Here is a 126,924-nt window from a genome sequence, read left to right as displayed (position 1 = left end):
CGATGCGAAAGCACGAGGCCGCCGTGGCAATGACTCGTGGCTCTCAGTGCAAGCACGACACTACACCACCACCACCACGTGGAGCTCCCCACTGCCGTCTGTCACGGCGGTAACACCACTAGCACCCCTCCCGTGGGTCATCGATGCCCCAAATAAAATCACTGCGAAACAGCAGCCTTGTCATAAGAGCAGGCGACTGCATACATACATACATAACAAAGACAAAGATTCCCCGTATAGCCTTGACACACTGTTGGGGCAAGTGCTGTTAGCGAGTATCTATTAGGCCGGAACGGTACACGAGGGGGTGGGTAGCCAGCAACCACGCCCGACTGTTTACACATCGCACCAGGTACTAATTTGAGGCTGAGTCGACCTAGGAGAGGCCAAGGAGGGATTCAGATCATCGTCACTGGTGTGGGCCGGGAGTGGCAATCGAACTCGAGTCGCCGGGTTCGTAGCACAATGCGCTAACCGCTACGCTGCCGCTCCCCATAACACACACACACGTGCATGCGCATCATACTCCAACTCACTCAACCACCCGGGCAGTGCCCCCCCCCCCCCCATTTCCTTGCAATCACCCAACCCACCCAGCACAGACTCCTCGATAACGAGGGATTGCAGTGGCCCCTTCAGGACCGTAAATGTACCCAGACGCGCCTTTATCCATCATGTGGCGAACAGCGGGTCAAACGATTGGCAATTTCCCGCTTTATACACACGCGGCTTTATCACTCCGTAAATCGCGGTGACGGGGCGCGGGCGTTTTGCATCAGTGCCGCGGTGCGACTGTGGCGAACGCAATAGCCGAGTTAGCGGCGCACGTGTTCGACTGCGAGTCACGCGCGCGCCCACGTACCGCAAAATAAATCTAAACAGCCAATAATGTGACCGCAGCAGGAGCAAGCAGCAGCAAGCAGCAGCAAGCAGCAGAAGCAGCAGCGCTAAAACACACGGCGATATAGCGTGAGTAGATCATCCGGCGAGGCGCTGGGCTATCGGCCGAAAACTCCACTCGAAATAAAAATCCATCCTCCACTTCTTTCGCTGTTATCACGCGCGGGCCAGAGCAACAAACTACTGCGCGTCAATAGCGATGATGATGATGATTATTATTTTTGTAACCAAAAAAAAGCTCATTCACATCAATAAATATAGGGAGAATCCCGCTGCCGATACAAGACAACTGGCAAAGCTGCGTCGCTGCCGCGGGCGCGTTAATTAATAGCCTGCCGATGTGCAAGGCATTCAAGCAAAATAAGGAACTTACCGGCTTCCCTGCTCAGCGCACACAACCGCTGGCGCGTCTCCTTCACGCGACCCGCGGGGATGTCCCTGCTGGCGGGACGGATGAGTGCTTGACTGGCTGACGGGCTCGCTCACTGACCCGCGGGACGGATCGTGTCTGGCCGGTTGACTGTCTGGACGGTTGACTGTCTGGCCGGCTGGTTACGTGTTTGCTTGACTATCTGCTTGGTTGACTGCCTAACCGGTTGACTGCCTAACTCACTGGACTGCCTGACTGGTCGACTCGCTGGCTGGATCGCTCGCTGGCTGACTTGATGACTGTCTGGCTGGTTGACGGGCTTGCCTAGCTGACTGGCTGCCTGTCCGGACTGATGACCGTCTGACCGGCTGACCGGCTGGCTCGCTGGCTGCCGGCCCGGACTGACGACTGTTATGATTGGATGGGATGTGCGGGAGGGTGAATGGAAGAAGCGTGCGCGCCGGTCGCTCTCGCTGCGCCGCTGTTCGCTCGCGTTTGCCTTCGGCTTGCGGTACGAGAAGGGACGGCGTGCAGAGAGCCGCTGCCACCACGGGCTCTCCCAAACCCCACCCACTCACCCACAGATGATCGGCTCCCTCGCGGGGGGGTTTTTGTTGTTGTTGCCGACGGAGGGGGGTGGTTGGGGGGGGGGCTGGGATTGGGGGTTCGGTCGCGAGTTCTGTCCGCACGAGCCGATCTCCCCTTCAAGTCCTTGTCTCACTCAAAGGCTCAGCTGCGACTCCACGCTGTCTTGCCGGGTCACCGTGCTCCCCAGTTCGCGCTGGACGGCTCGAGTGCATCTCACTCACACACACGCACATGCGCGCACAGACATGCACACACATCCCCCCCGCTGTAGTAGTGTTGTGGCAGCAGACGCTGTGAGTGAGCGCTGATTGAGGCTGGTTCGCTGTGAGGCCGGGTCGCACCCGGCATGCGGTGGTTGCCGACTGAATTATGCCGGAACAGCATGACGATGAAGTTCACACACCGTAGCCGGTCGTAATTTAAGGCTGTGACAACCTAGCGGAGGCGATGGGGAGGCTAGGTGGAGATTCAGATTGCCACCCCCGTGTCGTGCATGCGCCGACATCGTGGTGCAGCTCGCGAACTGCTTCCGACTGCCGTTGTACCGCCGTCACTTCACGAAGCACAGGAGCGCGCACACCCACGCGTGCGCACACTTACACTCTCAGCCCCCAAAATAGGTGCTAGGTGCAGTTATTGACCAAGGGCTGATGGTGGTGAAACACCCTTGTTGCGTCAGAAGAAATCCATCCCCATCCAACTGACCCAATCCGATGCTCAAAAAACACTCGACGCATTGGATGATGGAAACAACTGTCAATCATAAAACATCGATAAGTCTTTCCAGACACCACGGTTTTTACAGAGTGCTGTCCAACTCGTATCCACGATAACTCTCTGGCCTATGTGCTGTAAATAAGGGCCATTTCCCGAAACGTCGCCTCTTCTATATTTGTTTCATGTTCAGGCTTGGCGTGTCTGCTTGATGTCGTGGCTGTGACGTGGGGCACCCATGGGATGCGAGAGTCAGGCAGTGATTAATTTTATCCTGACGTGCCGCTCGCTGCATCCGTTTATATCCTGAGTGTGTCTGTGATTTATTTACACCCTTCAACCCGGAGCTAATCTGCTATCACAATAAAGCGTTGTGTGATAAGAGTATCATTTTGGAGGCTCTAGGAGCCAAAGTGCCGCCTAAAATGATGAATGTGTTGCGTTATCCCATTGCTTAAAGTGATCGCATTGTTTCGCAGGCACGATTTAATGAAAACGTACAACTTAGTGCAGCTTTGGATAAGGTTACTGGAACGGCTTCTGCGGTTTAAACGTTCGCAAAGTACACGGCATCCAGAACGAGCAGGAGATCGTCTCGATCAGCTAAGAGCTGAGGCAGCACAAGTGAGATCCCGGGTTCGATCCTAGTTTCAGCCACCCATGATTACACCGGGTTCTCAATTATCGATTTGATTCTAGAATTGAAGCTTTCGTGACTGCAAGGATTCATATTCTTAGGTTTTTTCGGTAAAGTCACGTAGGTAAAAAATTTAAATTAATAAAAGTAAAATAAAATAAAAATCACGACGTTTCGGAGGCAACACAAGCTTCCGTCTTCAGGTGGAACCGTCACAGCCACGACAGCTGTATCAAGTAAGTGAGAGATTACAAGAGCTACCACTCCGTATATATAATGGTTGAAGAGGGGAAGGGCCAAGTACGGCACACTTTGTATTAATATGGTAAGGTGAGGCTGATTATGTTAACCCAATCAACAATGCCAAAAACGCATGTCATTTTCTCGTTTATTTGACGCATATTTACGTCTTAGATGACGAACATGCCTCGAGATCAGGGCGTGTGGCGAATTGCAGCGGCCCCTAGTGTGGATGACAGGCGACTTCCATGTGTTTCAGACCAAGTGGTACAGTATCTCCTTCCGCCCGACCTTCTCGAACACGGGCGGAGTGGATGCACTGCTGCTGGGCGAGAATTACAAAACGAGCACTTATTCTCGTGACACAACGCCGACAGGACAATTAGAATACAATTTTAAGAAGAAAAAAAACCGCACACAACTAAATCATTGGACACGACCACGTGTTTCATAGAGGCCCTGGCGTAGGCTGCGTTTGAATGCATCGCGCATGCGGCAGGCGAGTCCATGAAGTCGCCAATTAGCCTTGAGCCTCAGGTCGATGTTAACTTTTCAGTGTTGGAAATCCCAAAGATCGTTAACTCAGTCAAATGGGAATATTTGGGGTGGGGGGGGGCAGTCGGAGGAGCAGGGACGGCTGGCGAGGTCTGTAAGGCGGGCGGCTTAGAGTGTCGCTGTGACGAAGCCAGCCACCCGAGTTCGATTCCCGCTCACGGACAACACCAGTGGCGATTATCTGAACGGGTCCGGGACTTCGCCTAGGTCGGCTCAGCCTCAAATAAGCACCTCGGCGCGATGTGTAAAAACATCGCCACTGGTGGGACAAAGACGGCCGGGCGTGGTGTCGGCCACCCACCCCCCCTCGTGTGCCGTGCCGGTCTTCATAGGTGCTCGTTCACAGTGCTTGCCCCAACAGTCTGTCAAGGCTATACGGGGGGGGGTGTCTTTGTTTGGGGGGGGGGGGTAGTCGCAGGAGCAAGGACAACTGGCTGGGTCTTTAATGCAGGCGGTCTGCCATCGTCATGTTCGAGATGAAGGCGGCACTGAATCCCGCGATGTGGCAGTGAAAACACAGAGAGACGGACACCCCGCAAAACACTTCCATTCTGATTATGGGACACACGTGTCAAGGCCGTTATGTTCACGGCTCAATATGTTTTACGTGATAAGGAGGGCATCAATATATAATGAAGAGACGTGGGGGGCGGGTGGGGGTGGAGGTACGATATAAGTGTGGAGGGGGGGGGGGCCCGTCACCTGATTTATATGCGTGCCAGCCAGCGCGATAATTACTCTTAGACTTCTGTGGTGCACAGAAATCAGAGAAGAAAACCCACCGGAGAAGCCGAGTTTAACTTTTTTTTGTTTCTCTTTGCAAGGCTCATTAATAGTCATCCCGGGCAACGGCGCCTTTGCGAGAGCCGCTGTTGGACGCGCGTTAAGCCGCCAGGAGCAAGACGTCGTTTGGGGGCCTTTAATGAAGATGCGAGCGAGCACGCGACGGGCGGTGTTGAGACGCAATTAACCCAGGTACCACCCCCCCCCCCACACACACACAAACCCCGCGCTCTGGGTTTAAACGCCACCGCATTCAATAGCCCGCGGGGTCGATGGCATCGGACGCGCGCGGAGGAGCCCCCACGCGCCTCGCGATGTTGAGATCGCCACTTGCTGGTGACCTGCAAAATAGGCACGAGCTGCGGGTTGGTCAGCGGTGGTTTTAGTATCTGTGTGTGTGTGCGTGCGTGCGACGAGTGCGTGGAGTTCGTGTGTTTTGTTACGCTGGTGAGCGGTAGGTTAATGGCCATTAAACTGCACTGCCAAGCTCGGCGACTATTTGAGTTCGATTCCCGCTCACGGCCAACATCAGTGGCGAATATCTGAGCTGGTACTGGCTGGGCCTCCCCATAGGTCGACTCAGTCATACGTGAGAAATTCCTGTTGCGGTGTGTCAATATCCACACCGGAGATACAAAGGTGTCCGGGCGTGGTGCTGGTCACGCCGAGTTTGCTGTTTGCTGTCGGCCTTCATAGGTGCTCCCAAATAGCATTTGCCTTTGTCTTCTTAACATACACGTAAGAAAATAAAGGTGCGATAACAATAAAACGCATTTGCGTACATCTAAAATTGCGAATTTTTGTATATAAATTCTGTATATGCATTGGTTTAAAGCCGAGTTTTTCCTGTGTATTATATTAAAAATATATATATTGTGTCGTATTGTGGGGCATTAATCATCACCATCAGCCATGGTCAATCCACTGCTGGATGGTCTCCAAAGGCCGTCGCAATCTCTCACGGTCCTGCGATGGAACAGTCCACCCAGCACCGGCAACACCATGAGGGTGTTCCATCCTCTGCGTTGTTGGTCTCGACGGTCGGATATGAAATCATCCCTTCAAACGACGTCTCCTGCTGCAGCCCAATTCACTTTTCTTAACGTTCAATAACAGTCGCGTCTCCAACTTGCAATATGTTCTCCCATCCACGTGTTGCTCTTTTTGGGTATCAGTGCAATGCCGTGCTTCTTTGCGTACTTTTCATATTTCTCCGCAATGTTCTTTGTCAATGTCTATGTTCCCGATCCCCGTGTCAAAACAAGCCAATGTACATCATTTAAACACTTTCGTCGTTGGCCCCATCGGTAATGAGCATTATGGGAATGGCATAGCTAAACAAATACGCCTAAAGTGCGTTGCTTGTTTGGAAATGGCCTTCTGAAAAGTCCATGAATTGGGCTAAACTATTTCATTTTATGGGCACAGATAAAGGCGGTATGATCCAATCTACTCCATTGCAATAGAAACTGGCCATTCAATGTCACAAGGAAAGAGCTTTGTTGGAATTGTAGAAAGTTGGCCCACTTCATTCATTCCCATAGTTGTTTTGAAGCATTATTATTTACTGAGTTGTCTGAAGTCAACCTGCACATACCATTGTCGGATATCCTTGCTGCAGTTATTTTGGCTCCAATGAGACAACATCTGTCAATGTTTGCTCATTTTGTAAGAGGAGCAGCTTGCACACACACACACACACAAAATTTACTCATGTAAAACATGACGGCGAGTTATATAACGATGTGTGTTCGCCTCCTCACATAATTTGTATAACGCGGCTGGGATGCAATTATAAATAAATAATAATGAAATACGGTCTACATACGTTCATGTGAGTGCAACTTCAGCAAAAGATGACGAAATAAACTCTCCTTTGTGCCGTTAACGATGCACTTCGTGTCACGTATCCCCAAAGTACAACCTGTAACCTTAGCTTTATGGAAGGTGTTCATGAGAAACAATCGTTCTTAAGTTACTGTTTTGGAATTGAATTAACTGCAAAAACTATCCTCTAAAGCCTGGCATTAACGTATTCCCCTAGCATGAGAAAACTGCCAAAGCTGATGCTTCCGATTTAGTGATCCACCATCGCTGAACCTGCTGACGACGGTACGAGTGCGAACATTACTCCGAGTGGCGTACACAACTCTTCACGACATTTAGTCATTTCCCAAATGTGGCAACGGGCGATTGTTTCTAAACCAGGTACCCAACGACCACTTTGTCCCAAGTTAAATGCCCGTGAATGTCTCTACGCCCATGTATATTTCCGAATTTCACTCCGATTGGGCAATACAGAGAGAAAATAGCTGCGGTTGTAGTACTTTTTTTTTAAGCCGAGGCTTGTGGCACATTAATAAAAAAATATATCCACTTCCATATCAGCCCCGTTGATCAAGAAGATGATAGGCGATGCTGTAGATACTGTCAGCTTTTGTGTGGCGAGGCGGAGTAACTAATATAGATCATCGGACTGCAGAGTAGTCCACTTCATCTCGAGCCATTTCTCGGTGGAAGTTCCGGTAGCGGGGCCCTCACACACACCGGGACTTCATCTTGCAGACGCTGTCAATCTCGTAGATTACCTCTGTTTTCCGGCTGCCAAACTATCTACATGCCACAGCTGTAGAAAAGTGGGCTAGCTACAGCGGCCTTTGTTAGGGAGACAGCAGGTATTAATATAAAGGCAGCGGGTGACGTGCCTCAACAGACTCATCCAAGCAGAAACTTTCTTGTAGAGTGATTGCTTATGATCCACAAAGCTTTTAATCAGGAAGAAACTCCAGGCATTTCATGGTAGGACTGTGCATTATTGGCCGCTCTCCAAAAATGCGATGTCCTTGGTGAGACAAAATCATCCGAGCGTCATAGGGAGCCAATCATCGGAAATGGAAGCATGCTTGAATTTAGAAGCATTTTTGAGGAACATCCAGGGAAGTTTGGTTGTTTGATTCTATCAAGTTGAAGTTCGGAAAACAGAGGCACTTACACACATGGTTGTCTCATGTCATCATAATATATATACAGCATACGCATTATATAACTGAGCCTCGAGAAAACTGAGGTAATGCATCAACCGGCTCCTGAGAGCAGTGGAGCTGCAGCCAGGATACAAATGAACCAACAAACTTAACTCAATCAGCAAGTTCACATATCTGGGAAGCACAGTGACAAATGACACGTAGTCTGGACCAAGAGATTAAAAATAGACAAAGCAGAGCCTCATCCGCTTTCAGTTGCCTTCGATAGGGTATACGGGACAAACCAGGCATAGCAATAAGGACAACGTGCAGTGTAGAGAGCAGTCGTTGTAAGCACTCTCCTTATGACTCACAAACTTGGACCCCCTTACCATCGCCGCTTACATAACCAACTCAACAATCTCCAGCAAAGACATCCGATAAGTCTGATGGGGATCAAATGGCAAGACAGAGTAACGAACACAGAAGTCCCTGCTCGAGTAAGAACGAATGCAGCCCCAACTTTGGTCGTCATTACCCAGCTTTGCTGGGCAGGACACCACTCAAATCAGAGGTAGAGGTCAGCGCTCGCACGATAAGGATGTATGCACTCAAGTTTGAGATGTACAACTGCTGTAGATTCACGGGAAAGGCTCGCTAAGACAGACAGCAATGGCACGCAGGCGTGGCTCAAGCTACTCGGTTAGTTGGAGAGACAAAGAGTTTCGATTTAAAGCTTTCGTGACTGCAGGGATTCATCTTCTTGGTTCTTTCGGTAAAGTCACGTAGAAGGGAAGTAATAAAATAATAAAAATAAAACATAATAAAATAATTCTCACGACGTTTCGGCCACAACGCAAGCAGCCGTCCTCAGGTGAAACCAGGTCTGTCGAGGCGAATTACTTTATTATGTTTTATTTTTATTATTTTATTACTTCCCTTCTACGTGACTTTACCGAAAAAACCAAGAAGAGACAAAGAGTCTTGCAGACACTGAGAAACAAACCAGGATGCAAGGGTCGGAAGCGGTGGTTTTAGTCGACCAGTGAATTTCGATCTGGAGGTACCCTCAGCCGGATCAAAGTGCGTGTGATCTCTGTGGAAAGGTGTGTGCCGTTCAAAAGCTGGTCTTGCTTGACACAAGACAAATCACAGGAAACAAACATAACGACCGTATACGATGCCGAAGGACTGCCGACTCCAGGTGCAAGATAGGTCATTATCCTTGGGGACGGACTATATGATGACACGCATTATACAACTATATACGTCCGAAATGAATATGCTCCAGATGTACAGAATCTTGAGACGTGGTTACATTGTAACGCTATATAAATCCAAATTGTATTGCGGTCATTGTAGTGTATGGAATACAAATAAATATGGCTGTTTGCCGCCAAGGACATCACCGAGAAAGCAAAAGGTTCAATTAACGAGCATTAATGACTTCTGTTGCAGATACTGTTGGGAGAGTGGAATTATGTCCATGTGCCGTCACAATATGAATCTGCTCACAGGTAGCAGGTGCGTTCGGCTGAGAGCTGTGAAGCAAAGTGTTACGACTGCCCGGCGAGATGCAATGTGAGATGTAATACCTTTTAAGAGATCCACGGCCACCACACAAGCTTCCTTACGAGTGATGCAGGGTCGATGGTTTGTGCAGCAATGCGTGAACAATTGTAGAAAGCGTGTTGCTTGGGAAACCAATTGATGGCAAGACAATAGCCTGTAGTGCTTTAAATTGTCCACAATTTCTTTCACAACAACCTCTGCAATAGTTTTGCCTACTGCAGGGGTAATTGAGATTGATCTGAAAGTGTCTGGGTTTTGTGGATTGCCCACTTCATTTTACAGCTACTTTAACTGCATGCAGTTATACCAATTCTAATGGTATGCTAAACGGCTTTGTCAGTGGTGAATGTGCACCAAAAAAGGTAGGCTTATCTGATAGGTTTGCTGGGGATATCTTGTCCCGAGGTAGTCGACATTTTTGTAAGCGTTGACCATAACCAGAACTTTTTGGACATTTAATGAGCACCATTTAAATGCTTTGAATTGAAGAGGTAAAAAAGTGCTCGTAACAATGTATATCGACAAGTCATTTATAATAAATGTCAATGTTTCCTTAATGTTATGCAAGCACGTGTCCTGCATACTTTGTTTTACGATCATCAAACTGCACGTAAATAACGTTCAAGTCAGCCGTAATTAAACCATTCATAAATTAACACGTAATTCTTAATTTAGTAATAAAAACCATGTCTTCAATTTTAATTGAGGTTTTTTTTGTACAATTAATATATGGAGCTTGATTAATGTGTCCATCAAATCATTTAACGTGTTAATTTTTGAAAAATCACCCAGACTAAATGTGATTTTAAAGAGCTCGGGTGCGTTAAAAAAAATACGTCTTTCGGAGAATCATGAAGGGCAATGTGCTGAAGAGGTCCCAAGATAAAATGATCTACCGCTCCGTGACATTCGTAAAACATTGTGCGATGCAGATATTACGTAATCTTTGCGGCCAACTGAGCAATTTTGCCATACTGAAATGTAAAAATGAGAAATTCAAGTGAAACCTGCAATATCGAAGATTTTACATACATTGCAATGCGGTATTAAAATTTAAACACTGTTCTATTCATTTTGGCTAAGTTGACTTTCATGGATGTACATTTCACCATCACGGGAAAACCGATGATTATTTATTGTGACTAAAAGTAATCCATCAAGTTATATCCCAATATTGATAATCTGATTTTAAACTGCCCGTTGGCATCAGTGTTCTACTGGTTATATTCTGTAAAGGAACTGAATGGCTATGTAGAGAACACAATGGATTCCAGGCCATCCAACATCGAACACTCACCCTTCCAAGCACCTTTCTGGCAATATTGGTTAGTTCATTATCATCACGTGCCACCCCCCTTTCCCAGGTTAGGCCACGCGAATACAAAACACCCTTCGTCAGAGCTGTCTGTAGATGTCAGTTTCGTTGATGTTTTTATGACAATGAACCAGTGATGCAGGGTACATCGCATCGGCACTGCATGCGAGATTAGCCAGTCCATCACCCCATGAGCTTTGGTACAATGGGTGTTGTTCACATTCACATGAAAAAAAATAAAACTGGCGTTGATCAATGATCCCACAGCTCAGAAATTACAAGCCAATTACTCAATTGGAATTACACTAAGCAACATCGCCCCCTACTGAAAACAACTTGCTGAACCCTTATGAAAGTCTTGAGTCCTGGGTAAACGAGCATAATAAAAAATGAAATATCCGGTGTTCCCGATTCGGCGATGAAAATGCTACATTCCCATGTTTCTCTCCAGCACTACCATTCTTATTTTCACTCCAATTGCTTCTTAGCAGGTGGTAGTCATTCCACTGAACCTGAAGGGATGATGGGCTGAGTCAACTCTGACCTGAATTAATGAGGTGAAAAGTAAATTCACAAAGCAAAAGCTGGATGGATATAAGCACACCTTATACAAGCACAGTTCTCAAATGTAGCACAACCTTGCATCACCCTGATGTGGGGGGAGGCAAAGGGTAACTTCTAATAGGGTTAGGGGTGTGCTTATATTCAGCTTCTGTTGTATATGCATATCGATGCAGTATAATTTACATAATGTTAAAGGCAAAAAATCTCTTCACAGTACTCTTAAATTTAGGGCATAAAATGTTGTCGACAAAATGATATATGTATAGAAAATAGCCCTTATTTAAATACCACCTATCTATTTGCCTGTTGAACCAAATCAGAAAGCTTTACCCTAGGTTATATGTACAGTATATGAGAGCAGAAGGAGAAAAGCACATCAATATTTTGTTAAGAGCTGCTTCCCAAAATCATTCGGATCAAATCGAGTCAATACAACTGCATGAAGTTATTAAATAAAAATCAGTGGTGCCTGCAAATGTAACACTCAATACGGCAGCTCTGCTTTGAACTCGACCGCAAGCACAGTACTGGATAAGAAAATAGATTTTCATGAAAACGGATAACACAAAACAGTGCTTACATTTGTTGTAATAATGGTCTATTAAAAAAGACATGTAGGAACGCAAGAACCCAACAGCAGAAACGAAGGTAAAATACAAACATTTATTGCAAGTTTGTTTTTTTGCAATAGGCTATATACGCATCAATGAATTAAGGTATTTGCTGACTGCACAGTTTACAGTACATTTGTACAAGAATTGCCATGTCTGTTCGTGATTTAACACCATTAGCTAGTGGACAATAGCTGCTGTTTGTTGAAGCTTGACATTAATGATAATTACAGCATGGCCACAGAATCTACTTTGTCCCCTATGGCATTTGATTGCAAGACCACAACAATAAATATATTATCTATTCATATTTTAAGCATGTCTTGCCCAAAAGCCAGCTCTTCTACAAAACATGCAAGTTTTACGTATGCTGAAATCATGCACTTGGAATAGCAGTTAAATTTGTAATGACGGATCTCTTAACAGATACATTATGCTCTTCAACGCTGTCTTCGAACAGCTTTCAGTTGACCGCATCACCGTTGGAGTCGAGCAAAGCCAAGCAAAATTACAGCTGTGGCACACACTGCCCTATTAAGAATTAAGAGAGAGAAAACTCACGTAATCAAATGTCTTTCAAGGACATGAAAACTGGAAAACAACATTGGTTTTCAAGAGTCAGAACATCATGCATGAAATAGTCCCCCGCACATTGCAGACTGCTGCTTTCGCAAAAAAGCAAACAATGAAGTGGCACCTCATTAAGAAACAGCATACATCAGTGTGCGTGTGGGACAATGCGAGGAATTCAGTCTTCATAGTCCAAGTCTCCATCCACACTCAGTGCAGAAAACTTGCTGACAGAGCTGAAACTCTGAAATATGAAGATAAAAAAGCAATCAAGCACCCAACAACACATGTGACTTTAAACTGCATAATCTTGATTTCAACTCAATTTATTTTCAATGAAATACAGCATACCTCACACACACTTTTACATCGCCACATCTTTTTTTAAACGGAAAAAAATATTACATACATTGCTTAACCTTCAAATGTCACAGTAGCTATACATATACTACCAGAGTAAAACCGGGAGAGTGTGGGGGTGCGATTACACGCTAGGGTTCAAGTGTTGGTATTGGCTCTTGACGCTCAATTTAGCATGTGCACAGAACTCACCAGTGGCTCAGGCTCATCGTATTTCTTTGTTTCGATCAGTTGAGACTCTCTCTCTTTCCGGCTCTCCTTTCTGTCGATAAAGCAGCTATTTATTAGCTCCACTGCAAATAATCTCTCAATACTTATTTAAATTAAATTTGAATTACAGTTTGTATTCTTTAACAAAGTACGAACTGCTCGTTGAAATGTTTACACATCAAGCTCATTTCCAACAGCACAAAGCAATAATTCCCATGGCCACGTAACATGTGCAACATTAAAACAACACAAATATAACTGCTAAAAATATTGTTCAACCATGTTTTCCAATTTGGGTTTCTAAAGCATCTAAATGTGACTGCATGTCAAGGTAATGAACAACGGCCGGATATGATTATCCAGAGCATTTTCAAGACAATACGAATTTGTCTTTTATCATCTTTTTCAGAGGGGGGCTGCAAGGCATAGAGAGAAAGGGGTGATGGTATGGTAGGTTGGAAATAAAGATACATTTCAGAAACGTTACAGAGGAAGAAGAGGAAGAAGGCATTGAGCCTGGACCTGAACAGGGGAGATGTCTCTGCAGCTCAGACAGTCAAGGAGAGGTAATTCCAGATAAGTGGCAGCTGTGGAGAAGGAACAACCTTCCATAGAACAGAGTTGGACTAAAGGTCTTGGCATGACTTCGTTACAAGAGTGGAGAGAGGATGTGGCAGGTGGAGTAGAGCAAGATAATACGGAAGAGGCGGGAGGAACGAGTCAGTGGAGGAACTTGGAAGATGAGGAGGATGAACGTTCAGCAGATCCGTTGCTGGATTGGTGTAGCCAATTAAGGTATTGGACTATTTGGGTGTGGTCTCATTTACATGTGTGCGAGAAGTTGAGTCATTCTAGATTTGAAGCTTTCGTGACTGCTAGGATTCATATTCTTAGGTTTTTTCGGTAAAGTGACTTTACCGAAAAAACCTAAGAAGTTGAGTCATATATGTTGTCAGTAATGTGTCTAAACAGCCAACCTGTCAGGGTCTTTTTTGACAGCAATGATGCCACGTCCTCGGCCTTTACCACGATTCAGGTTGTTCTTGGCTCGCACTCCGGCCTTCTCTGTGCGGCCAGTAGTGGCGTCTGGCTTCCCTTCAAAATCATCTGTTCAGGACAGCCAAGAACACAACCACTTGGCAAATTAAATTCAAAGACATGTCGATTGAATAATACTTATGCAAATTGAAAATAATTACAATATCTAATTTTGACGAAAGAATAATTGCTTTAAAAAAGCAATGAAAATTTAATAAGCAATGAATTATCTTTAGGGAGCTGAAATAATTTAAGGATATGCACAGTGTAGACACAGCAAACAAAGCATGAATAATTGGGCAAGAGTACATCTTACAATAACTTATAATTAACAGATTATTTACAGATTACAAATGCATATACTGCCGTAGACTCAACTTTTTAAAGATATTCAAAATTAGTGACAGTAAATTCCAATTACAACCCAATCAATTGGAGAAATGCCAAATAAAATAATTCCAGTGGCCGGAGAGTTTTATACAATTAAAAAAATGTAAAACCACCTTTTTGAAGAACAAGATATTAATATAAACATGGTGTACACCTTAACTATGAAATATGGAACAATAAAACCACATTTTCAAGAACGTTTATATTGTTTACACAATATGAATACATGTTTAAGTATACAAACCGTTGAGCTTGGTTGTCCTGCTGCCATCTGGCAATAGTTTTAGGTCCTTGTCTGCAGCAACTCCACGAGAATATGTTGCTGTGGAAGGCATCTTGTTGGAAGGTACACTGGAATAAAATGCATAAACATAAAGGCTCACGAACTATCTCCGCCTCTTAACATGACATCGGTAAAACAATTGCAATATTGAGAATAATTTACAAAATCTTGCGCGCGTGCATTACCGGCACTCTGTGGAGGTGTTCACATGACATTTTTTGTATCGATTAGCTCCAACAGCAACATCACAAATGTGACATAAAATTTAAAAAAATCCAAAGGTCATAAAAAAAAAGGACTTTCAGCGACACTGATGACCACTACCAAAAGTGAAATGATGCAAAGGCAATAATGGGACCATTAATTAATGTGGAAATATAAAGCCAACAGTGCTGACCTGTTAGCCGGTTTGTGTGCTTGTGTTTTCTCCTGGCATAGTGGCAGTTCTGAAAGGTGTTCGGTGGTGGCACCATGGTGCGTGGGTGAAGTAGGACCAACTCTTGCAGATCCACAACGCTTGACCCAAGCATTCTCTTTGGGTGGTGGAGCGGGCACCAACTTAGCGGCCGTCTGTGGTGTCGCTTGTGGAACTAACTGCGGCAGCTCTCTCTGCTGGCTTGATTGCTGCGGTTGCTGTTCTGGCTGGCGAGGGGGTCGGGTGGCCGGTGATAGAGGTCCATCTTCCCGAGTAAATACCTCATTATCTCCAGACACATCACTCTCTTTACGGACCCGTGGGCCTGCCACATCATACAAAATAAATGTAAAACCATTTAATGCAAATGTCTATTTTGAATTCAGCATGACAGAGCCACTCACACTCAGGGAAAGCAAATCAAATTGTTGCTGAATCCGATATGACGTGAAACCCATGTCCTTCTTTTATTACAACACCCACAAAGTAGCTTGTTAAGCAGCTAGATTGACAATGGTCAAAATGTTTGCCATAAAACGTGTTTGTATGAGGTAAAATAGGTGCAGCAGCCTCTGTAATGTTGAGGGTGAGCAGCAATGTGTAGTCTTTGAGCAGTGAAACATGTGCGATAGCTTTAAGTCAACTCAACAATAAAAAAATCATTTTTTTCATTTTTGTATTCCGGTCTCCCACGCGAACGGAATAATACACGTCACTCAATTCGCACATGCTTAAATGGAATGGCAATCCATCACTGTGGTCATGTGAGAGGGCCACACCTACCCCTGGCAGATGCACTGCTTGTGGCACTGGCTCCCCGAGATGAACGGCCGGTCTCCGAGGTGTCACTGGTGGGGCGCCGCTCCAAGCGATCGTCATCGCTGCGCCAGCTGGGATGTCTGCCGGGACAACGCAGCATAGGCGAGACCATACGTTCACAAGAATACCGTTATAGTAAGCAGGGCAGATACCCCGTGACTTATTTGTTTGCACATAAAAAAAAAATTTTAGTAACTATTTTTCAAATTTTCCAAGCGCTTTCGGCTGCAAGAATGTTTGTACGTTGTTTTACTATCCACCCAAAAAAAAACTACAAATGAGATTCAAGGCACCATGTGGATAAAAGTGTCTTTAAATTGCTGCACTGTGTTTATTGACACCATGGAGATGAAAGCATCACTTTTATTTCAAATAAGGTCTATTCAGAGATCTAAAAATAAACGTTTCAACATTTTTGGCCATCAGCTTTTGTGTGTTTTTCACGTGTGCGAAATACTTATCGTCAACGTCATGTATTCAATGTATATGTTAACACGATTCATTTTAGGATAAACATTTTTGTTGCATGTAGACATTTTTGTGAATTAGGGTTCGATTATATTTTCTACTTTTATCAGTTTATAAATTATGCATCATGCTTAGCAGCGAGATTTATTATGATTAACAAGTCAAAAATAAACGCGGGAACGGCAACTTTGTTTACTAAACTTCCAAATAAATCAATGTTTGTATTTCATGATTTAATAGTTGTGCAGACTTGCGGTGTATAATGACAGGCCTCTGGCAAATATCCTGCTTTTCATAGCATTAGTAAAAACCATTAAATTAATCCATGATGTAGACACAGGAGTCCTTCACTATGTTGCATGGCAGAAAATAATCTGCCTTGCATATAAAAGCAACCAATATTACTGGAAATTGCATTTATACTTCATTTTACAGGATATATATCTTACATTATTTCACAGTACAGTATACAACTCATCTACAATAGCAATTTATCTAATACATTAATTAATGATACTATTTCTTTATTCATATCTTAATGAATTTTACAGCATGGTAGAATACTAATCCAAAAAAGGTAATTCATCAAATTAATTAAAACATTTCAGGAAAAAATATTACGTCTTATATCTCTCTGTACTTTATATGGTAGAGCACTACGAATACACAAGCACCATATAAACTTGTGTAACAAGACTAGAATGTTAGCTCCCTATTCTGCGTGCACAGAAGGAATTCCAATGAAACTCAGTAAATGTACGTACAAGCCAACATTGAACCATAAACTTTCCCTCCATGCAATTCTTGCACTGCCTGAATGTTAAGAGCAACACATTGTCAAACAATATTGTATGCTCACGATACATTAAAATTACAACTTTTATCAAATTGTACATATATAATACCTTGATTATGAAAAACTATGAAAAACGAAACCTGGAAACTCAGCAGCAATGGAAGCAGTGTGTGCAGCAAAGTCTTATCGGCATTGGGCACATGACACAAGTGAACATTTTATGCTGATCTTGATCGCCTGGATTACTAGCATTGTACTATAATACATAGAGGTTCAATAACCGATGCTTTGGCAGACACTAAATCCACTGCACAATAACATTGAATAACTGAAAACTACAATATAAATGAGCACCCTCAAGAGAAATTGTTGTGTAATTGGGCAAGAGTAACAATGAATAGTCGGCACGTAAAGGCAACTAGGCTCTGATGTAACAACAGCAGATGGGCAGTCCACCACAAAGTTCTGGGTTAAACCCGGATGAGAGTTGAGAATATTATGAAATAGTATGGAAAAAACTGCAAGAAAAACAAGGGAAAAGCTCTAGGAGCTAAATACAGGCAGACCTCGCTTAGCACTACCCGGTAGAACGCCGATTCCTTTTCGCGCTCTTTGCCCTGGAGAAAATTATTGCAAAAAACTAAAATCCTAAAATATAAAAAGCACTTACGAGTGAGAACACGCAGTGCTTGTCTAGGATACGTATCTGGTGTCATATTTGTTTACATTCACTCAGCCAATGAGAGCGATGTACGCTCCGAACCAAAAACCACCCCAACCCCTAAAATTCGATAATTATCAGGATGTGATCACGATCACAGCCCCAAAAAAAATCATCGATTTTTTTTTTCAATGGTACTACAATATTTGTTTAGCCAGGTGAGAACTCGTGAGACCAGGATGCAGTCTCAGGCTCCATCTAAAAGAAACCTCCCCACCACTGCCTTGTAGGAGGAGAGGAGAATGCACTCGTGAGTATAATACATAATACTGACTGATGTTATAATACATTATTTTTATTTGTTAAATGTTTACCATCTGCTCATACATAACAATGCTGTCATGAACACATCCCCATATATACAATGATGAGCCCTCTTAGGGCTGATTCTATTAGCGCTCACTTCTCCAGCACCGCATCTTGAGCACGAAGCGAGGTCTGCCTGTATCTCTCCGATATGTTTAATTGTTGTACCGGGTGTTGTTCGGCATGATGTCCGATGTTTCGTTTCGGGAACTTCAGGAACCGAAAGGTTAGACCTCATGACGAACAACGTGGTACAACTCAACAAGACATCAGAGAGCTATGCAACACAACCGCGAGGTACGTACTCGTACGAGGCAAATGTCCTCTTCATTTGTAATTCACGGGCATACATACAAAAAGAGAGAGCACTCGCCTCTAGTGTGCTAGGGGGGTGGAGAAGCGCCTGGAAGGAGACGTGCACAACCCAACCCAGCACCCGGAGCTGCATGATGAGAGCAGCATCGCAGATTGTGCCATCCTTCATGGGGGAACAACCAAGCGGTACTCTCCGCTTAAATAAACAATAACCATCTCACAACCATTTGCATAGGTAGGTAACAATGGCCACATGTTATGGCCATATGTTACCGTTATTTTATAACTGAATAATGATCAATTTTCCTATTTCATCTCTTTAGAATCATCCTGCCCATGGGGCATTACTTTATTGTTCCATTTAATGTTAAAAGCTTGAATGGCACAACCTCTTGACAAAAAAGGCAGCAGAACATGGCAATGGTGCATCAACAATGGAAGAAGTCCCTTAATGTGGGGAAAAAAATAGCCCAAAATGTATTTTCCCAAACTACACGAATTTAGGATTTCATGTCATTTACATTAAATTTACATAACTATTTAGTTACGCCTCTCCAACTTTCCCAAAAATGAAAATAAGCAAGACAATAAAATTTATCAAAACTATTGTCAAAAAAGTATCAATATTAATTGAGTCCAATTCCTCCAATGATGCATGCACACTGGGTTAGCAAAAAAAAGTAATCTAGCCTTTTCCACACACATGTACAAATAATGCAAAAACAACACTTCTTTGGCAGCAGGCTACTTCCATGAAAAACAAGAATTGAAGATTTCTGCAAAGAAAAAATACTTTAAAGTTAAAACGACAAAAGAAAATAAAAATAATAGTTTGGTGCACAAAACAACGACACATTTCATGCATGTTGTACCACTTAAAATATAACATACCTGCAAATGTACTTAAATGGCTATGGATATACCAGGCATATTATACATCACCTCTCCCTCTGGATCCACTCGGGTTTTCCGAGGCGCCCCTGTTCACTTAGGCGCCTTTCCATCTCCTCCTGTTCACGCTTAAGTCTCTCCTCCACCTCCCTCTCACGAGCTGCGGTGTCCACCGGCTTGGCACCACCAAAAATGAAGGCCAGTTTCTGAGTGGCAGGTGCAGGAGGTGGCAGCACGCCCTCCTCCTTGGGCGTACTCCGCGGCTTCAGGTTGAGCTTGGGCCGTTGTACAGGACCTGCCGAATAAAGGCGGCTGATAACGCCCTTACATGTTAACAGTGGATTTATTTTGTTGCATTAAAAAGAGCGCGAATTACGTAAAAAAGGTTTCCCGCTTTCAAGTCATCGGGCTGAAGAAAATATTTGTAGTTTTGCAATAAAATATTACAAAATTCACCTCTCTCCTCCCTGATATAATCGTCCCTCCGCCCGTAATCTCCTCTCCTTTCAAAGCGCTCCTCTCTTCTGTCACCATAGCGATCTCCTCGATAGTCATCATGTCGGTCATCATAACTCTCCCTTCGGAAACCAGATCCAAACGGCCGGCGTCCACTTCTGAAGTCTGAGCCTGCCAAATGCATTGGATCACTCTGCAGGTTTACAATGGTGCACTCTTCGCACAAATCGTAATGTGCAAATAATTAACAGGATGTGCTTGAATTACTCTAAATGACATTTTCGAAATTACTAATATATTTTAATGATTGCATCCTTTTAAAAATGTTTCGGCATTTCAAGTACCACATAGTTCAACCTAAATTCAGCAGTGGCCAGTGGTTAGCCATTTATTTTCATTGATTGAAACTTCACACTTGTCCAGGCCCAATTTTAACTCATGATATACTGTAAAACAAAACACTTCTATTAAAATTATGTAAAAGATAATGGGTAGTAATCCATATGAAAGAAATGTTTGCCTTGGCTTTGACTATCCGCCACTGCTGGGGGAAGGGTCTCCCCTCGAGTGCGCCCCGAGAGAGCACCTCCTAAGGGCATTTGGCCTAAACTTTTCCGCTGCCCAGCTTTAAAAACAAATGCAGTATCTTCAAGCAATATGATCTACTACAAGAACCTACAAACTTTGGACCTTTCATGCATAATTCTTATTTCTACGTTCTAAAATTAAGCGACAAATACAAGTGCCATGTCAAGAGAATAACTGACCCCGATCGCTGCTCCTCCTGTCATCATAACCACTGTCACGATCGTCATAACGGTCCTGGCTGTCCCGGTAATGATCCACATCTCGTCGCGGCCCAAATGAGCGCTCCCGATCTCTAAATCGCTCTCGATCTGGCTCATAACGATCTCGGCCCCCTGGGAAAAAACAAGACGTAAACATATTTCTGGAAATTAACACGTTGGTTGGACAAATACATTTGTCAATAATTTCAAACGTAAAGCTTCAGCCCTGCAATTGCTTGTTCACGTCACTTCTGGTGGAATGGTCTCCACTATTAGACCCCCTCTAGAGCAGGGGTCCCCAACCCCGGGCTGCGGACCGGTACCGGTCTGTGGCCTGTTAGGAACCGGGCCGCACAGCAGGAGGTGAGCGGTGAGTCCGCGCGTGGCCCGCCCATTATTTTATTTGCCACTTCCGTCCGCGCCTCTTTCCCGCACTGTGCACTTGTCTTAGTCACGGTTTTGGTAAGCCCACAAGCTAACCCCTAGCCAAAATGAGTCAAAAATAAACGTCGCTGGAGAGTTTCTTTGAAAAGGGGGAAAGACCCAATGATGACCCCCCCCCCCCCTGGTCTAGAGGGCATTCGGCCCAACTTCCAATATGGGCAGACTTGTTGCAAGAGGTGGTAGTACCTTAGTTTTACCCAGTCGACCTGCCAATCGACAAATTGTGGTGTAACCATTTATACTAATGGCTGGGATTTAAGAACCAGTGCCCTCTAAATTTAAATTCCAGCATCCTAACCATTACACTGTGGAAGCATCCAAATTAATGTAAAATTACTGAAAAAACTAAGGATGTAAAAGTTTTTGGGTGCTACTTACAGCTCGACATTCGATCACGATCTCCATATTGGTCCCCGTTTCGGCGTGGGAAGTCATCAACGTTGTTGTTATTGGATCGAGACCGCCAGTCATTATCTGTTCTGTCATCACGGCTCCAGTCCCGGTCACGTGACAAACCTCCACGGTCATCTCGGTCTATTCACACACACGTGAAGAAAAACCACATATAGCAGCAGACACACCGACAGTTCCCAAGGACGTATCTATGAGCATTTCTGGGGTCATCGTGTAATATTGTAAAAATAAAAAAATTAAGTTTACCTTGTGTTTGATCAGCTATATCTACTCTTACTCTTCTGTTCCGCAACATCTATAAATGCAGAAAACATGCAAGGAGTGATATACAGAATATTACTATACCAGTGATAACGCAATATGTTTTTAACTTAAAAAATACTATGTCTGGATGTATCTTAAAAATTTACCACATCCGAAATATATAAATATTTTACTTGCAAAATGTTCACGACTAATATTAAACAAAGGTGCACCATCTTTAAAAGGATATCTGTAGGGTGCTTTTCATAAGAATAAAAGAAAAAGTAATAAATTTCAGCTTTTTCTACATATTTGATGTCAGTTTGAAAAAATATTACTCACTTCATCATTAAGTGCCAGAGCCCTCATGAGAGACTCAATGTCATCAAATTCAGCATACCCAAAGCCCTTGAGCCGGTCAGAGTTGCTGGCTTCACGTGGCAAGCGTACAGCACTGACCTGAAACAGAGTTCTGTTAAAACTTTTCACATTTGGAATTTCCTTTTTAATGCATATAAAATACCCAGAGATTGCAGTGCTATATTCTCAGTGGGGAGGATTGGTACATTCAGAGATATTTTAAACACAACTACATGCATTAGAGGTGACCTAGTGTGAGCTCTTGTGCTGTCGCTTCTTTAATGTATTAAAAATTGCATTGGGGGAGAAAAAACGATAATCTATTTTTTACTTGATAAGCACAAGGCATTTCCCAGTAATTGGAATAAAGATACCCCCGGTTGGTTGTTTTCATATATAAAGGCTATGATTCTAATATATACCTACTATACATATATTCTCTCAGACAATAAATAAATCACTTATTTAAAGGTGCATCTTTATTTCGGTACAATCAAGTTATATTTTCCTAAACAACTCATCAGCAATTGTAATTTCCTCCAAGCTAAACCTCCTGCTGAGGAAACAAATATCATTTTGAACACTCCTTCCTGAACACAAGCAAGCTGCCAGAAAAAAAAAACTTGGAACAAACCTGGAGTCCAGTGAAGAATTTGAAAATTGACTCCTCGGTCACATCATAGGGCAGGTTGCCAAGGAAAGCGGTGTAAGGTGGTTTGGCGGGCAGTCGTGCCATGTCCACACTGGGGGCACGGGCAGCACGTGGGGCAGTGGGCAGCAGTGCACGATCCACTGAAGGCTTGTACACACCATCATCAGCAGGCCACGCCGTTGACACTGTAGTCCACGTATTAAGATTTTACATTACAACTATTCCAGACAGTGAACTAAAAGTAACTATTCAAAAAAAACCTTGACACCGTTTATAAACATCCTATGCCTCTACCTTGCTTCAATGTTTCAGTTTGCCTCAGTGTCAATTTCAGACTTCTTAAATAAAGGTTGTGCACCCCTGCAAGCTCTTGCTCACACCAATGCTGGCAGAAGGCTCTCCACTAGAGGGAGCGCTAGAGGACATTTGGCCTATTCTTCCAAACTGACCAGACCTTTTGGAAGTGTAGAATACCCACACTTTTACCCCCAAAAATTGTCACCTACCCATCGACTGTGGTGATATGGGGGGGGGGGTGAATTTAAGAAACTCGTCTATTGCTTCAACTGCCGTACTGAGAGATCAAACCGGCAACCTCTGGATATGAAGTTAAGTATGCTATCCATTACCCCACAGCAGCATCTTTCCGATGTTTTACTTTTTATGGAGTACAAGTTATATTTTAATATATTATACACCTAGTGTATATATACTAGATGTATTTGCACGACATTCACATGGGTCCGTTTCAGGTCACAATATGACACTGCAAGCAGTATTCCAACATGTGATATACTATCTGAAAAAGCCAAAAGGGCCTGAAAACACTTTACGTATCTGACATCACTAAATTCACCTTCTCCTTCAAAATCTTCAGTTTCATCTGCCCAGTTGACCGGCCGAACTGGTGGCACAAATACACTTCCCGCAGTTGCATCTTCAGCCAGAAAGTCGTTCAGGCTGACGGTTTTACCCTTCTTGGGCTTCTTTTTCCCTGCAAAAGAACATTAGAAAGTAATCGTGTAAAAAATCGCGAAACAAAATTGGTTGCCTCTTGGATGCAATGCACGCAAAATCCTTGAGAGGAAAATTTCATCTGTGATTTGGCATCAAGCACGGGTGCAATTTTACCCCATTATTTAACATTTATCCCACTTTCCTCACACGTGCAAAAGACTCATTAGTAACTCTGAAATCCATACCAATGCCATCCATCCCTTTCCACATAAGCCACTTCGTTGAGCTATCATTTGTGACCAGGTCGCTTCTGAAAAACAGCTGTATAGCTCAGTGGGTCGTACCCGGTAAAATTAAAGGTCTAGTTAAGATAATTTGAGCGCTTTCTTTCCACATGCAAAATAATCAAGGAACTGCCCAACTATCTAGTGCAGGATGCTTCCAAAATATATAATTTTGGATGAGCAGCTTACTAGAAGTACAGTACTTTTAAAATTGTTCTATGATGTTTCCAGACTGTTTGTCGGTATAAATTTCCCCATACTGCAAACATTTGCAGTATGGGGCAACAAATTCGTTCTCAAATTAAATCATTTGAGCACGTATGTGGTTAACACTCAAGCAGTATTAACCAGGGCGGCTGTGGAATGGCACCACGAACCGCTGCAAATGCGCTAACGCTTGGCCATGTCAACGCCCGAACAGCCATCACGTTTAGATAGATGCACGTGAACGGTTAAACTTGAGCTTTTGAGCGCCTAAACATTGCGTCTGTAGGGGAACTTCGGCGCTGTCGTCGACACAGCACGGTGGCCAATTTAATAACAAAAAAGCCCTTACATGTTTACATTCACTTGTGCAATGTGATTTAGATTTACAGCTTAGCTTAATGACAGCAGTTCTCAACACGCTATATATAAAAAAGGGTCAGCCATAAACCAGAGCAGGGAGAGAACGAAGGGACTGTTAAAAACGACAAAGTGTAAATATTTCACAATAATTTGCACAACCCATAACAGTAGCATCGACGGGGAAGACGCGCCCGTTTGCTATGCAGAAGCATCTAGAACACAAACACACACAAAAAAAACCTTGCACATCACATTTCCCCCACCCCACCCTCTGCAGCAAACAACACGACGCGCACACAAGCACGGCTCCTATTTGAGACGGCTGCGTCAGCTACGCGTCTACCAAGCGTCACGGGCCTACACCGAACGGAACCCTCGACGCCTGCGGGAAATCCCTCGCCGTGCACGGCAGGGCGACTAGGCGAGGTCGGTGGGTTCAGCTTTAGAGGATGTGACATCGTTAAGGCGTGCGTGTGTGCGTGCGTGCATGCATCGGCGACAAACGGGGCGTGAATGCAAAAGAGCGGGCGCGACGTCTCGTGTGCACGATACGGATTGGAACGGCTCGGGGTTGGAAGAGAAGGCGCAGAAGGAGGAGGAAGGAGAGAGCAGCTCCCCAGGATCGCCTCACCCAGAGCGGCCATAACAGCGAGGGTGGCTGTGGCGGGGCGGGACGTCACGTGACGGGCGGAGCGCGGGGACCCGGATGAGGGGCGTCACGTGACACGCCACGGACGCGAGGGCGACACCCCAGTGACGTCATTGAGTGAGGTGCCTCAACCGCGTGGGACGCTTCGTGCTTCTGTTTTCGAACAATTGACGTCGAACTATGAAACTACTTACGAGGATGGGTTTTGCCCTTTCTGGCAATAAAATAGGTGTTAAGCATGTGCAAACACTCAAACAGAAACCTTTGGCAAGGAATCGTGTCTGCATTAAGCACGCGTACTTGTGGTGAACATGCTAAACAAAACCACGCTCTGATCATTGTGTCCACACCACAGATAATATGGGAAATGTCCCATATTTTTTAACTACTTTTAATATGTTACCAGGTAAGGCCCACTGAGCTATTTATATATTTTTCAGAAGCGACCAAACCACAGATGATAGTTATTAGGTTTTTTCCGGTAAAGTCATGTAGGTGAAAATAAAAATAAAATAATAATAATAAATGAAAATAAATCCATTAAATCACGACGTTTCGGAGGCAACACAAGCTTCATTCATCGTCGTGATTTAATTGATTTATTTTCATTTTATTTTTATTTTCACCTACGTGACTTTACCGAAAAAAACCTAAGAGTATGAATCCTTGCAATCACGAAAGCTTCAAATCTAGAATCACAGAAGATAGCTCAACCAAGTGGCTTTTGACGTGGACATTTATTTATAGCAGCATGTTGATTCTAAACGTATAGGGGGGAAACCGGAGAAAAATCCACACCATCACGGGGAGAGATTACGCAAACTCCAAATATACAGCAGGCATCAGGGTCGGGATCGAACCCACGACCTCCTGCATACCAGGCCTGCATACCAGGCGAGGTAGTTAACATCTCGCCACCTTGTGAATGCAGAGGCAACAACTACAATGTCACGTTCGGGTGGTCAAGCCAGATAACCTCTTCAGGAGCATCGGAGTGTATCGCTGTGATGTCTCATTCGTATTTGTGGATCGGGCATTGGGTCATGATATGTTGACATGGTCTGTTCTAGATAGCCACAGTCGCACACTGGAGAGTTTTTTTCCATTTGTGCATCAGGTGTCTGCATCTGCCTGTCATGGTTTGTGCAGTGGATGCGGTTTAGGGTGGACCGTGAGCCCCGTTGGGTCTTTCACAAGGTGTTCGTCAGATCTTTTGAACTCCATTCAGCTCTCCAAGCTTCATCGGGGTTGAACGCGCATTGTTGAAGGTTAAGTGCCGGGGTCCAAAAGCGACGACAAGGGACGTTATTGAGGTCCTGATTAATGGGAATGCGACTTTTTATCGATTCGCAGGACTTCCCGGGGGGTTGTAGCGTTGTGGCGGATGGGTGGGGGCGAGATGTGTGACAGCACCGGCAGCCACGGTGTTGGGGTCGAACTTAAGAGTTCCAGTGATACACCGCACTGAAACCACTCGTTCACTAACTCAGCCACCCACCCATCGACCCACACACGCACTCAGTCCACTCATCTACCCACTCAACCATACACTCAGGCACACACCCACTCAACCACCCAACAATCCACTCAGCCACTCAGACACCCATTCATCCATTGAACCACACACTCATCCACCTAGACTACAGCAACAACCGCCGTTCGCCACTAAGTGGCAGTGATGTCATCACGGCGCTTGTGCCAGGCTAGGTGGATTTTGAGGCCACGTGAAGTGTCGAAGACTCGCTGACAGGAGATCACGGGACAGTCTCAGATGTTAGGGGTTAACTGACTGAGATGACAAGCAGATACCTGTGCTCACCGCTGTGCCACCTATCTGCGTTTTAGCCTAGATTTGAAGTTTTCGTGACTGCAAAAAATGGCTAAAACGCATACATTTTGGTAAAGTGACGTAGGTAAAAAATAAAAATAAAATAAATCACTACGTTACGGACGCAACACAAGCGTCCTTCTTCAGGTGGGGACAACTTAGCGAAAGCACACCGCTTAAGTGTGTCCACATTTAGTTTTTAAATTTTTTTTACCTACGTGACTTTACCGAAAAACCAAAGAGTATGCGTTTTAGCCATTCGGCGTTCCGCTCGTTGTTGTGAGCGTTAGTTCCTCTGCCCTCCGCTATTGTTGGAGGGCGACTGCCTCCAACTGCCCAGAAGCAGCGTCCTTCACGAACCTCCACCATGGGGGTCGATCTTGACACTGCTGGAACCGGTCATCGATAAGTCCACTCGGCTCTACATCCTGTGCGGCATTCACTCAAATCTTCTCTAGCCCCCCCCCGCATCCCCCACCCCCCTCATCCCCCACCCCCTCATCCCCCACCCCCTCATCCCTCACCCCCTCATCCCTCACCCCCTCATCCCCCGCACCCCCATCCCCCGCATCCCCCACCCCCCGCATCCCCCACCCCCCGCATCCCCCACCCCCTCATCCCCCACCCCCTCATCCCCCACCCCCTCATCCCTCACCCCCTCATCCCCCGTACCCCCATCCCCCGCATCCCCCACCCCAGCATCCCCCACCCCCTCATCCCCCACCCCCTCATCCCTCACCCGCTCATCCCCCACCCCCTCATCCCCCACCCCCCTCATCCCCCACCCTCTCATCCCTCACCCCCTCATCCCCCACCCCCTCATCCCCCACCCCCCTCATCCCCCACCCCCTCATCCCCCACCCCCTCATCCCCCACCCCCTCATCCCTCACCCCCTTATCCCCCTCACCCCCTCATCCCCCGCACCCCCATCCCCCGCATCCCCCACCCCCCTCATCCCTCACCCCCTCATCCCCCTCACCCCCCATCCCCCGCATCCCCCACCCCCGCATCCCCCATCCCCCGCACCCCCATCCCCCGCATCCCCCACCCCCTCATCCCCCACCCCCTCATCCCCCCACCCCCTCATCCCCCACCCCCTCATCCCCCTCACCTCCCATCCCTCACCCCCTCATCCCTCACCCCCTCATCCCCCACCCCCCTCATCTCCCACCCCCTCATCCCCCACCCCCTCATCCCTCACCCCCTCATCCCTCACCCCCTCATCCCCCGCATCCCCATCCCCCGCATCCCCCACCCCCCACATCCCCCACCCCCTCATCCCCACCCCCTCATCCCTCACCCCCTCATCCCCCTCAACCCCCATCCCCCGCATCCCCCACCCCCGCATCCCCCATCCCCCGCACCCCCATCCCCCGCATCCCCCACCCCCTCATCCCCCACCCCCTCATCCCCCACCCCCTCATCCCCCACCCCCTCATCCCTCACCCCCTCATCCCCCTCACCCCCCATCCCCCGCATCCCCCACCCCCGCATCCCCCACCCCCCGCATCCCCCACCCCCCGCATCCCCCACCCCCTCATCCCGCACCCCCTCATCCCCCACCCCCTCATCCCCCACCCCCTCATCCCTCACCCCCTCATCCCTCACCCCCTCATCCCTCACCCCCTCATCCCTCACCCCCTCACCCCCTCATCCCCCATCCCCCACCCCCCGCATCCCCGACCCCCCGCACCCCCCACCCACTCATCCCTCACCCCCTCATCCCTCACCCCATCATCCCTCACCCCCTCATCCCCCTCACCCCCCATCCCCCGCATCCCCCACCCCCGCATCCCCCACCCCCCGCATCCCCCACCCCCCGCATCCCCCACCCCCTCATCCCGCACCCCCTCATCCCCCACCCCCTCATCCCCCACCCCCTCATCCCTCACCCCCTCATCCCTCACCCCCTCATCCCTCACCCCCTCATCCCTCACCCCCTCATCCCCTCACCCCCTCACCCCCTCATCCCCCATCCCCCACCTCCCGCATCCCCGACCCCCCGCACCCCCCACCCACTCATCCCTCACCCCCTCATCCCTCACCCCATCATCCCTCACCCCATCATCCCTCACCCCCTCATCCCTCACCCCCTCACCCCCTCACCCCCTCATCCCCCGCACCCCCCACCCCCCGCATCCCCCACCCCCCGCATCCCCCACCCCCGCATCCCCCACCCCCGCATCCCCCACCCCCCGCATCCCCCACCCACTCATAAACCCCAGCCCCTTATCCCCCACCCCATCACCCCCCGCACCCCCCACCCCCCGCATCCCCCACCCCCGCATCCCCCACCCCCCTTATCCCCTATCCCCGCATCCCCATCACCCCCACCCCGCGCGGGTCACGTGGTGGGCGTCTTATCCGCTGTAGGGAATGTGCGAGGTAGCGGCGCCCTATCCGTGCTGTGAAATCCGTGGCCCTCCTTCCCCGCCTTGCTCGCGTCTTACGCGTGCGCCAAGTACGACAACTTCCTTCCATCTTGGTGACAAGTTGTCATCTTGCGTCGTCGTCGTCGTTGCTGTTGATGTCTGTGGTAGGTTTCGTACGTGTCGGGGCGAGTGGCGGCGGCGGTGGGTGTTGTGTGCGGGGAGCCGCGGGTGAAGTTCGCGGGCTGCGCTACCAACCCAGCCCTGGACCCAGCCCCGGACCCAGCCCGGGTTCGATTCCGACTCGCGGCCAACCTCGCTGACGAATTATCTGAGCCGGGCATGGGCCTCCCCTAGGTCGACTCGGCCTCTTTACACGAGGCTCTGGTGCGGGGAGACAAAGGCGGCCGGGCGTGGTGACGGCCCTGCCGGAGGTGCTCGCCAACAACTTAACAAGTTCATAGTAGAGGGTTATTTTGGGTGTTAGATCGCGTAAACATATACATGTGTCGTTAAAACCCGCCACCACCCAGCCGACACAGCCAACTAGTGAGGGTTGTCACGTAAACAGAACGTGACAGGACACAACATACGGTGTTGATTTCACGTAAACAGAACGTGACAGGCCACAACATACTGTGTTGATTTCACGTAAACAGAACGTGACAGGCCACAACATACGGTGTTGATTTCACGTAAACAGAATATGACAGGCCACAACATACGGTGTTGATTTCACGTAAACAGAACGTGACAGGCCACAACATACGGTGTTGATTTCACGTAAACAGAACGTGACAGGCCACAACATACGGTGTTGATTTCACGTAAACAGAACGTGACAGGCCACAACATACGGTGTTGATTTCACGTAAACAGAATGACAGGCCACAACATACGGTGTTGATTTCACGTAAACAGAATATGACAGGACACAACATACTGTGTTGATTTCACGTAAACAGAATGACAGGCCACAACATACTGTGTTGATTTCACGTAAACAGAATGACAGGCCACAACATACGCTGTTGATTTCACGTAAACAGAATATGACAGGCCACAACATACTGTGTTGATTTCACGTAAACAATGTGACAGGCCACAACATACGGTGTTGATTTCACGTAAACAGAATATGACAGACCACAACATACGGTGTTGATTTCACGTAAACAAAACGTGTCAGACCACATACTGTGTTGAGGTGGAACATTCAAGGTAGAAGTCAGATAAAGTTCTTAATTTTGGAGCTTTCGTGACTGCAGGAATTATTCTTTGGTTCTTTCGGTTTAGGCCTCGTCACAGAGACGATCCCTCTGTGTGCCGATACGTGTTCTCTCTCTGTGTATCTTTGTGATATCTGTCTGCTTATATGTCTGTCTATAGTTTTCTGGTTAGATTTTTGTTGCTATTTCTTTTATACCTGATGATGATTGCTTGTGTTGCAATCGAAACGTCGGAGTATGCTATTATTTAATTTATTATTTTATCTTTATACGTGACTTTACCGAAAGAACAAAGAATCAGATAAAGTTGTTTTATGCAACCAGGCCCCGGCGCGTTTAAACTTTTGACTGTAGTATTATAATTATCATCGCTCTACAGCGTGAAATGTGTAAAGCCCACTGTTTTGTTGTGGTTGTGGCTGTATAATAGTGCCTCGCAGACAACTCCCCTGTACGTCGTGATTGCTATCACTGTTGGCGAAAGACACGAGTGTTGTCATCTATGTGATGGATGGTTGGACTCGACTCTCGTCAGAGCAATGTGGAATTTCCAACACTGGTTCAGAAAATGTCATTGGAGTGAGTGTCAACGTCGCTGAATTTAAATCGCGGCGAGGAGAATGGGAGGCCAATAAGACGACAACGTTTTGACAACATCAAGTGGTGGTCGCCTAATAGCGTGAGGCGCACATCAGATGCGCCTTTAAGAGTTAAAGCTAAATGGCAAAGTGCACAAACAAGTTGTTGTGGGTGGTACTCGTCTTCACTGGTGGGCCCCCGGCATTCTGCGCTCCTGTGGCTGTCGATAGCCTATGGGCCCATGTGGCGATCACTTGTTGACTTCCCAATGAGTGGTGCTAGTCTTGTCGTCATGTCTCTTGACAAAAAAAGAAGAGACCCGAGTCTCACCGGGCCCGTCACCTGGTTTTTAAATACAGGTTTCCCGTCGGTGTATTTGGTGGTGCCAATTTTCCTTCTTTATCATCATCATCGTGCTATCGGCACGTTGTCGCTCCACTCCCTTCTGTCACCGCTTTGTGTGCTGTTGTTAAATCCCAATGTGCAAATTCTGTCTACCATCTAATCCGATGTCTTCCTCTTGATTTACTTCCGCGTGTCGATTTGAATCGCAGTTTTTGTGGTAACCTCTTCAGAAACGTGCGTTTAGAGTATTTGGCTGCTATAAATGTCCGCATGATAAGCCACATCGTTGAGCTATCATTTGTGGCCAGGTCGCTTCTGAAAACGAGCTATATAGCTAAGTGGGCCTTACCTGGTAAAAAAAAAAATTGTATCCAACCTTGGTAAATATCCGAGCTGCTGTCATCTGTTACCAAGAATTAGACAGACTTCCTCTTGGTCTATCATCTTTCTGACTTCCTCATTGCCTACTTTCATATTCCTACCCCAGAGTGATGATGGCTGTGAGGATGGTAGTTGTACTGCAAATGCTGGTGAATTTGTGAACTCAAGATCCGTTGAGTGGGTACAGTACTTATGTTAGCTGCCCTCTATCACTCAACAGATGCATTCACATTTGTATGGCAGGGTTGTAACAATAATGAATGCAGGTAAAAACTGAAGCATAATGCTGATTAATTTCATAAGACACCAGCCATTATTTTATCACAATCATCAACATGTAAACCATTAAATTACAAACGGCATTGCACTGTAACATTTTCTAATTGTGTGTGCATGATGCTTACATATAAGATCATTAATGATAAGATGTTTAATTTCTGCGTAATTGTACAAAGACAGTAGTGTTTCTTAATCATGGCATTATTTAACTTAATACATGCCCTGAATTGTGTATTATTAATTATCATGACTCGCATGGAACATGATATGCCGTGGTTTTGTTTAACACTAGCGACTTAATGACTCCAAAGAGTTATTTCGATTTCAAGTTCAAGCTAACATGTGCTTATCTCATGATAAACTGCTTCGAGTGACTTGAGCAATGTTTTCATGGTCATTATAGTTTTGACACGCAATTCACCATTTAGTGGCCGTACCTGTTAATGTAAACATTTACTTAAAGTGCACTTAATGGTATATTAATATGCATTTTATCACACAAACGACATGAAAAAGAGCACAGTATTTATATATTGCCAAAGTTATAACGAGTATCACCAGTCCATCCTAATCAAGTACAGTATTCACACAGTCTGAAAGGGGGATTCATAAATGTTGATGTTTATAGTTATTGTATAAAAAATGTATGCATATACAGTGTGTAGCGCATACACAGTGGGGTCTGCTGCCCCCAGATACACCATTAAGCGACAACATAATTTGGGGATTACAGACCCATTTCAACCGAAACTGGGTGGCAGATTGTGAATTCCCACGGCATCATGATAGAGTAGTAGAACAAGACGGTTTAAAGCAAATTGGTTGAAATCATGTTCTTTGGTTTCTTCCTAAATGGCTGTATAGTCTGTTGGGCAGTGTGCTCACCACCATCAACTGTTCAATTCCTGCAACTGGCCAGTTAATTTCTCCTGGGGAATCACTAAAGCATGCCCTCAGCTTTAAAGTGCACATTTTAAAGGTCATGCGCCAATGTTCAAGAGCAGGCTATTGTGTGCCTGTGTCATTGCACTAATCGCAATTGTTTATTTACCCAAAGCTAAATTATAAATAAATCCCTCCCCCCGGCATACATCATAATCTTTTATCGTTTTATACGTGCATTCATCTTCCCAGTCTCTCTGCCAAACTTGTTAATTTTAAAATGACTTAATGGTTAAAGATATATCTTGTAAAACAAAGGGAAAACTTCAATCAGTTTAATTAAATATATTTTGGTGCCTTTGATGTAATCCACTACTAAGTTCTAACATTGTGATCAAAGCCATGTCTCGAAAATGGAGCTGATTAATTAATATGCCCAGGTGTTTTAATAACAGGCTATCAGTGGCATTTATCATGCATCATTTCACACAATTTCATCCGTATTGTGTGTGTGTTCGCAGGAACCATTTGAGGTGGTGATAATATTCGTTTTGTTCTGCAAACATGGAAAACCTGGGAAAATCCAGGAGTGTTGGTGAAAGCCAACTACAGAAGGTGATAAGGGACATGCAAGGTGAGTAGAGCCCACTGCTGCTCCCGAGAGAAGCCTAGTCGGTGATTAACTGTGACAAACTTTTATTACCTCATGGAATATAAATACTTAATGAGAAGAGTGGTTGTGTAATAATGCAATGTGAATTATAGCGCAAAACTCGGGTTAATGGATGACAACATTGAATTGTGCCTGCAGAATCTGTGGAAGGTTTGTGCAAAGAATTTCAAGAACATGGAGAGCCCATAACGGATGACAGTGGCAACCTGCACACATTTTGTGCAAAATTGGAATACCTTTTACAGGTAAAGAAATCCCTACACATTAGAAAAACTGACCACATGTTTCCGTTATCGCCGTGTTTTTTTGTGATTACCGGTGTGTGAGGAACATTGCGCTGTGTGCATTGCCTATGTCCTGTGCCCTGGTAGTTTGACCAGAAGGAAAAGAACACACTGCTGGGCCACAGAAAGGACTACTGGGATTACTTTTCAGACTGCTTGGGGAGGCAAAAAGGCCACAATGATGGAATACGCTTTGTGAAGTCCATCTCTGAGGTAGGATAATTTACCCTTCAGAGTAAACAAATTGATGTCTCCTAAAGAAGAAGGACTACCCACAAACGCTTTACATATCTCCTTGTGATCGGCGATAACACACCGTGTCCCGTCTGTATTTCATGAATGCATAAATCGCTCAAATAACCAAGTTTCCTTTTGGTAGTTGGGCAGAAAATTGGGATAGAACTTTCGTTTTGCTTTTTTGCTTGCATCTCATGAAAAGGAGTATTTTGCCTTACTCTTGGACTGCATGAATTACTAGAGACTAATGAAGCTGCTTTATCCTTTCTAAGCCACAGATAGTGCAGGCATAACTTTAAAATTAATACAAAAACCCCCAAGGTCATTACATACAAAAATCCCTTTGGCTCTTAAATTACCTCTACTTTATGTGAACTAATAGCCATTTTCACTCAATTATTGTACACATTCTCTTTTCATGGATGTATAATGTGTCGATCGAAATTTACAATTGTTGCCCCTTTTTATCTCTTAACACAACCCTGGTAAATTTTAAGCTGCATGAATGCATGCATTAATATCAATTAGTCCAAAATGTATGAACGTGTTTCACCGTTTTTACAAACGTGTCATAAGGTGAACTGGTTACACATTCAGCTATCGCAGAGCACTGACGAATCTTCTTTGAGTGACCTTTGGGTGTTTTTTTTCCCCCTCCACACTGTGTAATAGCTAAAGACATCTCTGGGAAAAGGCAGGGCTCTCATCCGTTACTGTCTGGTGCACCGGCGCCTTGCCGACACCTTCCAACAGTGCCTCATAAACCACAGAACCACCAGGTACTGTGCAGCACTCCTCTCCCTCGACGCCTCGCGTATAATGTGTCGGGTCCCATTATTACGAGTGTCATTTCCTTTGGCTGATGTATTTGTTGTGTCGCATGCTACTATTCTTCTTCGGTGACACATGAGCCATTTGCGGAAGATTTACTGCACAGCCTGGGAAGCCTCTTCGTGGTAAATGATGGGTGCTTCTCTAGCTGACACTCAGCTCTCATGCTGCAGCGTACGCACCGAGTAAAACCTATATCTCATGAAGTCCTTTCTATTTTAAAATCATCTGCGAAAGTCACATCCTCGTATGCAGCAGCATTTCCATTTTCAAAGTAAACGCACTGCCACTAACAATCTGCTTGCCTTTTACAACGTAATATTTACATAGAAATTGAGAGCCCCCACCGTATGTCCTCATTTTCCAGCTTTTAAGTTAGATTTCTCGAGCCATGCTACAGTGTGGTTCTTTCTCCACGTAACCCTACTACTGGCTCTGCCTGTGTTTTTTCTGTGCCGGCTCCTTGCAGTGCTGCATAAGCTTCAGCTCAACATCTGTCACCCTCCAAGCGCAGCATGGATTTTTCTATCCGGCAGGATTACGGTGATACTGCGCTTTCATTCTCCTTCCCAGGGTTTTGACCGGTTGACAAATTTGGTTTTTTCATTTCCATTATTTTCCCCCTCAAAAGAATGAGTGGCGCTTTAATGTGCGTGCTTTACTGCTCACAACTCAAAAAACTTTTTACGTTATGTTACTGCAGTTTTAGATTTTTTCACAGGAACCACCATTTTCGCTCTCAACAGATGACATTATGAATGTATTGATTTCTGGTTGGCTATATACTTCGTATTTTTTTTTATTAAACTCGAATAATATTTGTTCTGTATTTTTATATATATAAATTATAGGTGTGTCCATCACCTACCTGACTTAATTTTTACATCTGTCTGTTTCACTGTAAATCATGTCATTGAATTTACATTATTTTGTTTATTCTTTGTATTTAATTTAACCTTTCTCTTTTTTTACATTAAAATCCCCACTAACTAAAACGAAATAAATTATCCTATTTGTTGAAAATTCTGTCTTTCAGTGACTGGTACTATGTGCGAAGTCCATTTTTTAAAAAGGACCTAAGCTCCTCCATCATTGAATCTCTCTATGAACTAAATGAAATCCACTTTGACCTTGCTCCCAGAGGGCATGACCTCGATGCTGATTGGCCAGTTTTTGCAAGGTAAGACGGACGTTCTAAACATTTTCTAGAAGTATTGGGGAATAACGATGTTGATGATGTCACATACAAAATTTAAAATGTCTGTTATTTGTGCATCAATGCCTCTTTTGAATGTAACATTTAACGTGCATTATTATTTTTTTACTTATTGGTGATGCTTGCTGTTCATGCACCGCCACCTTGCTGTGATGTTGTTCATTGATGTGAAACAGGAGGTCATTGGGCTTCTCGCCAACTCATAACTGGAAACCACCGAGTCGTAGCTCAAGCATGAACAGCCTAGCGAGCAACATTTCCCAGGTGAGTGGCACACAGTTTCCGTTGACAGCTTGACATTTGTGAAAAATGAAGCTAAAACAGAATGAGACAAATGTTTGCTGCCAACCCGGCATGATGAATTTACACTATCATGCAAGATATGAACTTAACAGATGGTCTGTGATGCTTTTGTGTTCATCCACATGTAGGTTATGGACATAGCAGTAGGGCCAGAAATGATGGATTCAGAGTCTGAAGCACAAATGGAGAGCCTGAGGCTGGAGCTGGACCGCTCGGAGATGCTGAAGCGGGAGATGGAGGCACGGATCCAGCGCATGGAGACCGAAAGGCACCAGCAGATAGAAGCACGGGTTGCCATGACTGGAATCCAGAAACATGGGGAAGAGCTGCGGAGCACTGGGGAGGAGTTACGCGGTGCGAGGACAGAACTTAACAAAGAGAGAGCAGAGCTTCAGACAGAGAGGGAGGAGCTCTGCAAAGAGAGAGAAGAGCTGCGGAGAGAAAGAGAAGTGGTCAGGGGGGAGAGGGAACAGCAATGTGCTGACAAAGAGCAACTAAACAAAGAAAAAGAAGCATTACTCATAAGACAAGAGGAACTCAAGAGAGAGAATGAGGTCCTTGCACAGAGAGTGAGTATTTTGGAGTTGGAGATGAATAGCAATCAAACAGAGGGCACTCCAGATTCATCAGCTAAATGTAAGAATTTGTTGCAATGAATGCATACACTTTCCACCTTATGTGCCACTTAAATTTTATGTTTATTTTTTTCAGACTTAATCTATGCTGTGTTAAATTATATTTCAGAATAATAATGAAGCAGCCTGGTTGTTACTAAACGTCATATTATTTCAGTCGATACTACATGCTATAATATTTCTCCAGCAGATGTATCTTCTGCAGCACTCGTAGAAGACTATTTAAAAAAAGAACAAATTCTTCAAGAAAATATTTTTCACCTCGAAAACACCAACAAAAAGCACCTTGAGAGAGTCGCTGAGCTCTCGCAGAGCCTGCAGGAGAGCAACGATGCAGCGATACACACCACGGCTCAGCTGTCAGAGAGTCAGGCCAAGCTGCGTAGTATGGAGGAAGCGAATGATAGCCTGGCAAGCTGGCTTTCCACTGCCCTTGGTGATGACATGGATGGGAAAGCCCTGGATGCATCGCAGCCTGAGAGCCTGCAACAGAAAGTGGAGAGTATCCTGAAGCAACTGCAGAAAATCCGGCAGCGGGAAATGGACCTCAACAAAGTGGCCAAGGAGAATCAGACTTTGGTGAAGCAACTGAGTGAGCAGGTGAGTGAGAGAGAGTCGGTCCTGTTTGAATTGCAGACTCGTGCAGAAAATCATCAGACTGAGATCTCCAGGCTGCAGCAAGAGAAACTGGACATGGAAAGAAAGTGCAAGTATCAAGAAGAAGAGCGAGAGAAGGCCGTTTTACAGCTGGGAGAGCTTGGAACATTTAAAGAAATTGCTGAGAAAAATAATGTTGCTTTTGAAAATGACAAAAGACATTTGCTGGCTAAGGTAGATGAGCTTGAAGCAGATGTACAAGTCGTTAAAGAGAGAGAGAATTCCCTCAGAGATGAAAGAGATAGACTGAGAGATCAAATAGAGCAACAAACATTAAAATTTACTCTGATGGAGCAACGCAATCTTGAGAAGACTGAGACATTAAATAAGGAAAACCAAATTGTCAGAGAAAATGGTCTCAAAGTCAAAGAGAGGCTTGAAGCTGAGCTGCAAGCGCTGAATGTTGTCCTCGCTGATAAGGAGGTCGCTTTAGCGAATGTTGCGAAAGAGAGGGAAGTATTCTGCAGTTCTGCAAGGGAATTGGCTGCCGAAAGAAGTGCTATAGCTGAACGAGTGCAGATTACGGAGCAGCAGGTGGTCACTGCTCAAGAAGAGACCATGGCACTGCAAAAGAAGATGGCAAAAGAAGTCCAGTCACTGCAAGACAGAGCGCGGGAACAAGCAGGGATAATGGCAGAGCGAGGAGACGCCATTAGCATCCTAAAGTCCAATTTGGCAAAGCTTCAGGAGACGGAGAAACTGCTGCAAAGTCAAATTGAAGATGCCAAGCTGTCCTTGGGAGAAAAAGAGCAAAAGCTCAGAGAGGAGAATAAAGATCTTGGTGAAAGACTGAAAGATGTACTGTGGCAGCACGAGGCCTTCATTGAAAATATAACTTCACTGCAACTGGAAAAAGATGTCTTGAGTAAACAGTTGGTGGCCCAGGAGGAATCACTTGCTACTCTACAATTAAATGCGCAAAAAGCTGAGTCACTAAACAGCGAATATGAGAAACAACTCATTAATTTAAGAGAGGAGGAGGCCAAATATAAGCATCTTTTAGAGAATGTGAATGCAGTTTTACTGGAGAAGGAAAATGAACTTGAGACTGTTAACTGGGAATTTACGGTTGAAAAAAAGACACTGAACGTGGAATTAGAGCAACAAAAACAAGCTGTGAGTGCACTGACTGAAGAAAATGAGGTGCTTACGAAGTGTTGTGCAGAACTAAAAACTGTAAGTAGTAAAGAGGCAGAAGAATTGATGTGGAAGCTCGCCTCTTTGGAGGAGCAGCTTGAAGAGAAGCAAAGAGACTTCAGTGGCATTTTGGAGAAGATGACCTCTCTAGAAGGAGTCACTGTCGATAATTCTACCAAACTGGACCTTGAGATAAAGTTGAGCAGTGCTGTAGAAGAACAAAGTCAGGCCATTGATCAAAAACTGGCTCACATGACAAGAAGCAATTTGCAATTGCAGGAACGGGTTAAAAGCCTTGAAAGTGACAATAATATCTTAAGCAAGGAGAAGAAAAAGGTGGAAGAACAATCACTTGCTCTGGAAGAAGCCATAAGCAAGCTTGCACAGCAAGTAGAATTACTTAACCAAGACAGTGCTGCAGTGAAAAGTATGCTGGAGAAGGCGAGAGCAAATGAGAAAGCGCTTGAGACCAAAGTCCAGACTTTGATAGCCAAAAAGGAAGAGCTGGAGGGAAGCCTTTCCGCACGGTCATGTGAAGCAAGCGAGAGGCTGAGGTTGGCAGAGCAAGAGCGTTCCGTCCTGTGTCAAGAACGGCAGGAGCTGCAAGGCAAGTGTGGGACCCTGGAGGCCGAGCTGAAGACGGTCACCAAGAGCCTTCAGCAAGCAAATGAGCATCTTCACTCTGCTCAAGAATCCTCACAACAGCATCAGCAGCAAGTGGACATTGCCAAGGCAGGTCTGGAAAATCAGGAAGCCAGGCTGGAGGTGAGCAGCATGCGCTGAGTGTTTTTTACGGAACCTGCAAGGGAAGAAGCATGTTTTTCTTCTTGTTTTTTCCTGCTGTGTTGTTACGATGGCATGTGTCGTAATAACTAATTTCAGCCATATGTAATAACTCATTTAAGCTTTTTGTTTTATTTGTGATCTTTTTAAATGAATATTAGTGTTAAATAATTGTGGTTGAGGCTTATGTGTTTTTAAAATAATACAGTGGCACCTCGGTATACGACCGCTTTGGAATACGTCGAATTTGGTATACGTCGTGTTTTTTCGAGAGAGAAAAATGTCTTGGGATACGACGTCTTGCCTGGGATACGACGCGCTTGCTATAACTTGTATGGGTCGGGATGAGTCACCGCGGACGGTACCCGCGTATGCCCCGTTCACGACTGAAACAAAGCGAGAGGGGCGGGGTGGGGGACGTGGGGGAGAGGGGCGGGAGGCATGGGGGGCTGCCCCCATGAAGGGTGGAGCCCCGGGTCGAGGCACGCGCGACGTGCGGGGTTGAAGCACGCCACGTGACCAGCGCAGCTGGCAGGAGCGTGGTCACGTGGCTTCTGTATGCATTTTAGTAACTAGTGTCTAAATTTTCTTGGTTCTTTCGGTAAAGTCACGTAGAAGGGAAGTAATCAAATAATAAAAATAAAACATAATAAAATAAAATAATTCTTATTTTATTTTATTATGTTTTATTTTTATTATTTTATAAAATATCATTTATTTATTACTTCCCTTCTACGTGACTTTACCAAAAGAACCAAGAAGATGAATCCCTGCAGTCACGAAAGCTTTAAATCGAAATTTAGTGTCTAAATTATTTTATACAACCCCGTTAATGTATAATATGCCATATAAAATATCATTTATTTTCCTCTGGAACGGATTATTTACTTTCCCTTTATTTCTTATGGGAATAATTTTTTATTTTATTTATAAAATAAAATAATTCTTATTTTATTTTATTATGTTTTATTTTTATTATTTTATTACTTCCCTTCTACGTGACTTTACCGAAAGAACCAAGAAGATGAATCCCTGCAGTCACGAAAGCTTTAAATCGAAATTTAGTGTCTAAATTATTTTATACAACCCCGTTAATGTATAATATGCCATATAAAATATCATTTATTTTCCTCTGGAACGGATTATTTACTTTCCCTTTATTTCTTATGGGAATATTTTTTTATTTTATTTATAAAATAAAATAATTCTTATTTTATTTTATTATGTTTTATTTTTATTATTTTATTACTTCCCTTCTACGTGACTTTACCGAAATAACCAAGAAGATGAATCCCTGCAGTCACGAAAGCTTTAAATCGAAATTTAGTGTCTAAATTATTTTATACAACCCCGTTAATGTATAATATGCCATATAAAATATCATTTATTTTCCTCTGGAACGGATTATTTACTTTCCCTTTATTTCTTATGGGAATAATTCGTTTGGTATACGTCATGTTCGGTATAAGTCCTACCTTCTGGATTAAATTAACGACGTATACCGAGGTTACCACTATTTCAAAAATATTGTGTGATTGGCAAGGCTTGTTTTCGTTGCAGTCTTACTCGAAGGAGGTGGAATCACTAAAGGCTCAACTCTCTGAGAAGCAGACACATATCACGTCCCTGGATAGTAGATTTCAAGACCTTCTGGTATTGACCATAAATCCTCCTCACATTCATCTGTGATATTTCTGACTAACCAAATCTGTCAAATACATAACCACACTATGTCTCATTGTATCCATGAACGTATAAAGGTTTATCTTTCAGAATAATGTTTCTATTTTCAAATTTTATCCCAAATGTGCTCTTGGGTCATGCCATAAGATGGTTATTTTATTTAGAACTCTTACCAGTGCAGTGCATCAACCTGCATATTTGCGAATATCCCACTGCAGCAGATTTCACGTAACTTCCTCTGAGTTAGCTTCAAGTGATTTCTGTTATATGTACACGAGATAGTGCACTTTTACACATGCTGCACCACAGAGAGAATGTTTGTTGCTTGGCAGTTGGATTCATTCTTAATTCTCAGAGCAGGAATTTAGCCAAGCTTTAATAACAGGTGGCGACTCGAATTCAAACCCAGGATGTCAGTCGTGCCATTTCAGTGTTCTGACCCCTAAGCCACCCGGCCACCTCTTATAGTTTCATCATGGCATAGTGCGACATTAATAACAGCCTCCATTCAGACTGAATGTGTTTGTGTCTCTATAATGTGTTCGATGTGTTCTAGTTCTGTCTTGATGTATTAACTATTGAAGTAAATGAAAGCATTCCACCTTCCGTCACACTGCAGTAGTGGTGGCACAGACAATTTACGCGATCTAACACAAGAGCCTCTATTATGGACAGGCAATTCTCTAATGCGAAACCACTGTCTCTACAATTGTTGACAGGCACAGCATGAGGAACTGAGAGTCCTGAACACACATCAAGCAGAGCAAGTAAAGCAGCAACAGACGGCACTGGCAGAGAGAGAGAAGAAGTTGCAGGCGTTATCACAATCTCTCGAGAAGTACTGCAACCCATCACAGTTCATCCTATCCTGTAGCCGACCTGTATTTGTTGCTATTTTATAAATTCATGGTGATGTGTCTGAACATTTTAATCGAGAATTTAAGTAGAATAAAAGGCAACCTTCTAGTCAAGTCTCTTCTTGACAAATAGGTTAATAAAACATTAACTTTTTTTCTAATTCAGTCGTTTTCATCTAGAATAATGATTAAAATGGAATTACATTTCACTGTCTCAGTTACAAATTGAATTATTTGTATGTTTCACTTAATTTTTGGCAGACAGTACACTGCAGAAAATTTTTTTAGTAGACTGATCAATAAAAAAATGATTAACATGTTAAATTACCTAATTTTCACACTGTGTCCCTGAGAGATTGCCCTTAACTTGCACACGTTGATAAGCATCTGGTGTGGTTCGCTGAATGATGGGAAGGAACCTTATCGAAGCGGCTCAGGGCTGACAGGCTCATTTGACCCACAGCATGATGAAGACGCAGAACTCCGAGCAAGAAGCCTGGCAAGAGAGATACGAGTTGCTGCGCTGTGAGCGGGAGCAGGTGGAGAGTGTGAGTATCAGCACCCTGCAGGACCAAAGGGCCCAGGCAGAGGAGAGGGAGCAGTCTCTGCAGGCAGAGGTGGCCACGCAGCAGGACACGGTGGCCCAACTCAAGGAGAAGCTGGTTGAACTGCTCAGGTGGGGTGAGCTGCTGTGTCAGATCTCTTACTGTTCGTGTTTCTGCACTAATACACATTGATTCCGAGTGAGTAAAGAAAGTAGTTTTAGGTATCCTTGACATGTTTAACACGTAATAGGCTTTCGCGGACAATATTATCCATAAGATGTTCTTTGTTTGGGTCGCGTAAATATAATTGTCTTTAAAACCGCTACCACCCGACACAGACAATTAGTAAGGTTTGTCACGTAAACAGACATGCTAATTCGTTACTGGTACAGCACACCGGTGTGTTGGAGAGTAAATAGTAAATGTTGTGGGTTTACTCTCCAACATACCAGTGTGCTGAACTAGTAGCGAATTGGCATGTTTTGTTTCCATGACAAACCTTGCTAATTAGCTGTGCCGGTTGGTGGTGGGTTTAACAACATATTTGTCTTCACGTGATCTAACTAAACAACCTCTTATGGATCTTTTCCATGTGCTTTTTTCGTTTGTGCAACTCCCCCGTACGTTGAACTTAAATTCAGGTGCAAAGTTTGTTTTATCGTTTCATGCAGGACATTGTTGAGGCTGTGCATCAAAGTGTGAACTGTTATATATTTTGATTTAAAGCTTTCGTGACTGCAGGGATTCATATTCTTGGTTCTTTCAGTAAAGTCACGTAGAAGGGAAATAATAAAATAATATAAATATATCTTGCTGTGGATTTCACACCTGATGATGATTGCTTGTGTTGCAGTCGAAACGTCGTGATAATTTTTATTGTTTAATATTTATATTATTTTATTATTTCCCTTTTACGTGACTTTACCGAAAAAACGAAGAATATGTGATATATTTATGCTATGTACTTAAAACTATGCAAAGGGAGGGCGACAATTATAATTGTTGCACGTAACATAATGTGACATTGAAAAATAATTACTCAATGTCCTTTAGTAGAGGGCAGACTCAAAATGCATACGCTTTCGATAGACTGATAACAGCAACGATTGCTGCGGACATAAATCACGGCGTTATTAACACCATGACTGTTTCGTTGTCCTTCAGGGACAAGGACACCCTGTGGAAGAAGACAGATCAGCTGGAGGCAGAGAAGCAGCAATACTTCTGGCAGCCAGACCATAACACCAAAAAGTGTACATCCTGCAAGATGGAATTCGGTGTCTTGACCCGAAAACACCACTGCAGGTTTGTGTGCCTTCTGGATATCGGTGATGAATCTTTTATCGTTTTCAGTCACGGAATGTGTGCTATTGCATTGACATTCGTGTTTGGCTTGGGTGAGTACTGTTTAGCTGCAAATGCCTGCTATGCAATCGTGTTACATATCCGACCTGCCTACGGACTTAGCTACATAGCAGATATGTAGAAAGATCAGATCTTTGAACATCGAGAGAAAATAGCAGTTGCACTGTGCACATATTGCACTGGATGTGGGCAGTCAATTGGTCGGATATGCAGCGTACTATAATTCACTGCCACATGAGAAGCCAGGTTCCCTCCCATTGCACGTTTATGCAAAGAGTGTTCATCATTATCCCCCTCCTTACAAGCTGGGTATATTGAGAAAACACAATTTTAACAGCGCCTGACATGTGGCCAACAATATGTGTTATGAATTAAAATCTTAACTGCATGCAGCAAGGCCTCGGGCTCGCCGATGTTGCCGTACAAAGTAAAGTTTAAGTGAACCCTGGGAAACATTCTTCAGTATTGCAGTTACACATTTATGAACACCAGATGGCCACATTAAGCTGTCGTGTAGGCTTTTACCTCCTGGGTAAATGGTGCGTGCATTTCCAGGAGGCATCTGGACACCGTTCACACCAAAACTAACGAATGTAACTGATTTCAAATTAAAACATTGTCCCATCGCTTATTTTGCCAAGTTGTTATAACTGTGCTCAATCAAGAAACATATAAACTCTTATCTATTGCAACTTCAATAGTTTATCATTAGACCTCCTTTGCCAGTACCAAAATATAATAATAGGGTTTTTCCCCTTTTTTCTGGCAACAAAACTGAAACCTTTTTACAAGGATTCATGTCTGCATTAACCACAATACTTGCAGTCAAAATGCAAACAAAAACACACTATGATAATATATGCATTGTCCTTGAAACTGATTGGTCCACACCAGAGACAGCTTTCTTTTGAGCCTCGACCCAATTGGTGCTCGACCAGAGGACGCCAAAAGGCGTACAGCTCAAAGACAATGCAATATCAAAGTAATGAGGGCCCGGGGTGAGCATCTACATCATTGGACCTCCTTTGCCAGTACGAAAATATAATAATAGGGTTTTCCCCTTTTTTCTGGCAACAAAACTGAAACTTTTTTACTAGGATTCATGTCTGCATTAACCACAATACTTGCAGTCAAAATGCAAACAAAAAACACACTGATAATATATGCATTGTCCTTGAAACTGATAATGCATGTATTATCATAGTGTGTTTTTTATCGCTTTAGTACTTGTGTGGCCCTGATACAGCTGCTAAAGCAGGAGAGGTACGCGTCCGTTTTCACTGCCCCCCCTCCCCCGCTCCCCTTACTCATCCAACAGGTCCTGTGGGCTCATATTCTGCTCCAACTGCTGCAGTAGCTGGGTCGGAAAGAATCGCAACTGCCGGCCATGCTACGTGACGAATAGCAACCTATCCTCACCAACATCCAATGCGGATGGGCAGGCAAGAGCTGGTGATGGGCCACGGACCCCCAAATCAAGCTCACAGACATCAGGTAGTGGGTTGTTGTTTTTTATGAAGGGTGCACTTTGAACTCTTTGATGGTACAATATATAATGTTGATGAGCTTTGAATGTTCGTCAATTGTATAGAACTTTGACAATGCACATAGTAACTACTCTTCTTGCACCTCACTGTGTGTGAGAGCTTGCCCTCATTTTAAAGCAACTCAGATATTCTTGGCAAATAAGTGCAAGTCTGCAGTGCAATAAAAATACAGTTGTAGAGCATTGCAGGTTACTTTGCTTTTTTTTTTTACAAAAATGTTACGTTCACTTTGAGCACATTTTTACATCTTTTAAGCAATGTGTTTCGTGTTGTTTTTACACTCTAGGTATTTCCCAGTGTGAAGACACCTTTGAAGTCATCAATGCAAATATCTCTTCTGATGATCTCTCTTCCTAACACTTTACTCGGTGCTGCAAAACATTGCTGCGAAGTCTAATTATGACGGTTGGCACCGCCTTCACTACAATGTCGCAGTTTAGCAATACTAAAGAGGCTGTATGTTAAATCCATAATATAATTAATGATTTATTAGACCACTCAAGTGGAAGTGCCAGCACCTGTGCATGTGTCGTATTTCTTAGCAGGTGACCCCCCCCTCCCCCACGGTGGAGGGGGGGGGGGTTAAAACTCCCTCTCACTGAGGAGTCGATGTGTTTACAGTATTACGCACCTATTGACTGCGTTTGTGTAAAGTTGTAATATGCACATGACACTATAAAAGGAAAATTGCACACATTTTACCAAGATGGTTGGTGCATATTTTTTATACATATATTTGCGTTTTTTTTATATATATATGAAAAGCACCTTAACAGGATTCCATCAAGTGATATAAACACAGCTGTCAGACAATTATGCATATGTTGTCTTTTTTATAAAAACGTAGTACAAAAACATGTATAAGTAATGTATTTCATGAAGCCACGTAAGGAATATTGCTTTTCAATTTGGATTTGAATTCTGGCATATTCTCAACATGTTCATGACAACCATTCATTGGACGAAAACCGCAAACAAGAAATCTATTAGACCCCTGCCTCTTTGCATTACTTTATTGTTATACTCACTAAAATTGTAATTCTCAAATGATTAAGGAAAGTATGTTTTAAACTGTATTGTTTGTGGCTATCAGATGCAGGTAACATTACACACACATTGAATTTGCAATGTCTGTATTGTAAATATTGGGTATAAATTATAAGTGCAGTAATGTGCAGTGGTTTCTTCGCTGAATATAGAATGTGCTTGGTGGAATAACGATATTTAGGAATACTTTTCTCTAATAATTTAAACTATGCGATGAATTGACATTGTAGTTTTTGGTCCATGGGATGCGGTTATCTGTTGTGGTGCTTTGCAAAAAAAAACAGATGAGAAATACGCCCAGCTGCTCTTTAACGGCGTGAGAATGTCTGACCGTGCGGTGTGGGTGAGAACTGGGTTGCTCGCGTTTTAAGAACAAACTTTTGATCAAGAATAAAGCAGTTTTTCAAATCAATGATTTTAATCAACTTCGTTCCAGTTACTCTGGGGATTCGTTAGTTGATGGGGGTGCGCATACACTGGGTACCAGCTGAGATCGCAAAACGATTGTGGTTATTTCTTTATAGGGTCAAAATATCGGATTATTTTATTTCATTGACTATGTAAATAAATAAATGCTATTGAAGTGTTGCCACCTCGGGTGCAATATCCTGTCCAGGCCCATGGATTGAACTGCATTGGTGTTATCTTGACTTAAAGCTTTCGTGACAGCAGGAATTCATATTCTTTGGGTCTTTCGGTAAAGTCACGTAGATGGTTCAAAGAAAAGAACAAAAAACTTTGACGTTTCGATGGCAACACAAGCGTTGGTCATCAGGAAGAAAAAAGCTCTTTTTTGTTATTTTCTTTGGGTCTTTCGGAAAGGTTACGTCGTTATTTTTTATTTTCTTTGAACCTATCTACGAAACTGATTGGTCCACACCAGAGACAGCTTTCTTTTGAGCCTCGTCTCAAACGGTGTTAGACCAGAGGACGTCAAAAGGCATACAGCACAAAGACAACGCACTAGCAGAGTAATGAGAGCTCGGGGCGAGCATCAACATCATGGGATCTTTGCCAGTACCAAAATATGATCATATGTTTTTCGCCTTTTTCTGGCAACAAAACAGATGTTAAGATGTTAAAACACCAAACTGAAACCTTTTACAAGGAATCATGTCTGCATTAACCGCACTGCTCGTGGTCAGAATGCAAACATCTTAACACTTGTATCATATTTTGGTACTGGCAAAGGAGATCCCATGATCTATTTCCGTGACTTTACCGAAAGACCCAAAGAATATGCGTTGGTGGTGTTTGTTGTTTGACGCGATCTCCGTTGAGCCCTTTTCACAAGGTGGAGCAGTTTGCGTGGCACGGACCTTCACACAACGCACATTGAATAGCAAGGAGTCTCATCCACAGCGACACAGGGACTTACTATGAAGCTACACACCGTGAGGGTAATGTCAGTGTCACATTTTCACAGGGACTCTTCCTATGAAGGTTCACACCATTGAGAATACATGGCAGTTTCCTCCACAGGGAACTTACTATGGAGCTTTAACACCATAAGGGTAAATTACAGTGTCACATCCACAGGGACGCCTACGATTCCACCACAGGCATCCAAAAAAATGTCCCAGTTTCCTGCTATGACCATTTTATGCACAGAGTGAGCTGCAGGCAAATAAAAGGCAGCTGCTGCCGCTTTTTTCCTCATCTCTGTTAATGAGGGAAGCATGTGTAAAAATAATGAAGCAATGTATCACGACTTTACAACGTATTTTCATGTTCAAAGTGTCGTGCTATTTTGCCACTTTCCTTTCCACCGACTTAAAATCTAACCGGATAATTTTCAGCAGCAAAATGTCAATGCTTTACAAGTCATCTCTGGGAATCTCAATAGCTGCTGCCACATTCCCAAGTCACGACATGGAAGGGTGACTGTCCATGTGCCCTCTACATTATCGGTGAGTGCTTACAGCTAGAGCTGGGATACACAATTATTGAAGTAACCGATTACTCGATGGATTTATGTTTAATTGCTCGACTAATCGATTAACAAACAGTTGTGGAATGATCACATCGTTTCACATGTTCGCATGTTGATGGGGGTGGGGCTTGATGACGCCATCAGCTGTCAAACTTTGGATGTGGCTTGGAGGGGGTTTCCCACCTTCAAGATGCAGCAGGATGTGAGTGACCGACCACGAACAATTAGTTGAAAAATTATGGTCAATGAATTGACTTGAGCAACTAGGCGTCCCAGTGCTCGTTGCTACGTGTCTTGTGTGTGTAAGATCTAATCGCAGTCCGCTACAGCCTCAAGATATGTACGTCATCGCAGTGATGTGTACGTCATCGCAGTGATTTTCTGCAACATGACTAAGGGGCGTCGACAACGTGATCACCACAGGCGGAGTAAAAATAAACGATCTGTCGTTCGTGGTCACTGCGTTCACACAAGCATTTATTGACATTTTCGCCCTTTGCATGTTTACACAACGAAATAAACACGTGGCATACAACTGGCATTATTATTTACATTTGATCTGTATACAACATTTTACCCGTGGCACACGGCGGGAATGGCAATAGGGTCAAGGATATAATGAATAGGAAAAGGAAAGGAAACGGAAAATGTAGAGACGAGAAATAAGAGTAAAGGGATGGAAAAGGGCCAGAAAACGGAACCCAATGGTCAAGAAAGGTGACAGAATAGGGAGGAAGAGGCTCCACGTAAGGGCCTCGCGGTAGACGATGTTACCAGTCACTGCAGAGGATGTCTTGAGTAAGGGCAACGCAGAGATGGTGAGAAGAAGTCACCCGGGACAGGACGACATTGAGTTGTCCGTGGGTGAAGACCAGGATCCGTAACAACACTCGAGCAGACTGGCATAGCGCCGGGCAGAGAGGGAGAGAAAGAATGACGGGGAATGAGAGGGGAGAGAATAGGTATGGAGCGGCGTGTGTTTTCACAGGAGGCGGGGAGAGCGGAGAGAATCAGAGTGGGGGTGGCTATACACAAGTGACGTGGTGTTCGGGAGACAGCTTATTTTACGCATCGATATATAGAAAGGTGTGTTTTAAAAACGTGGAGAATGACGTATTGTCTAGCATTTAATAGTCAAAGTATACACATGAGTTCCCTTCCGCACTGGGTTTCCAGTTCGCGTATTTAACTACTAAGTGCAATTTAAGCCAGCATAAAGTGGAGAATATAGGACAAATAAAGTAATCTTAAATATATATACATATCTCGCATTCAAGACAAGGACATTTACTAGGTGTACAAGAACGCATATTTGAGTTTACATAGAGGATTCATGACATCATTCAGACTGTTCGAAACATTCAGTGGGTTTGGTCAGGACAGGTCGCTAAGGGTCAAGAATAATAACGGAGTGGCAGCCAAGGAATGGAACGCGTCCGAGAGGGCGTCGACCAAAGAGATCGTGAGACATGGCGGGGGGGGCTTCGGATTGACGATGGCTGATAATGTCAAAGATGCATCGAATTCACTCCAAAATATTATTCCGCTCACAATACAGTGCATGCATTGAATTACACTGGTCAACACACTTTTTCTGGCATAAGGTATTCCAACGGTTTTAAGGTAAGTTTGGGGTGCTGATTCCAAATCCGGCATCAGTTTTTGTCTATCACATCAGGTTTTTGAGATATCAAATATTGAATGTTCAATAAAAATTGCAGAAGAAAAATATTAAATAAATGTGGATACTACATAAAATTGTATTATAAACACTATCCTAAAAATACAGCACCATATTTTAACACTAAAGCAGTCACTGACTCGCAACAACTTGCAATCATAAGTGACAGAGTTAATTTCGGGTAATATCAATGAAAATGGGGTATGCCGATAGCATAAAAATGAGATGTGATAGAGCAAATCTGAGATCAGATTTGGAATCAGCACCCTGAAATTAGTCTAAAACAGCTGCAAAAGTCCAGGCCAGAATTGTGTGTGTCTGTGTGAAGTGGTGTTAGGTTCGTGTGTGTCTGTGTGCGTGCGGTAGTGTGTGTGTGAAGTGGTGTTAGGTGCGTGTGTGTCTGTGTGAAGTGGTGTTAGGTGTGTGTCTGTGTGCGTGCGTGCGGTAGTGTGTGGGGAGCGGTGGTGTAGCGGTTAGCGCAGCGCTGTGAACCCGGCGACCAGAGTTCGATTCCTGCTCACGGTCAATACCAGCAGCAGTGTGAACATCGCCACTGGGGAGAGACAAAGGCGGCCGGGCGTGGTGGATCCAAGTCCCGGGCGAAGCCGGGGGTAGTCCAGCTAGTCACCGATAAAAAGAGATCGAGCTCTGGACCGTATCCTCCCTGCTTAACACGTAGCAGGCTTTCGCGACCAATATTATTCATAATCAACGTTTCTGGGGTGAGATCGCGTTATTTATAAATGCGTCGTAACCCTCCACCACCCGACACGGCCAATCAGTAAAAAAAAAGTGTCACGTTGACAAAAGACAAAATAGTTCACCGCTTAATTGGACACCCCGCGGTTGGCTCACGAAGCGGGTGAACGCGCGTGGGAGAGCTCAACTAGCGGGGATGGTGCTCGTAGAGAAGTCCGAGTCGGAGCTGATGGGATGTGGCCGCCTGCTGCTCTGCCGCTTGCCCTCTCGGTACGACGCCGCACGCGTCCCGCACGCCCTGCAGCCCCGCAGCCGCGCCAGGTTCTCCTTGAACTTCTTTCCCACGAAGGCGTAGAGCACGGGGATGAAGCAGCAGTGGGAAAAGCCGACGCCCTCCGTGACGGCCACCGCCACTCCCAGGCGCTGCTCCATCTCGCAGTCGGAGTTCACCACCGCGTCCAGCCTCATCAGCGTGTCCAGCAGAGTGACCACGTTGTAGGGAAGCCAGCAGACGAAGAACGCTGCCACGATGGCGACCACCACCTTTAGCGCTTTGCGCTTCTCGTGGTTGTGCAGCTGCGACAGCGTCCTGATCACCATGACGTAGCAGAAGACGATCACGATGCCCGGCAGCGCGAAGGCGAGCACGTGGTGCAGAGCGCGCAGCGCCGTGCGCCACAGGTCGGACGCGCTCTCGGGGTACACGTGCTCGCAAAGCTGATGGCCGCTCAGTGGCGCTGTGTACACGTGGCTGAACACGAGGTCGGGCACGGCGAGCAGCAGTGAGAGGGCCCACACCGCCCCACACGTCACCTACGGGGGCAGCGGGGGCGCAAGAGTGATGATGATGATTATTGATCAGGTGTCAGAGTGGGTTTTATGGACTGCATTGCATTTGTGTGTGTGTGTGCAGGCCTCTATTAGAGACCTGGAAAAGGTTGACGTACATCAATGGACTCGCACGCGGTTTTACATTCTCAGCCTTTTGGTTTTGACCTCTGGCCATACCCTACAATATTTACAGGAGTTGAACAAGCGCACAAGAAACTCCGCTATTGGAGCCTCCATTGCGATAGACACCCATGCGTTCTTACGGATGCGTGAGCGCCTGGCCGTTACACAACACGATAATAGTGGTGTATATAAACCACTGCTGTCGTCAGTCTTGCCCCAAAAACTAAACCAACCTCTATAATGGTCTTGGTAATGTGTGGTTAGTTCATGAACATAACTGCGTCTATCGCAATAACTAGGTAGGGGGTGGTGGCGCAGTGGTTAGCGCATTGCACTGTGAACACTCCAGCACTCTCACGACCTCAGTAAGAGCAGCGAGTGGGATACTGTTCGTAAAGCTCTTGACGGTCCGCGTGTCTGGCGAAGGGAAGACAGTATTGGCGAGATGTGGTGACATCAACGGCTTTAGCCATGATGACATCGTGGGACCTCTTTTGCCAGTGTCAAGATATAAGAATAGGTTTTCCCCTTTTTTCTGGCAACCACACAGGTGCTGTAAATAAATAAATAAATGTTCTCGGGTGCAATATCCTGTCCAGGTCCATGGATTGAACTGCATTGGTGTTATCTTGACTTAAAGCTTTCGTGACTGCAGGAATTCATATTCTTTGGGTCTTTCGGTAAAGTCACGTAGATAGTTCAAAGAAAATAACAAAAAACTTTGACGTTTCGATGGCAAGACAAGCGTTGGTCATCAGGAAGATAAAAGCTATTTTTTGCTATTTTCTTTGGGTCTTTCGGAAAAGTCACGTCGTTATTTTTTGTTATTTTCTTTGAACCTATCTACGTGATAATAGGTTTTCCCCTTTTTTTCTGGCAACAAAACAGGTGTTAAGATGTTAAAACACCAAACTGAAACCTTTTGCAAGGAATCATGTCTGCATTAACCACAGATACTTGTGATGAAAATACAAACAAAAAACATACTCTGACAGTATACGCATTGTCTTTGAATTTGATTGGTCCACACCGTTTGAGACTATAGGCTCTAAAGAAAGCTAAAGTATAAATATACATATTTTAAACATTCTGGTACCCACACACACATATACGGAAATTCCTAGGGGGGCCAATCCTACTTCGCGGATTTTCACCTATCGCGAGGGGTTCCAGTCCCCATTAACCGCGATAAACGAGGGGTCACTGTATATTTGACGTGCCTTATTACGCCGAGAATGCCTAGCAGTGCTCATTAAAAAAAAAAAACATCGAGTGAGAAATGAGGCCCCCTGCTTTGCCCACCTTGGTGGCGAACTTCCTGCGCACTTTGTCCGTCTTGGTGGCGCGCACGATGGCCAGGTAGCGCTCGATGCTGATGCAGGCGAGCAGGAGGATGCTGCTGGCCACGTTCACGGTGAACGTGAAGTTGACGAGGCAGCACAGGACGTTGCCGAACACCCACTCGGTGGCCGAGCCCACCGCCCAGAAGGGCATGGTCAACACGAAGAGCAGGTCGGCGGCGGCGAGGTGCATCAGGTAGAGGTCGGACGAGGTGCGCTTCTTGGTGAAGCACGTGAGGATGACGAGGATGAGCCCGTTGCCCGCGAAGCCCAGGAGACACACGAGGCCGTAGACGACGGGCAGAAAGACGCGGTGGAAGCTCTGGGATGGAGCGAGGCAGTCGGGGCTGTAGCAGCAGGGCGAGGACGAGTTCTCCTCCAGCTCGGACGTGTCGTTCAACCCCATGGGCAGGAGGTCGACCTCGTCTAGCGAGATGGAGTGCATCAACTCCGCCTAACGGGGGAGGAGAGCAGACAGGCAGCGCGATACAAAAGGGAGGGGAATGGTCCAAATTAGACGGATTTGAGAAGATACTCCGATATTGATTGGGGAAAGCCATGTAGCAGCATCGCTCCCTACCAGCGGCGTGATTCCCATCTGTAGGCTGGTGCTGTGTGCAACTTCTTCCACACAGGGAAAGCTTCCACTGGGTGTCTCCGTGGCTATGCACCACACTTGTGATTTTTAGGACCTTATGCATGGATTTTGAACTTTTTTCGCACCGTACGGGCATATTCACATCCTGACGAATGTTCATGTTCGCATGCTCTTTTGCGGAAATGCACCGATCACCGGCGGTGGGGTAAATCGGCCAGGCGATGTAATCTTAGCCGTTTCGTCAAGTTTTTAATGTGGCCCATACTGTCTGGCACGTGGAACAAACGTGATATCCACTGGCATTTTTATTTATTCTCTTGCGCCACTGATGGGACTGGTAATCGTTATTTCGTTTTACAAAGGCGGTTTTGTGCTCTGGCCAATTTTTGTATTGAGATTTGTCTACATAATAAATATTTCACTCATAGTTTATTTAGCATTATATCGAGTAAGTTTAGGGATAATGTTTTTTTTCAACTATTATCCTCCTCCACCCGACAGAGCCAAAGAAATCAAGTTTTCACGTGAGCAGACATGCCAATTAATCCACTTTTTCAGAAAACCGGAGGAATGTTGAAAAGCAAGTCATATATTTGACAATGTTACAGGACGTTTCGCTGAACATTAAACGCAGCATCTAGGTGTTAACGAAGCTCAGCTCTTGCTTTAAAACAATTCTGGTTCTGCTAAAAACCAAAATTATTAGCATATTTCCCCACGTGACAACTTGATTTGATGGCCTTTGTCGGTTAGTGGAGGGTTATAATTATTTTAAAAAAGCATTTACCTACACGATCTAACCCCGAAAACACTCATTATGAATCATATTGGTCGTAGAAACCTACGTATCTAAATCCATACATGATTTAAACTGGAACTAAAATTGTTTGAATTAAACAAATGCTTGTGTATAATCAAGCGTAACCTATACAAGGAACATGCTGGACCACAACCACAACCGAAACCGCGAGGGTGTATCGTGCATGCTGGTTAGAGGTAACGCACACAATTGTACCCAATACTACACAGTATTAACACCGTTGCTTTAAACGAAAAAATAAACCCCAGCAGTGTCTCTTTTGCTAAACATTGAGAACAATTCAATAATATATGCCGACCGTCAAGGCGAAAACGTGTACAAAGCACAATCTGCCCCCCCCCCACCCCTTAAAATGAATTGTCGGCTATGTAGTGTAGCAGGCAGCGTCAGGCAGCGTAAAGTCCCAGTGTGGTCTGGGAGCAGGCGGCCTCGCATGCACGTTCAATGACTCGAGTTCAAATTGCTGCTAGTTATGACATATCATGTCACCGTGTACTCATCATCATCATTACCCGTACAGGATCGGTAAAATAAGAACCAGCTTGGAATGCGGGAATATTTGCTTTAAATTCAACAGTGGTTAACACATTTGTCCATGCCATAAAATTCTTGAATTTCCTCTGTACCAACTCGGGAGCAATTATACGAAGATTACTTTGTCCAGTAGCCACTAGCCCTCAAGGCAGCTGCAAGTTACTAATGCAAGTTAAACCGTAATGCTTACCATGTCAGCAACCGTCGTAGTTGCTAGCTTCCAGAGCTGCTAATGTCTCGCAGCCGCAGTCATGTAGGATGTGACGGAGGGCTCGTGACACGTTGGTGTCTTTCAGTCGCTGTCACCTGTCTCACAATCTGTCCCCCGATATTGCCTCTCAGTCCGTCAGTCCGTCCGCCTCTTAGTCCGCAAGTCTAAGGTTTACCATCTGCGTTGTAATATCTCATGGATAGCATCTGCCTGCCTGCCTGCCAATCAGTGAGTCAGTCTGGTCTGTCTGCCTGCTTTGTCCAGCCCGAGGAGTCAAGTCAATGCGGGTCCGCCTCTGTCCGCCTCTGTTCGCCTCTCTCGCTCTCTCGCTCTGATTTAGGAAGGGGAAGCTGCTCCATTTGTAGCCTGCACTGCCTCCCGTTTTTGGGCGCGCTCGTGTTTACGGAATCCGGGGGGTGGTGTGTGCCGGACTGATACCGCGACCGCAACTCGACCGCGTCCCAACGCCTTTTGTTTACACCATTGGAACCTCATTTGCCAGTAAAAAAAATATGATAATTGTTTTTTTACCCTTCTATCTGGCAACAAAACTGACACCTTTTTTTTACAAGGAGTCATGTTTGCATCGACCACAATACCTGCAGTCATAATGCAAACAAAAAACATAACTCTGATGATGTATGCACTGTCCTTGAAGTTGATTGGTCTACACCCGAGAAAGCTTTTCTTAGAGCCTAGTCTCACATGGTGTTGGACCAGATGACGCCAAAAGGCGCACAACTCAAAGACAATGCACCATCAAAGTATGACAGCTCGGGGTAAAGCATTATCATCCTTTTGTTTACTCAAGCAGCGGCCACCAAGTAAATAATTAACTTAATTCTAGATATGAAGCTTTCGTGACTGCAAGGATTCATATTCTTAGGTTTTTTCGGTAAAGTCACGTAGGTAAAAAAATAAAATTAATAAAAGTAAAATAAAAATAAAATAAAAATCACGACGTCTCGGAGGCAACACAAGCTTCCGTCTTCAGGTGGAACCGTCACAGCACGATAGCTGTAATTTTTTACCTACGTGACTTTACCGAAAACCCTAATAATATAAATAATGAACATCGAACAGGCCGTTCCCCCCGGCAGCGGCGCCGAGGAGCTTCTGGTGGTCGCGACTGTCACGGATCCTATCGAATCAAAATCCCCTTTAGAACGACAGGAGACGCATTTGGGCAATCCGTATTGCCCACTCGTATACCTTGCGAGTGATAGTTATGGGTAATCTCTAGGCCTGAGTCGTGTCGTGTCCCCGTCTAAGGCATTGTAACATTCTCCACAATGTCGCTTAATGAAAGTGTGTTGTGTATTTCATAGCCCTGTGTCGAACTTGCCGATGAACATCAACATCGGGCAGTTTTTGCCGGCATTGTCTTAAGCGGGCCCGAATCTGCTGACGAGACACTGGATGTCGAAACCGGTACAGTGTTTAGGTTGCTTGTGTGAAAACACACGATGTGGAGAGACGTATGGGAAGGAGGCGTTATTTATTTTGCCATGAAGAAGGGCCATTGCTCGAAACGTCGCCACTTACTCCCCCCCCCCCCCGTTAAGGCCCCGTGTCACTAACGAATGTGTTGATAATTATTAATAATAATTTATCCTTATTCGTGCCATTGCACCGCTGCCAAAGCGATATCACAACAGACGGTGTGTTTTAATGTACGAATTAATGATTTAATGCAACTAATTGTTTTCTATGGAGACATCAGAACCCCTTTCGTGTAATCCGTACACCTGCAATGCGTTTAATTAAGTTAATTTTACAGATTTTATTCAATCCACTGCTGGATGAAGGCCTTCCCGTGCCATGTCGATGGGCCCCTGTTGTGAAGGAGCCAATTGTAGCATCTTGGGATTGTTTGTTGTTGTATTGAAATAACAAAAAAACATTTCAATAATACAGTGCGTGGCCTAAAACGAATATACATAATAGGTGACGCTGAGGGCAATGGTCGTTCTTGATAGCGCATTAAATAAATCATGTTCTATTAGGATGCTTTATGCATTTACATGGTTGTTATTGTCATTGTCTTGCATGTGTGGGCTATGCAAGAGTCAACAATAAAGACACGGATTGTGGTGGTCATCTATGCTCATTGAAGCTTCACGGAGGTTGATGTGATTCCAGCGCTTAATTTCTCACTCGATGTTTTTTTTTCAAAATTCTGCGAGTAGACTGGCATGGAGTCGGGATAATTATCAGCAACAATCATCCTCCCACTTGAGTACAGGGTACGTCTATCCATAGTCATCCCATCTACAACGTTGTCGCCTATATTCCTATAATAACAAAGTAAGGTGATATGGATGTGGCGTGCCAACATCATTCCCTCAACGGCGTTTCGGATTGTTCTCGCTGATACTGAACACGCGCGTTTCTAAGTAAAGGGAAATGTACTCCAACGGTGGAGTTGTGGCAAACCCTTTCCTGGTATTGCTGAATCGAGCCACTATGGAATGTTCGTTGAAGTACAATATCCGTGGTCTCAGCCGTTGGCCCGAGATGGAAATTGAACAGGTGACAGTTATGAACTTTGACTGGGGTCACACTCTGCCCACGTGTTCCCCCTTCGTGACCCTGTAACGTAGAGATTAGTCAAACAAAAAATCCCTTTCGCGGTTTGTTTGGGCCAATAGTTTTTACTTATTTACAATTCAAATGTTAAATACATTTCCCACGTGGTAAGTGGTGGAGCTGTTTGTGCAATGGTGACTTGGTTGAGGTTATCGACTAACTAAGAATGTTAATTCAGTCTAATCACGGCTTGGATGACACCCAGGACACCAAAAGTTGTACCAGCTCAATGCTCTAAGCCACGGAGCCCACCCGGCCAGTTTCTTTGAACACATTTTATTTATTTGTCTTCTAGGTGTACGTTCAAGCCATGGGTCACAGTTTCAACATTACAATTTCACACGTGGTGATGATGATAATGAGTACCTTTATGTATGCGGTTTACGTTTAGATTTTCCCCTTAAACGCGGAGCGGTTATCTACAAGCGCCGCTGTTTCCTCCCAAAATGATAACACTCCCTAAAATGAAACTGGCCAAACATTCTCATGCATGACCTTTCTAAAAGAGCCTTGAGACTTATTGAGGCTTTCCTGTATAAATTGCATTGATGTGTGTCCACCTGCACTGGTAGACAATGGCAGGGTTTGAATGTACTTAGTCTAAACGAACGCATTTTGCTGTGAATCCAGTGAGTGTGACTCACATTATTAGCGGCGAGTGATATCTTAACTGGTCTTGGACAACCCCCTCTTGAGCAGCCTACACTAGCCAGCGTGATAAAGTATGGTCAAACAACCCCCATGACCAAACATTATATGGGGAAGCGTTCATCCAGCACCGGATTGATGAAGGGCTGTACGGTACATTCATCTCAAAGGGACCTCCATCGAATAAGCTCCATTGACCCCTCCATTCAGAGATATCACTTTCAGTGCACTAACCGCTGCGCCACCGCTCCCCACACAGCTGGCTTACAAAAATAAAATATCTCCCGTAATAGCCTGAACAGACTATTGGGGCAAGTGCTGTTAGCGAGCACCTATGAAGGCCGACACGGCACACGAGGAAGTGGATGGCCAGCACCACGCCGGGTCGCCGCTGTCTCCCTAGTGGGCATGTTTACACACCGCTCTAGGTACTCATTTGAGGCTGAGTCGACCTAGGGGACGCCCAGGACGAGTTCAAACAATCGCCACCGGTGTTGGCCGTGAGCTGGATCGACCTGGGGTCCCAGGGTTCGTAGCGCAGCGCGCTCACCGCTACGCCACCGCTTCCCACACACACATAAACACACATACACAACGTAAACATAAGTACATACGCGACCACATAAACACATAACCACATAAACACATAACCACATAAACGCACACACCCGTGCTTGCGTGCGCACTTGCACATGGTGTTCAACCGCAGTCCGGCGGGACACACATTTGCGTCAAACGTCGATGGCTATCTCGCTCTGGGCGTCAACTCGTTGCGCCGTTACGTAACATCGCCTGGCGTGTTTATTTCCATCAGAGCATCTGCTGATTGTCCTCACCGCGCCGTCGCGTGTCTGGCCTCCAGATTGTGGTGATGGGGCGAGGGGCGAGGTTGCGTGCGCGTGTTCACGAGGAGGTTTCCAGACGCGCACGCACGCAGCTGCAGCAGCAGCGGCGCGTAACGCGAACTCGGCACTCGGTGAAGCGGGGCTTGCCCGGCGAGATGGGCGACCTTACATGTGATCTGTGTTGCTGTGCGTTGGACTTCTTTCGCGCGGCACGCAGCCAACCGGCCTCATCGGACCGTGGGATGAAGCGAGTGGCGAGCACTCGGCCAAGCACATGCTCGGATCTTCAAGCGGCTCCAGTTGGACTCTGATTCAGGAACGCAGAGCGTTGGATGAAATATCGGCTCGAATTCAAAATAATGATTCTTGATTCTAATGGACGTCTTAGGTTAAGCGACGTAAAATGGCAATTCACCTGTCATCTCTGTGACGTGTGGATCCATCTTCTCTCATTTCACCGCATCTCTATTATTTTCTACAATGATATCTCATCTGGCTGCATCTGTATCTCTTGTTTACGTCCCGTCTGTCATCTCACTCTAATTGTATTTTTTGAAATATTGAAAAAAAGGACAGGTCTCAAAACTAGCTGATGATCAGGGCCCCCAATAAGCACCGAGCACGACATCGATGGCATCTGACACATTTCTGGCCGTCCTCTATGTCAACTCAGCATTAAATTAGTATCTGTAAATGCGTGGGAGTTAGCAATGTAAGCCAACAGCGATCGAGTGTGGTGTGGACCACACTACCCCAACACCACCACCACCACCTTCTCGTTAACCAGTCGAGCCTTAATAGGTGTCCCCGCTGACAACACCTGATATCAATGCGGTAATCATAAATACACACTTTTTTACACGCACATATTTCGCGAATAGGACACATTGTTCGATCGACAACTCCGGGGTCCACATCCGCTCTCCGTGCCTTAAATGAGATGCGTACTTGGGCTGTCGCGTGAGCTACGATCACCTACGAGACGAAACGCGCCGCTGACATATTGACCCCATGACGAATTGTCTTGATCCACAGCTCGTCGCTGTGGAAGACGCGCGATTCCGACGTCGACCGAGCAAAACGACAGCGTGGAGACGTCGTCGTGTTTTGGTTCACGTGATGTTTATTCACTCCACAGCAAAGCAGAATCAGCAAGGGTAGCTCACCCATGTGCGTAGTCTACGGACGAGGCTGCGCATGAATCATCAGAGGCCATGCGTTAGGCCGGAGGAATGCACGCCGTCACGTAAGCATTGCCCGGGGGAAAGAGAAGGGGGAGGGGGTATTAACTTGAAGCAACCAATGACATTTGCAGCCAAACCTATGCGGGTAGAGAGAGCAGACAGAGAACGTGTCACGATAGCCAGGCCAAAGTTCCTCAAACAAAGTTCCTCAAACGTAATTTTCCAAAACCACGAGCCTTTGCATGTTAACTTTTCCTCTCCGCTGAAACACAAATTATCGTGCACTGCACGCGCCTGATAGTTGTTAAACGCGTCCCCCGCGACGTAGAGAGCGCTGCATTACTGTGCACCACGATCTCCGTCTCCATTTTAATCGGAGCTCTCTCCATCGCGTGGGACATGATTATAAATCACGGGGCACGGGGCAGCATGTGAAGAACTCGTCGTGATCGTCGATGACCCTTCCCAGGTCGCGTGCGCAGGATCGGAGCTTGAGAAACCCTGGGCTGGAGGTGACGAATCGAGATGGTGTCACATTCTATGTTTCATCCTTTTCTCTTGGGCGTCACTTTCCTGAAAAAAAGAAGGGCAGTACACAATCCATATTATTTTCCAAAAATGTACAGGGACTTAAATTTTGAGACGAAAAAAAAAATCAAATGTACGTCTTCTTCCCGTTTTACAAACACCGGGGGGTGATGTTCGGTGTGTTTTGTTGTAACTGGTAGGTTGATCAAGTTCTGCTTGCCGGCGATCGCGTACGGTTGTGACCTCTGTCCCTTTCACTTCCTCTGCGGCAAACGCAGCACCCTTGCCACTTTCTCTTTTGTTGTTTGTGTTGCGCATCTCATAATTCTCTGCCGTTTACACGGAATAGATGAATCCCGATCCATTGGGAGTTCTCGCAGAACACTGCATCAGCCCACGTTAGAGCACGGCCCTCGCGGAAGGTGATATCGGAGAAACAACTTCTGAGAACTTTGTATCCCGCACACTAAGAACACTGCACACTTTCCCGCACGCGCGCTACAGAATAAAACAATCCTGTGCAGTCTTTGCCGATGAAGCTAAGGCCATCACCTCGGGACCCTCAAGAGCTGGTTTAATCATGGATAGCCGAGCCCCGTGTTCGATCCCAGATTCTCAGCAGGGCTGGCTCCGTGCTTTAACCCCCTGAGCCGCCCGGCCACGTCTCTCTCGTTGTATGGTGAAGTATGGTCAAACAACCCCATCGACCGACACAGCGTGGGGAGACCTTCATCCAGCAGTGGATTAACAAAGGGCTATATATTACACATGTAGACGAGGGATGTCAAATATAATGTCCACAGAAATACATGGAGTGGCTCACCTGTTTTCAAGGCCCCTTGAGCTCTTAGATTTTGATGTCGGTAGCGCTGCTGGCCGCGAAGCTGGCTGACTTGCTACTCGCTGTTCCAACGGCACAAGTTGACATGCACGAATTTAAGTTCTGCCTTTTCATCTCAGATTGTTCAAACACCAAGCCCTGAGCCACAACAATTCTCACTCACTCACCCTGAGTCACATGCTGCCTCTCACTCACTCACCCTGAGCCACATGCCCTCACACACTCACTCACCCTGAGCGACAGGTCCTCTCTCACTCACTCACTCGCTCACACTGAGCCACATGTCATCTCTCTCACGCGCTCACACTGACCCACATGCCACCCCTCTCTCTCACTCACTCACCCTGAGCGATAGGCCCTCTCTCACTCACTCACCCTCAGCGTCAGGCCCTCTCTCACTCACTCACACTGAGCCACAGGTCCTCTCTCTCACTCACTCACCGAGCCACATGCCACCCCTCTCACTCACTCACTCACCCTGAGCCACATGCTGCCTCTCACTCACTCACCCTGAGTGACAGGCACTCACTCGCTCACACTGAGCCACAGGTCATCTCTCTCTCTCACGCGCTCACCTGACATGGACATGTGGGTGGAGGAGACAGAGCGCGAGCTGCTGCTCCCTGCCGACACCACGTGCACCCCGCCGCCGCCCAGCGACAGGGAGCTCAGCTTCATGCCGGACACGCTGTCACGCAAGGACATTGCATCGGCTGTCAGGCAAGCGTAACACTCCTGCGATGGCGAGCGTTGTAACACCGTGACGCGCAGTGAGTGTGGTCATCGTGCCGCCCCCCCCCCCGCCCCCCTCTGTTGTGAGAAGTGCTTCCCCACAGCACCTGGCCGCCTCGCCCTCCAGCAGATTCCTGTAGGTGGAGATCTCAGCGTCCAGCTGAAGCTTGACGTCCAGCAGGCTCTGATAAGCCATCAGCTGCCTCTGCAGGTCCATTCGAGCGGTCTCGATGGCCACCTCCATGGTGGCCACAGAGGACTGGTAGCTGGCCACCTCGGAACTGGCCCGCGCCTCGTAGGTAGCCACGGACTGCTCCATGGAGTAGCTCTGTCAGACCGACAGTGAATTCGTTCATGTGTTAGTTCGTTCATCTATTGGTTCGTTCGTTCAAGTGAGGGGAAGAAGAGACCGCGCTTGAGGGAACACCACGGTGATGTCGATGCACCATCACAACTTGGCAACGTGAGTCCCTCCCGTCAGCTCGTTAGCGAGGATTGGGCCGAACGGAGGTTCTGTTTCTATCGCCAGCATCACTGCCTCCTTCAGTCTCTATCCATTCTCCTCTTGATCTATTACCGCTGTGTCTATCAAATCTCAATTGGTGTTCTACACCGCCATTGTATTTGTTCTCGTTTTACTCGCCATCACAGCTCACATTTGCTCGTGTAGTTTTTTTTCGACCGTTTTAATCAATAACCAGCGCCTACATTAAATATAGACGAAGGCGAGTGGGTGGCCGATGTAAATGCTAATCAGAATCTTTATATATCCTGGAAGAATGCAGAAGGATTGTAAGGTGAATATTGACACACATATAGTCGAGTAATTTTTTTTCAATATATGGGCCCCCAAAAAAATAAATGCCCTAAAATTGTGGGACATGTTGAATGAAATGTTAACCTTTAACCAAGACCTATGAAAGTTTTTACCCGTTCATTTTGAAGAGCAGTGATTACAAATGGCGATACTCTAACTCGATTTTATTTTCTGGTATATTAGGAAGCATGTGACACTAAGGCTGATAAGAAGTGGACAAAAGCCACCGACATTTACCGGTACACGTGTATATAAACATACAAACGGCGGTGAAAATGTTTGGTGGAAAGGATTTATGTGTTGGTAGGCACCGCTTTCCCACCAATTTTTTGCAGAAAAAAATCCACGCTGGTGTAGGACAAAAAGTACGTGTCCACGATACGCCACTCAAATTCACAAATTCACGTGGAGCGTAGGCAAAGCTGAGAACCGCGTGGACGGTGTGCTGGAGACGAGCACCTGGGACAGGAGTGTCTGTAGCTCCGAGTAGTGCATCTGGATATCCTTGGTCACCGACACAATCTCCGACTTGGCGAAGTTGATGGCCTCCGTGGTCTTCGAGGTCACGGCCTGGATCTCTTCTATCTGCAAATGCGCGCAGAGGAGAACGGTTAACACCGTGAGAGCCGAGGCCGACTCTGGCGCCGTGCTGGGCATCAGTGCGCGGCAGCGAGTTGACGCTAGTCTCTGAATCGGTATCGGTCACTTTGAGATTCTGCAGAAATGCAAAATTTTATTGTGTTGTGTCGAGCGTCAAATTTAATTATTCACGTAAAAAAACACAAGTATACTGAAAAAAACAGCATTGTGAATGATACATATATCACTCATGCATGAAAATATATTTTACAATGTTTTATTTTTATTATTTTATTATTTCCCTTCTACGTGACTTTACCGAAAGAACCAAGAAGAAAAATATTTGTTATTTATTTTTAAGACTTTGTTCAGCCCGTTGATGTTTTCGATGAGCTGTCGGTTAGAATACGCGTCGCGTTCGTGTGTGTATCGTATTTTTTCGCCCGTTATTTGCTCTCATAACTCCGTGCTGCTCTTGCGACGATAGCTTTAATAAAACGAGTACATGACGAGTTAGGTTTAGAGATAATCCAAATGATACCGCCATCATTTCTGTTTACACCACTAAGCCTCCTGTGCAGTGCATCTCGAGGCGCCAGAACAAAGTGGCGTTTGAGATTATAACTCGACAAGGAAGTCATCGCAGACCGCATACGACGTTTCAAACATTTGCATGGTCGACTATGTACGGTGCGAAAGAAGTTCAACATACATACAAGATGGTAGAGACAATATGCACAGCGGAGAAGAAATATAAAATATTTCAAAGTTATTATCTGTTTAAGACTACTCTTATATAGAAGTCTATATATAACTATAAACAACCTCCACAGCATTAGGAGGCCTTCATCATCCAGCAGTGGATCGACCACGAGCTGCACATCGCCCCCAGACGCTTCGTGTCACCGTGGGGATGACCTCACCCTGCTATGGTAGTAGGCCTCTGCTTCTGCGCGGTTTCTGGTGGCCACCACCTCGTACTCGGAGCGGATTTGGCTGAGGGTGGACATGAGGTCGAACGACTTGATGGTGTCGACCTCGATGATGGAGCCGCTGGAGACCTCCGTGGTGCCCAGGCGGGTCTGGAAGGTGGCGAATTCCTGCGAGGGAGAGAACAGCGGAGAACCAGGCGATCTGTTCACATCTGAGCACGTGTTCTGAAAAATGTCAAAATTAAAATCATGATCACCTGCTCCTCGTTAAAACTCAATGGTTAAGCAGGGTTGACCCTGGTCAATGTGTGGATGGGTAGGCAGTACCGTAACGTTGATTTGAGACTGATAGGATTGAACCCAGTGCCTACCTCTTCATAGGTCTTCTTGAGGAAGGTCAGCTCGTCCGTCAGGGCCGTGTAGCGCGTGGTCAGGTTCACGCGCGTGTCGGTCGCAAACTCGATGTCCTACATCGGGGGAGGAGAGGCCGGGCACAAGCAAACCATGCAAAGGCTTAGGGCCCCTGATTCATGAACAAAATAAATGTGTTTTACTCAATTAGCAGCTCAGATTAAAATTAGAATACACATAGCAAGCTAATCAACATAAAGAAACAATGAAATCTCTCTCGTCTCCATCTTGGCTTCGTCTCTCTGCTTTCATCAATATCTTAATCTAAATTTCTATTACCTCACTACATCTACGTACATATCATTGTCTATATCCATTTTCTCATATGGTCCCCAGTGGACCAACACCACCGCTGATCAGCGGGTCCAAGATTGCCCCACGAACACCCTAGTAAACGTTGCTCCAACGTTTATTCAACGTTCTCAACCACATGTCAACGTTGGCATAACATTGCATGTTTCCTGGGACCACCGGGCATCATAGCGCGAGACAAACTGTGTGTCCGTCACTGCAGTCCTCGTAACGGCCCCCGTATTCCCATGCGTGTTGTTTGGTATGCTGTTCCCCTCGGCACGAAATGTCCTCAGGGGTGAAACGAGGAAGCTCTTGCCACGTGCAGCGAGCGAAATGTCGGACATCGCGCCGAGCGGCACGCAGGGCACACGCCGAAAACAGCCGTGAGAGCGACGCTGGCGGTGACTGTCGCCGTACCTTCTTCATCAGGCTGATGTCAGACTCCAGCTGGTAACGCACCCCGGCCTCGAACTCAAACCTGTGGCGGCAGCGGGCATCGGTCAGTGCAAAGAGTGACAGTGAAATGTCGCGATGTACCAAAATTACTGGAGTTAGGAGCTACGGTCATGATTTAGCTTCTTAAGAAACTACGCATCCACACGTCCTCTGTACAAGTGCTTCACTCATCCAGAACAACCCTTTAAAAGCAGTGTTTTTCACTAATGTTCAGAGGTAGGGCCACTTTCGCCGATAAGACATCAGGCCTCGAAGCAATGAGCGGTGCAGGGTGAAACGGGTGGGCGACTGCCTGTCGGGTGAGACCTTACTTGGCTTTGAGCTCCTCGGCAGTGGCTCTGATGTTGTCCAGCTCGATCTCCATGTTCACCTTGTCGAGGATGAGCGTCTCGATGGTGGTGCGCAGCTCGGTGATCTGGACCTCGTAGTTGACCGTGAGCCCCCCGTCGGGCGAGAGCGGCGCGCCGCCCGTGATGGAGGCGAGCTGCGCCTCGAGCGCCGCGTTCTCCCCGCTGCAGGAGTCGAACCTTCTCCACGTAGCCCCCGAAGCGGTCGTTCAGGAACTGCAGGGTGCTCTTCTCCGCCTCTCGCGACGCCATGGGCGGGATGGAACCCACACCCACGAGGGTGCCGGACAGACCCCCGGCCGTCAGCATTTTGCCCGCGGCGAATGCGGGGCTCCCGTAGGGGCCGACCCCGCCGCCGGGCCCGATGCCGAACCCACCGCCGATCAGGCCCGCCGCGCCTCCTCCCGGGAGCATGTAGCCACCACCTCCAAGACCCACTGCCCCATAGCCCAGACCAACTCCTCCTACTCCTCCTCCATAGCCCAGACCAAGACCTCCACCGTAGCCCAAGGCTGCCCCTCCACCGTAGCCCAGACCTGCTCCTCCGCCGTAGCCCAGAGCTGCCCCTCCACCGTAGCCCAGACCTAACCCTCCACCGTAGCCCAGAGCTGCCCCTCCACCGTAGCCCAGACCTAACCCTCCACCGTAGCCCAGAGCTGCTCCTCCGCCTGACGCGTACCCGAGGCCGGCACTAACTCCCTTGTAGGAGCTGCTGCTGCTGCTGCTCTTCATTTGGCTGTACGAGCTGGAGCTCGCGGCCGTTGCACTCACTGCAGACGCAGACATTGTGGCTGAGAGGATGGATTGCGGCTGGAGAAACTTAGCTGCGGTGGAACGAAATGCAAGAGGGACCTCGCCAACGGCCGCAGCAGGTGAGAGAGAGATGATTATTCTGCCGCTACCAGAGAACTCCTGCGCCTATTTATCAGGAGGAGGGTGAACAATAAGCCCAGTGTCACCGTACGAAGTTACGCACGCGAGCCAGACTCAGATTGTTGAAAGAATCCCTCAGAAGCGTCTGGCATATTTTGAATGGCTGGACGTGTGCTCGCTCGTCGCCAGCTCGCAATACGCTCATTACCGAGAGTCTGAGCTGCCAGCGAGAGAGGGAGAGTCGTGGCACCGTCAGCAATTTACAGGCGTGATTCGCAGCCAGATATTTAATCAAGATCAGCATCAGCAGAAGAGTTCAAGTGTCTTACCGTTCAAAAGAGCAATTAATTTCTAGATTTGAATCTTTCGTGACTGCAAGGATTCATATTCTTAGGTTTTTTCGGTAAAGTAACGTAGGTAAAAAAATTATAATTAATGAAAGTAAAATAAAATACAAATTACGAAGTTTCGGAGGCAACACAAGCTTCCGTCTTCTACTTTACCGACAAAAACCTAAGAATAAGAGCAATAAAGCCACGTTACGTTGGTGGCCCAAAGCCTGCGGTGCGAATTTCACATTCTCATGGCGGGGGTGAGACTCTTGATAAGGATAACAGGTGTTGGTGTCTTCTTTGTATGGTACAGTACTCATTTTGTCACAGACTCCTTAAAACCTTCCAAAACAATCGTTTTGTCTAATCAAACGACAAATCTAAAAGGGCACGCCAAGACACGCATGCGGATAATGCAATAACATTATACAGAACAACAACTGTACACACGTCAGTGCTGACCGGCTCAGAAAACAATGGGCACATAACAATAATATAAACGTTGAAGTGAATACAGGGTTTGTAAACGGGGCTGTGCCATTGTTCCGGAGTCCACTTGAAGTCACGAAGGTCACTCGTTTCGCGCATTGTTTTCCTGGCTCAGCGTCCGGCCTTGTAGAATGTATCAGTGTTATCCGCCATCGCCCATCAAGGCTGCAACAGCGCACAACAAGGTGGCGGTGTGACCAAAACCACGCTCGGCCGCTTTTGTCTCACTCACGCCGCTGAATCTTCTCCATCCCGTGGCCGGAATGCGTTGACGTGTTTGCGGTACGGTCCACACCTATTCACTTCATTAATCAACGTTTTTGGGTTTAGATCGCGTTATTTAAAAATGTGTCGTAACCCTCCACCACCCGACACGGCCAATCAGTAAAAAAGTGTCACGTTGACAAAAGACAAATAGTTCACTGCTTTAGCCCACCGGTGTGTTGAATCGTGAAACCACAACATTTACAAAAAAAAATTTCACGCTTCAACACACCGGTGGGCTAAAGCAGTGAACTATTTGTCTTTTGTCAACGTGACACTTTTTTACTGATTGGCCGTGTCGGGTGGTGGAGGGTTACGACACATTTATAAATAACGCGATCTAAACCCAAAAACGTTGATTATGAATAATATTGGTCGCGAAAGCCTGTTACGTGTTAAACTGACCTATTCACTTATTCATTGGGGCCAGGGGTTGAGTCACCAACCGGTGATAGTGGTGGTAGCCTTGTGCCGGTGTGGTGTTGGTGATTTCGTGGTCGTGGCGTTTGAGCTGGGGCTGACTGTAGACGTTGTGATGTACGATGATAGTGATGATAATGGTAAACGTCATCATCACCCATCGCTTTATCTCAAGTCGAACAAAAGCCATCACCGTCCCTGACGTGCACGTAAACGGGTCTTGTCGCTCCATCTCCACGGTGGTCGCCCTCACTGAGCTCGCTCTCGCCTTCGGTTACCGTTCTGTCGCCAGTGTCGTCCAATTTGCCATCATCCCGTCTCGCGACGCCGCCACGGCGGGGAGATGTTAACTACATCGCCAGGTATACAAGGGCACGTGGGTTAGATCCAGACCTTGACGCCTGTTGTTGTATATTTGGAGTTTTCACGTTCTTCTTGTCGTCGCGTAGAATTTTCTCCGGGTCTTCTGGTTCTTCCCTCAACATTTAGAATACATTTTATTTTCTCCGTGACTTTACCGAAAAAACCAAAGCGTAATTCCTGCAGTCACGAAAGCTTCGAAATTAGAATCAACATCGCGCGTTTAGAGTGTGTTGGCTGCTTTAAATGTCCACGTGATAAGCCACTTGGTTGAGCTATAAATTGTGGGCAGATCGCTTCTGAAAAAGAGCTATATAGCTCAGTCAACCTTACCTGGTAAAATAAAACGTAGATTTTTTGTGTTACTTTCTTTGAACCTTACTCTTTGTTTTTTTCGGTAAAGTCACATAGGTTAAAAAAGGAAAACAAATACATTAAATTACGACGTTTCGGAGGCAACACAAGCCCCCGTCTTCAGGTGGAACAGTCACAGCAAAATTACTGTATCAAGTGACTGTTCCACCTGAAGACGGGGGCTGGTGTTGCCTCCGAAACGTCGTGATTTAATTTGTTTGTTTTCGTTTTCCTTTTTTCACCTACGTGACTTTACCGAAAAAACCAAAGAGTATGGATCCTTGCAGTCACGAAAACTTCAAATCTATAATTATTTGAACCTATCTACGTGATTTTACCGAAAGACCCGAAGAATATAAATAAAACGTAGTTTCGTTTTTTTATAGTTTACTTTGATATTTTTAATTGGTGTAGGTAACGTGTCATCGGAACCGGGGTGGTTTGTAATGGCCAGGGGTCTGAAACTTGCGGCTCTGGAGCAGCGTGCGACTTCTTCAAGAACTGCTTCGTGACGGTCGTGTCGTCCTGACATGCATCGCGGCTCTGTTTGTGTGTTTGTTGCCGATCCCTGGTAATGGGAATACGCATCGTGGTGATGGCACCCGAAACTGTAGTACATTCAGTGCCGGATTAAGCTAGTGCGGGCCTGCAGCATTTGTTATGAAGGGGGTCTAAATAAAATAAAAACACGTAAATATTAAAACACATAGATTTTTTACTTGCATAGTAAAGTAATTGTATTTGTTATAAGGCCAGATAATAAGACAAATCGCTAACCTTAAACACCCAGTCGTTCATTAAAGTATAAGGCAGTATAGTACTATAGTAATAGAGCAAGTGCAGAATCACTGATCCGGAATTGATAGCTTGAAAGCATTTAGCGCGGGGCCCTTGAAACTGCGGGGCCCGTAGCATATGCAGCTACTTTTGCTACGAGGATATCACTGGTCAACAAAAAAAACACTTTTTTTTTTCTGGCCTGGACTTTTGCAGCTGTTCTAGACTAATTTAGGGTGCTGATTCCAAATCTGATCTCAAATTTGCTCTATCACATCTCATTTTTATGCTATCGGTATACCCCATTTTAATTGATTTTACCCGAAATTAACTCTGTCACTTATGATTGCAAGTTGTTGCGAGTCAGTGACTGCTTTAGTGTTAAAATATGGTGCTGTATTTTTAGAATAATATGTTAATAATATAATTTTATGTAGATATCCACATTTATTTAATATTTTTCTTCTGCAGTTTTAATTGAAAATGCAATATTTGATATCTCAAAAACCTGACGTGATAGACAAAAACTGATGCCAGATTTGGAATCAGCACCCCAAAATTACATTAAACCCGTTGGAATACCTTATGCCAGAAAAAGTGTGTCGACCAGTGTAATCCGGCACGGAGTACATTTCAATCTTTAATCGCGGTGTGTGTGTGTGAAGAGGTGTGTGAGCCGTGATGAAGAGGTCGGGGCGGGGGGCGGGTCGCGGTGCCCCCCCCCCTCCCCCGTATCGCCTCTGGGCGCGCGCCGCGTGGCGTGGTCTGGGCGAGTGGCGCGGGCGTTATGGAGGCGGCCAACGCCGCTGAGTCGCCAGCTTCGCGTGCCGAGCGCGCAGACTCGGCAGATCCCAGAGACAATGGAAGTCTTCACGCTTCCTTCTCTGCGCCCTGCACCGCGTGGGCTGAGCGGCCGCCAGGACACGGAGGGGAGAATGCGCGCGCTCTGTGTCACGCCAAATGCCGTGGCCGTGTGCGAGCGCGCACAGTGGAATGAATGAATGGCTGGCTCGCTGGTTACCCCTGTGTCCTTAAAGCAGTGGTTCTTAACCAGGTGGGTGCGAGATGCCCTTTCTCAGGGGTGCGAGACATGCCATATTTCTTTAGAAGGTAAATAATCATGGAAACACAAATTAATCACGGGGACGTAAGTACCACTACTTTGTTTCGTCAAACTTAAGTATGTATTAACATCGCTACATTTTTTTTTTATCGATTGAGAACCAAAGGGGTGCAAGGCTGCAGTAAAGGATAAGAAGCACTTCCTCAAATTAACTTATACTCATAGTTCTTTCGGTAAAGTCACGTAAGTAAAAAATGAAATTAAAATTAATAAAAAATAAAAACAATAAAAACGTGATTTTATTGTTTTAATTTTTTATTAATTTCACAACACAAGCCTCGTCTTGTGATGCCTCCAAAACGTCGTGATTTTATTGTTATTTTTTTATTAATTTTAATTTCATTTTTTACCTACGTGACTTTACCGAAAGAACTAAGAGTATGAATCCTTGCAGTCACGGAAGCTTCAAATCTAGAATCAAAGTAACTTCTCTCCCATCCCCCGAATAGAATGTTTTTTCTTCTCAATTTTACGAATGTGAATATCATTTGAATAGATGTTCATCTATTAGGTGGTAGAATTAAAAAAAACGACATTGTAATTGTCAGTTCACTTCATATGTACGTTGAATTTCGATTTAAAGCTTTCGTGACTGCAGCGATTAATATTCTTGGATCTTTCGGTAAAGTCACGTAGAAGGGAAATAATAAAATAATAAAAATAAAACATTATAAAATTCTCACGACGTTTCGGCCACAACACAAGCAGCCGTCCTCAGGTGTTCATTAGGACGCTGTCTTTCCGACAGCTCTGTTCTTCACCTGAGGACGGCTGCTTGTGTTGTGGCCGAAACGTCGTGAGAATTTTATGTTTAATTATTTTATTATTTCCCTTCTACGTTACTTTACCGAAAGATCCAAGAATATGTACGTTGAACTTCTTTCGCACCGTACGTAGCCATCGGTGCGAATCGGAGGTGCGGGTAATCTGAAAGTAGTTTTTTTTAATGTGGTTGAAATAAACTCACGAGTTAAATGTGCGTTAGATGTATTCAGTGGTTTTAAACATAGCCTCGTGATTGATTTGCGAATAAAAAAATAAAATAAAAAAATGTTTTTACTCTTTCTTACATGTAAAAAATCATTTGCGTGAAGTGTGACATTGAGGGATGAATTGGGCATACAAATGAAGTCGTGTTACTTGCTCGATATAAATCCTTGCTCAAACATAATTTGAGATAATAAAGGAAAAGCCGTAGAAAAATGAATTATTTATTTGCAATCGTCTCGAGCCGATGTTGATAAGATCCAGGATGGTATTTCAGGGACTGCGTGCGCAGTTGTATAAACACTGTACGACTTCTCCTTTACAATGACGACGATAAATCTTCGTCGAAGTTGACACTTGGCTGTTTTTGCGTCACCTTTACGGTTCCCCCCATTTATCAATCGGAATGTCCACTTAACTCAGGAACTTAAGGTAACAAGGAATGCAAACTTTTCGGGACTAAGAGCTGTTTAACAACAAAACACAGCTCATGTGTCGCCTTTTTTTTAATCAATGTGATCAAGTTTACACTTTGCTAAATACACGTTAAAGACGACACGCAACCCGCACTTTATCCAACTCTTAACATTGCCGTATTCTCTCGAGTTTCAGACTTTCCAGAAACTTGACCCAACAGACGGTTTGGGCAAGTGCCGTTAGCGAGCACCGATGAAGGCTGATTAGGGCACACGAGGGGGGTGTCCAACAACCACGCCCGGCCGCCTTTGTCTCCCCAGTGGTGATGTTTACACGCCACACCACTCATTTGAGGCTGAGTCGACCTAGGGGAGGCCCAAGACCGTTACAGATAATAGTCACTGGTGTTGGCCGTGAGCGGGAATCGAACTCGGGTCACCTCGGGTCACGGAGTTCGTCGCGCAGCGCGCTAACCACTACACCACCGCTCCCCACCAATAAAGATCCACACATCTGGCCACACACACACCTCGTCGATGATAAGGCGTACTCCCCACCCGCTCAACATTTGTTAACTACTTGGGGGAGAATGTGCGCCACGTAATGCGGGAAATACGGTAATCGCGAAGACATCTGTTGGTCCAGATGTCTTGTGACCCGCAAATAATTCACTCCTGATTATTTTCTCCTTTGCATGCTCATTTCTGTCGTCACACCCATTGGTATATACAAACAAATATTCAGTTTTAGATAAATTGAGGTCACAAGACATCTGGACCACACTTTTACAGCGCGTCCAGCAAGCAGCCGCAGAGTTTATAGCCGTACAAGCCCACGTGGTTTGTCATTTAATCATACTTTAACCACGCTTGCCAGTGCGGATCGCTGAAGAAGGGGAGCACAGACATGCAGTACAACGGCTTTTTTTGTCAAGGCTGCCCACCACATGGTCGTGTAGCCGCCCGTGACACCCCCGGGCGCGCTGGGTTGTGGCCAACCCAAGAGCTCTCCACCAGGCTCGGCCACCCCGCTTAGCCTGCCGCAACGGGCGAGATCGGACACATTCCGGCTGATTTTACGACGGGCGTGCCCATCTTATATGCAACGTTCACGCAAATCACGCCCTGTTGTTTATCCCGCTGCCGCAACTATCATTATTTAAATTACAATCAATATGATTAGAAGCGTCGTTGCCGGCGTGAGCGTGCGCGTGACAGAAAAGGGGAAGCTGGAGTCCGCGTGGTTTAAACTCGTGAGCAAGCCGAGATGACCAGATGCCCCCCAGTTGGGCAAGAGCGTCCGTTGCGCTGATCAACACGTGGCACAGCCGCAGCGCGGGCACGACACACAATGTGCAATGCAAGTGGAACTCCGTCTGTCTTCAGGGCTGGCGGGGCTCTTGCGCACTCGTAATCGACAACCGGTGGTCGATTTCTGTGCGAGAGGACCGACACAAACAGGATGGGTGTCTCTCTTTGCGGTTCAGCAGTCCGTTAGATACGCCGTTTGGTGTTCCCATTTCCAACAACAAAAAGGCCCACTGTTGTTGTTGAAACATTCCATCATCCCGTGAATGGACCAGTAACTCATCTCGGTTGCGAGATGTTATCTCCCTCGCCTGGTATGCAGGAGGTCGTGAGTTTGACCCCGACCTGACGCATGTATATTTGGAGTGTGCATATTCTCCCCTTGGTGGCGCGGATTTCATGGAACACGATATCGACGTTTAGGAGAGATTATGTTTTAGTCGACTGAAACACCAAGATCCATCTTTCCTCTTCGTGACAAACCAGTGTTTATACAGTCACTGAATAAAAACACTTATTTTCCTTTGACAAAAATTAACTTTTTTTTTTCAAAATAGACTGGCAGTGTTGACCTTACGTGTTTATGGTAATGGAGCTGTGACGCAAACTATGATCATGATGGTGAAATTTAGTCTTGAGAAATGATTGCAATTTTTTTTTCTACTTAAAATCCGACTTCTTTATTTAGACTTCAGGAATCCGATGAGCTATGAAGATATTTTTCACAGAAGTGATCCATCACTGGTTTTCCTCCTTTTCTTTGAATGCTATATGATTGCATGCCAATTCATCTCCACTGAAATCAGAAAAGGACCCTGGGTTTTTTTTTGCAGTTTGGAGAAACTGCAAAAAACAAATTTTTAAATTTTTGCCAAAAATGGCCAATATTTACTTTCCTTTAAAAAAAAAAAGTCGATTCCCTCTTCGTGTTCTTGATGTGCTATATTTGAAAATAAACGTTGACATTTTTCACCAAAAAAGCTTATCTGAATGTAGGCAAGATATTTTTCAGTACGTTTATTCCCTGCATTGGGTTCAAGCCTAATATGCTATGTCAAAGGAAAGTGGGAATTTTGACGATAATTTTCACAAAAATTATCGAAAACATGTATATTTTCTATTTGTATAAAAAGTTAATTCCTCCACCGTGCTAAGGCTAACTCGTGCCCAGCAACACATGTGGGAGCAAAGGTGAGACTCATCTCCAACTTTTTTCGTGTTATTCAATTGTTTGATTAATAAAACGCATAAAACTGGAGTCATTGATTTCTCAATGTACAATAATCGTTCATCCCAGCTCAATAAAACATGAGGGTCTTGTTGCATCTTTCCCGCCTGGCATGTGAAGGCAGCTGCAGTGTGGACACGTCCATGTAAACCTGACACACTCAAGTTGGTAAAGTACATAGTGTTTTTTTTATTTCGCTGACAAGCCGAAGCGTGTGGACAGCACAGTGGTTTAGATACAATTTGGATTCATATCGGGGTCTAATTGTGACTGCATCTCAAGACACTGTACACAGTGAGCACACTGTATATAATTTAGACCAACAATAACAATGTACAGCCCTTTATCAATCCACACGGCTGGATGACCTTCCCATTTTTAATCATGGGGGTTAATTGACCATACGTCACCACACTGGGGAGCGTAGTAAAAGCGTAAGGTCTTGCAGCCTGTACTTTAACTGAGGCAGGGATTCAACAGCATGGATTTCTGGGTTGTTGAGATGTCTGACATGATAAAAGCTGTTGCAACATTTGACATTAAAATATAAAACACCTTTCCTAATAGGCCAAGATGGAGCCACGAGTAAGCTCGTCTGTCTGAAAGCCACCTCCTGAAATTACGTTTCAACCACTGATACCCCTTTTCCACCAGGAACATCCGACATGAGCCAGCACAAAGCCCGAACATAACAGGTGAAATGTCACTATCTTCTGTGCCAAGCCAGAAGCAACTCGATATACCATCCTCACATCTTAATCTGGTTTGGGGTCAAACACTGCCAGGGGTGAAGCGAATGACAAGTTCTTGGTGACATCAGTGACATGGCTTGCCTTCTGCAGTGGAAAATCTGGTGCCTCCTAAACTGTGCCAGGCTGGCTCGGCATGGCACAGTTGCAGCTTGGTTGCCGATTGGAAAATAGCTATAAACGTTTCCGTGTTCCATGAGGTAATGCGAGTTAGGACTCTACACGGCTGTCCACATGTAAATGTGTTTAAATATCACTCCGTGTGATGCACATTTTTTGTCGGTGCATTTCTGCAAAATGGTGCCTCATTTTTTTCTTTCCTTCGCTGCAATTACACCCTCAACATTAATTGATGGATATTATGTCAAAAGTACTTTTTAATATACAGTATTGGTTTCATGCTAACGACAGCACACTTTAATAAGAGGAAATATTTGCAATCAAACGTGAATCAGTAATTGATGCCCGCGAGCGTGGCAGTGCAAGTCTGGCTTGGGACTCTGGGACGCCAACTTGCAAGGGTGGGAGGCAGTAGCAGAGGGTCGCACCAAAATTCGACAAGGCCACAAACTCCACCTCGTGTGTGTCCCAGTCTCAATTGTTGTTGCAAAAATGGAATCACTGATGATTGGAATACAAAGGTAATGTACGATGATGATGATGATGGCGATGCACAGGTGCTGGGTTCCTATCTGGCCAGTTCACCTGGGAAGTGGCATGGGCCAAGTGTGGTCATCTGGTGGAGAAAGTGCTGATGGTGATGATGATGAAGCCACTGCCTTCAAATTCCAGTTATTTAGCAAATAATACATGTATCCATCGATTCAAATGTATCCTCAATCTAATGATACATGCATCATAAACAATTATTAGCAATTTAAAGATATTATATATTCATGTTACTTTTAGGCAATGGTGCAATGAAAATGATACAAACGAAATATTTTTACAATAGGGATTTTAAAATTAAATCGCAAAGCGAAGTCGAAACAATTCAATCTACACTTTCGTATGGCAATACGTTCAGGAGCTAAATGCCAATGTCGAAATGGACATCGTTAATTCGAACAGTTCATCGACTTGCTGGGGGGTGGTGGTTAGGGAGGTGGGAATCACCACATACCTACCTGTTACTCAACAAATCCATTTATGCACATGACCTGAGACTGCAAAACTGAAGACGGAAGTTTGTCGTCTCCTCAACCTGGTGCCACAATCCGCCACTGCTCGAGCGGGGCGGAAGGACAGTTATATCGGCGAGCAGACAAAGTGAGGGCGGGCGAACAAATAGGTGCGGGCACACGGACGAGCGAGGCTGGGCGGGCGGGCGGAAGAGAAGGGAGGAGCGTACGAGCCTCACTCGCACAGCGAGCGCATCCTCGACTCGAGGCCCGTGAAGTTCTTCTCGATGGAACCGGCGTTGTCCTTCATCGTCTTGTTGAGCTGTGGGGGGAAAAGAAGAGCATGCCGTGGAACATCCGTCGGAAACGCGACGCGTGACGCCGATTAATGCGCGACGGCACAAGGAATCGTTGGGGTCAATGGGGGTCACTAGGGTGGGCTTACCTGGGTCAGCAGCGAGGAGTTGGTCTGCACGGAGCTCGAGATCATGTGCTGGGTTGACTCCAGGTGACTCAGCAGTTGCCCGAACTGCATTGCTGCATCACAGAATGACAAAAACGAAACAACACGTGTAAGACGATCACAGTACACATACATTCCGATGACAACATCAGAGTTGAGCAAATTGAGATTCTGGACTGCCCTGTCCATACTGTAAGGTTTATAATAAAGATCATAAATACTCATGTAATTTAAGCAGTAAATGCTAATGAAATCTCTCCCTTTTTAAGGGGGTGTATTTTTAGGCAAAAAACAAGAGAAAAAGATACCTTCAGAAAACCCACAAATACAAGGGGACCACACCTTTGAACTCACTTGCTGTACTGCCATCTTGTGGCAACCTGATAGGCTGACACATTTGTGAGTCACCTATGTGTATCACAGGCATAGACTACGAAGATGCATAAATGCATGCAGTGATGTTGATGTGATGGAAATAGAGGGTGATGTCCTGGCTGAGTGGAGGGTAAGATGGGGCCTGGTAATGTCTGGATGGGTGTCTTAATGGCAGGGTGGGGTGGGGTGTGGTCATGGGGGGGGAATGGAGCTCTTTGTGGAGCCAATAATAGCACCTTGCTCATGGAGCTCTTTGAGTGCACGGAGTCGCTCCGCAACACGGGGCAGAGCGTCTGCCACAGAGTCCCACCGTTCCATCATCTCATATAGCTTAGTCACCTGCACAAGCACACAACAACAAACATCCCCGTATGACCTGTAGCAGAAGATGAAGGCTGGAACGGCGCACGAGGAGGAATGTTTATACACTACACCAGACACTACTTTACGGCTGAGTGTACCTCGGCGAGGCCCAGGACTGGTTCAGATATTCATTACTGATGTTGGCCGTGAGCGGGAATCGAACTCAGGTCGTCGAATACGTAGGAGAATGCGCCATCTACTAAACTACTACCACTCCCCACATTCACACACATACATATACGTGCATTGGTAATTCACTATGTAACACGATTTTTGTCCCTGGGTAGTGTTATTTTTTTATTGCTTATGCCTAAAAAGTATAGAAAATGGCTATTATTCCCCACAAACTTTGCTTTTGTGACCAGCACTTTACGTGAAGGAATGACACAAATGCACACATTTTATCATTGAAAATCGGTCAATTTCAAAATATCACTGTCCTGGTCACAAAAGCAAAGTTTGTAGGGAATAATCGCCATTTTCTGTACTTTTGAGGCATAAGCAATTAGGAAATAACAATTACTACCCAGGAACAATGTTTTTTGTTACACAGTGATAATTCAATAAAAGTTGTACGATGAGGGGTAGTGAGTTAAGAAACACTGCACTCAGAGGTGAAACATTACACATGTAATAGGCACAGGCACAACCAAAAAAACACAAGTCGCAATCTTGCAAAATAGATCAGGTGTACTGCAGTGACGTCACTGCGACATCATTTCCTGCTACGTATTCATGAATCCCCAAACCCAAGTCAGAGAGTACGGTACACACAGCAATCGGTATTTATCTACAAGACAAAAGTTGTTTGTTTTTGTGCGGTTCTGGCTTCCAATAAAACATGTTAATGCACCTCACCTTGCTCTGGGTCTCAGCCTCCTCTGCGTAATCCTTCTGTTTGGTCACCTCGTTCAACTTTCCCAGCACGCCCTGCCAAGAGAGAGCTCCATTCACACCACGATTGGCTGTTGTATGCACTACGTCTGCGAAACACCGAACCGCACCAGTTGTGCCGGATGCACATCTATGCCGAGACACCTCGCCAATTACGAGATGACAGCGCTGTGCTCACCAACTGCTGTTGAATGCCAGATTCACATTCACGAAACACCGCAGCAGCTGATGCATGTGGCGCCAAGGTAGTTGACCTTGAAGCCAATACCATATATTTGGACTTTTATCTGGGAACATAGCATCTAAGCAAGGATAACTCAGAAACTTCGCATGGAGTAGCCTCGATAGTGCTTGGATGGATGACCACGAGGCACAAGCAGGTGACCGGCTGCAGCGCTACATGCTGGTTCTATGCTCAATCGTCTATGCTCCCCGCCTTCACCAAAACACACTGACCAGCATTGCCAATTATCGTCAATTCTCTCACGACCGGTATGGTATGGGAGGCTCTCACTCAGCAGTCGATTGACAAAAGGGGTTAACAAGCAGAAGAGGAATTTAAATTGTCCTGGAGCAGCACAGGTGTCGCCGAGAGAGGGGGGAGATCCGAACCTGCAGCCGAGCCTCGATTTGGTCCAGGTTGGCCGGGTCCAAGACTCCCAACCTCAGCTGCATGAGCTCCAAGGCCCCCTGTCGCACACAGCAGCAGCAGAGATTACGTCAACACGTTACCATCACGTCATGATCATCAGTACATTACCAACATCGCTCTGTATAACTACATAACTAATATGGCTCTACTACTACACCATATCACAAACATTATCCCATATCGCCACATTACTACCACATCATTACCACATAACCAAAACATGACCAACATCATCATCAGATCAAAACTACATCAGCACCACATTGCCAATATCGCTCCACATCACCACTATCTGTTGTGGCAGAGGCCTAACTTTGCAGGCGTTCTACAAAGCGGTGGATTGTGGACCCACTTGTTTTTGGCGCCACGGGTCTTCGTTGCCAAAGCATTTCTAATGATGATCATCGTTACACACCTAATAATTACCCAGTCACCCTAAAGTGGCATGAAGTTGTTTTAAACTTACCATGACAGTTGAACTCTGCAAGCCAACAGCGATGGGGTTCTGTTAATAAAAAGATAGACACGAACAACACATGTACACACGTACATACACACAACGCCTTCGCACGCCCCCCTCTAGTGCCATCTGCGCCGTGCATGTGCAATGAGAAACCATGAGGTGCCACCGAGGTTTACCGGCTTGTCTGGAGCCTTCCCAACCACCGCCTCCAGCTCGCTCAGCCTCTTCTCCATGTCGGCCGCCTAGGGCAGACGGCATGCAGGGCAGCACCAAATCACCGTCTCTGTGTATGTCGTGGTGTTGGTGTATTTCTCCGCCATTTGCCCATTTCCCACACCAGTGCCAGGCCCTCACGTAAATGTGGTTTTACACGAGCTACTGGATGAGCCGAACCAGAACAGAACCATGATACTCTGGCCTCACAAGACATCTTCATCTGGCTCGAGGGCAAGCAAGACCACTCGTGAGCTGAATAATTCTCACCATAAGTTGTGGCCATTTTTGTCATTTATTGCATCTACATACGACTTGACTGATTCATTATGAAGGACATCGCCTGCACGGCTCGGGTTTTGAAATGGAAACACAACCTGGCACCTCTCCTGAACCGCACCGGGGTTTTCTCGGCACAGCTCTGGCACGGCTAGGTTGTACTGCGTAAAGGAGGTAATTGTGTATGATTATGCATCTGTGTGTTTTTGTCCTATGTGTGCATGTGTCAGTGTGAAAAGGTTTGTTTCTGTGTTTGAGGGCGTGCATGCAAGTGTCTGCGTGTTTGGGCATCTGTGTTAATGCAAGTACGTGTTTATATACTTTCTCTGTGTGCACGTACGTGCGCGCGTGCGTGCATCTGCCTATCAGTGAGCGAGCGTTATGGGCGGTGGTCACACACCTTGGCCACGTGCTGGAACTTGTCGTGCTCAGGCCGGTAGAGCAGCTCGTATGTGATGATGGCGCCGTCCCCGCCAGCCTTGCCAGAGCCCTTGGACTCGGCACCGTCAGGGCGTCCGCTCTTCAGCGTGTCCAGCTGAGTCAGCAGCCGCCTGACATAGGCAGGCGGCAAGAGGGGGAGAGAAGAGGGAGCAAGGAGGAGAGTAGCACGGCGCATGTAGTGACACATCCAGCAATCCCTACGTGGAGCCAAACCAGTCACAATCACGCTCCAAACATGGACGTTCACTTTTGTAATTATAGTCATTCCATAAATCAGCCATATCTTTTTTTCATTTATATATAAGATAAAAAATTACATACCATATTTATTATTGACCCCTAGAAACTGTCCCAGAAATTATATTTATACATAACTGCAAGCATCTTAGCTGCACTAATCGGGTGCAAGAAAATTTAAATTTTGACCTTGCATCCCTGCGTTTCAAATTTTAGCACGCTCTGTCACCTCCGTCACTTCAAGGCCCTCTTTAAAATTAGGTTGACACGCGTGTTAGTTTTCACATTATTCATGGAATAGCGACAAGGTGTGTTAATATGTGGCCCATCCAAGGTATCTGAATGTTATATTCACTGTTGGCAAAGAAAAGATTCCCCACTCCTGCTTTAAAGAATACGGGAATGGGGGGGGGGCTATCGTAGTCTTGGAGTCCAGAAGTGATCCTTACTTGGCGAGCGCTCCGTGGGGGTCAGCCAGGTCAAGGGAGGCATGGGGGCCTAGCGATCGCTCTAGCTGCAGCGAAGCCAGCTGCTGCCGGAGCCCAGAGACCTGCTCCGACAGCACCACGGGGCTCAGCTTGTCCTCCTTATCCGTGTCTTGTGCCAGCGTCTGGTGTGAGAGGATAGGCGGAGTTTGTACGCATGGGTCATAAACAAGCGTGCATGCGTGTACGTGCGCGTGTGAGCGCGTGTGAGCGCGTGTGAGCGCGTGTGAGCGAGTGTGAGCGCGTGTACACACTGGAATCGCACCTGTACTGACTGCACCTCCTCAGCCAGCTCTCGGATCTCGTGCTGCAGACGCTGGTACCACTGCTGTGGCGTCTCCTTGGCCTTGCTTCCGTCCTCCAGCTGCCGAGACATAGCACAGACGTGTCATGGTGACACATAGCCGGTATGACAATGAGCGCAGCGTAGGGCATGCAAAGAACAAATAGCACATGTAACGTACAAAGCATATGCACAACACACAACACACGCCCCAAGCACATAACAGCACTCATGAGTTGCAGTAATGTACGGCTCGTACAGCAGACAGCACACAACACGCACAGAACACACAGCACATGCACCAAATATATGTCATGCACCACACACAGCATACAAAGAAAATGCCCCCTTGACAACCCTCCTTCTAACAAATTTGTGAATCAATTCAAGAACTGATTTTTTTGTCTCATTCCTACAGTGTGCTTTATAATGTTTGTGTTTTTCCATCTTGTTTGTACGATTCAGTGAACTCAGCCAGTTAATCCTCGTCATACTTCACTCAATGTGACGTCACCCCTCTCCCAGGCTCTCTGCACTGCGAATTCCCTCCTCCTGTTGAAGTCCAGGCTCAGGACGTTCTTCTTTTCCTCTGCCTATGACAGTCCCTGTGATGGGTCATCCTTCTAACCTTTACCACATACTCATCTACTTTCCTTCTATTTCCTGTAACCTATTCCCACCCGTTCCCCTCTTATGAATATAATTGTTTTCAAGCTCCCAAGGATGCAGACGCCCCCACGATTTGCAACGCGGCCACATTTGCATTATTTATAAATCAAGTTAATATTGTGTTGTCCGGAGTACAGTGTCTACATTCCATGTGGTTTTCAACGCATGACCACTCACTCACCATTTCATAATCCCCGGCCTCATATCCAGTTCTGCGTCCCTTGCTTATCCTATCGGAAAAATCTGCACAAATGGAAGAAAATTAACAGCTATAGAGTGCATGGAACAGGTGTTTACAAAGAGTCACAAATAGGGATTGGATGTATGTGTGGGTGTACATGACCATGCGTGATGCGAGTGTGTGATTGAATGCATGTATCTGCATGTGTGCATATGCAGAAGCATGTGTGCATGTACTTTTAAGTTCATGCGAAAGCTTGTGGTCATTTTTAGGTGCGTGCTTGAGTTTGTGTGTATGTGTTCATGCGCAAGCTTGTGTGCGTGCACCTGTGAGTGTGCATTTGCGTGTGCGTGCAAGCATACGTTTAAATGCATGGATAAGCATATGTGAATGTTAGTGTGTGAGCTTGCAAGTGCTGCAGATGCGAGCTTGCGTTTGTGTGCCTGCGTGTGAGCGTAAAGTTGCGTGCCGTTCATGAACGTACATTTACACGCGTGTGTGTGAGCATACGTTTATGTGTGCGTACGTGCGCGAGCAAGCGAGTGGGCTGCTGCAAGGTACCCGTGTCCTTCGAGGAGACGTGCTTTTCCTTGAACTCGTCGAACGCCGCGTTGGGACTCACGACGATGCGCTCCACGCTCACACTATTCAGCTCCTCCTGCAGGGGAATGGTGGTGGGGGAGCAAGGAGATGGTGCCCAGCTCAGAAAAACATGCACCGACGATGACTGCGAACAAGGCTGCTCCCCCAAATTTACCAACGTCAACCGGCGGTGAAGGCTTACCAACGTGGCTCAGACAGACTAACAACCACCTTGCCGTGTGGACAGAGGAAGGCATTCCTATGCCACATACATTTATATAAGTGAAGCTGTAGCACAGTGGTTAGTGCACTGCTATGTGAAATCAGCAATCTGAGTTTCATTCCTGGCCACAGCTAACGTTAGTGGTAAGACATATCCGAACCGCCCCCGCTCAAGTTGACCAACCTTCACCAGCGTGAAGTATGGTCCAAAAAACCCCATGCCACCTGAAATATCGTGGCGATGCCTACATCCACCAATGGACAAAGGCCTGTAACTTATAACTACTCTCATCATTTTATTCTAACGGGTTTTAGTTACATAAAACTTAAGCAAAGCTTTACTTTAATTTCTTAAATAAATTAATGGGAAATGATCAATTAAGTAATAAATGCCTTTCTTTACAAAACTTAAACGAGGAAAACCCAAAATACAAATAGCTCTTGTAGATTAACATCTCTGCTCAGCGCCCTGTGATGCCCAACATGAGTTTGAAGTTTTGTTCGTGAATATACTTTTAAATATTGTTAGGCGTGCCATTATAGCACATTAATCACACGTTTTATAATATCTCTAGCACTACAGCAGCCGCATTCTTGACCATAAATGTTGTCTATTCTCATACACAAGAGCATTAAACTCACGTAGGACAGCCTCGTTGTACACAGCCTGGACTATATATTTATGAGGCAAGAGCTTTTTAATCCTTGATTTGCATCTTCCGAGCAAAAATATATATAATGGCAGCAGCTGAGACTGCAAGGAAGCTTGTGATTATTGGCATCTCAATGACCAGACGCACATTCAGTACGCAGAGAAGTGCAAAGATGACAGTGCCAGAACATCCTTACCAGCTCCTTTTGGAATCCACAGAGAAGACAGTGAGGGTTTTAAAACAAACCAAGCGGAGGATAAGAATAAATAAGAGGTGGTCAGTTAGAACACAGAGAGAACAATAGCAGTCCGTTGGTGGGGGCTACGAACAAATAGATTTAGTACAAAGATTATAAGAATGGCTTACTCGTAGACACAGTACACAAATATTATTGGGTCTTTCGGTAAAGTCACGTAGATAGGTTCAAAGAAAATAACAAAAAACTACGACGTTTCGATGGCAACACAATCAGTCATCTTCAGGAAGATGACCGTCTTCAGGAAGACGTCCGCTTGTGTTGCGGTCGAAACGTTGTAGTTGTTAGTTTTAGTTATTTTCTTTGAACCGATCTACGTGACTTTACCGAAAGACCCAAGAATACGAATTCCTGCAGTCACGAAAGCTTTAAGTCAAGAAAGTACACAACCCTTAAAGCAAAACCTTTAATATCTCTAGAATTACAATTGCTAAAAAAATAAGTAAGGCTATTATTATTGAATATTAACATGATCAGATGAACCTATGTTAAATTGGGGAAGGGTGATTAGCTCTACATGCAAATGCTCAATGAGGATAAATAAAAAAAATTAATTATAATAAAATAAACAAACTATTTCTACCGACAAAGATGACCGCATCATGCAGTGTTAGCCTCAAAAGCGAAAAGCGAACAAAAAGCGAAAAGGGAACTTTGAGAAGCGTTGGCGGTGGATCACGGTAGGGCTCGTGCTGAAGCCGGTTGGCTAGGGTTAGTACTTGGCTCACCAATTTGTTAAGGCTAGGAGTAGTGCTTGATTTGTTTGTTTTGGTTACGGGTAAGCCAAGTGTTTTATTGGCTAGTTTGTTATTGTTAAGGCTAATGCTATGGTTTGGTTGGCTCTTTGTTAAGGTTAGGGGTAAGGATGGCTACTTAATGAGGTTTTAAGATAATTGCAAACATTTGGTTAGTTTGTTAGGGTTCACTAGTTTTTAAAGCTATGGTCTGGCTGGATGGTTCATGAGGGTAGGGTTTAGGGAAAAACTAGCTACTGGTTAGCTAGTGTGCTCAATTTTCGAACAGTTTGTCCTCCATTGTGAAGTGAGGCCCTTTCGCTTTTTGGTCGTGTTTCACTGATGCTGCTCACATAGCCTGTTTCTACAACTGGCACGGGGGCAGGGGACATCAAGCGGGGAGGTATCATGCAGCTCAGAGTGTAGGATAAAGTGGAGGAAATTGACCTTACTTGAGCAAACTACAGCATCCAGGTTACAAAGGAGAAGAGAAATAGTAACACATTGGCACATACAGCACGAGAAAAATGGTTATTGGTCATAAGCAGGGCACGTCAAACCTTGAAGTGTTACTCACTCATCACGTCTTATAATAGCCTCAACAATTGAGGACATTACTGGTAAAATGATGCAACTATTAGCAGAAGCATTCATTTTTATTGGCTGTGTTGGTGCACTAATTGTATTGCATTAAGTGATACGTATATATGTTTTATCACAAACATGTAAAAAAAAAACTGATTTGGTTGAATAAAAAAAATGCATCTGGTTGGATCAGTGCCACAACACTCGCTTAGTGTGGGATTGGTAGTGAGGGGAAATCACTGGGGAAAAGAATACATTCCATAGGAGTGACATTTGATAAAACAGAGGTTGAAGTTGATAGTCTGACTTAAGACATCTGTTGGAAAAGAGGTGCTTGATATCTGTGTTCAAGTGCTTTGGCAATGCTGTCGGGTGCTTTGGTGATGATGTTGATTTTGCAGTAGTGGTTGTGGTGCAGGGTGATTGGTGGTGGTTTTGGAAGGAGTGCAGAACAGAGTTTGACTGTGCTGTAGAGAGTGACTCACGGACTCAAACTGTGCTTGGTCGTCCTCGGGTAAATCTGTCGTCTCGAACACATCCGGCTCGTTGAGGGCCTTCTCAACGACATACGGAGAAGCAAAGACAAAAACAAAGACATTAAGTCACAACATACAGACACACAAAGGTGCACAGAGACACATGCAGATACAGACACAGAAACACAGTGACATAAACAGATACATACAAAAACACATTGAAAGATAAATAGGTGAACACAAAATTACATGGAAACACACAGACAAATAATGTACACGGAGACACAAGCAGATGCATAAGCACAACAACAACATCCGCCATTTGCCACTAAGTGGCGGTGGCGTCACCACGCCGCTTGTGCCAGGCTATGTGCACTTTAAGGCCACTTGAAGTGTCGAACACTCGCTGGCAGGAGGTCACGGAACAGACCCCAGGTACCATGGGCAGGGTTGCGATTTGCGCACCAATTTCCGCAAACATGCTGTTTTCGACCACATTTCGCGGTAGTTTCTGTGACCCTCTTCCGCACAAATTTCCGCAATTTGCGGTGATTCCTGGGAAGACTTCCGCAAATCGTGACTTCGATTCCCGCCTCCCCCCCCTCCTCCGCCCCCTCCTCCCACCCCCCTCCTACCCCCTCCCACCCCTCCCAGCCCCCTCCTCCCATCCCCCTCAATCCCCCCCCCACCCACGTTCCTCCCCCCCCTCCTCCCTCCCCCCGCTCCTCCCTCCCCCCGCTCCTCCCTCCCCCCGCTCCTCCCTCCCCCCGCTCCTCCCCCCCTCCTCCCTCCCCCCGCTCCTCCCTCCCTCCGCTCCTCCCTCCCCCCGCTCCTCTCCCCCTCCTCCCTCCCCCCGCTCCGCCCGGCGTCGTCTGAAATTCCGAGCGCTCCGATGTTGGCGATGTGAAGGGGGAAGTCGAGCGGAGACACAGACACAGACAGAGAGTGGACGAGGGTCGCAGCCCCTCCGCTCCGACATCAATGAAGGTCGGTCGGTGATGTTGGTCGTGAAAGCGGCACCGTGTTCATGAGCCTCGGCTGCGTCTCACAACGCGGCCCTCCCTCCGCGGCGGGGCTGTGTGGCATCTTGCTGCTGCTGTTGTTGCTGCTGTTGTTGCTGCTGCTGTTGTTGCTGCTGTTGTTGTTGTTGTGAGTTAATCCTCCAACTTCCTTCCTTCACCTGCGCTGTTGATGGTTCACGTGGTGAGCCGGCGGGGGAGCGGTGGTGCCGCGGTTAGCACGCTGCGCTACGAACCCTCTGGGTGGACTCGGACTCAAATGAGTATCCTGGTGTGGTGTTTTTGTTATGCATCGCCGCTTGGGAGACAAAGGGGGCCGGGGGTGGTGCTGGCCACCCCACTTCATAGCTCCTACTGGCTAGCAGCACTTGTCGCAACAGTCTGTGAAGGCGACACGGGAGAGGGGGGGGGGGATCTTTGCTATGAGTTACTCCTTCATCTCAGTATGAGATGTTTCATATCACAACAAGCCATGTGTATTGCTCGTGTAAGTCGCCGGTGGTGTACGATTGCTGAGGGTCACACGCCAGTCGAGCCGGATGGTGCATTGCGTGTTGGTATACGGCCGAGTAATCTTAAAGGGGAGTCCCCGTAACCTCTTCTTGGTTCTTTGGGTAAAGTCACGTAGAAGAGAAATAATAAAATAATAAATATAAAACATAATAAAATACAATTGTGGTTCTTGTGCGGAAATGCGGAAATCATATATTCATTGCAATCAGTAGCTCAAAGCCCTGCGTGATGTTGGGCCTTGCATATATCCTTTCCAATAGAACGCATTAACGTGTTGTTAAAAGCGCGCGGTCACAGGAGTAGTCTTTCCACCGTTTGCGGTTGACATTAGCAGAAATGCGGGAAAAATTGAACCCTCCTTCCGCATTTTCCATGCGGAAATCGCAACCCTGACCATGGGTTGACTGGCTGAGATGAACGGCAGATGCACCGCCTGCGCCCCCTACTGTGCATAGGCACACTCAGATGCAGACACACAGATACACAATACTATAAACAAAAAGGTAGAGATATGGACAGTCACAGAAGACACAAACACAGACACAATGTAAAAAATACAGCAGTATTCGAAAACAAATGTTTGTAGGACCCGAAAAACACAGCCAAGTCCACCAGCCTCGTGTACCTGACCTTGGATATCTGCCAATGATTTTCACGAATTGTCAGGCGCACATTACTCTTCATAATAAAGGTTTTTGGGTTAGATCGCGTTATTTATAAATGTGTCGTAACCCTCCACCACCCGACACGGCCAAACAGTAAAAAATGTGTCACGTATACAAAGGACAAAATAATGCACTTCTTTAGCCCACCGGTGTGTTGAAGAGTGAATAAACATTTTAAAATTTTGCAGTAGTGGTTGTCGCGAAAGCCTACGTGTTAAACTGCAACTTACTCTGCTTAACGTTTGAGGAAGATAACTTATATTATAACTTAGGTCATCTTCCTTGGCAGTAACTTGCCGAATGAATGCACATATCACACATTTAAACACAGTACAGTACTTGTTAATACTGGTGAATACATTCCCAATGCATTACTTCACACGCATTCTTGTATAATTTTCTTTTTCTGACAAGTTCGTGAAATCTCTACTGGGGATTAATATTGACAATGTCTACTGTAAGACCCAGTGGCATCATATACAGAAAGTCAAACATAGTTTATTGGCGTAAACGCCTAAACTCTTCAGTTTAACAATTATTTGCAGCTTAACCATCATTATTTGTAATATATACCACACCTCCTGTGCAGTACATTTCGATGCATAAAGAAATGTAACGGACTGTCCTTAGTGGCTGACTGCAATGGGGCCAGTAGTCCTGAAAAGTGCCTTTGCATTTTACTACTTATATCCGCATTATAATTAATTTAAGATGAATTGGTCAAACATTCCAATGTAGGATTTAATTGACTGAAAATGTGTTTAAAGGCTTTCCATGAGATATAACTCACGTAATTATTATAATTCATTAAAACAGAAACGCTCAACTTCCCAATGTAGGGGCTCTCCTCGTGTTCTACTATCAAAGCAGTACCCACGATGTACGAGAAAAGCAGCCAAAGAACCGGGAGAAAACTCACCGCACATAGGGGATGGATAACGCCCAAAGCTCCGTACAGATTGATTAAAAACCCATTCCTTTACCGCCCTCTCCCGGTCCCCTGACAACCCAGGCTACAACATCAGGTATACTTAGCCAGTCTCTCATTCAAATACTGTAATAGCCAGGCTCAAACCTTAACTTCCGAAGTATGACGAAATATATATGTTGAACTTCTTTCGCACCGTACGTAGTCAACCGTGCTAATCGGAGGTGCGAAATAGGACGCATTCCGTGTGATTTGGTAATTGACAAAGGCATTAGGATACGAACTGAGCCATCCCAGATGCTAATGATGGCTTGTCAATATAACCAATAGAAATTAACTAAACAAATGGAGTCTTGACACTTCGTGAGGTATTTCTATACAAAGACATACACAATTCAGGCTATTATTGATAAGGAAAGATCGATTTACCAAGCATCCTAAAACATTAATCTCCAAAACGAACAACAGTGTGACTGTCACGGCTATAAACCCGACACGATCACAATTAGCATTGTTATTGTTCTTCAACGGACTCCGAGGTAAAGAGGGAAGACCGCCTCACGGCACCGCCAGCGGGCCCAGAGGCGCATTCTCACGGGCAACCCCACTAGACAACACCGAGGACTTCCAACGTCGGCTAGCGTCGGCTAGGCCCAAATCGGCCGTGTCAAACCGAGGGGCATCGCGCCTGAGTGAAAGCGCACTTACGATTCCTGGGAGGTTCGCGTACTTGGGGTCGGCCATGGCTTGCGATCCGCTGCGATTGTCGATGTTTTTTTAAAACGCGAAGCTACCGCTGCTGCTGCTGCTGCTATTCACCGCCGAGACAGCGCCCCGTTGACACCGATGCCACGAAATCTCGCGAGAACTCACGCCAAGCCCTCTGGCCACGTTCACGCCCCCTGTCAGGATAACCACGCCCCTCTGGCAGAGTAACCCCGCCCCCTGTGCTTTCGAAAACGAAATGCATGCCTAGATTTCGATATCAAGCTTTCGTGACTGCAGGGATTCATCTTCTTAGTTCTTTCGGTAAAGTCACATAGAAGGGAAATAATAAAATTATAAAAATGAAACGTAATAAAATACAATTCTCACGACGTTTCGACCACAACGCAAGCAGCCGTCCTCAGGTGAAGAACAGGTCTGTCGGAAACGTCGTGAGAATTGTATTTTATTATGTTTTATTTTTATTATTTTATTATTTCCCTTCTACGTGACTTTACCGAAAGAACCAGAGAGTACTGCATGCCTGTCAACCCATACGGTTTATTCTTGTTGCAGGGAAATTTAGTTTTCAGGACCATACGGCGTACAGCCATTTCAATACGGGCAACAACACTTTTTTATGTTTGTTTGTTTTTCTCCCTTGTGATGGAACTTTTGTAGGATGAACGCTGATATTTATCAGGGCACTGGGTGACCAATAGGTTCTGAAATGTTCTGGAATACGGTAGGCACTGATAAAGGGCTGACAGGTATGTACTCTACTGTAATGAAAACATTGTTCTAAGTTTATTTTGTTAAAACGGGTGGCAATTCAATGGACCATGATAATCCCATTTGCAAGAATTCCTTATGTCAACCAGTGGTGCACAAGCACACATCACAAAAAGGCTTAACACATTCGTCAATACCACTCTTGCTTTAAACCAGTTTGTCTTCACCGCTACTGCAGCCTGCACCGCTTTGTTTTCTCAGTCGTAATTTGTATATATATTAAGAAATATATATTGATGAAACAAAGTAGTTATACTCATTGGTTCTTTCGGTAAAGTCACGTCGAAAGAAAATACATTAAATAATAATAGAATACGTCGTTTCGATTGCAACGCAAGCAACAATCGTCAGGTACGAATGAATGAGAAAACAAACCTATCAAACTTAGCAATATAATGCAATACAACCCAGAGAGTCGGCTAACACACCACTCAACATCCTACCTGGTTGATTAACGTTCTTCCAAATAATGATAAATTTGAGAGAGAGACAAAACACAGACACGGAGACACAGACAAACACACACACAAGTAACAAGTAGAGAGAGAAAACACACAGAGAGGGACACACAAATAGACACACAGTAGTTGTACTTACGTGCGCGTGCTTAATTTGTGTTTTCGATTATTTACCTTCTAAAAAAAACATCTGCCCACGTCTTGCACCCCCAGAAAGGGCATCTTGCACCCCCAAGGGGTGCGTACACCCCAGGTTAAGAACCACTGCCTTAACATAAAATATACAAAGTAATAGCCGACGTATTAAAATGACCCATTGCCATCTTCTCTTTTCGTATGACGAGAAAATCTTACCCAGGGATGTCGACTTTGGATTTACACTCAATGGCTTCCTGAGATGCTAAGTGGGGAAATTAAGCGCTTCTCACAAAGTAATAGACAAACACAATTGCACGAATATAGTTTATGCGTATTATACGTACCGATGTGTTGATCAAATTTTGGCTAATTAAGGTCTCACCGATGGCTTCATACTCTCCACGAATTAATTTAAATGGCATCAATATACGACGACTTTTTGCTCAAATTGTCAGGGTTTTAATTAACCCTGAAATCGAGTGGCTGCTACAGCTGTCCTTTCATTAGCCGCTGTGACATCACCAACGTCTTAAAAGCCAGTCACAAAACGTGTTATAAGCCACCGGCGGGGAGCTTAATTGGGTCACAATTCGATCAACACATAGGCAAGTGTAAATAACTCCTTTGTAAATGTGTCAACTCTTGCCGGGTGGTGGAGGAGGGTTAATGACAAGAAGTTTGGCATCAAACTACGCACGTGGCCTTAACAACAAAAAAACACGTAGATATTTGTTTTGGCTACGAAAACATTACGATTTAATTCTAGATTTGAAGCTTTCGTGACTGCAAGGATTCATACTCTTTTTCGGTAAAGTCACGTAGGTAAAAAATAGGAAGGCCAGCGTCTCGAGAAGCTGTGACTTCTTGTCTCGTTGTTGTTTTTTAACAAAGTATTACGATTTAAGTTGCATCGATGATTTTTTGTGTTCATTAGAGCGCTGTCTTTCCGACAGCTCTGTTTCTTCACCTGAGGACGGCTGCTTGTGTTGTGGCCGAAACGTCGTGAGAATTGTATTATGTTTTATTTTTTCCCTTCTACGTGACTTTACCGAAAGCATCTTAATGATCCATTCTCTGACCGTGCCTCCTTCCTACCATAACCACGCCCCTCACGTGTATCCGACCACCAACCCCGAGCCCCGCCCCCACCACCCCCCCCAGGTCTCAAGACGAGTGACGTCACAGACCAAAACTCAAAAGGGGAACGATGCTCCGATTCGCAATACGTTGACTCGACTAAAATCGATTCCTAAAGTCGTAGCGTCTTATGTTCCATAAAGGATCGATTGCTTCCCATACGTGTAAGTTAACAGGAGAAGATTACACCACTTTGAACTCGCGCAGCCGTAGTTTCTGCATGCCCCCGGTGACTTTAGTTGAGGGCACACGCAGAGACATCGAATCGTGAATGGGCTCGTGCCCGTGAACGGTGATCCTCGATTCGTTCATTTGGCTACTAAAGAGGACGCGCGCTTGCACTTCCCCGTTGAGACGCTTGTGCCAATGTCAATGTGAGCCGGTCTCTGGAGACGCTGTGTGTTCTACAGAGAGAGAGACTGTGTGTGTGTAAGAGCTACTGAGAGTGTGTAAGAGCTATTGGACGAGAGTGTGTCTGTGTGTGTCAGCATGAAGTTGTGCTAGACACGTGACAAGTCCGTGACAAGTGACACGGTCATCGCTGTTGACCGCGGGATTAAAACAGAAGTCAAACACAGCAGGGCACGGGAGTCTACAGGTGAGTCTCAAACAGAAACACGCACATACGGTACACACACTGCAGACACAAATGTGGAAAACAGGTGTGTTAGTGGTGTGACTGACACACACGTGTGTTAGTGGTGTGACTGACACACACAGGTGTGTTACTGGTGTGACTGACACACACGTGTGTTAGTGGTGTGACTGACACACACAGGTGTGTTACTGGTGTGACTGACACACACGTGTGTTAGTGGTGTGACTGACACACACAGGTGTGTTACTGGTGTGACTGACACACAGGTGTGTTACTGGTGTGACTGACACACAGGTGTGTTAGTGGTGTGACTGACACACAGGTGTGTTAGTGGTGTGACTGACACACACGTGTGTTACTGGTGTGACTGACACACACGTGTGTTACTGGTGTGACTGACACACAGGTGTGTTACTGGTGTGACTGACACACAGGTGGGTTAGTGGTGTGACTGACACACAGGTGTGTTACTGGTGTGACTGACACACAGGTGTGTTACTGGTGTGACTGACACACAGGTGTGTTACTGGTGTGACTGACACACAGGTGTGTTAGTGGTGTGACTGACACACAGGTGTGTTAGTGGTGTGACTGACACACAGGTGTGTTACTGGTGTGACTGACACACAGGTGTGTTACTTGATGTGACTGACACACAGGTGTGTTAGTGGTGTGACTGACACACACGTGTGTTAGTGGTGTGACTGACACACACAGGTGTGTTACTGGTGTGACTGACACACACGTGTGTTACTGGTGTGACTGACACACACGTGTGTTAGTGGTGTGACTGACACACACGTGTGTTACTGGTGTGACTGACACACAGGTGTGTTACTGGTGTGACTGACACACAGGTGTGTTAGTGGTGTGACTGACACACACAGGTGTGTTACTGGTGTGACTGACACACACGTGTGTTACTGGTGTGACTGACACACACACGTGTTAGTGGTGTGACTGACACACACATGTGTTACTGGTGTGACTGACACGCAGGTGTGTTACTGGTGTGACTGACACACAGGTGTGTTAGTGGTGTGACTGACACACACAGGTGTGTTACTGGTGTGACTGACACACACGTGTGTTACTGGTGTGACTGACACACACACGTGTTAGTGGTGTGACTGACACACACATGTGTTACTGGTGTGACTGACACGCAGGTGTGTTACTGGTGTGACTGACACACACGTGTGTTACTGGAGTGACTGGCACACACGTGTGTTACCGGTGTGACTGACACACACGTGTGTTGCTGTGCGTGACTGACACACACGTGTGTTGCTGTGCGCGACTGTCACCCACCCACCACGCGCACAGGTGTGCGTAAGAGCTGGCTGGAAAGGGCAGCGTGGAGGCGCGGGCCGGCCGCGGGGGGTCGGACCGGGCCATTCGGAGCCCGGCTCTGGGCGGGATGTGCGAGGCTGCCGAGTGCAACATCCGAGTGGTGTGCCGAGTCCGGCCACTCAACGAGGCGGAGCAGAACCGTGGGGACAGAGCCGGCCTGCGCTTCCAGGGACACGACACCGTTCTGCTCGGGGTACGCGACGCGACAAAGATGCCCCGTGTGTAGTCTTCTCGCACAGACTGTTGGGGAAAGTGCTGGTTAGCCAGTAGCGCCTACGAAGTAGGGCTGAACGATTAATCGATTTCATATCGATTAATCGCAATTTGAAACAATGCGATTAGAAGATCGCAACGGCTGCGATTTTTTTGCGATTCGGAAAGTCATGTTACTTTCTTATTGGAATTGTTTTATTTTTTATTATTATAACTTTACAATTGTTCTATGTTTGATTGTTCTATTTCAATTAAAACATTTTAATAAATACATGTTGGAAGCAATTCAGATATGTTAAGTTCTCATCCTTGCATGAGAATATATAGAGCAGTTCATATTTTGATGGTATCATGTGGTAATGCTCCATCACGTGTTTTAAATCTATTACACTGTGAATATTGAACTGAAGCTTGACTTTAAAAAATGTAATTGCAAATCAAATCGCAATCGCAATATTTGTCAGAAAAATCGCAATTACATATTTTCCCCAAATCGTTCAGCCCTACTATGAAGTAACACGAGGGGGTGGGTGGCTAGCATCACGCCAAGCCGCGTTTGTCTCTCCAGTGCTGATGTTTACACACCGCACCAGGGACGTGTTTCAGGCTGAGTCGATCTAGGGGAGGCCCAGAACTGGTTCAGATAATCGCCACTTATCGTTCGCCAGCGGAAATCGAACTCGGGTCGCCAGGTTCGAATCGCATTGCACCAACTACTGCACTACGGCTCCCAATACGAGATGCGCTACACCGAGTGTGCGTGAGTGCGAATGAGTGAATGTGTGTGAGTGAATGAGCATGGGCGAGTGTGGGTGAGTGGGTGAGTGATTGGACATGGGCGAGTGTGGGTGAGTGGGTGCCTGAATGAGTGTGGGTGAGTGAATGAGCGTGGGCGAGTGTGGGTGAGTGGGTGCGTGAATGAGTGTGGGTGAGTGAATGAGCGTGGGCGAGTGTGGGTGAGTGGCTGCGTGAATGAGTGTGGGTGAGTGAATGAGCGTGGGCGAGTGTGGGTGCGTGAATGAGTGTGGGTGAGTGAATGAGCGTTGGCGAGTGTGGGTGAGTGGGTGCGTGAATGAGTGTGGGTGAGTGAATGAGCGTGGGCGAGTGTGGGTGAGTGGGTGCGTGAATGAGTGTGGGTGAGTGAATGAGCGTGGGCGAGTGTGGGTGAGTGGGTGCGTGAATGAGTGTGGGTGAGTGAATGAGCGTGGGCGAGTGTGGGTGAGTGGCTGCGTGAATGAGTGTGGGTGAGTGAATGAGCGTTGGCGAGTGTGGGTGAGTGGGTGCGTGAATGAGTGTGGGTGAGTGAATGAGCGTTGGCGAGTGTGGGTGAGTGGGTGCGTGAATGAGTGTGGGTGAGTGAATGAGCGTGGGCGAGTGTGGGTGAGTGGGTGCGTGAATGAGTGTGGGTGAGTGAATGAGCGTGGGCGAGTGTGGGTGAGTGGGTGCGTGAATGAGTGTGGGTGAGTGAATGAGCGTGGGCGAGTGTGGGTGAGTGGCTGCGTGAATGAGTGTGGGTGAGTGAATGAGCGTTGGCGAGTGTGGGTGAGTGGGTGCGTGAATGAGTGTGGGTGAGTGAATGAGCGTGGGCGAGTGTGGGTGAGTGGGTGCGTGAATGAGTGTGGGTGAGTGAATGAGCGTGGGCGAGTGTGGGTGAGTGGCTGCGTGAATGAGTGTGGGTGAGTGAATGAGCGTTGGCGAGTGTGGGTGAGTGGGTGCGTGAATGAGTGTGGGTGAGTGAATGAGCGTTGGCGAGTGTGGGTGAGTGGGTGCGTGAATGAGTGTGGGTGAGTGAATGAGCGTGGGCGAGTGTGGGTGCGTGAATGAGTGTGGGTGAGTGAATGAGCGTTGGCGAGTGTGGGTGAGTGGGTGCGTGAATGAGTGTGGGTGAGTGAATGAGTATAGGATTGATGTAGATGAATGTGGGCGATGAATGAGTGGGGGTGGATTCACGCGAGCGGGTGCGTAAAATGAACGTAGATGTGCGAACGAGTGTGGATTCGTGTGGGCGAGTGTGAAAGAGCGATTGAGCGTGGATGAGGCTTTTGTGAATGGTGAACAAGTGATGGTAAAATATAATACTGTCGTTTAACAAGTAGGCTTTCGCGACCAATATCATCCATAATTTAGGTATTTTCGGTTCGATCGCATAAATGTTGTGGATTTGCTCTCCAACACGTCGGTGTGCTGTACTAGTAACGAATTGGCATGTTCTGTTTACGTAACAACCCTTATTAATTGGCTGTCGGGTGGTGGCGGCTTTAACGACACATTTATATTTACGCGATCTAACCCAAACAACCTATATTATGTATAATACTGTAGTCAAAAATTCGTGGACGAATGGTGAATAAGCGATGGGTAAGTTATCGATAAAGGATCCGATTATGGTGGCTGGTTCATGAGTTGTGATTGAGCCCTGAACGAATGGTAAACGAGTCGGAAGGTGACATCGAATGAATGGATAATTAATAGTGAATGAGCAGTGAATGAGTTGAGCGCACTTTGCGCTCTGCTGATTGCTATAACCGAGCCCGAGTCTGGTATTAGAAACATAGAGCCCTCGAAATTCACGCGATAAGGAATAACAAAGCATGTAGTCACAGACACGCGCACAGACATGTATGCAATTTCTGTTGATTATGAAATATTGGTAGTGAAACGGGTTAAGGCACAATGCTCATCATCATCCAATAGGAGCCATGAGGCTCTGTGACGCTTTTCTGGGTAGAGAAGCGTAATACTATTAATAATAACCCATCATCGATATCACCCATCATCATCATTATCATCTTCAGATGCAGCACTATTTCCAAAGTCATCTTCATCATCCTATTCGTTCACCATCATTATCATCAGTTATTGTAGGTATCATCATCCACCCAATCAGCGTGCGATCTCAGTGTAACAACCGTTTACGCTTTGTAAATAGTTTTTAAGACTTTCTATTGTTTCCAGTTGTGTCCCAGTAGTGGCTCTCCAACAGTTATTTTATTTTGTTGAACGAACTCGTTGTTACGTAACCTTTGTTTTACTCGTTTGGATTTCGAGCACCAAGTTGTATGCGGCCTACATTATTATTATTTTTATTTTTAAATCGTTGCCTGTAATTCACTTACATTGGTTGTTGTTACGATGACAACAAATTGAAGTGTTCCGTGTGTTTTTTCGCCACTTTTCGCCCATCAAATTTTCGGGAGGGAAAAAAATCCCCATAAAAAATGTCCAACCTCCCTGAGATTACATGAAGAAATTACCCAAAAAGTACACAGCCCCCTTCTCGTAGAGGATTAAGACAAGGAAACGCGCGGATATCTCTATGTCCATATCAAATAGATTATCTGGTGATACTACTGCGTTGGCAGTGGTGCGTAACAAGCAAAAATGCTTCAATACATTCGTCAAAGGAAACGTCTATTATAGGCAACGCTTCGGGCAAAATGCCCTTTCCTCACAGCGTCAGATATGATGTATGTTTTACTTTTGAAAGAGCTACCGCGTTATTGACGACATTGCTGAGTTTCCTATATTCATATGTAATGTCGTATGCAACGCGTACTTGCATAAAGAATATCGGCATACCGTTAAATGTGCAGCTTCACTTTGAGCTCAAAGAGCACCTTTGAGCTTTATGAGTAGCGCGAGAAAGTTCTGTTAAGCAAGCGCCGATTAATAACTGAAGGTTATTGTGAGTGGGCCAGCAGCACACACGGCCAAAGCCCGATCTGTAGTCGTGTTTATGACCGCAAATCCGCGCCAGGCAACTCTCTTTAGTCTGAGTCGACTTAAGGGAGGGCCAAACCCAAATGTGGATACTGCTTGCGATTTGCAACGTGATATGAAATCAACCCCGCACACAATACTAATATCCCCTTATTGGGGTTGTTAAACGATAACCGGTAAACATTTTATTTGAAGCTTTCGTGGCCGTGCTTGAATCCATACTCTTTGGTTCTTTCGGTAAAGTCACGTAGGTAGAGAAATAATAGATCACGACGTTTCGATCGCAACACAACATCAGGTGGGACAACCACCTGATGACGATTGGTAACCGGCTACACGCCCGGCCGCCTTTGAGTCCCTAGTAGCGATCTTTACAAATCGCACCAGGTACTCATTTGAGGCCGAGTCGACCTAGGAGAGGCCCAGGACCGATTCAGATTAAACGTCACTGGGGTTGACCGTGAGCAGGGAATCAAAACTCGGGCCGCCGAGTTCTTAGCGCTACCGCTTAGACGCGGGCGTGGTGATGACGCACGCGCTCACCGAGACACGAAGAGACGCAAGACGCACACGGGGAGCAACTCGTACGAACCGTTGTTCATTGCACCGGGAGTGGGGGGGGGGTGTAAGTGGAACGGCTGTACACTAAATTTCGATTTAAAGCTTTCGTGACTGCAGGGATTCATCTTCTTGGTTCTTTCGGTAAAGTCACGTGGCAGGGAAATAATAAATTAATAAAAATAAAAATCTATTATTTTATTACTTTTATTTTTATTCTTTTATTATTTCCCTTCTACGTGACTTTACCGAAAGAACCAAGAAGGCTGCACACTAGTTTAACTCCGTGGGCGAGGGTACAAGCGAGTGGTCAGCAAGCTGCCCATCAGCGCACACGCGCGTGTCTGTGACCGTGGTGTAGTGGGGAGCGGTGGTGCAGCGGTTAGCGCGCTGCGCTACGAACCCGGCCGACCCGGGTTCGATTCCCGCTCACGGCCAACACCCGGTGACGATTATCTGAACCGGTCCTGGGCCTCCCCTGGGTCGACTCAGCCTCAAAAGAGTACCTGGTGCGGTGTGTAAACATCGCCACTGGGGAGACAAAAGCGAACGAGCGTGGTGCTGGCCACCCACCCCCTCGTGTACCGTTCCGGCCTTCATAGGTGCTCGCTAACAGCACTTGCTCCTACAGTCTGTTAAGGCTATACGGGGGGTCTTTGTCTTGTGCGCTACGAACCCCGGCAACCCGAGTTCGATGCCGGCTCGCGGCCAGGCAGCATCAGTGACGACGAATATCTTGAACCGGTCCCGTTCTTCGGCTAGATCGACTCAGCCTTAAACGAGCACCCGGTGCGATGTGTGACCATCACCACTGGGGAGACAAAGGCGTCCGGGCGTGGTTTCTGGCCGCCCAACCCCGAGTGTACTGTGCCGCGTTTAATAGGTGCTCGCTAACAGTACTTGCCCCGACAAGTATGCGATGGCTATACGGGGCATCTTTGCCACTGTAAATGTGTGCATTTGTGTTTGTTTTTGCTATGCATTTTATGGTTTGCACCGTATGTGTATGTACGTCGCACGCGTGTGTTTTATATGCGCGTGTTTTATTGGTGCGTATGTGTGCGCGAGTTCGATGTGTGTGTGTGGTCGCGTGTGTGTTTGTGTACGGTAGTGTAGCGGTTAGCGCGCTGCGCTATGAACCTGGCGACCTGGGTTCGATTCCCGCTCACGGCTAACACCAGTGACGATTATCTGAACCGGTCCTGGGCCTCCCCTAGGTCGACTCATCCTTAAATGAGTACCTGGTGCGGTGTGTAAACATCGCCACTGGGGAGACAAAGGCGGTCGGGCGTGGTGCTGGCCACCCACCCCCTCGTGTACCGTTCCGGCCTTCATAGGTGCTCGCTAACAGCACTTGCCCCTACAGTCTGTTAAGGCTATACGGGGGATCTTTGTGTACACAGCGCACGAGCTACGTGCCGCCTCGCTCGCACACCTTGGCGTGCAGCGGTCAAAGTGCAATCGTCACTCCCTGCGCCGCACTCACACAGAGCCACGTTCAGCCCCGAGCAGCGCTAATCAGTCGCGACTACTCCATTCCAAGGCCGTAATTATAAATATATATTGGGAGGGGACATCCCCCCAATCCCCCCCAATATTCAAATATGCTCAAAAGGTCCCCCCCCCCCCAATATATTGCTATAAACAATATTGAAACCAAACATTTCTATGCTATGTAAATGAAAACAACAATTTGCTAAAGCTTGGCCACAATATCTGGACTTGTCTTCATATAACAATGCATAGATTTCTGTTTATGTGATTGTGGTTATGGTTGTACTTTATTAATCCCTAATCTCTGCCATTATATACAATGAAACAAGAAAAGGAAAAAAGAAAAAAACAGAGCACTATTAGACATTATTGTAAAAAATAAATTAAAAGTCCATCCTATGTGTCAGTGATTTTTTAAAATAATTTTAGGCAGGATAATGGCTGGAAATTCGTTTTCAAATTTAGATTTTTTTTTTTCTGGGGGGGGGGACCCCCAGACCCCCTGGAAGATTTGGTCCCCCCAATGTTGACTCCATGGCTACAGCCTTGCTCCATTCATCATCATTGTTTTTTTCCCCATGGTCATTATCATGATGATAACGATCATCATTATCATCACGGCCATCACCTGCATGGTCAAAGTCATCATTGTCATTGTGGGTTGGTGGGCCACGCATAGATAACATCGCCCATGTTACGAGACTCATAAAACACTTCGGCTGAAAAGTTGCCAACACATGTCAGTGCAGGGAGTAGATTCCTGACTCGTCCGTGCAGAGACATCCACAGACACCTGTGTGATATCCCCCCGTGAGCGAGGGGATAACTCGCACTCCGTAAAGGAAAATGCGAATACTGTACCCGGTAATCGTGGAACGTTGGGGCAACGTTGGTTCAATGGTTCCAACCACATGTCAACATTGATACAACGTTGACATGTCTACTGGGTATAAACAGTTGGGCGCTCAGTTACAACGCTCCAATGACATCATTGTGCCCCCCCCCCATACATTGTAACACGTCAATGGAAGCGACGTCAGTTGATTGCCATAACGTCGCGCCTGACCGTTGCTGTACCTTCCGCTGTCTCTTGCTCATTGGCGTATTGGGAGCGACAGCCCGCAAGGCACAGCCGAAATGCGTGGAGCAGCTCCACGGCCGAGAGCTGTGTCCGTTCGTGTGCGTTTCGGTCCAATCTTCATTTGAAAATAATACGAATTGCCCATTAATCCGAATGTAGTCAATGCATGTACCGTATGTTACACTTTTTTCGCACCGTGCTAATTGTAAAGATAAAGGTGCAGCCCTGCATTCACTTTCCCCCCCGCCACTGCTGCTGGAAGACAGCCCCATCTAGTAGGTATATTGGCCTACTCATCCTCGCTGGCCACGTGTCTGGGAAGAGGTGGGAGTAGCCACACTTCACCCCAGCAACAAGCCACGACCGGCAAACGCCGGTCGACCAACGATCAGCGCCGTACCCGTTCGCACTGCTGGGCGGACAGAGGCGGCTATAGCAAAAACACAAACGTGTCCATTATTTCAACTGTTACGCCACGAGATTGAATCTAGCCGGCAGGCACTCTGTTGACAGTCCATTGTGCTTATTATTACGCCGCAGCAGCATTCCCAATGCAGGGGACCTTCTTGAACAACGAGCAGGTCATTATTTCATTATTTCGTTGGCCACGGATTTTGTTGTTGCAGAGTGACTCGGGTCCGTGGTGTAGGCGTGACAGTCAAACTTGACACGCGCGCTAAATTTAGACTCTGTAGAGTCACGTCCAGTCACTCTGACTCGGACAAACTCAGGCACCGACTCTCTCACTACGATGTGGACGGTGGCGATTAAAGATGAAAGTGCAGCCCGGCTATGGCTCGCTCAAGACACTGCTGACGGAACGGCTTCGAATACAGGGAGCTCGAGAGAGTGAACAATCATCGTTAGCAACGGCAATCATCATACTAATCATCAGCAACAAAAAAATATCAACCGTCACCATCCTCATCATCATCAAAGACAGAGATCCCCCGTATAGGCTTAACAGACTGTTGGGGCAAGTGCTGTTAGCGAGCACCTATGAAGGCCGGCACAGCACACAAGGGGGTCGGTGGCCAGCACCACGCCCGGCTGCCTTTGCCTCCCCAAGTGGCGATGATTTAACACACCGCACCAGGTACTCATTTGAGACTGAGTCGACATCGGGGGAAGCCCTTGGACCAGTTCAGATAATCGTCACTGCTGTTGGCCGTGAGCGGGAATCGAACTCGGCTTGCCGGACTACCGCTCCTCATCTTCACCGTCCCTCATCATCACGGTGGCCATGTGCCCCCTGAGCACGTGTCGCGTGTGACACGCGTGTGGGCTGTGCGCAGGGCAAGGCCTTCGCGTTCGACCGCGTGTTTCCCCCCGAGGCGGGACAGGCGCAGGTGTACGCAGAGTGCGCACGGCAGATCGTGAAAGGTGAGGCGCCCTCACCTGCACTCACTCACCGCGGTCCTCAGCTATCCTTACTTCTCCTCAACCACCCTCCCCATTGCTTACCTGTCCTCACCTCCCCAGTCCTCACCTGTGCTCGTCTACCCACACCTGCCCTGACCTCCCCTCACCAGGTCCTCACCTACCCTCACCTGCCCTCGCTTGTCCTCACCTGACCTCCGCTCCCGTCACCTGACCTCACCTCCCCTCACTTGTTCTCACCTGCCCTCACCTGCCCTCGCTTGTCCTCTCCTGCCCTAACCTTCACTCACCTGCCCTCACTCACCCTTACCCCATTCTCACCTGTCCTGTGCGAAGAAATTGGCGTCCTTTAAAGTAAGAGATGCAATTCCCCACCGCCGGCTCACCACCGAGCTTGTCTGCGAATACTGTGTGGGGCATTACAAGTTTAAATTATTATTAGTATTCTTATGTACTCTGTGTATACGTGTGTGTGTGCACTCCGTGTGTGTGTGTGCACTCCGTGTGTGATACACAAAGACGTGCTGCAGGGCTACAATGGAACAATCTTCGCGTACGGACAGACATCATCGGGAAAAACCCACACAATGGAGGTAGGTGCGTGCTGGCGTCCCGACCACGGTCACCGATCTCGCGGCTTGTTGAAAGCCAAAAAGGGCTTGTTTTTTTAAAGGCTTGGCTAGTACTCGGTGATGCTGTGCAATGTTGAGCCAACGTTGGGATGTGTTTGGAACACGTTGGACGAACGTTGGCCAACGTTGATCCAGCTTTTGAGGATCCTGCTACATTCAAATGTAGCAGGTTCACCTTCTTGGTTTTTTCGGTAAAGTCACGTAGAAGGGAAGTAATAAAATAATAAAAATAAAACATAATAAAATAATTCTCACGATGTTTCGGCCACAACGCAAGCAGCCGTCCTCAGGTGAAGACCAGGTCTGTCGGGGAGACAGCGTGACTTTACCGAAAGAACCAAGAAGATGAATCCCTGCAGTCACGAAAGCTTTAAATCGAAATGTAGCAGGCTGTATACTGGACGTGGTGTACCCGGGACGGACACACCTGCTTGAAATGCGAACGTAGCAGGACCCTCCTGAAGAAGGGGACTTGAGACTCGGGCTTTCTCCATTGGTGATTCAAAAGTTTGGCATTTGGCCCAACCCGAAAATGAAGGTGGCTTCCATTAAAAAAAACTGTTCAAACATTCGCTTGAACCTGCTCTGGGCAGGAGTTGGGGTGTAACCAACGTTAACATTCTCACTGGAAGACTTCAATAGGTGTAAAGTGACTTGTGACCACACACCATAGCGAGTGGTCTGCGCGCTTGAAATTTAGCCCTGAATGTAAACCGTCCGTGGACTAATGCCGTGTCGATGTTTGGCCTCCACTCTTCTCTAAAAAAAGGCATCGAATCCAAAGTAAATGGAAATGTATCTGTCATTGCTATGCTTAGGTTAGTGGGGGCCGATAAACTCGGGCAAACGAGACAGACAAATGTGAGAAAGAATACAAATAGGACGGTGAAAATTAGACAAAAATGCGACCATATTCTTGGATTGAATCGTCACCCTAAATCGCGACAATTAATCGAATTGCCTGGGACAATGAATCGTTACAGCCCGAATGAATATGTCAAATGATTCATAACTGCGGCGTGACCCATCTCTACGTGATCCACCACCCCTACCCATATTTTGCACCCTTATACCGAACATCATAGCCACCACACACACCGTACACTGTACACTCACATGGAACCGGTAAGCGAGACTTTGCTAATCCATCGGCGTTTTCGCATCACACTCCACGGAAGGCGAATTACTTGGTTCGCCGATGACGGGGACCGTGTATGTGTAAGTGTTTACCGTACAATTGCTGGGAATCCAAACTCGAAAGTTGTCCGTTTTGGATGTCCCCGGTGTAAGCAGGGACGCGGCTGCTGTATGTTCAAGTTCATGTATTAGGTATAGCCCGGTGAGCCATCCGGCTCTTGAATCGGGTGCAACTGCAAAAAACAAAAACATGAACAAAAAACATCTTAAAGTGAATATGTGACTAAGTGCAAACAGAACATCCAAAAAAAGACAGCAAAATATTGCAGAAAAAACACCGTACACCAACGCTGTGTGCAAAAATCCCAGTGGGATGCAAGTCAAACAACAACAACAACCACAAGACAACTTAGATTAAGGCCATCAGTCTTACTCCGTACTACAACACACAAACATGGCCAAACCAGTAAACTTTTCGAAATCACCAAAATAAAGCGATGAAACAGTATACACAATTACAGAGTTCTCCGGCCCTTCTTAGAGCACCGTCGTTAGACTTAACACACGTCGCTCACGCTCGCCCCATGTGCGATTCAGTGCAACTCGGTTTCGACTCGGGTGTCATCTTCAGCGACTCGTTGCAACTTCGGTGCGATTAAGTGCAACTAAATGCGACTCGTTGCAACTCGGTCATCTGTGCGCGCGCTTCAGCGCAACTCCTCGGTGCGACTCAGTGTACATCAACATGCGACTCGTCGGTGCGACTCAATGGAGCTCAATATGTAATTCGGTGCGATCCGTGGCAACCCCTCGCCCAACAACAGGGCGCGCAGCAGCAGCAGCAACAACAACAGCAGCAACAACAACAGCAGCAGCAACAGCAGCAACAACAACAGCAACAACAACAAGAGGAGGAGGCGACTGAGGCCGGAATCATTCCCCGCATCGTGGACGATGTTTTCTCACACATCGACGCCATGGACCACAACCTGGAGTTCCATCTCAAGGTGAGCACACTCACCTCCACCCTCATCACCCTCATCACCGTCGTCATTAACACCGGCATCGACATCGCCACCGGCATCCACACCAGCGTTAACATCGCCACCAGCGGGCAACATCAACGCCGACATCAAGTGTGCACACGTGCCGTGTGAACGTGTGTGACCTGTGCGCGTGTGTGTTCGTGTTGTGCTCCTTCTGTGTATTTGTGGGTGTTGTGCGTAATGTGCAGACCCGCGCAAACACCAGATTCCCGCGTTGACAATGTAATTCACTTAATCGGCTAAAAGTAGCAAACAAAAATGTTTTATCGATGTTACACCTCTGCGAAGGAGCCACACAACGTGGATATTTGCAATGTGCATACCCATTCATGTCCCAGATTTATGATTGATGCTGCTGCTGCTACTGATGCTGCTGACAATGGTTGGTTTGCTTCATGCGTGCCACGTTGTTTTATTCTCACAGGTGTCGTACTTTGAAATCTACATGGAGAAAGTCCGAGATCTTATTGACGGTCAGCTGATTCATAAATATACATTTTCAATCGCTGGTCAATTGATTTTAAATGCACGAGTGTAATTGATTTTAATGCACGAGTCTAGTGTCTCGAGATGCTGTCACGCTTGTGGACCCATTTGCAATCATGCTGCGATTTAAAATAATCTATGCCTCGAGTTTCCTGGCTGGCTGCTGGCTGGCCTCCTGTGCACCCCCAACAATAACTCTGTTGTTGGTGGCTGCGGGTTGTTGACACCAAAACTATCTGAGCAACCAGCTAAACGCGATTCCCCGTAGAACAACGTTGAATTGAATTGAAACGGCAAAAGAAGTTCAGAAGCCATCATAGATCGTGACACCGAAGAGGTCGGAGTAACACATCCGTAAGACTGACACGATATATTTAAAAACCTATCTAGCATTTCAATTTGTGCTCCTATTAATGTAATTTTTTGCCAGAATATGCTTTTAAATCCCAGACAATATAAAAAAAAAACTCTCAACGATACTTTCTATCTTGGCATTCTATTATGCAAAAAAACACTTTTAGTTCACTGAGCACAGGGTTCTGAGAAGAGCATGAAGCTGACAGCTGTTTATTATTTTCCATTTCAGAGCAACGGGCCACCTACGAGTATAAGTAATAATAATATTGACAGTCGTTTTACGTGGGAAAGCCTGAGTCTCAAGACATGTTTTCAGGAGGGTCCTGCATCGCAAGCCTTGCTCACCTCTCGCTTAGCCACGTAACTCGCTCACCCGTCTCCCGTCGCGTGACTCGTTGCAGTGACCAAGGGGAACCTGTCTGTGCACGAAGACAAGCATGGGGCGCCGTATGTCAAGGTGGGTGGATGGGAGTCTCACCACTCGTGTCCGGGAGCTCGTTGATCGACGTTCGGTCGCCGTTCGATGACGTTCGTTGTGGTTGTCCGCGCAACAGGAGTGGGCCGTGGGAAGGTCGCGTTAGCCTCCACCCAAAATTCACCAGCTCGCCAATGCTCAGGCAAAGCAATTGATTGGCTTCACCCCTTAGAGCTGAATATCGCATAGTCGCTCATCACTGACGATACAAATTCATCAGACGGGTCCTGCCTCTTGGCAATTGCTTGGCCAATTCCTCAATTGAGGACTCAAAAAGCACCCCGACAAATCTCCGTTCACAGACGGTTTACGGTGATGGCGGAATTTGTTGTGACAGTGGTGACTGCTGTTATGTTTGTAGAGGATGGCAAACTTTGCTGGTGATGATGATGACGAAAATTATTATTGTTGTAGATAATCTTGACCGCGATTATTGGCATTTTCGTTGCTGTAGATGATGATTGTTGTGGTAAATGATGATTGTGAAAATTAATCGTTGCTATGAAAGAAAATGATTGTTTTTGCTGTTGTAAAAAACGAGGATGACGGCGATAATAATGCTGATAAATGAAGTATGACGATTTTTGTTGTAAACGATGATGATGATGATTATAATAATAATGATGCTGATGACGACCCACACAGGGCTGCACGGAGCTGTTTGTTTCGAGCCCGGAGGAGGTTCTGGAAATCATTCACAAGGGCAAAGCTAACCGCCACGTGGCCGTGACGAGTGAGTGTCGCACTCGGGAGCTCACGGCGGCCCGGCGCCCTCGACTGATTCCTAAATGGACCCCCCCCATCACAGCGCGGGTTTCCCCGCTCCCCGCAATCCTCCCCACGATCCTCCCCCCGATCCGCCGCTACACGTTTACCCGGGGCTACCTAAACAAATAAAGTCGTTAAACGATGCGAATGAAATTTCGATTTAAAACTTTCGTGACTGCAGGGATTCATCTTCTTGGTTCTTTCGGTAAAGTATTCTGTTTTATTTTTATTATTTTATTATTTCCATTCTACGTGACTTTACCGAAAGAACCAAGAAGACGATGCGCATGCCCGATACTTGGTAAACACGTTCACCATCAAGGCCTCTTTGGGCAGTTAACCTGAGGAAACGGGCGCGTGGACTGGCAGGAATTAAAGGGGTCTGGATTGTCTGTCGGAAACGTCCATGGATGTGAAAATGTCTTCGGATGGAGAAGAAGCATCTCTCTCGGTGAGATGAGATTGTTCCTTGCCCATCAGCGTCCCAGTGTTAACCCCGCAAACGCGGTGCGTTTCAGACATGAATGAGCACAGCTCGCGCAGCCACAGCATCCTGCTGCTGCACGTGAAACAGCAGCACGTGGAGACGATGCACATCCTGAGCGGGAAGCTCTACCTCGTCGACCTGGCCGGCAGCGAGAAGGTGCGACCCGGGCCCCGACCCTGACGCTAACGCTTCTGATTCATTTCCCTGCCGTCCGCTCAAGCGTAGAGCTGGGACTAACCAATCCTTCTGCTATGGAGAAGGGCCATTGCCTGAAACGTTGCCGATTGTATATATATATTTTTTCTTCTTTACGGCAGCCTTATTGACGAATATGTTTGAGCTTTCAATGAACCAAGTGCTCCATTATCCGACTGGTTTTCGGTTTGGTTAATCAACCTCTCAGATGACGCCGCACGTACTTATGGGAAAAAATAATTCACCTCTTCCCATGCGTGTCGCTGGATGGGAGGTGATGGGCGGGGCTTGGTAACATCATCAGCATCGTCAGCCGAGGCACACTAGGCCTGGCTTGTAGGGGATTTCCCGCCTTTGAGAGGCAAGATGTGGGGGCAGCCATCTTATTTAGAGAGTCCTGGGTAATCCGCCACACAGACATTACTTGATTACAATTTTTCATCCATAAATCTACTTAGTAGACAAGTCACCCTTTCTCTACTTAATGGCCACGATGAGGCCTTTGAACTCGACCCATCTCTGTCTGTCCTTTGCCGGCTTCAGTTCAGTGTCAGTTCAATTACATTCTAACCCAGAGCAGCCAAAAAACAAACGGTTTTTATCACGTAGCTACACACCTAGGTAGTGTTTAGACAAGTTGGAATTCTCATTTATATTCCAAAGTATATTTTAAAGTTACTCTCTGGAGTGTTCCAATCAAGTCATTCCAACGACGGTGAATTGAAGGCTACAACTGTGACACCAACTGCTGCTATTGTGTGTGCATGTGTAGTGGGTTCCAGAGGCAACACTTTTATTTATAACAAGATAACACCACAACCCTCACCCCACTCTCTAGGGAGGTACAGCCTCCGGGCTAACGTGCCCTATTACTTGGGGTTACTTAGAGCCCTCCGGCTAAGGGTGACCTAGGGGAGGCTGACTGACCCGACCCAGCCAAGGTGCGGGTCCTGACCACTGGTCCACGCTCAGCCCCGGCCCTTACAAGGACATCGGGTCCCGAAATCCCAGGGTCCTTGCCTCTCTGGTCTTCAGTCTTCTTCTTCGTAGCACTGCCCCGAGCCGACCTGAGAGCCGCCTTTTATACACATCCCGGAGACTCTCCGCCCCCGGTACCGCCCCCCTTTCTGGAACCTTCCAGGGAGCCCTGGAAAGCCCCCCCCCCAACCCCTCACCTGGGGTCGGGGAGGGGAACCCGGCCTCTCTATGCCCCGGCTCTCTCTCTATCCCCATGTACAGGCTGGCACCCCCTACAGACCCCTGGCTGCAACTGCAGGTAAGTGCACACAGGCGGTTTGTGGATACGTCTGTCCGACGCGTCACGTGTCTGCGGTTGGGAGCGGTAGTGTCACGGTTAGCGCACTTCACTACGAACCCGGTTAACTGAGTTCGATTACCGCTCATGGCCAACACCAGTGACGATAATCTGAACTGGTTCGCTTAGGTTGACTCAGCCTCAAATGAGTACCTGGTGCAGTGTGTAAATATCACCACTCGGGAGATAAAGGCGGCCGGACATGGTGCTGGCCACCTACCCCCCCTCGTGTGCCTGCTGACTTTCATAGATACTTGCTAACAGCACTTGCCCCTTCAGTCTATTAAGGCTATATGGGGGATCTTTGTCTTTGTTGTGTGTCTGCGTGTGTGTAGGTGTCTAAAACCTTGGCAGAGGGAGCGGTTTTGGATGAGGCTAAGAACATCAACCGCTCTCTGTCCGCGCTGGGCAACGTCATCTCATCACTGGCGGAGGGGAATGTAAGAGACCGTGACGATGATGATGATTGTTCTTGGAGATGATGGCTTACGTGTCTTGAGTGTCGATTGTGTGTCCCAAACACCCCACATGCCCCGTGTATCTCCTGACCTGCCTGTGCCGTGTGTCCCCAATGGACGTTCTGTGTCTCATGTGTGTCTCATGTGTGTCCCACACACGTCTCTTGTGTCTTCCGTGTCTCTCTTGTCACCCGCCAACGCGAACAGAAGTCTCATATCCCGTACCGCGACAGCAAGATGACGCGCATACTCAAGGACTCGCTGGGAGGTAACTGTCGGACCATCATTGTCATCTGCTGCTCGCCTTCCTCATACAATGAAGCCGAGACCAAGTCCACACTCTTCTTCGGACAGAGGTGAGCGTAGCGATGGGGTTTGTACACGACAGACAGAGACTGGTCGCCAGACAGAAATGCCAGCCTCTGATGGGGGTCTCCAGACAATCGACAGGCAGACAGGTTTCTCATGGGATGTTTACACCACGGCATTCTTTGGGACGGAGCAGTAAAATAAAAACATCGCATTCTAGATTTGAAGCTTTCGTGACTGCAAGGATTCATACTCTTAGTTCTGTCGGTAAAGTCACGTAGGTAAAAAAATTAAATTAAAATTAATAAAAATAAAACAATAAAATCACGACGTTTCAGAGGCAACACAAGCTTCCGTCTTCGGGTGAAACTGTCACAGCGAAATATCAGTTTCACCCGAAGACGGAAGCTTGTGTTGCCTCCGAAACGTCGTGATTTTATTGTTTTATTTTTATTAATTTTAATTTCATTGTTTTACCTACGTGACTTTACCGAAAGAACTAAGAGTAAAAAAGCATCGCATGCTTCCTCATCCCTTGTTTCCCCGCACCTCCTGACCCACCTCTGCTCCCCCACTCCATTTGCTTCTCCTTTACCAATGCCCCCCATCCCCTCTCCCCCTCCTCCCGCCACCCAGGGCTAAGACAATCAAGAACACGGCGTGCGTGAACGTGGAGCTGACCGGCGAGGAGTGGCGGAAGCGCTTTGAGAAGGAGCGGCGTCGGAGGAAGTCTCTGTGGGCTCACCTGCAGAGGGCCGAGGCTGAGCTGGAACGCTGGAGGGCAGGTCAGATGGAAATTCAATGTTCTTATCTCCAAGACTGTACATATTTAATTCTGCTCAAACCTCCCCCCTATAGTTGTTTTGGGCATGATGCACATATGGGGGGGGGGGGGCTCATCCAGCAGTGGATTTGCTAAAGGTATGTGCACATACGTGCAAAGATAATAGTAGCAGTTATCCATGAAACGCACTAATGGTTATTTATAGGTGGGCTAAGACCATCACCTCAGTGCACTTGATAATCCAGTTTAATCTCAAGTGGCTGAAACACAAATTTGAACCCAGGATCTCAGCGGTGTGAGCTCATTGTCTCTGACATTATGAATCCAAATCTCCCCCCACGCACCAAGCCACTGAACTACTTAGTCTAGTCTATTAAGTATAGATGTTGCCACAGTGGTGTAATGGTTCGCACCCTGGACCTGCAATCCAGAGGTCGCCAGTTCGATTCCATCTCCTGGGGATGCAGTTTAAATAATGGCGCAAGTTTCGCAATCAACGCCTCTGTCCACCCAGCAGTATTAAGGAACAAAATGGGTCACCCCGGTTATTTGATCTTCCCGCCATGGTGGCAGAGAAGCCCCGAGGGGGTGGGCTCACGTGAGCTCGCGGTCTAGCGGCGGCCCTTCTTCCGTCTGCAGCACGAGCGATTAATTGCGACGGCTGCCCCTTGACCTTCACGCCTTCACATGTTTCGGGAGCGATGCGAGTGGCGGCGATGAGAGCGCCGGTGGGTGTGCCGTGCAGGTGAGAAGGTGGCGGAGTGCGACTGGTGTCACGTGAGGGGTGAGGCGGGGGGCCTGGGCACCTCAACATCCGAATCCGGGGTCGTGACCCCCGGTGACAGCGGTCTGACCGAGGCCTTGAGGCAGGCGTACGAGGAGCAGATCCGCAAGCTCTACCAGAACCTCGACAATAAGGTCGCTCACCACGCATCCACCACGCGTCCACCGGGTCATACAGATGCCCACCTCATGTCCATAACGTCCGCCGCGTGTCTATGATTTTTACGGCATGTCCAAAACTTTCACCGCACATCCACTCCATGCACCATATCCACCACAGGTCAACACATACACCACGCCACATACGGGTCTACCACACCATGCACACACACGAGCCTGATTGACGGGTGTGGCGATGCTGAAGGTGAGAACGTTGATGAGGGTGACGAGGTGGCTGGTGGGTGCGCACGTGCGTGTGTGGCACAGGAGGAGGAGTACAATCAACAGGCCCAGCTGGTGGAGCGCCTCAACAAGCAGATGCTGGATCAGGACGAGGTGAGGGCCTCATTTACTCGTTGCTAATCTCGAGATATTTTAATGTTTTTAATCCTTTACAACCAAGGGTGAAAGTGTAAATGCGTTAACTCTGTCCATATGTCTGTTTGCAACGAGGGGGCATGATAGCTCGCATGAAGATTATTCAATACGAACGGAAGTTTTGCGTTGAGTTGTGTTGCTTTTAGGGACTTATCCTGCATTAAACCGAGCACATTGATCTAAGGGTAACCCAAAACTTGGATTTGAAAACAAGCGCTAAAATAATTCCGCTTTGGCCTCTTCACCAGAGCGGCTCAGGCTTTGTTCGCTTGCTCTTCTGTCCTGATGGCGCCTCGAGAAGTAGTTCTACGTGACATCATCTGGCGAATGTCACACAACTCTACATGGATAAACGCACACACACACACCTCGACATAGACACACACACACGCACGTCATGCGCCGCGTTACGTCTTCTCGTAATGCGGCTAGAAGCGCAAGTCGCTATTATCGTTATCATCGCCAGTCAGGGCCGGTGGCCGGGGGGTGCTCTCCACCACCAATTGTCCCTTTGGCCCTCCCAAGGTCACTCTGCTCATCCATACATCACCACCGTTGAGCCCCACCATAACTAAGATGATCAGCTGGATCCTCCGGGCGCTGTAATTAGGACAAGCGCAAGTTGAAAAGTGTTTCAGAATCCATGCATCCGCGTGATTTTTATTCCTCGCTACCCCCCCTCCCCCCCCCCCAGTTGCTGGCGTGCTCGCGCCGCGAAGCGGAGCGGCAGCAGGCCGAGTTGTCGCGGCTGCAGGCGGACGGGCGCGAGTCGCGGGACGAGATGGCCGAAGTGCTGCGCTCCATGGACGAGCTCGCGGCCGCGTACGACGCAAAGAGCGCCGAGCTGGATCAGCGCGGCCGCGAGAGCCAGACGCTCCACGCAGAGCTCCAGCGCAACACCGTGAGGGGGGGCGGGGGGGGGCAGGGGGAGGGTGGTGGTGGTGGTGGCTACGGGGAGAGCAGGGGAAGGGGAGCAGTTGGAGTATAGTGAGCGATGTACACGGTGTGCGCATGGTGTGAGTGGGGTGTGTATGTCAGAGGTCGCAAACGGGTTTTGATTCCTTACCCGTACCCGGCCGCACCAGGGTCGCAAACGGGTACCCGTACCCGTACCCTACCCGTACCCGGCCGGGTACGGGTAGGGTACGGGTATCGGGTACCTGATTGCGACCTCTGGGATGAAGCCATGTTGCAGGCGCGGGTGGGTTGATTCGAGGAACTTGAATTGTGAGAAGAGACAAGACGTTGGGAAATGAGTGACAAACAGTTACTCACCAGTGACTCATGGCCTACCCGTACCCGTACCCAGCCGCACCAGGGTCGCAAACGGGTACCCGTACCCGTACCCGGCCGGGTACGGGTAGCCGGGTATCGGGTAGGGTACGGGTATCGGGTACCCGGTTGCGACCTCTGGTGCATGTGCATGCTGTGTACATGGTGTGTATGTACATGGTCTGCATGTGTATGATATGTACATTGTATGGACATGGTATCTACATACATGGTGTCGACATGATGTGTCCACGCGGTGTGCCCTGCAGGACTCCCTGGCGCTGGCGGAGGGAGAGATCTTGAGCCAGCAGGAGCTCGTGTCTCAGGAGCGTCGCCGCATGGCCGACTCCACCCTGGAGCTCCTGCGTGAGCTCAGCGAGATCACGAGCTCCGCGGGGGGCAAGGAGAGCCCGGTGCGTCCGTGCGTGCGTGCGTGTGCACTCTCCCACGGCGACAAGAACAACGAATCCTCTGTATAACCTCAACAGACTATTCTGTTAGCGAGCACCTATGAAGGCCGATACGACACATGAAAGGGTGGATGACCAGCGCCACGCCCGGCCACCTTTGTCTCACTAGTGGTAATGTTTCACATTGCACTCGGTACTCATTTAAGGCCCATGGACCGGTCGAGATAATGATCACTGGCAATGACCACGAGCCGCCCAGTTCGTAGTACTAACCACTCCACTCCCGCTCCGCACACCTTCACACACACACACACCTGTACAGTATAGAAATACACGTGTGTACAAGCACACACCCGTGAATGCACACTCCCCTTCCACCTATCATCAGATCTCTCCCTTTCATCCTCTCTTCCATCTCGCTCCTCCTACCCCCCCCATCACACCCGCCACGTGTCTGTGCAGTGGGTGAGTGCGGTGGGATTCGGGGGCGAGGAGGAGCTGTGTCTGGCTCACCTGGGAGCGACGCGCGTCAAGTCCGAGGTGAAGGCGCTGGCCCGGCACTGCCTGCAGCTCGGGGAGGATCAGCGCGAGCGCAAGCGGCACCAGGCGGAGACTGAGCGCGAGCTCAGCACGTGCCGCCTGATCGTGGCGCAGGTGAACCGGGCACCCGGCACCTGTCCTCATGCTGGCGTCATCCCATCATCCTGGCACCCGTGGTCTTCCCATCGTCATCATCATCATCATCCCGGAGTCATCCCTTCATCATGTCATCTTGTTACCCATCATCATCCCGTCATCCTGGCACCCGTGGTCTTCCCATCATCATCATCATCATCCCGGTGTCATCCCAGAGTCATCCTTTCATCCTGTCATCTTGTCACCGATCGTCATCCCGTCATCATAGCACCCACCGTCATCCCAGCATCATCCTATCCTGGCGAACTGGGCGCTTAATTAGCCAGTCTTGGTGAAATAACGATTGATAACGATGACTAATATTAATGATGACCCCAGCAGCGATTGGTAATTGTTAATGATGCTGCTGTAGAAGAAGATGACGATGGTGAAGATGATGATGATGATTATAAAAGCTTTTGGTATTGATTCCACGTCCATCGCCCACCCTTTTGGCCTCGCCCCCCCTCCCTCCCGATACGTTCCTTTCATTGGCTACCATAGTCTGATGAGCTCCCCCCTCCCTCTCCCTCCTCCCTCAACTCGCTTTTAAGGGATTACATCTTGAATCATTGCCTCACTTGATACAGCTAATCTGGCTGTGACGGTCCCACCTGATGACGGAGACGTGTGTTGCCTCCGAAACGTCGTGATTTTTGTTTTTATTTATTTTTATTTTATTTTACTTTCTACGTGACTTTACCGAAAAAACCTAAGAAGATGATTCCTTGCAGTCACGAAAGCTTCAAATCTAGAACTTTTGGTATTATTAGGCAATGATGGTGACGATGATCACAATGACTGACGACGATGCTGACGCTGATGAAGCTTTTCGTGGAAGTTGAGTGGCACATGTTACGCTGATAATGATGACGATGACTGATTGGCGGTGTAATATGATGGGCGATTGAGATTGCTCATTGATTTACGACGGCGATGGCCAAAATGTTCACCGATGATGACAGTGATTGACGATGAACAATAACGATGTTGACGACGTTGGTCGCTGATGATGCTGCTGCTGATGATGATGCTGATGACGGTTGGGTTGCTCCCATCTCAGCTGGAGGCGAGCGTGGGTTCGTTGACGGAGGTGGCGCGCGTCGAGGAGCAGAAGAAGCACGCACTCGAGGAGACGTGCGAGCAGCTGCAGCAGGAGCTCGTGCGGCTGCGCACGCAAGGTGGCACCAGCCCCGCACACGCGCGCACGTGCACAGCATTAGCAGGCTGTTGGGGCAAGTGCTGTTCGCGAGCACCGACGAAGGCCGAAACCGCACCATAGGTGCCTTCGTCTCCCGAGTACTGTTGTTTACACATCGCACCGGGTACTTGTTTAAGGCTGAGTCGACTTAGGGGAGGGCGAGGACATGTTGAAATATTCGTCACTGTTGTTGGCCACGTGGGGGAATTGAACTCGGGTTGCCAGGTTCGTAGCAAAGCACGTATACACACATACGCGTAATAAATGTCAAGTTCATTTTGTTTCTCCATTTGAGAACTCGAGGGCCCAGGAGGAATTTCCTTATCAAGTGTGACCTGAGTAGAGGCCCTGACTCACAATAATAAATAATTATTAATCCAGGAAAGTTCAACTATTAAACTAAACTATGTTTTATTTTACCAGCTATATCGCTTTTTTTCAGAAGCGACCTGGCCACAAATTATAGCTCAACGAAGTGGCTTATCACGGCAGAAATTTATAGCAGCCAAATACTCGAAACGCACGTTGATTCTAAACGAGGAGGGAAAACCCGGAGGACCCAGAGAAGAATCTACGCGACCACGGGCAGAACAAACTCCAAATCTACATGCGTCAGGGTGGCGGTCGAACCCATGACCTCCTGTATACCTGTCGAGTTAGTTAACATTTCGTCCCAATGCTTTTTTTCAAGACGACGTTTGCCCAAAACCAATTACCATCTGTGTTTTAGCCATGGGAGGAATCCGGAGAACCACGCAGCTACTTAACCTCCCGATCACCCCACTCAACCACCACCACTCCAACTGCAACCAACACTGAACACCAGACTGCTGCTCACTCTCCGCCGATGTTTTTGTATTGCAGAAAAAATGCATGAGATGTCTTTCAAGGACAAGGAGAAGAAGCACTTGAGCATGATAGAGAAGGCCATCGAGATGAAGGTGCTTACGTACACACAGAGACAAAGACCTCCCCATATAGCCTTTAACAGGCAGATTGTTGGGGCAAGTGCTCTTTGCGAGCACCTATACAAGGGGTGGGTGATCACCACCACCACCACCACCACACCTGGCCGCCTCTTTTTCCCCAGTGCCGATGTTCATGCACCGCACCAGCAACTTGTCGAACTGGCGGAGACCAAAAACCAGTTCAGATATTTTTCACGGATGTTGGCCACGAGCTGGAATAGAACTCGGGCACCAGGGTTCGTAGCGCAGTGCGCTCGCTGCTACACTGCCGCTCGCCACATATGCCCACGCATCCAAAAGAACAAATGCAAAGATCCCCCTATAGCCTGTAGCAGACTGTTGGGGCAAGTGCTCACACCACACACGAGACCGCCACGCTGTCCCTTCCGCAGGTGTCTGTGGTGGAAGAGCTGCGGGTGCTGGCCGAGCGACACCAGGAGCAGCTGGGACGACTCCGGCAGGAGGGCGAGGAGAGGCAGCGGCTGTGTGAGCAGCTCAAGAGGTGAGTGGCAGGGCTGAGAGCTCAAGGGGTGAGAGCTCAAGGGGGCAGCGATACGGGCGAGGAACAAGGGGTGTGCATTTCGATTTACAGCTTTCGTGACTGCAGGGATTCATCTTCTTGGTTCTTTTGGTAAAGGCACGTAGAAGGGAAATAATAAAATAATAAAAATAAAACATTATAAAATAATTCTCACGACGTTTCGGCCACAACGCAAGCAGCCGTCCTCAGGTGAAGAACAGGTCTGTCGGAAAGAAGAACAGGTCTGTCGGAAAGACAGCGACAGACCTGTTCTTCACCTGAGGACGGCTGCTTGCGTTGTGGCCGAAACGTCGTGAGAATTATTTTATTATGTTTTATTTGTATTATTTTATTATTTCCCTTCTACGTGACTTTACCGAAAGAACCAAGAAGAAGGGGTGAGCAGTGATGGAGACGATGGCTCACAGGTGCTACTCACTGGCAGCACTTGACACAACGGACTGTTGACCCTTTCCCGTTCCGAGACATCTGCAAGTTGCAGGGTGGGTCCCGTTTGCTGCTGAATAACGGAACGCGCAAGCGGTTACCATTAATTTTATTTAGGGAGGCATGGCGCTATTGTTTTTAAAGACATTGTCTTGACTGACCTCGGATAACTGTAGTGACACGAACACACTATGATAGCTGGCGCCAAACTATGCCACACGCTCTCCCACATGGCCTTGTAGGAGCCTCGGTACATCTCTGACCTGAAGACGTACCGTCAAAGTTATTTTATTCTCGCTTTTCTTCCGATTCCGAATCGAATGGGAAATGGAATCAGAATGGGAAAGCGTGAAGCTTACACGGGGGATCGTTGTCTTTGTGTGTGTGACACGCGCAGTGTGAACGGGCGTCTGGAGCTGGAGCTGGAACAGATCCGAGGGGATTGCGAGCGACTTCGAGCCGCCGAGCTCGACAAAAGCAGCCAGCTTCACGAGATCAAGTACTTGGCTTGAGTGTCACGTCGCAAATGCACGATCCTGTTACGTGCACGCATGCGCATATTTCAAAAACAACCGCCATTCGCCACTAAGTGGCGGTGACATCACCACGGCACTTGTGCCAGGCTATGTGCACTTTAAGGCCACGTGAAGTGTCAAAATATACAACACATATGCACAGCAACACACGGAGAAGACATCGTAGACGCGATGATTGTCGGTTCCCAGGTGTCTGTGAAATTGAGTCAACACCGTTGCCCCGTGCCCCCTCCCCCGTGACCCCCCGTGACCCCCGTGACCCTCTGTGACCCCCGTGCAGCGAGAAGCAGCAGAGGCTGGACCTGGCGAGGCACGACCTGCGGGAGCTCGAGAGGACCGTGGTGAGGATACGGTCCACCGCCCATCGTCGATGATGGGCGTGGAAGTGATGATGATGATGATGTTGCTGCTGGTGATGATGATGATGATGGAATTGATAATTATAACGATGACAGAAATAATATTGTCGGCGGAGATGATGGTAAAGATGAAGGTGTTAATGGTGGAGGAAGTGATGACGTACACTCTGATTGTGGTGGAAGTGATGATCATGATGGTGTGGAAGTGATGATTAGTTTGATGATGAGTGAATTTGACGATGGCATTGGTAATAATATTAATTATAAATGTGTTGATGATGATTGCAGTGATGCTGTGAATGGCTGTTTAGATGATGATGATGATGATGCTATTTATAACAATGATGTGTTCTGGATGCATTGGCTGTGATTCTGATGATGATGTCTTTCACTCAGATCAAGGAGCTGCAGTCGCTGTACAACCTACGCCGTGCCCTCACACATGAACTCGCCATGCGCATCCGCAAGGTAGCACTGCCCTGTCGCGCGGCGCAAACTCCACGTTCCTACATCGGGGACAAGAATATCCAATTTATTTTCGTACTATTCTGCCCGGTGCTGGCCCTTTTAGGTGCTCGCTGACAACATTTGGCAGTCTCATACAGTCGTCATGTCATCCTGCCAGTCCATTCAATTCGTCATGTCATCCTGCCAGTCCATTCAATTCGTCATGTTATCCTGCCAGTCAATTCAATTCGTCATGTCATCCTGCCAGTCAATTCAATTCGTCATGTCATCTTGCCGGTCCATTCAATTCGTCATGTCATCCTGCCAGTCAATTCAATTCGTCATGTCATCCTGCCAGTCAATTCAATTCGTCATGTCATCCTGCCGGTCCATTCAATTCGTCATGTCATCCTGACAGTCAATTCAATTCGTCATGTCATCCTGCCAGTCAATTCAATTCGTCATGTCATCCTGCCGGTCAATTCTTATCGCAGTTCCAAACACCACCAGAGGGTAGCGCTATCACCGCTCTCGCCCAGGGGTCAGCAACGAACATGACAAAGAAGATACATTTTGGTTCGAATTCGGTGAAACAAAACCGAATATTTGAAGAGCCGCAATGCACGAGAATACGAGACCGGCGGTCCTTGATAGATGACGTCACAAAGGAGTCCTCAAAGAGCCTCAGTTTGCCGACCCCTGCGGTGGCCAGAGGTCGCAAACGGGTTTTGATTCCTTACCCGGCCGCACCAGGGTCGCAAACGGGTACCCGTACCCGGCCGTACCCGGCCGGGTACGGGTAGGGTACATGTATCGGGTACCCGATTGCGACCTCTGGGATGAAGCCATGTTGCAGGCGCGGGTGGGTTGATTCTAGGAACTTTAATTGTGAGAAAAGACAAGACGTTGGGAAATGAGTGACAAACGGTGACTCACCAGTGACTCACGGCCTACCCGTACCCGTACCCAGCCGCACCAGGGTCGCAAACGGGTACCCATACCCGGCCGGGTACGGGTAGCCGGGTATCGGGTAGGGTACGGGTATCGGGTACCCGGTTGCGACCCCTGCGGTAGCCGGAGCGCGTCACAGCTCGAAATCCCAAATTCCCATGTCAGAGCTTCTCCTCTCATTGCAAGTAAAGAGGCGCGTGCGGCGGGCTGCGTTGTCTTTGGGCAGAGCACGGTGGAGTCGAGTGGAGCCTCCGGCAAGCGGGATCAGCGGGGCGTTGTGATCCGCGGCTCCGCGGAGGCGGAGCGCCCCACCTCCCGCGATGACACCTTCCAAATAGAGAACGTGAATAGGATCCACAAGCAGGTGCTGTGACCGCTCGCACAAGCCAAATGCACCATCGCCATTGTCGCCATCGTCGTCATCATTGCAGCAATCATCGCTGCATCATCACACAGCTACCATCACCATCATCATCATCATGCTTCTCTCATCTCAATCATCACTACCTTTGTCATCATCACATCATCATTCCACCAACACCACCACCATCATCATCTTTCTCGCTCATCATCATCATCACCGCCCTCATCGTCCCACCAGCAACCACCATCAACACGCTTGCTCATTGATCAGACCGTGGCCACCACCCTCCCCCCCCCCCTCCTCCTGCCCCTCGTCACAGGTGCTGGAGAACAACATAGACCTGCACAAGGAGGTGCCGCGGCTGCGTTCGCGCGCCAGCACCGTGCAGCGTCGCGTCTCCGCGCTGAAGCTGGCGCTGCAGGAGGCACGGGAGGCGCGCCGGGCGGCCCCGGGGGCGAGCGGCCCCGGGCGCGACGAGGCGGCGGGCACGCGCGTCGCCTCGTCCACCGCCGCCGCCATCGTGCGCCGCATCAACTTCCCGCAGATCGGTGAGGGGAGGGGCCCCCACCAGCCCCACCGTCATAAGTCACCCACCCACCCACTGCCCACCGCCTGCTTGTGATGCCTGCTTGTGATGCCTGGTTGTGACGCCAGGTTGTGACGCCAGGTTGTGACGCCAGGTTGTGACGTCTGCTTGTGACGCCTGATTGTGACGCCAGGTTGTGACGCCAGGTTGTGACGCCAGGTTGTGACGTCTGCTTGTGACGCCTGGTTGTGACGCCTGGTTGTGACGCCAGGTTGTGACGCCAGGTTGTGACGCCTGGTTGTGACGCCAGGTTGTGACGCCTGGTTGTGACGCCTGGTTGTGACGCCAGGTTGTGACGTCTGGTTGTGACGCCAGGTTGTGACGCCAGGTTGTGATGCCTGGTTGTGACGCCAGGTTGTAACGCCTCGTTGTGATGCCTCGTTGTGACGCCTGGTTGTGACATCTCGTTGTGATGCCTCGTTGTGATGCCTGCTTTTGTTGCCTGCTTGTGACGCCTCGTTGTGACGCTTGCTGCCCCCCCCAGTGAAGCCGATCCGGCCCGGACAGAAGCACACGCCAACTCGACCCCTCGGCCAGCTGCGCTCCATGTCCACCCCCTTCCTCTCCACCCTGGAGTCTACCCTCAACTCCAGCCTCGAGTTGTCCTGGAGCTCCAAGGCGGACGCCTCGCTCAGCCAGCCACGGGACAGTCTCGGCAGGAAAGGGTGCGAACCATCAGCATCATCATCATCGGCATCCTTCAGAATTCATTTGATCGTCTTCAGCGTCACCCTTTCATTTCGACCCCTTGCTCTGCTCTACCGATCTGGACACTCCGTGCACATCTCTGCTCAGTGCTGCTGATGATGATGATGAAAGTCACACATCAACATCGGTTACAACTTCACGAATTTGCATTGACTATATATATTGTGTTACGCAAAATGTACAGTTGGCAGCAACAACCAGCACTATCATATAGCTGTAATAGGCAATAATTTACACATTGATTGAAGTGAGTATGGAGGGAATTATAATGTGGAGCAATGTGAGGGAAGAAGTAGAAAGATAAGTGTTGGTGACCTGCTGTGTGGTGGGTGGGTGGGTGTGTTGTTGTGGCGACCCGGGTTCGATTCCTGCTCACAGCCAACACCGGTGACGATTGTCTGAACCGCTCCTGGGCCTCCCTTAGGTCGACTCAGCCTCAAATGAGTACCTGTTGCGATGTGTAAACATCGCCACTGGGGAGACAAAAGGCGGCCGAGCGTGGTGTTGGCCAACTACCCCCTTCGTGTGCCGTGCCGGCCTTTATAGGTGCTCGCTAACAGCGCTTGCCCCTACAGTCTGTTCAGGCTATGCAGCACCTGTGACCTGCAGTGTGGGTGATTGGGTGTAGTATTGGATGAGTAGAAACAGTCCAGTGTGATAGAGTCCTCATCATGGGTGGAGGTATCAATGGTTACCATGATAGAGTAACCGTGATAGCGTTCGAATAGCGATAAGCAGCCTACAGATCTCTGGTGAGCGAGTGTCTGGAGTGAATAGGTGAGGGCTGGATCATCATTCAACCCGCGTCCTGACTCGCTGTGTCCTGCCCGTGACAACATAGGTGGGACAAACAGCTCACGGAGATCAGCAGCGACCGATCGGTGATCCTACACATCCCAGAAGGTGCGACCACACTCACCTCTCCTCCTCACCACTTTTATCCCAACCGCCGTCGGTGTCACGCCAAGAGCTGCGAGTTTCCCTTTTGGAACTCTCTCTCCGAGTGAAGCAGTGCACGACTCTGCCGTGTTACACGGAGACACACGCGCACACGTGTACGTGCAGCCTTACACAGACTGTTGGGGCAAGTGCCGTTAGCGAGCACCTTAGAAGGCCGGCACGGTGCACTAGGCGGTGGTTTAGCCAGCACTGAACGCCTTTGTCTCCCCAACGCTGCAGGTTACACACCACACCAGGTACACATTTTTTTAAGACTGAGTCTACCTCAGGGAGTCACAGGAACCGGTTCCTATGTTTTTCGTTTTTCACCAATGTTGGCCGTGAACTGAACTCGGATCGCCGGGTCTATAGCGCAACGCACGAACCACTACTCTACCGCTTCCCGCATACAAAGACAAAGACAAAGATCCCCCGTATAGCCTTAACAGACTGTAGGGGCAAGTGCCGTTAGCGAGCACCTATGAAGGCCGGCACTGTGGCACACGAGGGGGTGGGTGGCCAGCACCACGCCCAACCGCCTTTGTCTCCCCAGCGGCGATGTATACACACCGCACCAGGTACTCATTTGAGGCTGAGTCGACCTAGGGGAGGTCCGTGACCGGTTCAGATAATCGTCACTGTTGTTGGCCGTGAGCGGGAATCGAACCCGGGTCGCCAGGTTCATAGCTTAGCGCGCTAACAGCTACACTACCGCTCCCCACACACACAACGACACACACGCGTCCTCGTGGGGACGTGCGTCTTACTGGCCGCTCTGTGTTTGACCAGGAAATGAATGAGTTGGAGTCGGAGGGTGAGAGAAGTACGAAAGGGAGGAACTCTTCTGCCTCAGCGACTCAACCCATGGCCCTGACGGACCAGGGACTCGAGCCAGCGACTCTCACGGACTCAATCCAACCCCGTAGCGTGACCTTGTTTAAACTGGTGTGTATGTGGGGGGGGGGTTCAACAAAGTCAATGTGAAACAAACTTGAAACAAATGTTAATCACCGTTCACCCGACAAAACTTTGAAGAAATTCCGCTGCTGGTGTGAAATTTGGCACCGACATTTTGTGTCTTGGCTCGGCTTCTGACGTGTACGGCTGGAATTCTCTGTGAAAAAAAAACTAAACTTGAATGTCCGAGGGTCGTACGCCGCTTGGCGGCTTTGATAGGTGGTGTCGTTGATGCCCCTCGAGGCCTCCTGAGAAGCGTCGCTCTGGGCAAGAGCTGACGACGCGTTCTGTTGTTCGGTCACCGTCTCCGCAGTCACACTGTGGACTATCTTGCATCATTTAGAAGTGGGACCCTGAGCCTTCAGACACTACGGGGGGGGGGGAGTGACTCTACTCCCAATGCTCAGCCCCACAACTTTAAGGGACCAGGGACTCAATCGCTGACTCTAAGGGACTCTAGTCCAGGACTATTGACCATAAATGTCACCACCACCCAAGGTTTTGCTGACTCTGCAGCGCACAATATAAGAGTTGAGTCAAAATCAGAATCGGGGGAAGAGATTGGCTGCTCAGTTGCTCCGTTTATAGTTCATACGCCGGCATGCGTTTCACGCAGACAAATGTGCCTTTGACATATTTACCTCTCGGCCTGCTGTACTGCCATTTCCTGGCCACGTTGCTGCCCAGTTGGTTTGAGAGTCACATACTGTGACTGTGACCCATGCGCTTGGGGACGTGGGTTGGTGGATCACGCGCAGATTTGTGAAATTCCCAAACATGCTTGGCTGCGAAGTGATTATCAGGGGATAGCAGTGCTGTCAGTGGGTTCATGAATCGAGCTGTGTGGACATCTGTTATTCCCTCTCGTGCGTAGCGGGTTTGCTGCTGTTTTCTCCCGCTTTGCAAAACGACTACTCAAGAGGGAATTGGCTAAACATCCCAAAGCAGGACCCACTCTGAAAACATTTTGAGACTCAGCGAGGCTTTCCTGAAAAATCGAATCATATCGTTGTCTTCACTGATTGCTGTAATTTATATGTAATGCCCATGTACCGATGTGCAACAAAAAAACTCAGGACAAATGTCAAATGGCATTTTTTAATGAAGGTAGGACAGCAAGTCGGTTGCTGATGTAGAAGGTGCATCAATGTTCTCGACAATTGTATGTGTGAGTCTTGTCTGACTTTCCTTGAAAAATAAATTATTGTAAATTGTCAATAATTGTAAAAACGAATTCAGAAATAAAAACTATGTTTCTCTTCCTGTAACTATTTGCATGTAAGTGTAATTCAAATAGTTCTACCGATTGCAGAGGAGTGGGCACGGTGGTTCGCGCACTGCGCAGTTGACACGGCGTGGTGAGTCCATACCCGAGTGGATTTTCACGAGGCTTTACATTATTGTTTTACTTATTGCAGAAGCTCGCTCGGTGGCACTGTAAAATAACACTTGAACTCGTAAGACACGAGTTCAATTTCCAGTCAGGGTTCATCATCCCTCCAGTATCGATACAATTAGTACCACTTTTTTTTTTAATAGTGACCACCTTAAATCAGCCGATGAATGCCCTGGTCCCCGCCATGCGAATATGGCATTGACATCGACGGCTCAGAGCCACGAATTTAAGATTGCAGCACCGCCTAACACCTCTCTTGGAGCAGGGAGACACGTGCGACTCGGTTATGAATCCAATTGTGATTTTATTGCAGAAACGTTCAACACAACGAACACAAAATTCACAGTAACTTGAAGAGCCCAGCTGATACGAGCTGCGTGGCGACGCATTGCTGTATCGATGCAGGCGGTTATTAAGAGATCACCGGAGATGCAGCGGATCGTGTGAGCGAAATATCAGTCTTCGCGGGACTTCATTTCTCATTCG

At 47.0% G+C, this 126,924-nt stretch overlaps 6 protein-coding genes across 13 annotated transcripts; 2 read left to right on the top strand and 4 right to left on the bottom strand.

The window, feature by feature from the left end:
* Positions 1-11,850: 11,850 nt before the first annotated feature.
* Positions 11,851-25,285, bottom strand: EIF4B (eukaryotic translation initiation factor 4B). Of its 2 annotated transcripts, XM_078605831.1 has the most exons (15): positions 25,191-25,285; positions 23,608-23,745; positions 22,734-22,936; positions 22,082-22,198; positions 21,743-21,791; positions 21,461-21,616; positions 20,618-20,770; positions 19,851-20,021; positions 19,446-19,689; positions 15,862-15,977; positions 15,061-15,403; positions 14,625-14,731; positions 13,930-14,059; positions 12,935-13,004; positions 11,851-12,626 (listed from the first exon to the last, which is right to left on the bottom strand). In XM_078605831.1, exons 1-15 carry the CDS (start codon positions 25,201-25,203, stop codon positions 12,561-12,563), a joined length of 2,076 nt encoding a protein of 691 aa, XP_078461957.1. In that variant the 5' UTR covers positions 25,204-25,285; the 3' UTR covers positions 11,851-12,560. The 2 variants fall into 2 exon arrangements, with proteins under 2 accessions (XP_078461957.1, XP_078461958.1); XM_078605832.1 differs by lacking the exon at positions 25,191-25,285 and having other exon boundaries at positions 22,734-22,842; positions 23,608-24,257.
* A 4,093-nt stretch (positions 25,286-29,378) lies between these two features.
* On the top strand, positions 29,379-47,489 carry LOC144726926 (uncharacterized). 6 transcript variants are annotated; one of them, XM_078605824.1, is made up of 16 exons: positions 29,402-29,573; positions 33,623-33,735; positions 33,913-34,019; positions 34,146-34,271; positions 34,968-35,074; positions 35,596-35,669; positions 36,163-36,306; positions 36,519-36,606; positions 36,774-37,281; positions 37,468-39,839; positions 41,418-41,510; positions 42,260-42,378; positions 42,861-43,073; positions 44,107-44,247; positions 45,626-45,801; positions 46,141-47,489. In XM_078605824.1, the coding sequence occupies exons 8-16, from the start codon at positions 36,577-36,579 to the stop codon at positions 46,209-46,211; spliced, it is 3,723 nt and encodes a 1,240-aa protein (XP_078461950.1). In that variant the 5' UTR covers positions 29,402-29,573; positions 33,623-33,735; positions 33,913-34,019; positions 34,146-34,271; positions 34,968-35,074; positions 35,596-35,669; positions 36,163-36,306; positions 36,519-36,576; the 3' UTR covers positions 46,212-47,489. The 6 variants fall into 6 exon arrangements, 5 of the variants coding, with proteins under 5 accessions (XP_078461947.1, XP_078461951.1, XP_078461946.1 ...); XR_013587351.1 differs by lacking the exon at positions 35,596-35,669 and having other exon boundaries at positions 29,379-29,573; positions 42,861-43,078; XM_078605821.1 differs by lacking the exon at positions 35,596-35,669 and having other exon boundaries at positions 29,379-29,573; positions 37,471-39,839.
* Positions 47,490-51,058: 3,569 nt separating this feature from the next.
* LOC144727029 (C-X-C chemokine receptor type 4-like) lies at positions 51,059-55,972 on the bottom strand. The gene is made up of 3 exons (XM_078605829.1): positions 55,651-55,972; positions 53,471-53,962; positions 51,059-52,027 (listed from the first exon to the last, which is right to left on the bottom strand). Exons 1-3 carry the CDS (start codon positions 55,651-55,653, stop codon positions 51,398-51,400), a joined length of 1,125 nt encoding a protein of 374 aa, XP_078461955.1. The 5' UTR covers positions 55,654-55,972; the 3' UTR covers positions 51,059-51,397.
* Positions 55,973-60,858: 4,886 nt separating this feature from the next.
* LOC144727045 (thread biopolymer filament subunit gamma-like) lies at positions 60,859-67,754 on the bottom strand. Its single transcript, XM_078605830.1, is given in 10 exon segments — positions 60,859-61,510; positions 62,289-62,368; positions 62,882-62,994; positions 63,146-63,366; positions 64,315-64,440; positions 65,358-65,534; positions 65,738-65,833; positions 66,489-66,549; positions 66,839-67,035; positions 67,037-67,754. Coding segments are annotated over 9 exon segments (1,671 nt in total). The 5' UTR covers positions 67,661-67,754; the 3' UTR covers positions 60,859-61,510; positions 62,289-62,312.
* An 8,220-nt stretch (positions 67,755-75,974) lies between these two features.
* On the bottom strand, positions 75,975-91,187 carry DCTN2 (dynactin subunit 2). The gene is made up of 14 exons (XM_078605828.1): positions 91,015-91,187; positions 87,191-87,259; positions 84,235-84,331; positions 83,674-83,735; positions 82,806-82,904; positions 82,505-82,665; positions 81,778-81,928; positions 81,062-81,127; positions 80,889-80,927; positions 80,383-80,460; positions 79,735-79,806; positions 78,750-78,852; positions 78,121-78,212; positions 75,975-77,997 (listed from the first exon to the last, which is right to left on the bottom strand). The coding sequence occupies exons 1-14, from the start codon at positions 91,048-91,050 to the stop codon at positions 77,911-77,913; spliced, it is 1,212 nt and encodes a 403-aa protein (XP_078461954.1). The 5' UTR covers positions 91,051-91,187; the 3' UTR covers positions 75,975-77,910.
* A 2,553-nt stretch (positions 91,188-93,740) lies between these two features.
* LOC144726987 (kinesin heavy chain-like) lies at positions 93,741-126,310 on the top strand. 2 transcript variants are annotated; one of them, XM_078605827.1, is made up of 28 exons: positions 93,741-94,134; positions 95,461-95,680; positions 103,888-103,936; positions 104,453-104,526; positions 106,527-106,709; positions 107,173-107,221; positions 107,993-108,048; positions 108,712-108,799; positions 109,353-109,477; positions 111,167-111,271; positions 111,497-111,645; positions 112,235-112,383; positions 113,128-113,300; positions 113,592-113,660; positions 114,397-114,603; positions 115,244-115,387; positions 115,847-116,038; positions 117,123-117,240; positions 118,125-118,201; positions 118,621-118,730; positions 119,593-119,694; positions 120,012-120,072; positions 120,487-120,558; positions 121,715-121,852; positions 122,172-122,400; positions 122,923-123,103; positions 123,988-124,049; positions 124,875-126,310. In XM_078605827.1, the coding sequence occupies exons 2-28, from the start codon at positions 95,555-95,557 to the stop codon at positions 124,883-124,885; spliced, it is 3,099 nt and encodes a 1,032-aa protein (XP_078461953.1). In that variant the 5' UTR covers positions 93,741-94,134; positions 95,461-95,554; the 3' UTR covers positions 124,886-126,310. The 2 variants fall into 2 exon arrangements, with proteins under 2 accessions (XP_078461953.1, XP_078461952.1); XM_078605826.1 differs by having other exon boundaries at positions 93,742-94,134; positions 103,849-103,936.
* The last annotated feature ends 614 nt before the right edge of the window (positions 126,311-126,924 follow it).

This window comes from Lampetra planeri, chromosome 2 (assembly GCF_965212315.1).
Source record: "Lampetra planeri chromosome 2, kcLamPlan1.2.h2, whole genome shotgun sequence".
Lineage (NCBI taxonomy): Eukaryota > Metazoa > Chordata > Hyperoartia > Petromyzontiformes > Petromyzontidae > Lampetra > Lampetra planeri.
The sequence above is the reverse complement of the archived record's forward strand: the minus strand, read 5'-3'. Positions and strand labels throughout refer to the sequence as shown.

What these genes read in the sequence shown, in the direction of transcription:
- DCTN2 (XM_078605828.1), bottom strand. Translation starts at nt 91,050, where the DNA reads ATGGCCGACCCCAAGTACGCGAACCTCCCAGGAATC. An exon ending in CGTCTCCTCGAAGGACACGG is followed by an intron (nt 83,736 to 84,234) that starts GTACCTTGCAGC and finishes CCATTTGTGCAG; the next exon opens with ATTTTTCCGATAGGATAAGC. An exon ending in TGCAGAGTTCAACTGTCATG is followed by an intron (nt 80,461 to 80,888) that starts GTAAGTTTAAAA and finishes TGTGTGCGACAG; the next exon opens with GGGGCCTTGGAGCTCATGCA.
- LOC144727029 (XM_078605829.1), bottom strand. An exon ending in GCAGGAAGTTCGCCACCAAG is followed by an intron (nt 52,028 to 53,470) that starts GTGGGCAAAGCA and finishes CTGCCCCCGTAG; the next exon opens with GTGACGTGTGGGGCGGTGTG.
- EIF4B (XM_078605831.1), bottom strand. An exon ending in GCACACAAACCGGCTAACAG is followed by an intron (nt 14,732 to 15,060) that starts GTCAGCACTGTT and finishes ATTTTATTCCAG; the next exon opens with TGTACCTTCCAACAAGATGC. An exon ending in ACGATGAGCCTGAGCCACTG is followed by an intron (nt 12,627 to 12,934) that starts GTGAGTTCTGTG and finishes TTCATATTTCAG; the next exon opens with AGTTTCAGCTCTGTCAGCAA.
- LOC144726926 (XM_078605820.1), top strand. Translation starts at nt 33,666, where the DNA reads ATGGAAAACCTGGGAAAATCCAGGAGTGTTGGTGAAAGCCAACTACAG. An exon ending in TAGCGAGCAACATTTCCCAG is followed by an intron (nt 36,607 to 36,773) that starts GTGAGTGGCACA and finishes ATCCACATGTAG; the next exon opens with GTTATGGACATAGCAGTAGG. An exon ending in AAGCTGGTTGAACTGCTCAG is followed by an intron (nt 43,074 to 44,106) that starts GTGGGGTGAGCT and finishes GTTGTCCTTCAG; the next exon opens with GGACAAGGACACCCTGTGGA.
- LOC144726987 (XM_078605826.1), top strand. Translation starts at nt 95,555, where the DNA reads ATGTGCGAGGCTGCCGAGTGCAACATCCGAGTGGTGTGCCGAGTCCGG. An exon ending in CAGAGCTCCAGCGCAACACC is followed by an intron (nt 114,604 to 115,243) that starts GTGAGGGGGGGC and finishes TGTGCCCTGCAG; the next exon opens with GACTCCCTGGCGCTGGCGGA. An exon ending in CGTGCGGCTGCGCACGCAAG is followed by an intron (nt 117,241 to 118,124) that starts GTGGCACCAGCC and finishes TTTGTATTGCAG; the next exon opens with AAAAAATGCATGAGATGTCT.